At 38.9% G+C, this 144,179-nt stretch overlaps 9 protein-coding genes and 1 pseudogene across 11 annotated transcripts; 5 read left to right on the forward strand and 5 right to left on the reverse strand.

Annotated features, from left to right (window-relative positions):
• Positions 1-25,698: 25,698 nt before the first annotated feature.
• On the forward strand, positions 25,699-35,111 carry LOC131334165 (disease resistance protein RPV1-like; annotated as a pseudogene).
• LOC131334160 (protein NRT1/ PTR FAMILY 7.3-like) lies at positions 33,817-45,733 on the reverse strand. 2 transcript variants are annotated; one of them, XM_058369051.1, is made up of 6 exons: positions 45,626-45,733; positions 36,312-36,438; positions 35,941-36,158; positions 35,213-35,775; positions 34,618-34,914; positions 33,817-34,428 (listed from the first exon to the last, which is right to left on the reverse strand). In XM_058369051.1, exons 1-6 carry the CDS (start codon positions 45,641-45,643, stop codon positions 33,858-33,860), a joined length of 1,794 nt encoding a protein of 597 aa, XP_058225034.1. In that variant the 5' UTR covers positions 45,644-45,733; the 3' UTR covers positions 33,817-33,857. The 2 variants fall into 2 exon arrangements, with proteins under 2 accessions (XP_058225034.1, XP_058225033.1); XM_058369050.1 differs by lacking the exon at positions 45,626-45,733 and adding an exon at positions 37,017-37,791.
• On the reverse strand, positions 42,378-45,722 carry LOC131334847 (protein NRT1/ PTR FAMILY 7.3-like). Its single transcript, XM_058370141.1, has 6 exons — positions 45,626-45,722; positions 44,917-45,046; positions 44,543-44,760; positions 43,778-44,340; positions 43,183-43,479; positions 42,378-42,948 (listed from the first exon to the last, which is right to left on the reverse strand). The coding sequence occupies exons 4-6, from the start codon at positions 44,029-44,031 to the stop codon at positions 42,378-42,380; spliced, it is 1,122 nt and encodes a 373-aa protein (XP_058226124.1). The 5' UTR covers positions 44,032-44,340; positions 44,543-44,760; positions 44,917-45,046; positions 45,626-45,722.
• A 2,851-nt stretch (positions 45,734-48,584) lies between the features above and the next one.
• LOC131334161 (protein NRT1/ PTR FAMILY 7.3-like) lies at positions 48,585-53,059 on the reverse strand. The gene is made up of 6 exons (XM_058369052.1): positions 52,914-53,059; positions 52,016-52,145; positions 51,642-51,859; positions 50,219-50,781; positions 49,659-49,955; positions 48,585-49,424 (listed from the first exon to the last, which is right to left on the reverse strand). Exons 1-6 carry the CDS (start codon positions 52,929-52,931, stop codon positions 48,854-48,856), a joined length of 1,797 nt encoding a protein of 598 aa, XP_058225035.1. The 5' UTR covers positions 52,932-53,059; the 3' UTR covers positions 48,585-48,853.
• A 462-nt stretch (positions 53,060-53,521) lies between these two features.
• On the forward strand, positions 53,522-67,349 carry LOC131332554 (uncharacterized). Its single transcript, XM_058366863.1, has 8 exons — positions 53,522-53,605; positions 55,454-55,486; positions 56,594-56,698; positions 62,716-62,757; positions 62,852-62,953; positions 64,184-64,209; positions 64,367-64,771; positions 66,144-67,349. The coding sequence occupies exons 1-8, from the start codon at positions 53,522-53,524 to the stop codon at positions 66,499-66,501; spliced, it is 1,155 nt and encodes a 384-aa protein (XP_058222846.1). The 3' UTR covers positions 66,502-67,349.
• Positions 67,350-68,579: 1,230 nt separating this feature from the next.
• On the forward strand, positions 68,580-73,344 carry LOC131334166 (uncharacterized). Its single transcript, XM_058369060.1, has 4 exons — positions 68,580-68,693; positions 69,402-69,911; positions 70,987-71,385; positions 72,529-73,344. Exons 2-4 carry the CDS (start codon positions 69,412-69,414, stop codon positions 73,205-73,207), a joined length of 1,578 nt encoding a protein of 525 aa, XP_058225043.1. The 5' UTR covers positions 68,580-68,693; positions 69,402-69,411; the 3' UTR covers positions 73,208-73,344.
• A 12,618-nt stretch (positions 73,345-85,962) lies between these two features.
• Positions 85,963-91,558, forward strand: LOC131334167 (ent-kaurenoic acid oxidase 2-like). Its single transcript, XM_058369062.1, has 8 exons — positions 85,963-86,307; positions 88,074-88,554; positions 89,085-89,348; positions 89,993-90,082; positions 90,203-90,281; positions 90,548-90,654; positions 90,932-91,053; positions 91,152-91,558. The coding sequence occupies exons 1-8, from the start codon at positions 86,069-86,071 to the stop codon at positions 91,249-91,251; spliced, it is 1,482 nt and encodes a 493-aa protein (XP_058225045.1). The 5' UTR covers positions 85,963-86,068; the 3' UTR covers positions 91,252-91,558.
• A 148-nt stretch (positions 91,559-91,706) lies between these two features.
• On the forward strand, positions 91,707-96,398 carry LOC131334168 (DAR GTPase 2, mitochondrial-like). 2 transcript variants are annotated; one of them, XM_058369063.1, is made up of 8 exons: positions 91,707-92,897; positions 93,277-93,381; positions 93,949-94,026; positions 94,594-94,744; positions 94,875-94,945; positions 95,267-95,363; positions 95,488-95,687; positions 96,081-96,398. In XM_058369063.1, exons 1-8 carry the CDS (start codon positions 92,733-92,735, stop codon positions 96,321-96,323), a joined length of 1,110 nt encoding a protein of 369 aa, XP_058225046.1. In that variant the 5' UTR covers positions 91,707-92,732; the 3' UTR covers positions 96,324-96,398. The 2 variants fall into 2 exon arrangements, with proteins under 2 accessions (XP_058225046.1, XP_058225047.1); XM_058369064.1 differs by lacking the exons at positions 94,594-94,744; positions 94,875-94,945.
• Positions 96,399-96,625: 227 nt separating this feature from the next.
• LOC131334170 (aluminum-activated malate transporter 14-like) lies at positions 96,626-98,536 on the reverse strand (the record flags this gene model as incomplete). The annotated part of the gene is given in 4 exon segments (XM_058369070.1): positions 96,626-97,290; positions 97,886-98,023; positions 98,139-98,260; positions 98,515-98,536. Coding segments are annotated over 4 exon segments (696 nt in total), but the record flags the coding sequence as incomplete, so codon positions are not given.
• Positions 98,537-105,128: 6,592 nt separating this feature from the next.
• On the reverse strand, positions 105,129-105,885 carry LOC131332555 (uncharacterized). Its single transcript, XM_058366864.1, has 3 exons — positions 105,872-105,885; positions 105,506-105,827; positions 105,129-105,446 (listed from the first exon to the last, which is right to left on the reverse strand). The coding sequence occupies exons 1-3, from the start codon at positions 105,883-105,885 to the stop codon at positions 105,129-105,131; spliced, it is 654 nt and encodes a 217-aa protein (XP_058222847.1).
• Between the last annotated feature and the right edge of the window lie 38,294 nt (positions 105,886-144,179).

Raw genomic sequence — 144,179 nt, forward strand, 5'->3', positions numbered from 1 at the left:
AGTTTAAGTTTTCATGATGGAGGAAAACTATAAGGTTTCTTGAGAAAGATTTAAGGGTCCCTAACCTAGCATTTTATAAGCCTATGATTTCCATTAAATATAGGCAATCTCAAGTCATGTATAGGTTGGAAGACACCTAAATCTAGTGCGTGTGTGTTCGGTGTTCAAACTTGAACAACAATGACTAGAGAATAGTTCGATCTTATTTCCGCTGCGTATACCGCTATGTGTATTATTTATCTTACACGTGGTATCAGAACAACCCTCTAATTCATGTTGTTCAATACAGAGACATTAGAATTCATGCATAAAGATTGTAGATCATGATCAGGTGAAAATAAGTTTCGCATCTTTGATCGGTAAAACATCTCATGAGCCCGTGATCATCTTGGTTGCGAGTATTATTTTTGCTATATACATAATGCTTGGATCACCATCATTGTTGATCGCATGCAGTACTGCACATAAAGAATCTGATGAGTCACGTGGTATAGTTCGGGCATAGTGGACAACCAGAAGTTTGATCTTATGCATACATGTCATAGATCAAAGAATTTAGTGCATTTTATTCACCATAGTATGAAGAGTTTGATCATTTATTACTTCTCTGGTATACATATGTGTTATATATCACAATTAATTGCATGAATTTACTAATGATCGACTCCATTGAGACACAATAGTGTTCTAGTTCGTGGTGAATATATTAGCATATGCACTTATTTGGGTGTCAGAACGAGAAAAAGGAACATGAACATAACTACATAAGATTAAGTTTGATTGCAGTGTTTGCCATGTTTCTGTAAATTATGTGAAGGCTAATTTTGAAATGATTCTGGGCTATTGGAATTATTGTGAGTAATGTCAAGCCTTATTCTATACGCAACGTGCATGACTTCTTTGCAGAAACGATTGAATAATATTATGGAATATGTGAGTTTATCCCATTAAAGTTTGGTTGATGCTATTTGAGATGACTTGGATGTCATAATATTTGGAGATTAGCCACGGCATTTTGAAATATTATGGTGTTCATATTAAGAGTGACCAAATAGCCATTGGACTTTATATATATGTTGGTGTTATATGGCATCTACCATTAAGCTTGAATTGGTAAGATTAATTACTTTTACCCACAGGAAAATAATTAATTTTATTAGTTTGTTTGAGACAAAATGGAAAATTTCATATAAAAGCAGAAATTTCTCCCGTTGTTATGCCTTTTATATTGATGTTCGAAATTTGCTAGTCTTCTTGTTGCAGTGAAGGAGATTCAGTGCGTGTTGCAGCCTTTGCCCATAGGGAGGTTTGAATTACTTTGTTTAAGTTAAAGATTAGCATAAAAGTTGAACTTAATTCAGAAAACAAAACTCAGTCTTGCGAGGAGGCTGTTACTTTTGTGATTTAAATTGAGTAAGATGATCATTTGAAAGTTGAGAATAAACTTTTCCTATGCCCACAACTATGGAGATTTTGTTATCATTATTTTGATCATTTATCTTATTTATACAGTGTTACGTAAATTCATGCGTGATGCACCTCTACCCATAGAAAGGTTAGAATTTACAAGCAAATTGAGAGTCATTATTTCTTGATTTTTGTAGACATTCATACCACTTATAAAGTTGCTTCTCGCATTCCGCTATAAATATAAAGTTGCGGGAATTATATTGACTATCTAAAAATTCACTTTTCTCTAATGCAGGGGTCATGATTTTGCGCTATGTGAATGAAGCATCTATAGTCACATAATCAAGTGCACAAAATAAAATTAGAACATTAATGGTGGGAGAAGTTTAACCCTTTAGGATTAATGTTCAAAGTAATATCCATTTGGAGTTCTTTCTCTGTACTAGTGGTTTAAGGACCATTTGAAGATCCAATATAATTTTGGCTTGGATAGCATCGAGAAAAGAGTTCTACCCAAGAGAAAAAAAAAAGTAGTAGTAGTAGTAGTCATTTTGCTTATAAATAAAGAAAAAGTATATTCCACAAAGTTAGTGGGAGCATGCATATACATTTTTTTGGGCTATATGGATATTGGTTAAGGGTTTACTAGATCGATATCCAAGTGAGCATGATATGAAGTACTAGAAGGCTACAAATAAAGGTTATGAGGTACTTATAAAGAACCGAGAATTTTTAAGTTGATTTACATGCATCTCGATCATGTCTTATATAAGTTGCTATTTTCTATGAATGAAGAAATTAGTGGGAGCTATGCATGAAACTAGATAGCATGTAATTCAGGGTCTCAGGTTGTCGATATTATATTGAGACCATTACTAATTAAGTTTTTTCGGCTATAGTTTCTTCTTTAAGATAAAGATAAAGGCCGAATAAAGAATATCGATGCAAAGTGCCTTGTAAGGAGAGAGACTGTTCTTACACACAATCTGTGTCCATTTAGTATAAAGTCTAGAGCTAATTCTTGCCGGCAAAACAATATATATCATGTTGCAAAACAATATATGTCATGTTGTGAATATATGACATGTTAGCTCATTTTATAATGTTTTCTCTCATTTGTTGCTCAATTAGGATTTGGACACACTATGAGCGTTCTTAGAGAATAGAAACGTACATGTGCACATAAGGTAAGAAGTATATATAAAGTTTATCCATTTGGATAAATAAAGACGACCCTAAATGACTACTAGTTAGTCATTTATCAAGTTTATCTTATTCGGTCTTATCCGGTACTCGTGGGAAAGTTTCACACATTGTAATACATAGAAGGGAATGCGTATTAGATACGGCACTACCGCTATGATTCACATTTGATATTTTTCAATGGAGTATGAGGTTTTCTAAACTTTAAAGTAATGGGCAGTTTTAGATGTATGGCCATATAAAGTATTTATCACCTTAAAATGTAAACATGTGTCTTGTGGACCAGTAGGAGAATGTAAGAAATATTTTTAAGGCCCACTTAGTCATATGGGCGATTAAGGGATTGCCCACTTACATTATGTTTGTAGTTGTAGTTTCAAAAGCTCTTAGCTTTCCATTATCCCCATTATTTGTAAGTTTAAGTTTCCATGATGAAGGGAAACTATAAGGTTTCTTGAGGAAGATTAAGGGTCCCTAACCTAGCGTTTTATAAGCATATGATCTCCATCAAATCTAGGCAATCTTAAGTCATACATAGGTTGGAAGACACCTAAATCTAGTGCGTGTGTGTTCGGTGTTCAAACTTGAACAACAATGACTAGAGGATAGTTCGATCTTATTTTCGCTGCGTATGCCAGTATGTGTATTATTTATCTTATAGTTACAAACAAACTTACTCACGATTATGAATCCTCACCAATCGACTTGATTATATATATATTACTTACCAAAAAAAAGATGCAAAACAAGAGTCCGTCTTAAAAGTTTCTTTGCTCCAAATAAAAGTATGGCTCCTCTTTATATAGCTGTTGAATCACACAGAATTGGCTCGAGCCTATCCTCCAGCAACTTCCAAACAGATTCGCAGGCTGGACACTGGCTCGATAGTGGCTCGATCAAGCCACTTGCTGAAAATTAAACGATATTGGCTTGATACTTCTTGATGTCCCTGTGTTACGGCCTAACATTTTTTATTTATTTAGTTAAGTATATTTTATTGGGTGTATTGGTGAGAGTTAGGAGGAAGAGATGGACAAGTGGGAGGTGTGTCGTGCATGGTGGATTATTAAGCGGTGATCTGGTGTTGTCATGTGGGAACTCATATTCTTCTGCTTATAGTGTTCACATAATTCAGTTTCCTATAGTATATAATGTGGCCAGTGCTTTGGGTATTTCAAAATAAGGACAGGTGATGGGCGTGGGAAACCCAAAGAGGTGTAGTGTGTGCACTTTGATTTGGTGTATGGAGTTGGATTTTGTAGTTTTGGTGGATCCACAATGTAATAATCAAAATTTAACAAAAAAAGAAAAGACAATGGAGTAAGTTGTGACAGTGACCGCAAAAAAAAGAAGAAGAAGAAGACCATTAAAAGCGAGATGATGTGAGAAAGGAAAAGAAGGAGAGCACAATCTTTCCTTCTTTTTTTGGTACACGAGCACAATCTTTCTTTAATTGTTAGATCATACTCCTAAATAACCAAATTTATTGGACCCCACTATTATGAACCCCGCGCATTTCAACTGGCCGGCTCAAAAATGAGTGCCCCCTTCTCTCTCTCCTCTTTCCCCTTCATTCTCATCTCACCGTTGCTTTCCCGTCTCCATGACTTCATATTAGAGTGAACTTTAAGACCACCCAATGAAGAATAAGAATAGTGAAAATGGAAAATATGAGTTAAAATGACAGTTCTCTATTATTGTTAGAAATGATAGAGCCAGGTGAATACAACTATAAAAGCTAGCAGAGGAACAAGACATAAAGGTTTTCTTCATAGGAAAAGAAGACAAGTTGATCTCCTAATCTCCTTTTTGGTAAAGACGATATGAAAGACATTTTTGCACTTTTGCAGGCCTCTCATCCGTCCAAGATTGTTGAATTTAGGAGAACAAAATATTGAGAGAATATTGATTTATTTCTAAATGAATTTTTTACAAAGATACAAACCCCTTTATATATAAAGAAGCTAAACTAGGAAGGAAGATAAACTAGGAAAAAATAAATATACAGTATTTCTATACTACAATCACGGATCCTCAATCAATCAATTAGGCAACTGATTAGGAAACCAGATTTTCTTCTAACAAAGATTCCATGTGTTTGTGTGGAAAAGGTGAGTAGACGACTCCAGTTTGGCATTTGTCTTTCATAATTTGTACAATATCTTTTTTAAAATCATTTTGCAATAACTTATTTATTAGTACTTATTTTCAATCCCAGTTACGTTATGGTAAATTGCTAATTAAAATCAGTTTTCAAAAAGAAAAAAAAATAACGAACCACCTTTTAGTTACTTAATAAAAAATTACTTCAAGTGCCTCATCGATCAGATCATCCTTAATGATATATTCTTTTATATCCGGCAAAGATCAGCTGGCATAAAAAAGGTGGAGTGGATGATGATATCACATTCCACTTCTCAATTTATGCAAGAGTGTTACCTACACAACAATTTTGTAAAACATAACACACAACCAATATCTATTCGTTAGGATCCGCTCAAACTCTTCACCAACAAAGTTAAACTTTTTCCTGTAAGAGTTTTTTTTAAGATCTAGACCATTCAAACACATCTGTACGGTCAGAATTAGAAGTACAACCAACACAACAATTATGCGCGTAGTATTTTTGTTATGCAAGTGTTTACGCATGAGGGAATGACGACCATATATATACTTTTGGTCTTTGGTCGTATTCATTTTTGTCTTTGAAAGGGGGATCTGCCGTATTAAGGCTACGTTTCAATTTACCTTCTTTTTTCTAAAAGTTTTTTTTTTAAATTCTTAAATTCAAATATAATAAAAATGAAAAAAAAATTAATTTTTTTACACTATATAAAATATGAGATCTATCAAACAAGATTCATATTGATAAAAAAATTATTTGCGTAAACATATGATTTTTAAGCTTGAAATTATCTTCTTTAAAAAAAATACTTTTTTGAGAATCCAAAACACCCCTAATTCTTTTATTACTACTAGGGGTGAGCATGGTTTGGATTGGTTTGGTTTTGTAGTAAACCAAGAACCAAACCAATACCTACAGATTATGAATTTAGAGAACCAAACCAACCCACAAAAGGTATGGAACCAAACCAATCCAAACAATATAAATATGGTTCGGCTTCGGTTTAAACCACGGTTTGCTTTGAATTAAACTATCATCTTCAAAAAATATTTGAAGTACTTAAAATTACAAAGATAAATTAAAAGAAAACTTATATTAAAACCAGTTAATTACATTCAAATTATCAAAACACACTAACTTCAACCAACTAATTAAGAGTAGAATACCAATAATTGCCTCGAGTCTTAAACTAAGAATATGAAATACTGGTAAGTCACTAAATTAACAAACTAAAAATACCAACTATTAAACATCTTAAGATAGTTTAACCAAATAAAATGCCAAAGATAATTCCTAAAAACTATTGAATTGAAATAAGGCAGCAAAATGACAGTGGTAATAATTAAATTATATATAATTGTATTATACGGTTCGGACCGGTTTGAAACCATGATCGTGAATGTAAATCTACAAACCAAATCATATAAAGCGATTTCTAATTTTTTAAAATCATGATCAAACCACATTACTAAAAAAACAAAACCAAACCTTTTGATTTGGATTGCATTCGCGATTTTACTGATTTTTGCTCACCCCTAATTACTACTAGGGGTACTTAATTTATGTGGAAAGTACTCCTTTCTTTTTTTTCAATAAAAACTGTAACGCCCTGATATTTTAAACGAATATCGGCAGCATAAATTATTATTTTTCAAAAAAGATTTCTTTAGTCAACCAAATAAACACGGAAGTATCAACATATGGATTTCTTTATTTCAACTCAAATTGAAAATACAAAACTTTTATTCAAAGGTAAACATTGGTCTGACAAGCATTGAGCCGACTTCTCATGGAAGATACTGACTCAAAAAAAAAATATTTATTTAACCTTAATAAAATCTGGCAATTTATTGAAATAACTTCAGAGCGACTCTAGTCTTGATACAGATCCCAAGCATACTCGGTCTCCGCCCTTAGTATTCTTTCTGTGTCAAACTGCTCCACCATTGAATCCTGCATACTCTGGCAAATTGATCACCGAAGCAACCGATTTACCAAGATACAAACGTATCCGTGAGTGATAATTCACTCAGTAGAATAATCCTAACCCTACCAACGCCTTACTTTACAGCTAAGCAGTCTTATCACAATTCATATGGAAATAATAGAACGATCAGTATTAAATAAGTAAATCTATTAGCAAGCCTTTAAATTACCCTCTTTTGAATCTCACATTTCATAATTATACATGCACCATAGTATCTATCGTCTTACGAACTCATATTTTAAATGTCCTGCTACCTTCAATATCACGAGGTATTAGTAGACTATTCACTCAATTCAGGTCCATCAGGCTGCCCTCAAGGTCCTGCTAGGCTACCCTCAATACCTGAGGTCCTGCTTGGCCACCCTCACAATTCTAGGTCCATCAGGCTGCCCTCAAGGTCCTGCTAGGCTATCCTCAATACCTGAGGTCCTGCCAAGCTACCTTTGAGGTCCTGCTTGGCCACCCTCACAATTCTAGGTCCATCAGGCTGCCCTCAAGGTCCTGCTAGGCTATCCTCAATACCTGAGGTCCGGCCAGGCTACCCCTGAGGTCCTGCTTGGTCACCCTAGCAACATTGGGTCTTTCAGGCTACCCTCAAGGTCCTACCAGGCTACCCCCAATCGATACGGGGTCCTGTCAGGCTACCCCCGAGGTCCTGCTAAGCCCACAACCTTCATCTGTTTTTCCTTTTTCCTTTTTCATTAACAATTACAACGTCTGCAAAATTCTCATTTGAAACCACCAAGCGAACCAAATTCTGATCCAACAAATATAACAATCAAGAATCCATAATAACGTAATCAATAAACATGATATGTTTCTATGTGAAAGCTAGCATGACAATTAATAGTGTGCAAGTAAATAATTCCTTAATATTTTATGACTAGGCCGATGCCCATACATTACTACTTGTGCAAGCAATTTTTATTAAACAAGTGACTTAACTTAACTTGTTAATGTTATTAACAAAACTAAACATGATTTCCTCGCATTATAATAACAAAAGGACAAAACTTGCTATAGTCCGAAATTCTAGAGTAAGAAACACAGGGATTAAGGTTAATATGTTATTAATACATCTGGGCCGAAATCATAAACTCAGGAAACCCAAGGGGACAAGTGTAATATCAGCATCTTCTTTTCCAAAAAAAAAAAGCTACACATGAACAGTAACAGTTCGAAACAAAAATAGGGGAATACCGTGAGATACCGTGCGACGTTGGGGTTGATTTCTCCTACTCCGAAACATTAAACAACAATACATAAACACTTATTATACTTAGGAGAAGGTAGGATATGGATTATAATACCTTTAATCCGGACAAGGCGATTCGGTGGAATCCGGTGGGTTTTCGTTTGGTGGCGAAAGATTGATATTCTAGTAGCATCTTAGGGCTGGAATAATTTGACCAAACATCTGTCGTTTTGGATGATTCTTGTGTCTCTTGCGAAGATTTTGAAACGCTCTACGACTTTCATGAAGAAATCTAAGCCCGAAAACCACTCTAAGTAGTAGAAAAATGAAAGTTTAGAAGGATCGCTAAATCTGCCTGGAAATCAAAACCCGAGAATTTTACCTAACTTTGAATGGCAATAACTCTATCAATTCTTGACCGTTTTAGGCGATTCTTGGGTCGAAATTTAAGCTCTCGACGCCCTCTACAACTTTCGTGAAGAAACTTAGGCCTAAAAATGACAGCAACTACGAGGAAACAGGCCGTGAATAGAGGGACGTGATATGGACGAAAATTGAAAGGGTGTGATCCCTCTTTTCTTTTTCTTTTTTTGTTTTTGTAGAGGACTAGGAGTGTTGTATTGTAAGAGAAGAGAGAGGTATTTATAGAGGAGAAGTATAGAGGTGGTGAAATTCGGAAGGAGAGAGAGATATAGTTTCAATAGAATTCTAATTAGCGTTTAGATACGAAGGATAAGGGATGAATGTATATCTCAAAGTATAATATGTTTCGAATACGATTTTTTTTTGTAATATCAAATATACACATAATAATGTAATTTAATTAATAAATCTAACTAATTATTGAATTAGTTTTAACATTTCAAATTTTGTATTAAAAAAAATATGGCAAAAATCCGGATCGTTACAAAAACGCCGTGTGCTCAAAACTCAGAAGTCTTTCCACTACTGCATTGGAACTTTTTCCTTTTAGCTTAAATACTCCTACTACTACATAATCTATTCGGTTTGACCAAAAAGAAGAAGAAGTCTCTCTCTTAAACTAAACCCAAAAATACTCCGGCAATGAAAAGAAGTTTTCTAATTCAGGTGTTTTTATCAGTGTTCTAAAAATCGGTTTTAATCGTCGATTAATGGGCGATTAATCGGATTTATGGCCTCTTCGATCAGATTAATGCCTGGGTGTTTGAATTAGGCGGTTTGGAGATTAAGTGGGGTTCGGCGGCGATTAGCCGGTCGGCGTCTAGTCGGCGATTAGTCGATTAATCGGTTAATCGGCGATTAAGAGTTTATTCGCCGATTAAACGGGATAAATCTGTGATTTCAAAAATTCAAGGAGTGTAACTGTTGGGGTAATGAAGTTGAAGGGCTTGTTATGTAATTTTACTCACCAGTAACAATTTAAGGGCTTCGAGATATACGGTCGTCTGGTATCTCAGAGTAACACCAGAGTAAAACACGATCGGAACCCTAAAACACAATCGTCTGGTCTCTCTCTCTCCACCTGTCATCACCGTCTGTCATCTCCGGTCGTCCTCACAGCCTCACTACTGTAAATTCTCCAGCTCTCTCTCTCTCTCGCTCGCTCGTCTGGTATCTTAGCATATCTCTCTCTCTCTCTCTCTCTCTCTCTCTCTCTCTCTCTCATGCATCCACTTGGTCTTGGTCCAGAAGTCTCTCTCTCACTGTCTCACTCTCGTCTCGTATCTCAGTATATATATTAGTGGATATAATATATAATATACACCCACTAACTAGTATAATATATAATATGCACGCCAATACAAATAAACTAATATACACCGCAGTAGTAAACATATCAAAAGTCAGTACAGTCACCGACTGAATAGTCAACTAACTATATCTCTATATTTGAAATGTAGAGAATTGTTTACATTCAGAAGCGTTAACATTGAGTACCTGATAGCTAAAGAGAACTAAAAATTTTTTTTGGGAGAGAAGATATATCACATCAACTAGAAAATTTGTAATTATTAATGATAGAGAAGTTGCAGAATATTTTAAAAAAACCTAACTAATTGCAAAAATGTGATTAATGGCCGATTAATAGGTTTCGAAGCTTGAAAGTGATCGTCCGCCCACCTACCGCCAAACGCTTTTTAGAACATTGGTTTTTATAGCTAGGTTTAGAAGTCTGTTCTGTTAAGGATTCTTAAAAAATAACTACTTATTTATTACAATTTTAAAATTTTAAAATAATGTATTTATGAAAATAATGGTTAATTTTTTTTTTTAGATTTGTTGAGAATATAAGTAAATAATAAAGTTACCATTCTCTCTAACAGCTTAAGCCTTTTAGTTGATGGTTAACAATCTAAATATAGTATCAGAGCAGATAATAGATTTTGTATTTGAATCTCACCTTCTACCAAATGATAAAAATTTGTACATATTTAGATCGCTAATGGAAGAGAGTCTAGCTACACGTGACGAGACGTGTTGAGAACATAAATAGTAAAATTGTCCCTCTCTTTAACAACTTAAATTTTTAGACGAATTAGTAGTTAACAATCTAATACGATTTATAAGAAATTATAATTTTAGTGTTTATATATAGTTTCTCATTTGCCAGACCTAAGTGGACAATATAACAAAATCCATGTGAATGAAAGTGCTTACAGTAGATAGGAGGGGATTTGGTGGGGTTTTTTCTTTGTATGGAATTGAAAGTGCCAAGTTGGTGCTTTGAATATTTAGTCCTTGTACACAAAGGCAAAACAAATACAGAATCAAAAGAGGAAAAGAGGAAAATATGTTGAAGAGAACTTTGAGAGAGAGAGAGAGAGAGAGAGAGAGAGAGAGAGAGTTTTGAGTTTTCTGCAAGTTATTCCTTCTACAAAAATTACCTTCTGAAAATTTCTGCAAATTGGTTTGCCATTCTTGCACCAGCATTACTGATCGATCCGGTGGATTGAAGGAGAAATGGTGGATATTTTTTCAATCCAAAAATGGTGAAGATTGTTGGCAGTTATTAGACGTGGAGTTCCAATTCAGAGATAAATTCTCTCTTTTACCGTTGCAGTTACTAAGTATAGAAACTATTTATAGGGGGATTGCTTATATTTTAAAGGATATTTTTGAATAATCAAAAGTCCATACAAGCTTCAACAAAAGATGAGATCAAATTTGGGTTACATATTAGAGATAGATAGAATAGATGCTACGTAACGGAGGTTAGTGCAATTATTAGAATCTCATTCCCTCATTTGTCAGAAATCTCAAGGGAGGTCGGTAAAATTTATCTTTACTTTCGTGATAAAAATCAAATAATGTAAGTGTAATAAATCAAAACTCAAAATCTAAAAATTGATAACAACAAAATAGTGATCAAGGCGAGCGTGACACTTTGTAGTTAAGAAATATTTGCCCCACTACGGTGCTTACGGTTTGCATGGACGTCTATCTCCCAATATTATTTGATCGAACGCCCCAGAGAAACTGCCCTACAATTGGTGGATCTGTTGAACCTTTAGTATTTTGTACTATCTCAAAATAAATGTCTCCGACTTGATGAAAATATGGGACAAAAATAACTTTTCGAATCGATAAAAAATGAATGAGCTAAGGAGATGACATTATAGATCAACTGGAAGTTACCAAGAAAAAGGGACACCTTGTTTCTAATAGACGCGTCCGTCCACTGCTACTAGGTGTCTCTGAAAAGACGTGATTCTAAAACAATTCAATTTACATGCATTTCCACTTAAAATAAAATATTGTAGTATATATTTTCCAACAACGCATACAATTTCTTAACAATGTAGGTCTCCAGACTTAATGGATGAACTTTGGTGCACTAAAATTTGGGGACAAGATTTTAACACTCATCCGTGAATAATCCAAATCGTTTGTCGGGTGATTTAAGCCTTATGACTTTGGACTTTGTGTTTTGTCACCTCTTAGATCTCAAATTCAAAAAAGCTTAAGTGTTATTAACTCCTGTGGAGTCAGTGTATATGGGGCCTTTGTCCCGGCTTTAATTTGAATCTCTATGGCTGGACGGTGGAATTAGTTCTCTAGAGACGTACAAGTTGATATGCACTTAAGCTAGTTTAGACGCTCTAAGTAATAATCAAACACTCTCTAAATATGGAGTTGGCCAATAATTTAGTGACAGACATGAATCAATTGAGAAACAAATTTGAGCTTGATAGGAATTTGGCTCGCAAGACCGCTTAAAAACCTGACTACAGTAATAAAAGAATCTACTATGTAACTACTAATAGGTGAAATAATTTCTAATGGACACAGAACAAGTTGAATAACTTGGAGAAACAATGTTAACAAAACAAGTCTCCAACACAATGATGACTCCATGACTTTATATTAGAGTGAACTTTAAGACCACCCAATGAATAATAAGAATAGTAAAAATGGAAAACATGAGTTAAAATGACATTTCTCTATTATTGTTAGGAATGATAGTGAAAGATTAATACAATTAAAAAAGCAGAGGAACAAGACATGGCCTTGTTCTTTGAAGGGAAGGAAGACATAACCAAACACTCTCTAAGTGAAAGGCATTTTTGCACCCTCCAAACGGGAGTTGTTCACTCACCCTTTTTGATAAGGACAATACGAAAGGCATTTCCGCAGGCCACTTGATCATCCTTCCAAAATTCCATGTGTTTGTGTGGAAAGGGTGAGTGGATGACTCCCGTTTGGTCCTTGTCTTTCATACTTTGTATGTTGTTTTATCTTTTTTATTATTTGGCATAACTTATTTGGTACTTTAGTTTCAATCCAATAATACTATAATGATCATGCCTGATGACAATATTTGGGTGCCGCCTTATGTGATGGCGATTATATCAACTAATCGGCCCAATCTTCATTTCCCTCCTCTTGCATTTCTTTTCTTTTGGGATTTACATTTCATTTAGAGTCACAGCAAGGCTGCTCTATCCCTGTCACAAGAGGGCCCTCATTCTGTAAAGCGGATGGACCGTCGAACCAAAAAGAAAAAGCTAATTAATTTTCGCATTACTCTTTTTTATATTCACACTTCTTTTTTTGCCTTCTTTCAATATAAATTTATAAAATTAACTTTTTTTTTGTATACTCTTTTACACTTGAAAGAACATCATTTTAATAACATCACAAGAAGGGAAAGTAGTAATGACAAATGGGGTTTGAAAATCATTACCAAAAGAAAAAAGGTAGACGGTTTATTTACCTTTTTGGTTCTCAAAGAATTAATGAGTGGCAAATTTCGTCCTCAATTTAAACATTTGTCAAATTTTGTCCCTAACGTTTAAAATGTGTGTCAATTTAATCACCACCCCTAAAACCGTCCCTCTTGTTCGTTAAATGGAAGGCATTAGTGGTATTTCACCCCAAACACTACAAAAAGAAAAAAGAAAAAATGAGCCCTATGAATACCCATCTTTCTGAAACCCACCTTTCTGAAACCATCTTCTGGCTCCTCACAGCCTTTATGCTTTGTTCTCTTTGCTATTTGAAAAGAATTTTTCAAAAAATTCCCCTTAGATTCCTCCTACTTCCAACATTTCTCTCTCTATCTCTCTATCTCTCTCCACTTATCTCTCTGTTTTTTTTTTCGTCTCACAGCCTAAATCCTTATCCATCCCCTTTCTTCACCATCTCTCACAGCCTCTCCTCCACAAAGTCGCAACTCTCGGAATTTCAGAGCATGAGGTCATCTATAAACGTTAATACTTTTGTCAATTGTAAAACCGAAAAATATAACATAATAATGGCAATTAATAACCTACTTCCTTAACAAAGATCACATTTAAAGCTCGACAAACATTTCAACTTGTACACAAAGGATATCAAAATGCATATATTAATAATTTTTCTTATAAGTTCTCGACCAAAAAAAAAAAGCTACACGAGTTTCTACAATTACATTCGACGCGATTTCATATTTTGAAATTGTTGCATGATAGTCTCTATGTCAATAGCGTCAAATTCTATTTTCCCAAAAAATCAAACAACCCATATCCTGTATAGACTTTGTCAAAAAATCAAATAACTCATATCAAGTTTAGTATATACAAATTTCAAATGGCAAAACTTATAAAATTATTCAAAATATTATATTTTATGTATAGGATAGTGTATTCATATTACTTACAGTAATGCTACACACACAGATTTTGTACATAGATTTTGTGCACAGATTTTTTGTGGGGTCCACTACGGGTCCCACACAAATAATCCGAGCCGTTCATTAAATGTAAAACATTTTTTCAAGAGCCCCCTCAAAAAATCAGCTCAATTCGATACTCATAGATGCTTGATTCAATCATTTAACTTTTCATTCGAATCTCAGGATAATGAAAAGTTAAATAATTGAATCAAACACTTATAGATATCGGATTGAGCTGATTTTTTGCGGGGGCCCTTGAAAAAATGTTTTATATTTACTGATCGAACAGCTCAGATTATTTGTGTGGGATCCGTAGAGGGCCCCATAAAAAATCTGTGCACAAAATCTGTGTGTGTAGCATTACTGTATTACTTATTCCCAATCCCCCAAAAGTTTTATACATTTAAACTAACAAATCCTAGCTAAAATACTCAAAGTGAATGACATGATGAAGGCGGATCAAAAAAAAAAAAAAAAGAATGACATGATGAAGAGGGGTCGCCGGACCCGCATCCTTGGCTGTGGCGTCGCCACTGCCTCTACCGCCCCACCGTCTCTCTAAATCTCCCTCACAACCACCCTCACTCTTCTCTTACATCAGCTCCCCCCCTACCCTGGTTCTCTCCTTTCAAGATCTCATGTCAGACTTTGATATTTTAGTTTGGTAAGGTGCTAAACCCTAAATCTTTCAACGCCACAGCCATGACCAACCCGATATTTTAGTTTCAAGAACGCTGAGGATAGACTCTCGATTCTGAAAGAGGGTCCTTGATCTATCCAAAGTAGCCGACCCATCTTCTGGCTCGTCATGATTTGTTTGATTGGGTGGGATTCGAGTGGTGAGGGTGGGTGGGTCGGTGGTGGATTGGGAGGGCAAGTCCATGGATTTGGGGAGGTGGGTTTTATTTCGGTTGGAGGGGGAGGAGCTGTTCCATGGGTAACGGGTTGAGAGCTTTCAGAGATGCGGTGCGCCGCTAGTTGTGGTGATGGCCGGCTATGGAGGTGATGGTAAGAGGATGGCAAGGGTAGCAGAGGAGGAGAGGAGGGAAATGGGAGAATTTTTTTGTTTCCGTTGATTTTTATTTATTGATTTTGTTGTAGTATTTGGGGTGAAATATCACTCATGCCCTCCATTTTAAAGGGCAAGAGGAACAGCATTAGGGGTGATGACCAAATTGACATATATTTTTATTTTAAACGTTGGAGACGAAATTGGACAAATGTTTAGATTGTGGACGAAATTGGTCAAATGTATAGATTGTTGACGCAATTGGTCACTCTCTAATACTTTGGAGATCAAAAAGATAAATAAGCCCTGACCAGACTACTCCACGTACGAACGGTAATAGGGTACTCTCACTCTCATAGTCTCAGTAATACTACTCCACCATATATCTTGATCTTGCTGAATTGAATTCCATAGTACGTACTGTGGGTAGAAGAAAATTGGTGAAATGAATATCTCTGATCTTTCGCCAACTCCAAGTCCAGATCCCAATTACACTAAGGAACTATTTTGGAACGTACGGGATATTCAGGCGTTTGTTCTCTTGAGTCTGTTGCTTCAGTGCTTCTTGTTCTCATGTGCATCCGAAAGAAGACGCACAAACAAGTCTTGGCTGGTGACACTCATCTCTTCAGCTTACTTCCTCGCCGACTGGGTCGCTCCATATACAATCGGACTCATCTCTGTCAGACTCAGCAAAGGAGTTTGTGAAACCTCAAATTAAGAGCCTTATGATGGGGATTCCCGAAATACTAATAAAGGTTGTAGTCCTGATGCATACCACTACAAGGTTATCCGTACGTACTTGACATTTTGGGCACCATTTCTCCTGCTCCACCTCGGTGGCCCTGATAATGTTACATCTTTTTCCGCTGAAGAAAATAACATGTGGCTTCAGCAAATGATTCGGCTGATTTCGCAAACCGTGTCAACTATCCTTATTTTCATCCGATTTGCCAACGGCAGATTCACTTTCGCTTCACACCTGGTCTTCTTGGCGGGAACAATAAGATATATGGAGCGAGTACATTCTCTATATTTAGCTCGCTCTGGAGGCTTGAAAGAATCCAGCGCCACCCGAGCAGAGCTGCAAGCCGGGCCTGACTTTGAAAAACTTTCTGAGGCACAACGGGCAATGGAAGAGGCCAACCTCCCCACCAAAGTGGAGAGTGTGCAGTTACCTCCGAAGAAATTCAAGCCTCATTCTCCAAGTCTACGGTATGTGGAATTAGAATTCGATACTACCAATGACCAACCGGACGAAAAGTCATTGCTGCAATTTGCCCTTTGCTTCTACAACAACTTCAAAGGACTCTTTTTCGGAGTCCTGCAATACAGCCACGAGCAACGTCAGTTCACTCGCAATTTCTTTCTTAAAAGATGTAGCCGTGATGCTTTTAAGTTGGCAGAAATTGAACTTAGTTTCCTACATAAGGATCTCCATACCAAGACTGGAACACCACGTCTCGATGGCAACCCAGTAGCGCGTATTATGACCTTCTTGTTAATCACTGCTGCATCTGTCTTATACTATCAACGGAACGAGGGTCCGTCATGTACATAGGAAATTCCATCTACAGCACCGCAAGTATGAGTCGTTATTAATTGCTATCGGCATCAGCTATGCCTTGGTCTTTGGAGCTTTAATCCTCGAGATTGTCTCTCTCCTAATGGTCCTATTGTCTGGCCGGAATGTAATTGCATTCAATTACTACAACTGTGTGAAACCTATAGCTAAGGCTATGGTCAACATGCGCAAGTGGAAAGAATCTTTCTCAAAGTGTAATTTCATTTGCTATTATCTTCGTCACAGAACCTCACGTCAAATCAGTTTTATATCAGAGTTTCTATTCATTGGGCCTGCTCTAGAGGCTTGGAAACTCGCAAGAAAAGTCACCTCAGAGATCGTCTTGGAGTCTTTGAAGGACAAGATTTATACAGAGCTGAAAACGAGATCAGAGTTAGCGCAGAACGTAGAAATGGCAACAAAGATATGTTCACAAAGGGGAGATTGGATTCTCATGCAAAGATCTTGTTATAGTAAACTCAAATGGAGCCTTGGAGAGGTTGAGTATGGACGTAGCTTCTTGCTATGGCACATTGCTACGGATCTTGTTTGCTATAACGCCAAAGATTGCGATAATGATGCTTCGATTAGCGACCGTCGGTTCTGTTAGGATATTTCTGAGTACATGCTATATCTGTTTCTAGCAAAGCCTACCATGATAGCTCCAGCTGCTGGTAACTCGGTAAAAATCTTTCAGGACACCTCCCTAAAGGCTGAGAGATTATTTCACAAAAGATCAATCACACACCATGATCAAGCCTGTCAAGCGATTCTTTCTGTGAATACTGATATTAAACCAGCTATTTTGAAGGGAGATGCGAGCGAATCTGTGCTATTTGATGCATGTATACTTGCGAAGCAGTTGTCGGGATTCAATGCAGATAAGCGGTGGAGTCTAATGAGCGGGGTATGGATGGAATTGCTTACTTATGCTGCATTCCATTCTAAAGGGACTGACCACGCACATCAGCCGAGCCAGGGAGGTGAGCTTCTTACTTTTGTTTGGTTATTGATGAACCACTTGGGTCTAGGTAAGCAATTCCGCGAAGAGCGTTCGCGGACTGGATACAGAGTGATTGTCCAAAAATAAGACTGGAAAACAAGGGGATGGATACATCATCTTGAGACACAGGAGATGATGCATCTCTCTTATGGTTTTTATTGTTGTCTAACCTGAAAGCTCTCAGGCTTTGGGGTGTGGTTGTAGGTGTTGGGTCATGTTCTTATCCTCGGGTGTGGGTGTTGGCTTTTGGTTTTTCGCTGGTTTTTTAGGTTGTATCTATGGCTTTTGTGGTGCTTTGGTTGTGGTGCTTTAGGTGTGTTTCCATAGTTTCAGGTGTGATGGTGCGGACGGTCTCTTGCCATCTTTGTTGGTTCTCGGGTGGCGTTTCGCCGGTGTGCCCGACATCCGTTTAATGTGTGTAATCTTCTTCAAAGATTAATAAAAAAAAATTAGTTTTTATAATTTCTAACAAATAAATAAAGAAATTTTTTTGGTCAAAATCTCATGCTAGAAATAGCCATCCATGTTTTGTATCAAGATCTAGGTATTGAATTTTGTTTTCACCCTTTTTTTTTTTATGTTATTATTGAATTTCCTTTGGGGTAGACAAAACACAGCGGACAAGTGGAAAAGAGAAATTATAGGCTTGCACCAACGATGATTTTAGGCTTGGCATGGCAAGGGGTTGGGAGCAGGCGTGTTCATTCCCATTCAGAAATGAGAAAAGAGGAATGCTACGAAGTACGTACACAACTCGAGATGTAGGTGTGATCGAAAGTTATGTAAATAGATTTAACCTTCCAAAAATTGGATCTAAACTGTTTACCTTGGTGGAATCAACGAGAAAAACATACTTGCAAAGAATCAAGTCGATTGGACCTTGGTATCTCATGGGCATATGTACATTGTTCTTAAAAAATGTAATGATGGGATTGGACCTCAAAATTTTTTTATTCTCATGTAATTAGCGATATCTGATCGACTTGAACGGTTAGGATCAAATTTTTGAACTTAGAATGAATTATGTTGTGGAGGCACAACATGCTACAATAGTGTCTCCATGTCTTGGGGCGGTATTGACATTCTAATATTAGATGCAAATATTCATATCTTATCTTTTATATTAAAGCAAATGATGTTTTAGTGAGAAGGAATGTGGGAGCGACACATGGCACTCTAACTAATCTTTTTGGTAATGGAAATGAGTAGTTAGGTAATTCAAGATTTAAAACAAATCTCATAATTTATGGACTCAATCAAGATTTGCAGGTGATAAAAACCCTAGTTCGCCTAGGTATATAAAAATTTGCTATGTATGAACTCTCAATTGGAAAATCCACTAATCAATATACCGATCAAATTATGCAAACGAAAGCAACCAATAGATAATACAAAGAAATATGTGAAAAATCCCCGAAAGAGTAAAAACCATGGGAATGAATCAAAGTACTATACTCAATGTGTAGTTACAAACAAACTTACTCATGATTATGAATCCTTACCAATCGCCCTAGCTAAGTCTACTTGTGGAATCCTCATTCATCACACCCAGTGTTTGACTTCTGCTACTTTGAATCCACAAGCCTTTCATTTGCCTCCAGAAATCCGCCGAAGAACTTTGTATTGCCTAAGAACCCTCCTTAGAGCTTTTCTCAAATATGATAAAAAGAATATTAAAACCTCTTAGAGATGGATTTTGTGCTCAATGATCCATAAATCAGGTCATCACGTGTACTCCAAGATGCAAAGCAAGTGTTCCTCTTAAAAGTTTCTTTGCTCCAAAAATAAAGTATGGCTCCTCTTTATATAGCTGTTGAATCAGACAGAACTTGCTCGAGCCTATCGTCCAACAACTTCCAAACAGATTCACGGGCTGGACACTGGCTTGATAGTGGCTCAAGCCACTTGCTGGAAATTAAACAATATTGATTTGATTCTTCTTGATGTCACTGTGTTACGGCCTAGCATTTTTTTTATTTATTTAGTTAAGTATATTTTATTGGGTGTATTGGTGAGAGTTAGGGGGAAGAGATGTAGAAGTGGGAGTTGTGTCGTGCATGGTGGATTAAGTGGTGATCTGGTGTTGTCGTGTGGGAACTCATATTCTTCTGCTTATAGTGTTCACATAATTTACTTTCCTATAGTAAATAAATGTGGCCTGTGCTTTCGGTATTTCGAAATAAGGACAGGTGGTGGGCGTGGGAAACCTAAAGAGGTGTAGTGCGTGCAGTTTGATTTGGTGTATGGAGTTGGGTTTTGTAGTTTTGGTGGCTTAGGGCCATTTTAGTTTTGGGTTCAGTTCTCTCTAGGTAGTCTTAAATTGTTATAGGAAAGTTAAATTTATTTGTAGTTAGTGATCGTATATGATTATTTTGTTCAAGTTAGCTCGTTTTGTGTAATTCAAGTTGCATTACTTTTCGGTCCAGGTGAGTGGTTAAGCATGTTACGTACTTTCGAACTTCCATGTGTCCCTTAAATTGTTGTTTCGGAAAATTTATGATTGAAATGGGAAACACTTATTTTTTAAATTTGATTATATTAAATTGGCATGCGGTATCGGTGAAATCATTTGTTGTTCGAATAATCTTTTGGTTAGAACTTTGTGGATATCGATGGAACATATTTTGGAAGTCCAGAGAAATTAATTCTTTGTGTGCAGGTGACTCTGGCCATAAGGGAAGAGACCGGATTAGGTCGATGACCATAATGCTCAATAGCTGTTATTGATTGAATCGTTCTTAGAGAAGAGTTCCTTGGACTGCCTATTCGTGGTGACTCTAAGATTCAATATTAGATCCAATTTTTGAGATATTTATTCACTAGCACTTGGTACTATTGATTTTGGTTGTGGTTCCCCATTGTTGTTGGAGATTGCATTGTGATCACCATTAAGACTTATCGGATGAATCGTTTATTGGATTAATTGATTATTTTGTTGTTCACTTATATGCCAAATCTATGTTGACATGGTAAACTATTTTGATCTCTGTTTTAGAACTTTATTCAAATATACATGCCTTGTCATTCACTAAGCTCGTCAACTGACGAATTTTTATCCAACTTTTTTTTCATATAAGTTGGGGGTTAGGCAGGGACTCTGGCGGCATCTCGGAAATTTATTTTGGTTGACCTTCATAGGATGTCTCATCCTAATTTAATTTTATTCATCGCTTCCGCATTTAAATATTTTGTCAGATATTTGGATTCCTTTTTATTATGGTTTGTCCATTGGTATTATTTGGTTCATGGCATGCTTTTGACCAAACCTTTTTGGCTGGTATTATTTTGAATAAAAAAAGATTCTTGATTGCTTAATCCACAACTCTGTAATTTAATTTTTAATTTTTTTTATTTTGAGACTATATAATCTGTGGGTGTCTTGTGGATCATGACCGGTCACTTTTCATTTTGGGATGTGACACTCTGACCACAATACAACTATATTACTACAATACAACTATATTACTGCACTCAAGCACTTAATACATGTTCAAAATGATTCATTTCGACATAATCCCTAAATAGACTCTCTCAAATGATAAATAAAATAAAATACAATTCGGAATACAGAAAATGCATATTTTGTCAATGAAATTGTCAATACAAAGGAGCTTGACTTTTTTGACCTAACAATCTCTCCTTTGGTGATTTCATGACGAAACCCACTCAAAAGAAAATCTATCCCTAACAAGAGAGCGCAGAAAGCTGCATCAAAAGCTCAACATCCAAATATATTAAAACCAGAGTAAATTATGGGTGGCAAATTAAACCAAATTCATTAAAAGTAATCCTAACTCATTCATTAAAAAATAGATCCAACCCAATCCACTTATTAGTTGGATCAGAATGAGTCTAACCCATTTATTAATTAAATTTAATTGAATTTTAATTGAATCAACTTAAATGACTCAATAAGTTATGAATATAACCCAATAAGATTAGCAGTGAAGTCTATTGTTTGACGATGAAATTGGAGCAATAAGGACAGAGCGTCTCACAGTAGAGATCGAGCGCGACCTTTCCCTTGTCCTCAGATGCTCCGGCGGAAACCGATGGAAATTGGAAGACGACAAGGCAGCGACGGTGGGGCGGGTGGAGGTGATGGCGGTGATGAGCAAGAGTAGTAACAGCAAGGGATGATGAGAAAAGAGGAGAGAGAGTACTGGGGAGGAGACTCTCTGACGAGAACCCATTGAAATTGGGAATCTGCACTTGGGAAGGAGATGGCTAACTTCCAGTCCACCACTGACCGCACAAACGAAAGGGGGAATGGGTAGTATCGATTTTTTGGTCGAACCAGAGGAAATTGGTTCTTCAATTTGGTTCTGTTCTTCTCTGCAAAAAAAAAAAAAAAAAAAGACGAACTTCTGTGACTAAGTTTTATTGTTGTTTGAATTTTATTTCCTTGGGCTAATTCTGAAACTATTTTTTTGCTTGAAGAATTTGAAGAGGTGCGATGGAGGAAGAATTTGAAGAATTTGAAGATTTTGAAACTATTTTTAGTCATTTTAAAATTTAGTATATATGTAATTGAGTTAATGAGCGAGTCGAGTTTACTTTTAAATAAATAAGTCGGGTTGGGTATGAGTAATTACAAGGGAAAATTCTTGGCCGGTCCCATTTTTTGCTTAGAGTTCCATACAAACCCTATTTTGTAGAGTTATCCCATCCAGCCCATTTTAAAATATGTTTTCACTATTTTACCCTTGTCACTTTTCAACAGCCCATAGAATTCACATCCTAAGAATTCACACCACACATAATTCGCACCCCAAGAATTCACACCTCACAGAATTTACACCACCCCACAGAATTTACACCCATTTACAGAATTCACATCTCATTTTTACTATTCATCTCATTTGCAAAATTCACACCCATTTGCAAGAATTCACACCTTTGAAATGACCCCACCCTCGCCCGTCCCCCTCCTTGCCCACCACTGACCTTCATCTCCACCACCGGCCTTACCATAGCCCTACCAGAACTCACCCCCTCCGCCGCCTCTTCCTCTGCTCCCTCTTCCTCCAGCCACCACCAGCCGTTTCCCTCTTCTGGTAAGGGTTTATGTTTGGACAGACGAGGAGATAATGTTCAGTGGTGTGAGCCCCCCGACGCAATAAGGCTCTGGATTTCACAGACGGCCGGCAATGGAGCTTGGTTTCATTCCGGGGAAGAAGCCGGACAGCTTCCAGATCTGTTTTGTTACTCTTTGCTGTGATTCAGTGGGGCTACTCAGTGAGTCAACCCAGGGCAGTAACTCAGTGGGTTGGAGGCTGTTCCGTTTTTTTTTTTTCTTTTTGTTTTCTTTTATGTTTTTTTTTTGGGTAGTTTGTCGATTTCATTCTTACACTTGTTGTTCGAGGTTTGAGCTGGGGTTCTTTGGAGCCTCTACTTCTGAATCGCTGACAGGTCTCTCATACCAGCACGTAGTGTAGATTTGCTTCGACAGAGTGTCCTAGAGTCTGTAGCCTGTGTGCTTAAAGCAGCAACTCGTGTCTCGATTTAGTAGTTTTGGTTCTCTCCTTGTATTTCTGATGAAATCTTTCCCCTTGGGTGTTGAAATGAAGTGACATTTTCAAAAAAAAATAAAAAATTGACACTCATTTGAGAATTCACACCTCACAGAATTCACACCCCACAGAATTCACATCTCATGTTTACTATTCATCCCCTTTATAGAATTCACACCCATTTGCAAGAATTTACACCTTTGAATTGACACTCATTTGCAAGAATTCACACCCTATGCACTATTCATGCCCTCAAAATTTTAGGTAAATTATTGGTGTGAATTCTTAAGTGTGTGCATTTGGCCCCAGTATACCATTTACAAAATTCACACCCCTTTATAAAATTCACGTCCCTAAAATTCACATATCAATTTACAGTCCTTTCCACATCTTTTGCATAATTCACACCCCCATAATTTCATATCATACCTTTTTGCAGAATTCACATCTTCGAAAAAAACATAATTCACACCACCAAATTAAGAATTCACACCTTCAAAAAAAAAATTCATACATTCAAAAAAAAAAAATATTCACACCGTCAAAAAAAGAATTCACAACACAAAAAAAAAACAAACCAAAACAAAAAGGTGTGAGTTCAAAAAAAAAAAAAGGCTCGCTAAGAACACCCCATCTAAAATCGTGCATGACCTAATCAATCACCAAAAATCAAAATCACAGTCAACAATTCTACATGTATAAAGCAAATCACAGATCCATGACTAATTTCAAGCCTATAAAACCAGCAAAGAGTAATTCATGAATACATTTTGAAAAAAACGTAACGACAAATTTGTTGCGCTAAATACTTGTATTTTTCCTTTCTCTCTTTCTGCAACGCTCCCTGGCCGGCGCGGTGGGTCCTGTTGCCAGGAACCCTCAGATTCATGCCAAGGAGCGGCCGATGCCCCATGGCTCGGCGGAGGTCTGGTTGCCGGCGTAGGGCTAGCGGCTGTTCTTAGAGACCAGGGAGTGGACGTGGACGACAATTTCGGACTAGATCAGGGCCATCATGACGGAGGGCAAGGGGAGAGCGTTCTTGTCGATCGACATGTGGGAGTCGAAGGTTTGGACTGAGACGATGGGGCGGGCGGTGGCGTGGAGAGATAGAGAGAGAAAGCTGGGGGACTACAGTACCGAGTATCCTGATCCAGATAAGATGAGATGAGAGAAAAGTCAATATTCATCTCTAAATGCGCGGGTTTAGTAGAGAGGGGATATTTTGGGTATTTCACTTAAAATAGGATTTGTTGGGAATGGGTTTAACGTAGGGTGGGGCTGGATGGATATGTAGGGACAAAAAGGGGCCGGCCTGTAAAAACTCCTAATTACAATCATAATTAATGGGTCTAAATGGGTTAATAACTCATTAAAGACCCAATCCACTAACAAATTATCTAATTTGACCCAAACCCGTTCATTTATCACCCCTACAATAAACCTACTCTTCTTTTGGTCATGGAATAAAATAGATATAACCTCATCACTTGAGGGCTGAAACCACAGAGACAAGATACTCCAATTGTGAACAATTAATAAATTACCCCTATGAACACACACATAATGAGAAATACATTGACTAAGGGTCATCATCGGGCCGGGCTGGCCCAGGCCGTCAATGTACTACCCAAGCTCGCCCACGGGCCGGGCCGATCGGGCTTTTTCTTTTTTGCGGGCCGGGCGGGCCGGGCTCCCTACTATAAATTGAAGCCTAAGCCCGGCCCGCGGGCTAGCCCAATTGACGGGCTAGCGGGCCAAAAATCGGGTGGGCCACCGGGCGGGCTTAAATTTCCTTGGGAAAGCGAAAAAAGAAAGGATTTTGTGGGATTTGGGGCTAATGGGCGGGCTTTTGGACGGGTACCACGGGCAGGCTCACGGGCTGGGCCGAGTAAAAATTTATAAGCCCGAGTCCGCCCATTACAAACTATGGGCTCGGGCCGGGTAAAAGCCCGATGGACCGGGCGGGCTTAGGGCGGGCTGCGGGCCTTCGGCCCAAATGATGACCCTTAACATTGACACATTGTACGAGATCCTATAGCAAGGATATATTGAGATAAAGATCTACCACACATCGGGTTCAATTCATATCCAGTTTTATTATGGTCCAGTCTAATTTTGGGCTTCTCCCGGGTCCACAACAATCATCGGAATTGTTCATTTTGTAAAACTCATCAAATATGTCATCCACGCCAAAATTTAGCTTCATCGAACATCAATAGGTATATAAACAAAATAGATTTGTATAGGAAAAAAATGGACAATTGTTAATTTCAACTTAATTTTTGTCATCGCTTTTTTCTTGTACAAATCTGTTTCATTCATGTACCTATTGATGTTCGATCAGACTAATTTTTGGTGTGGATGATGTATTGAACGATCTTTACGAAATGAACAATTTCAATCATTGTTGTAGACCCAGAAAGGATCCACAACAGTCCAAAACTGAACCGGACTGGACCATAATAAAACTGGACATCAACTGAACCCCGGTCATGCCACAGTTGATATGTATGAGTGTGTGATTCACGTCAAATTCTACAAACTGGGGCAAGATTTTCATTGCTACATGTCGGTCAAGAAAACCTGTGAAGGAGAAGAAAAAGGAGGGTGGGGAAATTCTTTGAAAGTATCATAACTCAATCCCTGTGATCAAAGGCCCTACTGGCATCGTTTCTTTTTGTAAAGTAAGGTAAGCCTTTTCCCTCGTTCGAACTCCTCCTTGCCAATTATATGAAGTGTGGTGGAGTACTAGTTCTCTCTCTCTCTCTCTCTGTCTCTCTCTCTGTGTGTGTGAGTAAAACGCATATCTGATTGAATGTGATTAGGAATGTCTAAATTTGATGGAATTATGAGATGGGATTTCGATATGATTAGAAATCAGGGCTGGCCCTTAGTTTTCTGGATGAACCTAAAGCGAACCCTAATATGGGGATCTATATTTTTCACGAACTAAAATTTCAACATAAAAGCTACCCTATTTCGAAATGATTGGAGTCCAAAAAGTACTCATCATCATCATTACAATAACCCCAGAACTAAAATTCAGCTTTTTTCAGCAAATCATTAATGGGGGTCTCAAAATTCAAAGAAAGATATGCAATTCCTATTTATAGATACATTAGCAACACGTGCAAACAAAAATTTTAAGAATGTATAGCCAGATGTTTAACTGTCAAAAGGGGATAAACGTTCTGGTCAACTTAATAAATTAATCACTGAGCATCTCGGGAACATTAATAAAAGAGATTCTTATTAGTTTGTTTACAACTACCAGTGGAAGAAATATTCTTAAATAATCTTATCCGTAGTACATTAGAATATGCAGAACTATTTGGTCATATCCAACATAATATATATATATATTTTTGATCATATATCCAACATAATTGGATCTTTATAGTATTACAGTACTTCAGTTTAGACAACTTTTGATAAGTGTTCAAAAAGTCAGCCGGCTGCCTAGGCGCCAGGCGGTGGTCCAACATCTAGATTAGGCAGCCGATTAGTCGGTGCATAATTCTTGCCTAGGGGCCAGGCACCCCTTTTTCGCTCGACTAGAACATAGCAATTTTTAGAACATTTCTTTTGAATATTTGTGAATGCAAGGCAGCAAGTGGCATAAGCCCAATAGTATAGCACTAACGGTTGAAGTATCAAAGCCTATTACACATAAATAAAACATGAGCCTGGGGCTGGGGCTGGGGCTGGGGATAAACCATGCCTTTGGAACTTGGAAGGCACTCTTCCATTTCGCTGGAGTTATCTCCAATCCTCAGAGTTGAATTATGTTTTTGTTTTGTTGGTTTTCTGTGAGGCTTCAGAGAAAAGAAAGAAACCCGAGCCTCTAAGAGCAAGACGTTAGCAACTGTTTTTTTCAACTCTGAAAAACCCGGATCAGAACATATAAAACTCAAGAAGGGATACTCGTATTGTTCTTTAAAGAACTGAATACTAATTGAAAATGAGTGGAGAATAACCTTCACAGATGGGAGTTCCACGAAAACACCGAAGGGAAAACCTGAACGAAACATGAATTGATGAATAAGCTTACTATAATAGTCTTGTTGCCCACATTGACTGAGGATCATGATTGCTTAAAGAGGTTTATATAGTGATCTTTGAAAGTATGTCCCAGCATAGGAACACTTTGGTTTTGTTTCTTGTGCTAAACTAGAGTCTATAAGGGTATGAATGACTATCTATTAGTTCCATACAGTTAACCCCACAACAGTAATATTTGAAAATCGCAGGCTCAAACTTCATTCCCGGCTGCTTAAGGGGTGTGCTGGTTGCTGGCTTTGCCAGCGGTCGCAATGTCATCATCATGTATTTCAAGATGAAACCATGTGCCAAACTAGAACAAGGGCATTTAACTTAAAAAGTTGGGCATGACATTGAGTATGGGACAGCCACTGTCAGCTCCTACATTTCTCCAAGTGTTCCGTAGGTTGTTCTGTACATGGAATCATTCACGGCATTGGTAATTAGCTAAACAAAAACAAGAGTTGAGCGAGGAACAAGTGGAAATATTTAAGTAAAACTGGATAAATAACTTCTACCTACACCGATTTTAAGGGTTATGACCTTTGTCAAGCGAGTTGTCTTTGAACAGTTTAAACTTGCCACCAGCCCTGAGTGGAATCTCCTGTATAAGCATTTTCATGTCGTAGTTTTAGATTTTGTTTGAGATTTTATTTATTGTTATTCTTCAGTATTTTGGTTCATTACTTGTTTCCTGATATGTTATAAGGTTGCCCCTTGTGCTATCGCAGACCCAATATATTCCTCATTTATCCAATGGCTGCTGTGAGTGTGAGATTCCAAGAATCCCCGACACTGATGTCTCGGTGTTCTTATCACGTGTTCTTGAGTTTCAGAGGCAAAGACACCCGGAAGACCTTCACTGATCACCTCCACACAGCTATGATGTATGCAGGATTTCGCACATTCAGGGATGATGACGAACTTGAGGTCGGAGAAGATATTGAGTTAGGATTGGATAAGGCAATTCAAGAGTCAAAGGTTTCAGTTATCATCTTCTCAAAAGACTATGCATCTTCAAGATGGTGTCTGGATGAACTTTTGAAAATCCTTGAACACAAGAAAACTGTTGGTCATATAATTCTCCCTGTATTCTACCATGTGCATCCATCCGAAGTTAGAAACCAGACCGGAAGTTTTGCAACGGCATTCACGAGACATGAAGAGCACTTCAAGGCTGAAATAGGTGAAAGGAAGAAAGAGGGGATGGCCAAGATCGAGAGGTGGAAGGCTGCTCTCAGAGAAGTAGGTGATTTGGAAGGGGAGGTCTTGGAAGATCGGTAATTTTCTCAATTTCTTTCTTAGGCAAAAAGTTGTTTGCAGCTTCCCAGCATCAGATGCATTTTTTTCCCCTTTCATGGACAAATGCCTAGCTAGATGCCACATTCTTGCTCTATTTATTAGGATTTCTGGAATTCCATAAGGGGCACAAAATAAGGAAGTAAAAAATTGCCACAATAACATAAAAGCACTCTGAGTTCTCTACATGTGATCACAAAATGGCAAAACTAAACCCGTTGCACCAAAGAATATGCTTAGAATTTGTAATTTGCGGCTTTTATCTTTAGAAGAGGCTAGTAACATTAGCTTTTGTGCAGTTTTGACATGTATAATTTCATGGTTTCGTGCTACAGGATATTGTTCTTCATAGGAATCGATTTTGGAGGTAATAAAGTTTTCCGAAGTGAGTTCCCTATCAAAAGGTTTACCTCTAAATGTGATTGAATAGTACAACAAATTGTATGGGTGTAGTAGTCAAAGCAGCCTTTTTCTTTCAGTAATGGAGTGAAGTTTTGTATTATGTTGACACAATAAAAAGTAGAACGTACAAATACATGAAGTTCAACTTTGAGTATGATTATGGTTGTAAACTGTTGGGAATTGTCTCATATTGGTTAATTATCTCCTCCAAAACTAGTACATAAGCCTGGGCAGCCTCTCCACTCTTTGCCAATTGGTTTGGAGTTGGATGTTTTAACATAGTATCAGAGCTAGATTATCGAAGGCTCTTCCCCTTTGTTTGTGCCATAGTTGCACTTTGTCTCGTTGTGATCTGTGTGTTCTAGATCCTTTGTTGACCTCTCCACGTGCGAGTCGGGGGTCGCACGTGCAAGGGAGTGTTGGGAATTGTAACATATCGGTTAATTATCTCCTCCAAAACTAGTATATGAACCTGGGCAGATTCTTCTTTTCAGAGGTTGCAATTTCTGTTCCTGCCATTCTCTCTCTCTCTCTCTGGGACAAGCTTCAACACTCCCCCGCACGTGGTGAGGTAAACAAACGATTCAACACAACAATCAACTATTAACGAAAAACAAAGGGAGAACCAACCATTAACGACATAGAGTCTTGTCCAAAAGTCTCCGAAAACCTAGCTTTGATACCATGCTAAAACATCCAACTCCAAACCAATTGGCAAAGAGTGGAGAGACTGCCCAGGCTCATATACTAGTTTTGGAGGAGATAATTAACCGATGTGGGACAATTTCCAACATAAACAAGAAGAACTACTTGTCATGAACATGCTTGTTCAAGTTGCAGATGGAGAATCGCTCCATGTTCTTGCATCTTGAGATGATTCTTTTTCCTTTGCTATATATCAAGACATAGTAGTTTACTTTTGCAGGCACGAGTCAAAGTTTATTCAGCACATTGTTAGAGTTTGGGAGGAAGTTGAATCGCATAGCACTAAATGTTCCCAGATACCAAATTGCATTGGATTCTCATGTGAAAGACATCAATTCATGGTTACAAGATGAGTCAAATGATGTTGGCACAATGATGATATGTGGGATGGCTGGAATAGGAAAGACTACTATAGCCAAGACTGTTTATAACCTAAACTTCGAAAGGTTTCATGGTAGCTGCAGCTTTCTTGCGAACGTTCGCGAAGCAGCAGGAAAACCCAATGGTTTAGTTTCGTTGCAAAAACAACTAATTTCCAACATTATCAAGGGAAGAAAGGCAAAAATTGGCTGTGTTGATGAAGGAATCACCAAGATTAGAGATCTCATTTGTCGTAAAAGAGTACTAGTTGTTTTTGATGATGTAGATGACGTGGACCAATTAAATGCTTTTGGCATAATGCGAGATTGGTTCCACCCAGGAAGCAAAATCATGATAACAACAAGGTGTGAGCAATTGCTTAAGACACACAAGTTATATAAGGTGCATAAGGTTAAGAAATTAAGCAAGTATGAATCACTAATCCTTTTCAGTTTGCATGCCTTTGAACAAAAATATCCCAAGGAAGGTTACTTGGAGCTCTCAGAAAAGGTTGTACACTATTGTGATGGGGTTCCTTTAGCTCTTGAAGTTTTGGGTGGTTGTTTATTTGGCAGAAAAGTAGAAGTGTGGGAAAGTACATTAAGGAAACTGGAAGCGATTCCCAATTCAGTGATCGCTAAAAAACTTAAAATTAGTTATGAAACCTTAGAGGATGACCATGATAAAGCTCTATTTCTTGATATAGCTTGTTTCTTTGTTGGAAAGAGTAAAACCTACGCTAGTACGATACTGGATGGTTGCGATTTCTACACGGAAGTTGGGATTCAAAACCTTGTTGATAGATGTCTCTTGACTATTGATGAATCCAACAAGCTGATAATGCATCAGATACTTAAAGACATGGGAAGAGAAATTGTACGACAAGAATCACCAAGTGACCTTGGCAAACGCAGCAGATTGTGGTGGGCAAAGGATTCGATTGATGTATTAACTGAAAAAACAGTAAGGACTATGATCTCATACGTTTTTTTATTTTTCCTAGTTCTTGTTATACAATGGTTTTTTTTTTTGGTTTCCCCAAATAGGGTACGGAAACAATAGAAGGCCTCGCCCTCAATTGGACAGATGAAGATATACCAGTGGAGTCCTTTACTGTGAAAAAATCAAAGAGACGTAATTCTGGGGATGCTGCTGACAAATGGAGAGTGGTGGACGGGAACAATGCAGTGAAGAGACGTCGTCTCGGCCTCCTCTCTTGGCTCCCTTTGAATCATGCATTATCAGAATCATCTTCCACACGGTGTGATGTAGTCCTACGAACTGATATGTTCACCAGGATGCACAAGTTAAGGCTACTGCAGCTCAGTAATATACAGCTAACAGGAGCTTTTGAAGAATTTCCCAAGAGGTTAAGATGGTTGTATTGGCGTGGTTCCACTTTTAAATCCATACCCAGTGCGTTTCCTATGGAGAGCCTGATTGCTCTTGACATGCGCAATAGCAGCCTGCAACAATTTTGGAAGGGAACCAAGGTATGATATTTTTTTAAATATATGAATATTTTTCTGGGCTTGAGAAAAAAATTGAAAGTGACTACTTTCTTTTGTATTTGTTTACAGTTACTGGAGTTGTTGAAAATCCTCAATCTCAGTCATTCACATGGGCTTATCGGTACGCCTAACTTCTCGCAAATCCCTAATCTTGAGAGGTTGATTCTTAAATCCTGCATAAATTTAAGTGAGGTTCATGAATCCATCGGGGTATTGGGGAGACTTGTTTTGCTGAATTTAAGAGGCTGCAGAAATCTGAGGAAACTTCCAAGAAGAATCTGTCTTCTTAAACGTCTGGAAGAACTCATTGTCTCTGGTTGCTCAAGGCTCGATGAGCTGCCTACGGGCCTACGCACGATGAAATCTTTGAAGCTGCTTCATGCAGATGGAACTGCAATAGCTCAAGTGACTTCTGCCCCAAGTGAGGTGAAACCATGGGGTTTTGTCTTTTGGTCTTCAATATCGAAACCAAGAAAATGTCCAAACCCCATAAACTTCTCATTGGCCTCTTTGTCACAATCGTTAACAAACTTAAGTCTCGCAAACTGCAATCTGTCAGACTCTGCTATTCCTGAGGATTTCGGAAGCCTATCTATGTTGCAGAAACTGAATGTATCAACAAATCCATTTTATAGCCTACCGGAAAGTATAAAAGGTCTTAGTAGGCTCCAGTCTCTTAGGCTAAATGATTGCACAAGGCTCCAATCACTTTCGGAGCTTCCAACAACCTTAACAGAGTTGATATTGGACAAATGTTGGTCACTGGAAAGGGTAACTAATCTTCCAAATCTGTTAAGGTCACTGGATCTGTGGAATTGTGAATGCTACAAACTAGTTGAAGTTCAGGGTTTGTTCAAATTAGAACCCTTGGGAAACACTGATGCTGAAATGATCAACCATTTGAGGCTATTTAACTTGGAATCGCTTGGAGATGTTAAGGTGGATTTGTTCGATACATTCTCAACAACTTACAGAAAAGTTCTCCTCCAGGTGCTCTGTGTGTGTGTGTGTGTGTGGGCGCGTGCCCCGCCCTTCTGTATATTGTAACTAAAGAAAACTTGTGATTGCATGGTTCAGGGACTCTATGAATGCAGTATTTTCAGCACTTACATTCCAGGGAGTGAGGTTCCCGATTGGTTCAGCACTAAGAGCGTAGGACCCTTGATATCTATGCAGATGCCTCCACTTCCGCTTCCTAATCTAAGGATCCTAGGCTTTAATATCTGTATCTTGTATGCATACTACACATCATACTACACAATCGATGGAAAAGCCCATGATGTCCGCACAACATGGTTGAATGAGTTACACATTAGAGTCAGTAATAAAACCAAGAATCTGAAATGGTTCTACGGCCCAACGTTCATGGGCATGCCCGGAATTGACGATAGTATGTTGTGGTTAAGTCATTGGAAGATTGGGAATCAGTTGGAAGTGGGCGATGAAGTGGATATTTTAGTGCTTGAGAAAGGATTTTTTCAGGTAAAGGAGGTGGGGTTCGACCTTGTGTATGACGAAGATAAGGCAGAGAGTACTTCATACAAGAACGTTGATCCTTGTTGTCAGAGTATTACAAGCGGCGTTGATTTGTCAGAATATGAGGTGAAACGGGGTTCGTTTTTCCTCTGCAATCATAATCACAAGTTCCATAAATTGTGCTCTTCTGATGACAGCTGGACTTCATCGCGTTGGTACAAAAACTTTTTTGGAGACGAATAGGAATCGCCGAATCAGAGATCTTGTGTCTTTGCGGTCATTCCTAAGTTCTAACAAGGGGAAAGGGTCCATTCCAGGTATGCAACTATTGTATATCCGAATTACTATGCTTTGAATTCACATTACCCATGATCTGTCAGTGTTGTATCATTAACATCACTGTTGTGACCAAATTTGGTGTTGTGAGTTTTTTAACGATAGCTGTCATAGCCCTAAACCTACCTTTGGATTGGGACTTCAAATCATTGGATTGGGACTTCAAATCATAGTTAGTATGAGATATGCCAGGGTACATTTTTTAAGCTCGTTAAATTTTCAAACAAAGGTTGGATTCCATTCGTCTCTAAATGGCTTTTTTGCTACTTCCCGTACAAACAATGAGCAGTTCATTTTGTTGGCCTGTCAAACAGACGGCCCGAAAAGAGTTCATCTGATGGGCCAGTTTATAAGACAGGTCTCTACCTCAAATCGGATATTCAACATTGGTTTTATAGATAGTGATACCAGAAGCTCCATGTACAAACATATAGGCTAACATCGCCCTTTCTTTAGTTTTGCAACAACTCCATGCTCAACGTAGAGGCATGAACACTGCATTTGCTAAGTACTCCCTCTCCCTTCCCCATTTATTTTTCCTCTCTCCTTCACAATCAAAAGCATATGTACGAGCCCCAATAGCTACACCCTAAATTCTCCATTGTTGTCTTCATTATTGATACCTTCAAACTTGATATACTTGTACCATTTTGCGCATATGATATAGACCACAAGATCAGCTGTTGTCAAGGCTGCCAAGAGGAAGTAGAAATTGTCCAAATGGCCTCTGTTAAGGTTGCCCGGGATCCAACCGGGCATCTCATCCCTAGTAGAGATCTTCATCACTATACTCACCAGCAAACTACTCACGTAGTTCCCCAGTGAAATTGAAGTCATGCATAGTGCACTCCCAAAGCTCTTCAATCCGTCCGGCACCTGCGCATTGAAGAACTCCAGCTGCCCGACGTACATGAAAACCTCGGATGCTCCAATGAGTACGTATTGTGGGACTTGCCAGAAAATGCTCAAGGAACTCGAACCGTCATAGTCGGTGCAAGTCTTTTGCAGATGTTTTAGCCTGAAATGCTCCACTATCCCTGCTACAACCATAGCCACTATTGCTATGATTAGACCGATCCCCATTCTTTGTAGCTCGGTGAGGCCTCTAGGGCTAGACTTTCGTAGCCTGGCAACCAGGGGGTTGAGAACTCGCCTGTACCAAATCAATCTAACTTGATCAACAGCTTTAAACTAAATCAAATCCAACTGTGCTATCATTCTAAAACTATATCTTAAGTGAATTTTTTCATTCCTCAAAGGAAGCAAGTTTAAAGTTCCACCCATTGTCCTTATAAACGCGATGCACTCTTTCTTGTCTAGTCAACGAAATCCTCGGACTTGCCTGTAAACGAAGATAAAAGTCGCAACGCTGAGGATGTCAAAGCTGGACATGCTCGCCGGAGGAATGTGGAAGCTCGAAATGGTAGTTTTCATTGCTGCGCCTTGCTCCACAAAGAGAGAGTCCATTTGGGTGAAGACTACTGAATACAGAATTGTGCAGAGCCAAATTGGTAGGAGTCTAAGTATGCATTTCACTTCTTCAACTTGCGTCACTGGGCAAATCCTCCAAGGATTGTGACATTCCTTGGCTTGCATAGTGTACTCCTTTGATGGGATAATTGCTGCTCTATCCAAGAATCTGTACATACAAAGTTGAGTTCAAGATACTAATCTGTATTGTACGATTTGGGTCTTCCATGTCCCAATTGTTTGTATATGGTCCCCAAAATATGATGCATGTACTTAAAGTTTTCTTTTGAACAACATATATGTACTTAAGTAATACGATTGGAACACAGGGACCATTGCCAAAGTTGCCACAGAGTATTTAGTTAATTTCCGTTTTCAAATTTCCAAGTGTAGATTACTTCCACAAGTCTTGGGATCACTATATAGAAATCAATAATCTTTGTTGATATATATAATCCTGAACTTACTTGAATCCATGGGTGTGGAGAATTTTTCTGCCCCCATTGTTTGAACATTCATTTCCACTCACTTCAAATAGATCCTCTCCACTTGCTGGCATCTCAACCTTCCATTTCCTTGCTGCAGCCACCACCACCTGGCAGAATCTAGAGAGAGGATTCCCTCTAGGAGTGAAATGCCTGTACCTAGGGGTCCCCACGAGAAACAATACCAGAGCCAAAGTGGCAGACCCAGCAGAGGCCCAAAAGCCCTGGGTCCACATGCCTTTGTCCTCAAAATAGCCCAAAATGGTTTCTGAAAAGAGGGACCCAAGGTTCAAGGCCAAGTAGAAGTAGCTGAAAAAGGCCACCTTGTAGTGCCCTTCCTTGGAGTCCTCTTCATCAAATTGATCTGCTCCAAATGTTGCAATGTTGGGTTGGTACCCTCCATTTCCAAGGGCAATTAGGTAAATTGACACGTAGAACAATTTGAGTTGGGCGCTCGAGTGGGACCCACATGGAGTTTGTTCATCCCCACAACCACCAGGCTTGACTAAGAAAATATAGGATGAAAGCGATAGTGATACCAAACCCTGTCATCAAACATGCCCATTTGAATACGAAATGACTCAAACATGTACTAATTCATTACAATACAAAGATAGAAGTAATGTGAAAATTCTCATGATCAAAGGACGGGAGAGGGCCTAACGAAGAGAAGCTGAACTCGATGAAAAATAGTTGTTGCGATAACTTACAACGACAAAGATAGCTTGAAAAATGGCACAAGACTTGTATCGTCCCCAATAAGAGTCACTAAGGAAAGCACCAAGGAGGGAGAAGATGTAGACAGTGCCGGTCCATTTGCTAACACTGTTTGCAGCCTCAGCATTGTCTTGGCCCATCACTCTTGTAAGAAACAGCACCAAGTTGACCCCAACCCCAAAGAATGCCAGTGTAGCAAGCCCTTGGTTAACTGTTTCATCATTCGTTCAATCAAAGAAACAGAGTTATTGTCCATGGACAGAGAGCGGAATCCCGAAAACCTCTAAATTATGTGAGATAGTGAGCTTAATTACTTAGAACCGCTAATTCGGTAGTTAGACATGCTTAATTAACAGGGACTTACCTAGTATTAGAATTCCAGCAAACCATGTTCCAGTTGTACGTCGGATTGCAGGGCGACCATGTTGATCAACGGTCCCATCAAGTAAGCTAGTCTCTTCTTCCTTGATCTTTTTCTTGTCATTGATCGCCTGGAAATTGAAAATAGATATGTAATTTCTTTCTATGTTCTATAAACAAATTTCAAGTTACATAGTGCCAATATTGCCAAAATGAAGTTTCTGGAAAAAAAAATCCAAAAATTTCAGCGTAAATATTGGCACGTGTTACCAACTCGCCGAGCCAAACATCAAACATGACCCGGAATGGCCCTCATAGAGTCACAAGCCCCCTCAGTCTCCTCTTAAGGCGAAATCCAAGCATTTCGAGAATCAAAAGTACGTTTTAACGCATTTTAAACCGATTATTAAAATGGTCCCATGCATACTTCACTGCATCATTAGTCTTAAACCATCTAATGATGAGGGCGGATTAAAGATTAGGACTTTTTACCTCTAGGTCCAAAGTTCACTTGGACCCATGCATCACTGCATGCATGGTTTTCTATTCACAATTCAGAAGCTAGCTGCTACCTATATATATATTCAGTTTTGAGAAAAAATCAAATTTTATCAATGATTCATGAGCTTATGATTGGAAGAACTACAAAACGATCGAAAGATGACCATCTTTGTATCTACGTGCCTAGAGAGAGAGAGAATCAACTAACCAGCTTTAAGCGAGCCATTGGTGCGCTCTCTCTCTCACACACACACAAACAAAAAGCATCACAATGCAGGACAAGTGGAGAGACAAGGAGAGAGGAGGACAAATATTTTGAGATGAGGAGTGATGAAGAGAGGTGGAGAAGAAGTGCTATATATAGCATATAGAGAGAAGGTGTGGGATGATAAAATGAATAGCTAGATGATAAAACTTAGTTGAAAGACTTGGCAAGTCCACCACACGGGAAGTTAAATAGAAAAGTTAAACATTTCCAGAGAATGAAAAAGGTTAAGAGGGTTAACCAGCATGTAGTGATCGTCATTTTCCCCCTAACTAACGAAGCTGGATAAGAAGGGCTTACACAGACCGAATAAGGGAAAGACTACAATACACACTATTTATTTGGATGTGTATCATATGTACCCTCCAAAATGTTATGAATTATAGAGAAAATGTTACGAATCGTATTTCTAAAAAGTTACGAATCGTATAAAGGTTACGAGATACACTAAAATATTATAAATCATAATGAAAATGTTACGAATTGTACTGCTGAAAAGTTATGAATTCTAGAAGAAAAGTTACGAAACACGCTAAAATGTTATGAATGAACCATAAAATATATGCATATGGTACACACTTTTAAGGCGTGTGTATTGTAGACTTTTCTGACCGAATAATGCAGTGTATCACCATCGCGTATCCACATATGCTCTGTCTGTGAAAATGGACTTGAGTCATAACACAGACGACACTAGGATCTGGCCCGGCCTGTCGACGGCTACAAAATAGGCTCCTTTCCGCTAAGGTTCTTAATTTTAAAATACTTTTTTTCCGTTTTACAAGACAGGTCATTCTCTCATAATACATAATCTTTAATCCTAAAAACACTAAGTATTTATTAGAAAAATAAGTATTGATTTTAGCGAACGAGCTTGAATATGGTAAAAAAAGAAAACAAATTAAAAACGGTGACAAGGAAATGTGTTGGAAGCAACACGTGTTTTTTTTTTTTCTTTTTTTGTAAAACGAAAAAGAAGCGTGGAATGGTTGGATACATTCTGTTCATGAACACATAACATGGGATTGGCTGTACTTGACAATGATATTTGTTGACGATAAATAAATGCTCTTTACACGTAGGCGGAGCTACATGTGGTCAAGTGAGGTCACTTAGTCCTACCGACTTCCACATTAGCCCATTAATCTGATCACTCTAGAATTATTACTTCATGGGGTCAAAATTTTCTCAAGTTTCAATTACATTCAATAGACCTAAAATTGCTAATTTTAGGTCAATCAAAATTTTTAAGTTTTCTCCAAACAATTCCATTCCAAAATAACTCTTGATAATAAGCTAAATAATAATAGGTCTCAAAGGAGTGAAGAGGAATACGATATCGATATCGATAGCGTTACATACTCTTATAGTGTATATGCTCCGTTCCGGAACGAGTTTTAAGTACTTATTTTTTAAGAAGGCAATTTCAAGCTCAAAAATAATGAGTTTAATGAAATCTAAAAATATGCAATATGGATCTTGTTTGAAAGATCTTGATGAAATCTTTTATACGGTGCAAAAAAAATTAAAAAATTATTTTTTATTTACATTATTTTTGAGTTTGAAAATGTGAAATAAGTACTTATTTTTTAAGAAGGTGTTCTGGAACGGGCTCTTAATTTTTAACCCAAGAAGATCTCTCCAATCTCAATTTTTTTCATACCCACTTGAAAAACTAAATTTAGTCTCAGATCTCTTATTATCAATTCGAAACCTAATTTTTCTTTACACAAATAATTTTAAGGCGATGAAATTTTCTTTATTCTTTGTAAAAAAAAAGATGCATGTAGTTATTTCTTAAAATCTCATATTCGAAACCTCTCAGCTCCCATGTGGATTCAACTCTTATGGGTTAGGCCATACTAGGCATTGCCCTAGCTTTAATTGGACTCCATGCTAGTGTCAGTGGCGGTTCCAAAAATATTTGGTAGGGTGTTCAAAAAAATCTTAATCCCCGACTCTGTTTAACAAGACTGAAATATTAGTATAAACAAGGGTTGCTAAGTGTTCAAATGTGAATTTTTTTTGATAATTCAAGTGTTTAAGCAAACTTACGCGCATCTCGATTAATCATGTCGCTCAATTTCACCGCCCACTTGCATAGAGCCCTATTAAAGCCGAAGAAAGTATTCAAATCTAAGTTGATTTGTGGTTCTCTCAAATTGATAAGTGTTCAAACTTTGTTTGGTTGGGAGTTCAAAGTAGGGGTAGAATGAAAATGCACGTTACTCAATGTAGCCTAGAAAATTTCTAGGGTTTTTAATTGAAAACGCAACCTTCAACATGGAGCAACCTCCGCACAGAATGTCCCGGACCAACTTGGGCACACCTCGGACTACTGCCTACAGTCCCTCCCGCAGCCGTTTCACACACTTACACGTGGAGGTGAGGTGACCGCAAAAGTTGTTATCAAAGAGAAGCAAACCTGAGATTTTAGGATGAAGCAAATATCTAAGTCCCGAGCCAAAACCACTTGGCCAATCCTTTGGAGTTATCACTTACCAACTTATGTTCCCCACAGTCATCAATTTTAAGAACATTGTTGGGAAATGATTATCACACATTTGTACTATAGATGCGTATAAGATGCAAACTCTTACATTTTCAATGGGACTACTTTCGTCGAAGAACCACAAAAAGTTCACCTTAAAGATTTAAAAAAAAAAAAAAAACCATGAGGCCAAGAATACATTTATGTGGGTTATAAACAAACGCTGCGGATTTGGCTACGCGATTTGGTAATCAGTGGGAGTGACGATGGTGCACGAGGCACCCCCGCGCGCTTTGACAAGGGACCCCACTTCTTTACTACTACTACTAGCAAAATCATCACACCAGAACACCATGTCCCCAGTCCTTTTTTTTTTCTTTTCTCTACAGTCACCGAGTCACGGATGTCTGAATCAGCTTACGTACTATTATTCTTCTCCTTAGTCTGGTCAAAGACGACAGGAAATTCATGTCAGGTCTAAGGGATTTACAAGATTTCTCTTTTGCGGCCTGGCCGCCAAAAGTTACCAAGTTTAGAATTCAAGATGTCTGGATTCACTTTTTAACACATCAAGGGATAATGTAATCAATTCACATTAATAAAAAGTTCAAAATTCAAGATGTCTGGATTCACTTTTTAACACATTAAGGGATAATGTAATCAATTCACATCAATAAAAACAAAAAAAGGAGAGTGCGGATGGTAAAAGGCAATGGCAGCTCTAAAAATTTGTGATAAGGTATTCAAAAATTACATTAACTCTACTAGCTGATATATTAACCAATAATATATATATATACAAAATCTCATATAGTTGTGTAAATAGTACAATTAAAAAACATAACTTCTATTTTAAAAAAATTAACTGCGAGGCAAAATGACAACTTTAAAAACATATACTATTGTTTTTAACAAAAAATTTATTTTTTCGAAAATTGTTGTATTTCGTAGTAGACAGCGTTTCGAGAATAAAGAGGTCGAGAATGGTGGTGGTAAAATTTTACAATTGTTCTAAAGGAGTTTTCATATTTTTTGCCAACTTTTAACTAACATATTAAACTACTAAAACCCTTTTGAAGGAAATTGTAGCGAGTACATTGGGGTTGACCTTCTCGACAATATGTTGTTCTTTAGGATGACATAATGAGATTTTATATCGTAGTCTTAATTTCGAATGAATATTATTCAATTTAACTGGATTTGCCATGTAGTTGAAATTTTTTAAAGCTCTGTCCGTAATCTTATAAGCTAGCTAGAAAAAAAATAAACTAGGTATTGTCATGAATGCAAAATTAACCCATTTGGACCATCAATAATAAAGATGGAGAGAGAACGCAAAGCATAATACTTATACCAAAGGATTATTCTTTTCACTTTCTTTTTATAATTTTTTTAATTATGATTATGAGCTTTATTTGAGATAATATGTTAGGTGTTCAAATATAAATTACCTAGATTGATGGACTGTAATTGGGTTATGATTGAGTGTTCAATTAGTTTTGGGTTAGGTGTTCAATTCTTTTTGAGTTAGGTGTTCAAGACTTTTAGAATGGAGTGTTCATTGATATTTACATTGGGTGTTCAAAGAAATGTTAGCCAACAATTTTTACATGTATTCTAAATAAATAAAAAATTGTTCGGGTGTTCAATTCACCATGGAATGGTCTTAATAGAGCCGCCTCTGTAGTGGATGGTGGAATTGAGTCTCCAGTTTGTCATTAGTTGAGGTGCGCTTAAGCTGGAACAGATACCAACAATGAGTTACACATTAAAGTCAGTAATAAAACCAAGAATCTGAAATGGTTCTACAGCCCAACGTTCATGGGCATGCCCGGAATTGATGATAATATGTTGTGGTTAAGTCATTGGAAGATTGGGAATCAGTATGAAGTGGATATTTTAGTGCCTGAGAAAGGATTTTTTCAGGTAAAGGACGTGGGGTTCGAACTTGTGCATGATGAAGAAAAGGCAGGGAGTACTTCATACAAGAACGTTGATCCTTGTTATCAGAGTATTATAAGTGGCGTTGATTTGTCAGAATATGAGGTGAAACGGGGTTCGTTTTTCCTCTGCAATCATAATCACAAGTTCCATAAATTGTGCTCTTCGGATGACAGCTGGACTTCGTTGCGTTGGTACAAAATCTTTTTTGACGAATAGGAATCGCCGAATCAGAGATCTTTTGTCTTTGCGGTCGTACCTAAGTTCTAACAAGGGGAAAGGCTCCATTCCAGGTATGCAACTGTTGTATATCCGAATTACTATGCTTTGAATTCACATTACCCATGATCTGTCAGTGTTATATCATTAACATCACTTTTGTGACCAAATTGGGTGTTGCGAGTTTTTTAACGATAGCTGTCATAGCCTAAGCCCACCTTTGGATTGGGACTTGAAATCATTGTTAGTATGAGATATGCCAGGATACATTTTTTAAGCTCAATAAATTTTCAAACAAAGGTTGAATTCCATTCGTCTCTAAATGGCTTTTTTGCTACTTCCTGTACAAACAATGAGCAGTTCATTTTGTTGGCCTGTCAAACAGAAGGCCCGAAAAGAGTTCATCCGATGGGCCAGTTTATAAGACAGATTTCTAACTCAAATCGGATATTCAACATTGGTTTTATAGATAGTGATACCAGAAGCTCCATGTACAAACATATAGGCTAACATCGCCCTTTCTTTAGTTTTGCAACAACTCCATGCTCAACGTGGAGGCATGAACACTGCATTTGCTAAGTACTCCCTCTCCCTTCCCCATTTATTTTTCCTCTCCTCTTCACAATCAAAAGCATATGTATGAGCCCCAATAGCTACACCCTAAATTCTCCATTGTTGTCTTCATTATTGATACCTTCATACTTGATATACTTGCACCAATTTGCGCATATGATATAGACCACAAGATCAGCTGTTGTCAAGGCTGCCAAGAGGAAGCAGAAATTGTCCAAATGGCCTCTGTTAAGGTTGCCCGGGATCCAACCGGGCATCTCATCCCTAGTAGAGATCTTCATCACTATCCTCACCAGCAAACTACTCACGTAGTTCCCCAGTGAAATTGAAGTCATGCAGAGTGCACTCCCAAAGCTCTTCAATTCGTCTGGCGCCTGCGCATTGAAGAACTCCAGCTGCCCGACGTACATGAAAACCTCGGATGCTCCAATGAGTACGTATTGTGGGACTTGCCAGAAAATGCTCAAGGAACTCGAACCGTCACAGTTGGTGCAAGTCTTTTGCCGATGTTTTAGCCTGAAATGCTCCACTATCCCTGCCACAACCATAGCCACTATCGCTATGATTAGACCGACCCCCATTCTTTGTAGCTCGGTGAGGCCTCTAGGGCTACACTTTCGTAGCCTCACAACCAGGGGGTCGAGAACTCGCCTGTAACAAGAGTGGAGCCAAAACATCTGTTTATTAGGAGCAAAACTTTACCAAATCAATCTAACTTGATCAACAGCTTTAAACTAAATCAAATTCAATTGTGCTATCATTCTAAAACTATATCTTAAGTGAATTTTTTCATTCCTCAAAGGAAGCAAGTTTAAAGTTCCACCCATTGTCCTTATTAACGTGATGTACTCTTCCTTGTCTAGTCAACGAAATCCTCGGACTTGCCTGTAAACGAAGATCAAAGTCGCAACGCTGAGGATGTCAAAGCTAGACATGCTCGCCGGAGGAATGTGGAAGCTCGAAATGGTAGTTTTCATTGCTGCGCCTTGCTCCACAAAGAGAGAGTCCATTTGGGTGAAGACTACTGAATACAGAATTGTGCAGAACCAAATTGGTAGGAGTCTAAGTATGCATTTCACTTCTTCAACTTGCGTCACTGTGCAAATCCCCCAAGGATTGTGACATTCCTTGGCTTGCATAGTGTACTCCTTTGATGGGATAATTGCTGCTCTATCCAAGAATCTGTACATACAAAGTGAAGTTCAAGATTAGTATCTGTATTGTACGATTTGGGTCCTCCATGTCCCAATTGTTTGTATATGATCCCCAAAATATGATGCATGTACTTAAAGTTTTCTTTTGAACAACATATATGTCCTTAAGTAATACGATTGGAACACAGGGACCATTGCCAAAGTTGCCACTGAGTATACAGTTAATTTCCGTTTTCAAATTTCCGAGTGTAGATTACTTCCACTAGTCTTGGGATCACTATATAGAAATCAGTAATCTTTGTTGATATATATAATGCTGAACTTACTTGAATCCATGGGTGTGGAGAATTTTTCTGCCGCCATTGTTTGAACATTCCTTTCCACTCACTTCAAATAGATCCTCTCCACTTTCTGGCATCTCAACCTTCCATTTCCTTGCTGCAGCCACCACCACTTGACAGAATCTAGAGAGAGGATTCCCTCTAGGAGTGAAATGCCTGTACATAGGGGTCCCCGCGAGAAATAATACCAGAGCCAAAGTGGCAGACCCAGCAGAGGCCCAAAAGCCCTGGGTCCACATGCCTTTGTCCTCAAAATAGCCCAAAATGGTTTCTGAAAAGAGGGAGCCAAGGTTCAAGGCCAAGTAGAAGTATCTGAAAAAGGCCACCTTGTAGTGCCCTTCCTTGGAGTCCTCTTCATCAAATTGATCTGCTCCAAATGTTGCAATGTTGGGTTGGTACCCTCCATTTCAAAGGACAATTAGGTAAATTGACACGTAGAACAATTTGAGTTGGGCGCTCGAGTGGGACCCACATGAAGTTTGTTCATCCCCACAACCAGCAGGCTTGACTAAGAAAATATAGGATGAAAATGATAGTGATACCAAACCCTGTCATCAAACATGCCCATGTGAATACGAAATGACTCAAACATGTACTAATTCATTACAATACAAAGATAGAAGTAATGTGAAAATTCTCATGATCAAAGGACGGGAGAGGGCCTAGGATAAAATAATGGGAATCAAAGAAAAAATCTGTCTAACGAAGAGAAGCTGAACTCGATGAAAAATAGTTGTTGCGATAACTTACAACGACAAAGATAGCTTGAAAAATGGCACAAGTCTTGTATCGTCCCCAATAAGAGTCACTAAGGAAAGCACCAAGGAGGGAGAAGATGTAGACAGTGCCGGTCCATTAGCTAACACTGTTTGCAGCCTCAGCATTGTCTTGGCCCATCACTCTTGTAAGAAACAGCACCAAGTTGACCCCAACCCCAAAGAATGCCAGTGTAGCAAGCCCTTGGTTAACTGTTTCATCATTCGTTCAATCAAAGAAACAGAGTTATTGTCCATGGACAGAGAGTGGAATCCCGAAAACCTCTAAATTATGCGAGACAGTTAGCTTAATTACTTTAACCGCTGATTCGATAGTTAGTCATATATGCTTAATCAACATGAACTTACCTAGTATTAGAATTCCAGCAAACCTTGTTCCAGTTCTCCGTCGGATTGCAGGGCGACCATGTCGATCAACTGTCCCATCAAGTGTGCTAGTCTCTTCTTCCTTGATCTTTTTCTTCATGTCATTGATCGCCTGGAAATTGAATATAGATATGTAATTTCTTTCTATGTTCTATAAACAAATTTCAAGTTACATAGTGCTGATATTGCTAAAATGAAGTTTCTGGAAAAAAATTCCAAAAATTTCAGCGTTGAGCCAAACATCAAACATGACCCGGAATGGCCCTCATGTAGTCACAGGCCCCCCCCAGTCTCCTATTAAGGCGATAATCCAATCATTTCGAGAATCAAAAGTACGTTTTAAACGCATTTTAAACCAATTATTAAAATGGTCCCATGCATGCTTCACTGCATCATTAGTCTTAAGCCATCTAATGATGAGGGCAGATTAAAGATTAGGACTTTTTACCTCTAGGTCTAGAGTTCACTTGGACCCATGCATCACTGCATGCATGGTTTTCTATTCACAATTCAGAAACTAGCTACGTGTGTGTGTCTATATGTATATATATTCATATATTCAGTTTTGAGAAAAAAATCAAATTGGATCAATGATTCATGAGCTTATGATTGGAAGAACTACAAAACGATCGAGAGATGGTCATCTTTGTTTCTACATGCCTAACAACAGAGAGAGAGAGAGTCAACTAACCAGCTTTAAGCAAGCCATTGGTGCGCTCTCTCTCTCTCTCACACACACACAAAAAGCATCACAATGCAGGACAAGTGGAGAGAGGAGGAGAAATATTTTGAGATGAGGAGTGATGAAGAGAGGTGGAGAAGAAGTGCTATATATAGCATATAGAGAGAAGGTGTGGGATGATAAAATGAATAGCTAGATGTTAAAACTTAGTTGAAAGACTTGGCAAGTCCACCACTTGAGAAGTTAAATACAAAAGTAAACATCTCCAGAGAATGAAAAAGGATAAGAGGTCTAACCAGCATGTAGCGATCATCATTTTCCCTAACTAACGAAGCTGGATAAGAAGGGCTTAGAAAGACCGAATAACGTAGGGTATCACAATCGGGTATCGACATGATGTGTGTCAAAACGGACTTGAGTCATAACGCATACGACGCTAGGATCTGATTTTAGTCGGTCAAACGAGCTTGAATATAGTAAAAAGAAAAATTAAAAACGGTGACAAGGAAATGTGTTGGAAGCAACACGTTTTTCTTTTCTTTTTTTTGTAAAACAAAAAGTAAGCGTGGATTGGTTGGATACATAGAAGTTCATGAACAAATGGTACATGTCCCTTGCACACATAACATGGCCGGGATTGGCTGTACTTAACAATGATATTTGAGGACAATAAAAAAATGCTCTTTACACATGGGCGGAGCTACATGTAGTCAAATGGGGTCACTTAACCCCACCGACTTCCACATTAGCCCATTAATCTGATCACTCTAGAATTATTACTTCATGGGGTCAAAATTTTCTCAAGTTTCAATTACATTCAACAGACGTAAAATTGCTAATTATAGGTCAATCAAAATTTTTAAGTTTTCTCCAAACAATTCCATTCCAAAAATAACTCTTGATAATAAGCTAAATGATAATAGGTCTGAAACGGGTGAAGATAGAGGAATACAATATCGACATCGATAGCGTTGCATACTCTTATAGTATATTAATTTTTAACGCAAGAAGATCTCTCCAATCTCAATTTTTCTCATACCCACTTGAAAAACTAAATTTAGTCTTAGATCTCTTATTATCGATTCGAAACCTAATTTTTCTTTACACAAATAGTTTTAAGGAGATGAAATTTTCTTTATTCTTTGTAAAAAAAAAAAAGAACTTAATTGCATATTTATTTACCAATAAAAAAAGAAAGAGTTAAGAGTAATTTTTGAATGTAAAAAGTAAAAAAATAAAAAGTTAACACCTTCCGTTAGCTCCATCCGTTAAAAATTGACGGAATTGGACGGCAGGGGTTTAATTGCTAACGGAATGCTAAGTTTAGGTGTTTTTTTGTTAATAGTGAAAGTCCAGGTGTTTTTTTGCAAGTTGTCAGAAAGTTCAGGGGCTTTTTTGAAATTTTCCCCCTAATCAATGTATATATTGAATTTCATTTTCACCTTTTTTTGTTATCGAATTTCCTTTCGAGTAGACAAAACAGTACAGCAGACAAGTGGAGAAGAGAAATTATAGGCTTGGGAAGTGTAGGTGAGGGTTCGTAATGAGGTGCTTACGTGTGAGTATTTGTGAGCTGGAGAGGTGCGATTGGTCGATGATTAGTAGAAGGAAATGGGGAAAGAATCTTGAGGGGTGAGGGGAGGAGCAGAAGGTACAAAAGAGACAAAGGCAGCGTGTCTTTATTGTTTTCCGCGGGGTGTCTGGCTTTTCTTTCTCAGTTCGAGTGGGTGAGGTCACTTCTTCTCTCTGAAGAAGAATGTTCTCCTTCCTCAGATTCAGTGTTCATGCACTCTCTCCCAGAAAAATCCACCTCTTCATCGTTGGGAATGTCAGGGGTATTTATAGGACACCTGGGCCTAGGTCAAGCCCAAAACAGCGCTCCTATAAGACCCCAACACGTGTCCCCCCTATACCTCCAGGCCTTGGATAAACTCGCCTTCCCGTGGAAGCTCATCCGCAGGGGGGGCTCAAATTTCCGCGGCGGTACCTCCACCCCAAGCCACCAAACCACAAGAAATTCTCCAGTTCCCGCTAGAGCAAGGTTGCGACCCGCGGCGATTGCACGTTCTCCATGAGGTTCCTTCCGAACCCTGCCTCTTGGCTAGGAGGGGACCCCGGGAACTCTTCGACGTAACTTTCTTGTGATTACGAGGTCCCAGCAACTCGCGAGCTCTTAACAGTCTCCTGTTGCTAGAACTATTCCGGGGGTGCGTTGTACCATTCCGCGGGGCCGATGGGGGTCCCGCGGTAGCTTCTCTTCCCGCGGCGATCTTCCGCAGGGGCACCCTCATGTCTTATTTGCACACGTGCTCTTTTCTCATTGGGCGGTCAACTATTCTTCTCCGGGTGAAGATTTGACCAAGGGGTCCTCTTCCCGCGGGCCCCATTGCCTCGTGCCAGCTCGTAATTGGGAGGTCAAATAGTCTTCCTTGGTTGTGGGTTAGCAATTTTTGACCGCACCTACAGGAAGCAACGATGATTTTAGGCTTGGCATGGCAAGGGATTGGGAGCAAGCGTTGTTGCAAAACGGGGTTCATTCCCATTCCGAAAATTGGTTCTAAACTAATGTTTAGATACATATGTGACCCCACATGCCACATGTCGGAATCGACGATCGAGGAGAACATGAGCGCAAAGAATCAAGTCGGGTATCTCAGGGACACAAGTACATTGTTCTTAAAGAAAGTAAACAACAATTAATGAGATTGCACCTCAATTTTTTTTTATTCTCTCATGTAATTAGCTATATCTGAACGACTTTCATTTTTTTGCACAATTGTTTTGGTTGAGCTCTACAACATGAACGGTTTGGATCAAATTTTGAGCTTGGGATGAATCATGTTGTGGAGGCACAACATGGTATAATAGTGTCTCCACGTCTTGCGATTGTATTGACATTGAAGATTTTGCTTAAATCTAAGATTAGATACAAACAGACGGCCTGAAAAGAGTTCATCCGATGGGCCAGTTTATAAGACAGATTTCTTATACAAATCGGATATTCAACATTGGTTTTATTGATAGTGATACCAGAAGCTCCATGTACAAACACATAGGCTAATATTGCCCTTTCTTTAGTTTACAACAACTCCATGCTCAACGTAGAGGCATGAACACAGCATCAATTCTCTAGTTTCATCGCAAGGTTTCATTGCTAAGTACTCTCTCTCTCCCTTCCCCATTTATTTTTTTTTAACACTCATTCACAATCAAAAGCATATGTATGAGCCCCAATAGCTACACCCTGAATTCTCCATTGTTGTCTTCACTATTGATACCTTCAAACTTGATATACTTGTACCATCTTGCGCATATAACATAGACCACAAGATCAGCTGTTGTCAAGGCTGCCAAGAGGAAGTAGAAATTGTCCAAATGGCCTCTGTTAAGGTTGCCCGGGATCCAACCGGGCATCTCATCTGTAGTTGAGATCTTCATCACTACGCTCACCAGCAAACTACTCACATAGTTCCCCAGTGAAATTGAAGTCATGCATAGTGCACTCCCGAAGCTCTTCAATCCATCCGGCGCCTGCGCATTGAAGAACTCCAGCTGCCCGACGTACATGAAAACCTCGGATGCTCCAATGAGTACGTATTGTGGGACTTGCCAGAAAATGCTCAAGGAACTCGAACCATCACAGTTGGTGCAAGTCTTTTGCGGGTGTTTTAGCCTGAAATGCTCCACTGTCCCTGCTGCAACCATAGCCAATATCGCTATGATTAGACCGATCCCCATTCTTTGAAGCTCGGTGAGGCCTCTAGGGCTCGACTTTCGTAGTCTGGTAACCAGAGGGTCCAGAACTCGCCTGTAACAAGGGTGGAGCCAAAACATCTGTTTAGTAGGAGCAAAATTTTACCAAATCAATCTACCTTGATCAACAGCTTTAAACTAAATCAAATCCAATTGTCCTATCATTCTAAAACTATATCTTAATTGAATTTTTTCATTCCTCAAAGGAAGCAAGTTTAAAGTTCCACCCATAGTCCTTATTAACGTGATGTACTCTTCCTTGTCTAGTCAACGAAATCCTCGAACTTGCCTGTAAACGAAGATGAAAGCCGCAACGCTGAGGATGTCGAAGCTGGACATGCTCGCCGGAGGAATGTGGAAGCTCGAAATTTTAGTTTTCATTGCTGCACCTTGCTCCACAAAGAGAGAGGCCATTTGGGTGAAGACTACTGAATACAGAATTGTGCAGAGCCAAATTGGTAGGAGTCTAAGTACGCATTTCACTTCTTCAACTTGTGTCACTGGGCAAATCCTCCAAGGATTGTGACATTCCTTGGCTTGCATAGTGCACTCCTTTGATGTGATAATTGCTGCTCTATCCAAGAATCTGTACATATATAGTGAAGTTCAAGATTAGTATCTATATTGTATGATTCGGGTCCTCCATGTCCCAATTCTTTCTATATAGTCCCCGAGATAAGATATATGTACTTAAGTGATACGATTGGAACACAGGGACCATTGCCAATGTTGCCACAGAGTATTTAGTCTAATTTCCTTTTTCAAATTTCCAAGTGTAGATTACTTCCACAAGTCTTGGGATCACTATATAGAAATCAATAATCTTTGTTGATATAATGCTGAACTTACTTGAATCCATGGGTGTGGAGAATTTTTCTGCCCCCATTGTTTGAACATTCCTTTCCACTCACTTCAAATAGATCCTCTCCACTTTGTGGCACCTCAACCTTCCATTTCCTTGCTGCAGCCACCACCACTTGACAGAATCTAGAGAGAGGATTCCCCCTAGGAGTGAAATGCCTGTACCTAGGGGTCCCCACAAGAAACAAGACCAGAGCCAAGGTGGCAGACCCAGCAGATGCCCAAAAGCCCAGGGCCCACATGCCTTTGTCTTCAAAATAGACCAGAATGGTGTTTGAAAATAGGGAGCCAAGGTTCAAGGCCAAGTAGAAGTAGCTGAAGAAGGCCACCTTGTAGTGCCCTTCCTTGGAGTCCTCTTCATCAAATTGATCTGCTCCAAATGTTGCAATGTTGGGTTGGTACCCTCCATTTCCAAGGGCAATTAGGTAAATTGATAGGTAGAACAGTCCGAGTTGGGCGCTCGAGTGGGACCCACATGGAGTTTGTTCATTCCCACAACCAGCAGGTTTGACTAAGAAAATATAGGATGAAAGTGATAGTGATACCAAACCCTGCCATCAAACATATGCCCATGTGAATACAAAATGACTCAAACATGTAATTCATTACAATACAGAGATGTAAGTAATGTGAAAATCCGCATCGGATCCTATCTCATTCTTCCCTAGTTACCTGTCTTGGACTCCCTTCCTCTCACACGATCAAAGGACCGGAGAGGATCAGGGGCGGACCCACCATAGGGCCCGTGGGATCACATGCCCCCACGCCCTTTAAAAAAAAAAATTTGTGGTTATATATATATATATATATTATTTATGTTGAATGCATGTAAGTAGTTGTCTGTTGGTGCAGTGGTAAAGTGTTCTCCTTCTAACAAGAGGTGGTGGGTTCGTGGTCTCCCCCATGCTCTCCTGCAAGGCACTAGAAAATAGTAGTGAGTATCTTGTTTTTTATATTATTCGTGGGTTCGAGTTTACCCCCACGTTACATTTGTATACTTTTTGTCCCAAAAACTGTAATAGCAAAGTTAGTAATAGAAAAATAGACGATGAACATATGATAATGTTATTTTAATGCATTTAGTCAAGGTACACAAATTTGCCCAAGTAGCTAATTATTAAAATTATATACTTAAAAATTGTTAATTTATCATGAATGCTAAAATTATTTTGAAGTAAATATGCTTAATTGTAACTCATATATTACGGTTACAAAAAAAATTGGTGCCCCCACTATGTCAAATTCATGGGTCCGCCACCGGAGAGGGTCCAAGATAAAATAATGGGAATCAAAGAAATGATTAACTGGCTAGATCTACACGAATCTGAAACAACTACTTTTCCAACCGAATATCTGTCTAACGAAGAGAAGCGGAACACGATGAAAAAATTGATTTTGCGATAAAACTTACAACGACAAAGATGGCCTGAAAAATGGCACAAGTTTTGTATCGTCCCCAGTACGAGTCACTAAGGAAAGCACCAAGGAGGGAGAAGATGTAGACAGTGCCAGTCCATTTGCTAACACTATTTGCAGCCTCAGCATTGTCTTGGCCAATCACTCTTGTAAGAAACAGCACCAAGTTGACACCAACCCCAAAGAATGCCAGTGTAGCAAGCCCTTGGTTAACTGATTCATCATTCATTCAATCAAAGAAACAGAGTTATTGCCTATGGATAGAGAGCGGACTCAAGAAAACCTCTAAATTATGTGAGACAGTTAGCTTAATTACTTTAACCGCTGATTCGATAGTTAGTCATATATGCGTAATCAACATGGACTTACCTAGTATTAGAATTCCAGCAAACCATGTTCCAGTTCTCCGTCGGATTGCAGGGCGACCATGTCGATCAACGGTCCCATCAAGTGTGCTAGTCTCTTCTTCCTTGATGTTTTTCTTCATGTCAATGATCGCCTGGAAGAAATTGAATATATTTAGATTCTTGATATGTTCTATAAACAAAATTCAAGTTACATGGTGCCGATATTACCAAAATTAATGAAGTTCCTGGAAAAAAATTCCACAAATTTCTGCAATCTTCAAAAGTTCATAAGAGCTGCAATATGGTGACAATTATGATGCACTAATCAAACACTCAACGCCACTTGTGGATATTTACCTGATCGAACATCAGTAGTTACATGATCAAACATACGGAATATGTATGTTAGTGAATTTGTGAATATGTTCATGCCCCTACCATGTCTAATCAGTGTAAATATTGGCACGTGTTACCAACTCACCGAACCAAACATCAAACATGGCCCGGAATGGCCCTCATAGAGTCACAGGCAACCTCAGTCTCCAATTAAGGTGATAATCCAAATATTTCGAGAATTAAAATACCTTTTAAACCGATTTTAAAACAATTATTAAAATGGTCCCATGCATGCTTGCATCATTAGTCTTAAACCATCTAATGATGAGGACGGATAAAACATTAATCCTAATACGGAGTTCACTTGGACCGTGCATCACTGCATGCATGGTTTTCTATTCACAATTCAGCAGCTACTATATTCAGTTTTGAGAAAGAAAAAAAAATCAAATTGTATCAATGATTCATGAGCCTATAATTGGAAGAAATACAAAACGAATGAAAGATGACCATCTTTGTATCTACGTGCCTAACGAGAGAGAGAGAGAGAGAGAGAGAGAGAGAGAGAGAGAGAGTCAACTAACCAGCTTTAAGCAAGCCATTGGTGCTGTCTCACACACACACTCAAAAAAAAAAGGATCACAATGCAAGACAAATGGAGAGACAAGGAGAGAGGAGGAGAAATATTTTGAGCTATGCGCGCAAGAGAAGTGATAAAGAGAGGTGGAGAAGAAGTGATATATATAGAGAGAGAAAGGTGTGGGATGATAAAATGAATAGCTAGATGATAAAACTTTTGTTGAAAGACGTGGCCTAGTCCACTACCTACTTGAGAAGAAATAGAAAAGTTCAAATTTTTCAGAGAATAAAAAGGTAAGAGGGTTAACCAGCATGTAGTGATCATCATTTCCCTAACTAACGAAGCTGGATAAGAAGGGCTTAGAAAGACCAAATAACGCAAGGTATCACAATCGGATATCAACATGTGTTATGTCAAGACGGACTTGAGTCATAACACATACGACGCTAGGATCTGGCCGTCGACGGCTACAAAAATGAATATGGTAAAAAGAAAACAAAAAACGGTGACAAAGAAATGAGTTGGAAGCAACACATGATTTTTTATTTTTTATTTTTTTTTGGGGGGGGGGGGGGGGAAAGAGCAAAACAAAAGAAGCTAATTAAGCGTGAAATGGTTGGATACATAGAAGTTCATGAACAAAAGATACATGTCCCTTTCACAGATAACATGGGATTGGCTGTACTCGACAATGATGTTTGTTGTCATTGTTGACATTAAAAAAATGTAGTTTACACATGGGCGGAGCTACATGTTGTCGAGTGAGGTCACTTAACCCCATCGACTTCCACATTAGCCCATTAATCTAAACAAAATTTCGCTATATTTGGAATTTGACCCCACAAATCTAATGAAAATTGCCGAACAAAAAAAAAATTTCTAATGAAAATTGATTAGTGCCAAGTATGAATACACATTTGCTAACTTCTGCACTTAGACGTCCAAAAATATCGAGATATTTGTTGCATATTAACGCTTCCCAAAAGGCCGTCAACAACTAATCATTTTCTGGCAATAACAATATTCAAATAGTATTAATTAGCAAATTCGAATAACATCAAGTACGTTTCTAACCCCACTACCCCAGATTCCTAACTCCGCCACTGACTTTACATTTTGCATCTTAATCCTTTTGGGGCATGATCTTAATGATCTGTGGTCGGCTTCTCTCTCTCCCTCCCTCCCTCTAAATATATATAGAAATACGTATACATATACGAAGTATATAAAATTATAAATACATGTAATCTTTGCACTTATCGTCATACAAATGTGCGACTTTTCCTTTCTGGGAGGACTTTTGGCCGTGGAACCCATAAGGCCGTAATATCCCACTTATCTCAGCCTCTTGTGGCCCAAAAAACGGTTCACGTAACGTAGTTTTCGTTGTCGTCATTAATTAAAAAATACAATAAAGGGTGCTCAAAAGCTAATATTTTTAGGGTGGGAATAAACAAATTAGTTTATTAAAGGAAAAGAACCAGCTGCATGCCTCCAACAAAAATAAATTAATAAAGATAAAGCTCATGGGATCGAAGTGGAAGTTTGAATGGAAACAATTAACCACAAAAAGAGGGTCAATTTCTAGAATTGCACTCCAACCAAAAAAGCTAATTAAAATCCAAGTTTGTAAGATGGTCGGTTTTTTTTTTTCGGAAAAAAAAATTTTATTGATAGAATTCGATAAGGATACATCAAATACGAGTTAAACCTTTTGAGACTTAGCACAAGGCTAATTATATAACCAAGAATTAACAAGAAACCAAAACATGGAACGTACCCAAAACTCAGCATTCCATTGGTTTGTTTGTGACATCGGTCTACAATTAATCTAGTTCATATCATAGTGTATAAAGCCACGCACATAAGGTGAAGAGGTGCTGGTTTACACAATTACGTGGGTATACATAGATAACCGCATTTGTAGGAACACATACGATACATTTGTTGTCAGTACGGCGGCTAGCTATACATTATCGATCTTAAATAAAGTTCAACCCCGAAAGCTAGCATCAAAGTTAGGGTTTCCTCGTGTTTACGTACTTCCCATCACTTTCGGACACCAATTATGTGGGACTTCGCTTCAAAGCACTATAAGCAAAACAACATTGCAACTTTTTAGAGTTGTTGAAAGGTATATTTGGCTTCGATATATCAGAAATAAATTACATGGTTATGCATGAATAATCTATAAATCATAGGACTCATGAAAACAAAACAAATTACTGCACTATATTTGTCAACTTGTTAATTTCTACTAAAATTTTCCGAGGAAATTAATGGGTGTCTGAGTCTGAGGCCCCCAGAAAGGGGAAAGGGATTGAACAGAATCATATAACCCAACTAGGGGAGGTTTTTCTCTTCTTCTTGTTCGCGGGTACTACTGGTGGAGTAATCACCTAATTAATCCTTGAAAATTATTGGTACCAATATACACACAAAATTTGTACAACTGTGACTATGAGACCCTTATCCAATTTATACAACTTGCTCTGGGATAGGACTTGTCTGAAGTGGTGATCATGATTATCTTGGGATTTTCAGGATGAGTTTTCTGATTTGGTACTTTGGGCCACTGTAATTTTGGGTTCTTTCAATCTTTATTGATTGTATTTTTTTTTTTCCTCGCAGGCCTCTTATGGTACCCCAATTTATGTGGTTCATATTTAGTCTTGTCTCGATATACTCTTTGTCGAGTTTCTAATAAAATTTTGTTGCTTATAAAAAAACAAAAAACAAAGAGGCCCTTATCCAACTACAATTGTTATTTAGTCATCAGTGGAAGTACTAAAAACATAAAATGGTAAAATGAAATATCAGAAAATAAGGGTTCATTAATTTCATGAGAAAAAGTTCTTTCCGGATCAACTGGACAAGGGGGCTGTCCGGACAGCCCCCGTGTGGGCCCCCTTCGCGCGCTTTTTTGGAAAATTCAAACCGTGCATTTTGTAGGATCCGCAAAATAATATATCTACACAAAAAAATCAATTTGTCCGAACATCAATAGGTATGTCAAAAGTTGAGTTTATACATGAAAAAATGGTCGACCGTGATCTGTCAACTGTTTTTAAAGTTAAACTGTTCATGGTCGTCCATTTTTCCGTGTAAAAACTCAACTTTTGATGTACCTATCGATGTCTGAACAAGCTAATTTTTTGCATAAATACATTATTTTGTGGGCCCTACAAGATGCACGATTTGGATTTTCCCAAAAAAACGCGTTAAGGGGGCCCACACAGGGCTGTCCGGACAGCCCCCTAGTCCGGTTGATCCGGACGGAACTTATTCTCTCTAATTTCATAGGTGATTGTGTTTCGGTGAATCCCATATCGTAGGATATTCTAGAACGTAATTTTGTTTCGGTTGAAATATCGATTGGTACCGGCCAATACTGCACCAGGTACCTGTTGATCCAAGATGGTAGGATATAACAATTTTTTAGATAAATATACATATAATGGTAGATATTTTGTTGTGGAAAAACAACACTAATGGCATAAATAGTACCAGCTTGTATTTTACCAGCTCCGGTACATACCATTGCAAAAAAAAAAACTTGTACTCTGGCCGGTACGGTATTCATTACATTGCTTCCCCGATATAATTCAGTGCGCATTTTGAAGAATGAGTTTTTGAAGAATGAATTAATTGAGATCAATCTAAATCTAAAAAATCTTTCTATAGGCCCGGTGGAAGAGTAGTGATCAAGGTGATATGATCGTGCTGATTAGATTGCTTAGTGAGTTGTTTGGAACAGTTCGTCATAATCTTGAGTACTTGCTATATTACGTATGTAGTAATTTAGACCAAGAAAAATTGCCATGAAATTCTGAGTTTTCCGCCAACATTGTGGATTAGAATTTGACGTTTGAAGTTAATTACTTTGTGCCCGTCAAGTTTTCCTCCCATAAGCGTGCTTATCGTGTAGTTTTCCTCGGGGACGGAGACAGAAATTTTGGTTAGTGGGGTCAAAAATTAGATTCATATGCAATATATTTTTTCTAGTCACAAGTCCAAAAATAACTAAATTAAAAGGTTAATTATAAGATCGATATGCACTAATAATTCATTTTTGCCTCATAATTGGCCCCAAAAGACTTATTATATTTAAAAAATAATACATGATAGTCTCATTTCTAGCACTATCAACTCTCGAAAAGAAGAGAACGTTTGGAATTTCTATGCACTTAAAACAAGTTCGGATAATTTAGAGATTTTTTGTGGGGTTAAAATAGCTAAATTATATCTATTCCTATGAAAATTTGAGGTCAAATTAATAAAAATGGAGTAAAAATTATACCTATACCAAGGGAACTTTGGCAGCAAGTGGGGTTGGCCGCCCTTTCTTGTACCCATGTGCCTCCGCCCCTGGTTTTCCTCCCATAAGCGTCCTCAGTTGTGCTAGGTCTGGTTAAACCCATCCGTCGAGGAATGAGAGAGAGAGAGAGAGAGAGAGAGAGAGAGAGAGAGAGAGAGAGAGATTACACAAAAACATAATAAGCATAGTGTATTGTCTAACACAAAGTCATCGTTGTTCAAAGAAAAGATGAATTTCTAATTTATATTGGTGCGAGTAATGGATAAAAAACTAAACTTATTTTTTTAATTTTCTTATATGTGATTTTATATAAAACTGATTGAAAGTTACTCAATTGTGACAACCCCAACAAAAAAAATTCAGATCAGCCACTAGTGTTCGCTACATCTTTCTAATTGTGGCTAAATCTATTATGCAGGGTGATTTTGAATTAAAAAGTAGAATTGGCTTCTTTTTTATGACTTTATTTAAAAAAAAAGTTAGCATTTGTTAGTTTTGCGTTAAACTTTTATGACTATTGATTCGTCTCGACGAGAAAAATCAGAAAAGTAAAAAATTATAATCGAAACCCATAATTTTTTAAATAAAGACAAAAATAAGTCAAAAACTTTTTTATTTCTTTTTATTATCTTTTTGAAAAAAATTATGAGTTTCGATACTTTTTCGATTACTCCCAACGAGATGAGTCAATAAGTCACTAAAGTTTGACGCAAAACTAATAAATGCGAAAAAAATTAAATAAACACGAAAAAAAATTGACTTTTTAATCAAAAACTAGCCGTCGAAGTACTATTATTTGTCCACCTCCATTTGTCCTGGCTTGCCTCATGTTCCACGAGGTCTTCTGGAAGTTGTCGGAGAGCATAGATGAATTCACGAGGATTGAAGAGGTTTTAGGAGTGGCGGTGGAGAGAGAGAGAGAGAGAGAGAGAGAGTTGAGGGATGTAGAAGAGAGAAAGTGGAGTGAGTTGAGTAGAGTGAGCCAAGTGTCTCATCCTCGTCCATTTTTATCTACCCACCATATATATTGAAGTTAATTAATTTCTCTTCTTCCGTGGATGTATTCAATTGCTGAACCATTTTAATTCCTTGTATTCTGTATGATTTGTGCATGTGTGATTTATAGGCAAACTTAGGGCACAAAATTAGTCGATCACCGTATATTCTCAACCCAGCGAGGATATATATGTAAAAGAAAATCGTCAAAATAAATACACAAAGACGAATTATTTGAAAAAAAAAAAAAGAAAAGAAATTAAAGTGCAACTATCTCATGTTATGTGCCCTAAAAGAGCAATTAAAAGATGAAGTAGCTTTACGAAGGAAGGATATCGCAATCTGAAAAGGAAATCTGATGCAGAAAGGCTAGCTGGTGCTAATCCAGACATATAAGTCACTAATTAAAGTTAGGTTGGACGTAGTTTTCATGACCTAGAATCAATGACTTTGTGATGTGATCAGAAGAATCAAAGAAAACTCCAAATTGGTAGGTTAGACTTTGAGTCCAACTTTCACCACTTTAAATATATTATTGCATGTTTTTCCCAAGTGAAAGGGAACTTGAAAAGCAACGGCACGTATTCAATTCTCCCACGTCTCAGCTTTAATTTCCACTTGCTTATCATAAGACAAAGACAAAGACTACTACAAAGACTAATAAACAAAAAGAAAGGATCATTAGTCTTTCTACTTTTAATGATGTCATCAATTTAAGCCCTAAACTTTCCTGGTGGGGATGGATGCTGCCGAGCTCCTCCTGCCGAGCGGGTGCCGAGTGGCCGATTTGGTCATTCATCTCGGCAATCGATGTCTCGGATCTAAATCGAGCAATAGACGATTCAGATCCGTATGAGCTCAGATTAAATTCAAGTCGTCTGTGCCAAGATGAACGACCAAATGCCGCTCGGCACCCGCATGGCAGGAAGGTGCTTGGCAGCAACTTTCATTTTGTAGGTGAAAATGCTACAATACATACGCAGTATATATGTACCATACAGAATCGATTTTAATTCATAACATTGTGAATGAAATTCGATCGTAAGATATCCATAATGTTTTTATTAAAGATTAATGTTTATTGAACGAAGATGGACAGGCTACATTTAAATATAAGCAGAGGTGCAACCGTGCAAGGTTCAAATTGACAAAACTAAAACGATGAGTGCGAAAGTAAAATCTTACTGAAACGATAAGGACCCAAGAAAAATATGTACGTGCAACACTATATATATTTAAAATAAGCAGAACCAATTATCTTTTCATGGGCCATGCATGAGAGGGGTGGGTGCTTATCATCAGCTGGCAGCCACCATACATGCACTCAACGTCTGCAATTTTCCCTGTCAAAAACAGTCTTTTTTCTCTTTTTCTTTTCATGGTATATATACATAGATAAATTTTGATTTTTCCTTAAGTGGGATTAGAAAAACTGTACCTTATGATTAGTGTTGGACTAATTTATCATCGTTAATATTCAAGATTTGGTCGGGTGCATACGTAGATGCCGTAGACCTTTGGAACACTTGAAGAACCTGGACCACGGTTGAGTCCTATTCTAAAGACGAATATATGCTTTGTTTGGAACATGTGAGAAGGAGGAAAAGAAAGAGAAAGTTTAAAATTATCTCTTCCTTTATTTGGTTTGAGAGGAAAAACGAGAGAAAATGGCTTTAAAGAGTTCCAAGGATAGTAAAAATTTCCCTTCCTTTTCTCCCATTTTCCTTGTTAATTATTTTTCTTTCTCTTCGCTCACTTTCCACAAAGTCCAAACAGAGCAAAAGCCTTCATAATATTATTATGGGCAAATTTTCGTAGTCATCCCTGTAGTTTTACGGTTGTCTCACTTTCGTCCATCTAGTTTCAAAGTGCTCTAATTTCGTCCCTGTAGTTTGTTTTACGTTTCAAATTGGTAAAATCGTTAACACCGTTAACGAAACTAACGGAAAAAAAAATTAAGTGTTCCAATTTTCAATCCGTTTGAACCGGTGCGAAGATCTTATTTTTTTGATCATTTTATCCTAAATGATCGTAATGAATTTTTGGCTCTAAGGCCTTTCAACGAACACACGAAGACTCCTTATTTAGTTTCAGGGCTCTCTTAGGGTGCTCATTGAAAGGCCTTAGAGCCAAAAATCCATTATAACCATTTTAAGATAAAATGATCAGAAAAATAAGATATTTGCCGGTTCAAACGGATTGAAAATTGGAGCACTTATTTTTTTTTTCTGTTAGTTTCGTTAACGGTGTTAACGATTTTACCAATTTGGAACGTAAAACAAACTACAGGGACGAAATTGGAGCACTTTGAAACTAGAGGGACGAAAGTGAGACAACCGTAAAACTACAGAGATGACTACGAAAATTTGCCCTATTATTATTACTATCAAGGAAAATGCTTCGTAAGCAGTGGCAAATCCAGAATTTATGATAGGATTAAGAAATTAATTCTAGTAACTATATTAACCAAAAAGTATATACATAGAATCTCATCTATCATGGTATGAACATGAAAACAAGGGCGGAGGCATGGAGCTAGGCACTTTGATTTTGATCACTAGAACATTTGATAGTTTGCAGTCAATTGCTATTTTGACCCATAAAAATTTGTAAATTGCCCCAATTTGCTTCAAATGAATAGACACCACATACATTTTTGTTCCTTTCAAGAATTGATAGTATTAGAAAGAGAGAAATGAGGCAAAATTTAGTCATTGTTTCCAAAATATAACTGGTCCCTTTGGGACCACTTATAAAGCAAACTTAGACTTTTTAGTGTATATAGATATAACTAACATCTGAATATAGTTATTGCTTAAATTAGTAAATAGAAAAAAAAATATCTTGCACATCAATCTTATTTGACCCCGCTAACCAAAAATTATGGCTTTGTCCCTGCATGAGAATATGGTCAATTTTGCAATTCTCCTTCATCGAGAGGATCAAAGACAAAACACGATACTGATACTAACTTACTACATATTGGTCGAGATATTATACATAGTATCTATCTAAAAATTAGTTGAGGCCGCCGGTAAAGCCATGCACACACATTGAGTGAAAGGTGAGTGAAAGGTGGGAAAGTTTGATGGCGCAATAAAATGCATGTGGATTCCAACAAATTAAATAGCCAAGCATTCCTTCAAAAAAGTTGCAAATCACAAATTAACGGACAATAGAAAAAGCATCCAAATTTCTTTCTCATTTGTTGGGATTCGTCCCCTTCATATATTAGCATTCAAAAAACATGTTTGTTAAAGTGTCATAAAGGACCAAAACAAGTGTCAGTGTCCATAACCAACTACGAATTTTTTTTTCTAATTTCCCAGACTTTTTGCCTCACTTTTTTAGGAGTAGCACGCCTAGCACCTTTGAGTTATTTTTGTTAATTAAGGTGATAGCAACGCCACGATCGATCGGAAGCATATATAGGCTCCTCAGTCCCACTAAACCAAAGTTGTGGCCTAAATAATCCTTTTGTGATTTCTTGAGTAAATATTAAGTACTTCGGGTGTGTTCCACTAACTAAAATAAGTACTTATTTTTGAATTAAAGATAATGTATTGTGAGAAAATGACATGTCTCGTAAAATAAAAAATAAGTATTTAAAAAATAAAAACATTAATAGAACGAGGCCATCCCAAAATAAAGCAACAGTTACCTTGTGAGCAAAATTATCGTTTCGGTTGATGATGGCGTCGAGGAGGAGGAGGAGGGGATAGAAATGTAGATATCTTTTTTCCTTTACGTTGCATACTATATGAACGCTAACCAATTTCAGTTTTCTAGTATGAGTATTTTTAGTACACTTGATCTTTGCCCTGAAGGATCGTCTGAGCAAACCAAACCAAACCGAGTCTTATGTCTCAATTACTTGGAACATAGATCAGAAAAAAAGGATCATCTGAGCGTTTAGTAAATGCGTGATAGGGAGCATTTTCTTTCTTTCCGGAGATCTGAACACTCATTCTTAGTGAACTCACTAGTTAGCTGGACTCTTGGTAGACAATAGAACATCACAACAAAAAGCTGACTAATTTTTCGAATGGCATCAATGTCTATTTCATGCTAGCCATGACAATATCGGCAGTGCCGGCCCAAGAGGCCTGGGCCTTAGGCATCTCAAGAATCCCATATTTTAGGGGCACTCCAATATTTTTACTACTTGAATTTGAGTAGGGCTCTTTTTAAGTCCAATAGAATAAAAAAAATGTCCAATTGGAGGTAATGAGTTAGCCCAACCCACCGTCTCATAAGCCCAAATGCCCAATTTAATTAATACTTTTACTTCTAGAAATGTAACACGAGTAATATTCAAGTAATACTCATGTGTTCTTGAGATAATATGTATTTGTCTATATGGAGACTTTGTATTTTGTGTTCGTATGTAATAATTAGTATAACTTTATATTGGTTTGGCTTTCTCGTATTGTGATTGTTGTTGTAAAAATGTTAAGTATTAACTCTTTAAGGGCACACTTTTTTTTATCAGGCCTTGGGCACTAAAAATCCTTGGGCCGGCCTTGAATATCGGGTATATATTATCTTTGTTTCCTACACTATTTTGGGTTTATTTCTCTCAATTAGCTTAAGCTTTATTTTATATTCTGTGATATTTTCCACAACAGGTGTTTTATGCTTATGCACCGTCATTTTCTACCATCGTATTATGTACTGATTTACTAGTTAGCTATATCTCTAATTGTGTACAGGGGGCCACTGGTTCATGGGTTAGCTTATGAATCCCAAAGTTGTCAGTTAGAGTCCAAGGACTGCCACTTTAATCTGGCGATCGATCCCTTCCACAGCCCAATTAATGGAGTCCTAAAAACTGAGCATATTTTTGTCTGTCTTGATATAGTCGATACATGTTCAATATCAATCCCCTAATAGGAATTGTTATCTAAGCCATGAATAATGGTGATGTATTTCGATGCAGCCCATTCTGTCATGCATACAGTTATTTCCTGCGGGGAAGTGCTTTAGTGTCTCCGGTCATTTTGGAGACACCGTAAATTTTGGTATAACAAAACCATTTGCATCATAACCAAAATCATTAAATGGCATTACATGTTATGCCATTCTGTGGATCAGAGGCATTAACCTTTTTTATTATTATTAGGGAATGACTTCGGTGTCCCCAGTCATTTTGGGAACACCGTAACTTTTGGCATAACAAAATCATTATGAGTATAACCAAAATCTATTACAAGCATAACAGAACCATAGCAAAGCATAACCAAAACCATAGCAAGGCATAACTTATTTGTTATGCCTTGGTTGGGTTTAGTTACGCCTTGGTTGGTTTTTTGGATATTATTTGGTTATGCTTTGGTTGGGTTTTGTTATACTTGTAATTGATTTTAGTTATGCTCCCAATGGTAAAATTATGCCAAAAGTTACGGTGTCCTCAAAATGACCGGGGACACCATAGCATCAACTTATTATTATATTAGGTCATAAGACTCATAACACTTTTTCAAAAATGGCATAACAAACCACTCGAAGGCATAACACTTCTTAAAAATGGCATAACATAACAAGTGTTATGCCATTATTAGAAAAATGGCATAACATAACCACTCGAAGGCATAACAAAAAACCTTTGCGAGGCATAACCGGTGTGCTATGGTGTCTCCTTTTGGAGGGTAGACACCGAAGTATTTCCCTTTCCTCCTATCTCTAGAGTCTCACTAGTCAATACTATACTTCCATTTTGTCACCCCCATAATTGGTTTGTCAAACGACTTCTTATTACAGCATGACTGAGTGGTTTAATGAGTTTTTTCCGTTGTGCTATTGTGTCTCCTTTTGGAGGGTAGACACCGAAGTATTTCCCTTTCCTGCTCTATAGAGTCTCACTAGTCAATACTATACTTCCATTTTGTCACCCCCATAATTGGTTTGTCAAACGACTTCTTATTACAGCATGACTGAGTGGTTTAATGAGTTTTTTTCAGTGTGCTATGGTGTCTCCTTTTGGAGGGTAGACATCAAAGTATTTCCCTTTCCTGCTATCTCTAGAGTCTCACTAGTCAATACTATACTTCCATTTTGTCACCCCCATAATTGTTTGTCAAGCGACTTCTTATTACAGCATGACTGAGTGGTTTAATGAGTTTTTTTTTTGGTTCTCATTGAAGGTCAGTGGATACAACTGATTCGGAGTATGATGATGACACTCATGATAACGAACCTGGCTGTGGTTCTTTGCTGAGGCATGCAAGGGAAGTTTATGCATCACCTAGTTTCGAGTACATGTTTGAAAATGAATACAAGAAGTCAAAAACGCTGGATGTTGACGTCAGCACGGAGGAGGATGATAGAAGGGGGTTTATCATTGAACACAAAATTCAAAAGATGGGCCATAAATTCAGAGAATACACTGTTACTGCAATGCCACTTGAAGGAATAAGAAATTGTAGTTGCAAGTTCTTCGATTTAGTTGGAATCTTGTGCTGCCACGGAATAAAAGTCCTTGGATGCTTGCGCATTGAGAAGATTCCCGATCATCTTCTAATGAAGTGGCAGACAAAAAATGGCAATCGGTAAGTTTTCAAATCCTGTAAAACATAAATTAGTGCATCTGTCAATGTACTTCAAGTAACATGTTTTAATTTCCCTGTTCCATCTTCAATTTCAATACTTTTCCGAGTACATTCAAAGTTTAGAGAGTCTTCTGCAATCGTACCCTACTATGTTTTTGTACTAGATTGTATCCTCTTATGTGTATTTGTGGCACCGGTACTGCTCAGGTTGGCAAGATATATACAGGTTACTAAATGAGGCTTCACAGTTTTCGACAGGAAACAGGTGCTGAAACCCTGTATCTGCGATCTTCTTTATATGTACTCATTTTCTCTGGTTTTCTCTATGTGGTTGACATTCTGTCCTGAATCTTGTTGATCAATGAAGCTGAGTTGTACAGTATGTTTCATAAACGTTTTTATTGGTTTCCCTAGCTATATGATTTCTTTCCGTTCTTTGACTCTGTTGAAATGCTTGTATCAGTTTCCCCTTTGTGTGTGAATAAAAATCAATCACAACTGTTTTTTACATCAAAATTCTGGTTTATTTTCCCTGTTCTTTGATTGGGCTCAATCCATGGATATCATCTCTGTTGACTGTTGGTGGCTCCATGACTTTGATGCCTAATTCCTCAACAGTTATGTATGCTTGTAAAACGTACAATGTAAACTATTTTTTTAACCAGTGCCAAGAAAAACTATTGTTTTAGTTTTGTCATGTTGACGTGTACCTTAAGGGCTAGAATAGCCAAATTTCGATTCGTAAATCTCATTGAATGGCTCAGACTCAAGGGTTCTTGAACTATTCAAAAAAGGAAATCATTTTTCGTTTCTCCTATTTCGTCATTGGATAGTATTCTTATTTATTTTTCAGCTGTATGCTCCACAAGACTTTTTTCATCATTTAGTATTGCTTTACTAGGTTCATTCCCGATTAATTAAGAGCAATTTAGCCGTAATTATTCTGAACAACTCTCCTTTATTTGCTTATTGTTGGTTCACGAGAAGCTATTGTTCGCAGTTGATGGTTTAGTGTTGCCAAAACAACAGCTATCTATTAAGGCTGGCATGATCTTAAAGACCAGATGGGATTGCTTTGAAATGTTTTGTATCTTATCATGGTACTACAAGTCTACAAGTGGAATATACTTAGCATTGTGCTACTAAAATACACTCACGTTGATGAATGGACATGGCCAACAGTGGACTCAGTAATTCTTAGACTCTGAATCAGAAATGGTTACCATCCATTTGCTAATATACCTTGTAATGTCACTTAATGCTTCTCTTCTGGCCAAAGGAATGGCTTTGACTTTTCATAACTGATGCTGGTCATGTCGAATCTATATCTACCATTATATTTCTATGATCTTGTTCTTTTCTGAACGTGTAGGTTGATGGGTGCCTGCAGCGTTAAGAAATCAGGTTCTAAGGACGACTTGGACATGCTTACTAAGAGTGTTTGTACCCCTCTATTGAGGCCTGCAGGAGTCATTTATCTGGGAAACTTCTTTCGTATTTCTCAAGAAACTTTTAAGAGATCAGAATATCTATCTGTTGAAACCGTTTGTGAGACTTTTGGTGATCGAGAGTTAATTTATGATGGTGAAGCAAGAAAGCGCAGTAACTCCAGATATCAGGTTGATGCCCCTCTGTTGAGGCATACAAGGGATATTTACACATCAAATGTCTTCTCCGTGTTTCAAGAAGTCGGAGCTTCTGCGTGTCAGGTTTATCCACGAGACGTTTAGTGATATGGGGCTACATTTTGTGTGTCAAGTAAGAAAGCCTAGGCACTCTAGATCCCATAGAGTTCAAGCAGAAGCAAATAGGGGGACTGTGTATTGTAGCTGCAACAGGTTTGGGAATACCGGGATTTTATGCTGCCATGCGCTTGCAGTCTTGGACTGCTTATTCATAGAGAAGGTCCCACCAAGATACATTTCGAAGGAGTTCATGAAAAATCCAGGGACCGGTCTGGTGGAAAAAGATATTCATGGAGAGAAATATCCCGAACTGGTACGTTTTGTACGTTGGGTAACTTTGCATTACGGTGTTTGATAATCTTAATCAAAGAGGCTGTCCTCAGCAATGATTGAATCATGATCGCACTCTTATGAATTGGAATGGCAAGGAATTAGAGGCAAAACGTGGCCAATCGGTCTTCATCTCCATCACAGTTTCGTACATCTTGGGTAGAAACTTCATTGAGATTGTTTTTGGTTGGTAACTTCTGAGATCGGAAAGAAAGATATTGCATTCACGAACTCATACCTTGTAGTGATGATCTAGTAAAACAGGTGACTGATGAACTCAGAAAATTTGAAGTTACGCTGTTTTTGTTTATTTCTTTTCTGAGATACGAAGTGGGTGAATCGTATCTTCGTTCAACCGAGAACTTGTAGTATTCTGTTTTCTTTTTGAACTGAGAACTAGTAGTATTACAGTCCGCTCTTTTGAAAGATTTCCAACGTCCATGCTGTCAGATTGTTCTAAAATCGGCATTTGTCTTGTTCATGGGGATTGCTGATGCAATTGTTATCTCAATGGGCTATTCAGAGTGTTTTTCCCCCTAGATAATTCAAGTGCTTGTAATTAAGGCAGTTGGAGTCCTCTAGGCAAATTTTTGTCTGTACCAGTGTTTCCGTGCATTGTCGGTCATTTTTTTCCCGATCTTCAATTCTCACATGAGTCTTTGTTTCATTACCGCGTTAACAACAAATGCAATTGGCAATGCATGGGAGCACTAGGAAACGCAAAGATGGGTACAAGATATCGGGAAGGGGTAGGGCAGTTGCTTGTTGCATACTAACAATTTTGGAGCTGAAAATTGTATACTCCCTCCATACCAAAAAGATTTATCCTGCGGAACTTAGAACTTAAAAAGCAAATTTTCGTCAAGAAAAATTCCCAGTCTTTCGAATAAGTGAGAACCCGTTTGACAACTAGTTCTCCTATTAACTAGCATCAAAAAGTTTGTTTTTTTCCAACAAACATGCATTATTTTTGAATTTTCATTTTGCGGATTGGATATTCTTGTTGGGAAGGAGGTAGTATGATTTTTGTTTCTATTCAAATTGCCGTAGAACCATAGCTGTAGGAGAAATACTCATGTTTGGGTTGCAAATCGGTGTCCATCGATGGGTTAGGGGGAGGTGCCTCAAGACCAACAGAAGTGATAGTAAGTAGTAACAGAGCTTCCTCAAGCCATAGAAACTACCGTCCCACCAAAGTAGACCAAAATCGGACTTCATAGGACAATCAAGTACGAGAGGGCATCGTTAGCACTACTCGAACTGATGATTTCCCAGCCGCCCAAACCCTGTGGGAGTAAGCCATGAGCCACTAGGCTACCAGAAGTCATTGACCTCGTTCTAGAATCACCGGAATCGTGAATTGCATATGCACCCATACTCCATGGGCTTCTTCTGTCGTCTTGGGTCTTGGTTCATTCAACATGTAGGCTCCGTTTGTTTGAGCATAAAATATTTTCCTTTTACTTATTTTTTGCTGTTTGGTTGTGTCAAAAGACAAGGAAAATATTTTTCCACACTAAACATTTTACTTCATATGGTTGAAAATGTTTTTAGCTTGAAAAGGTTGTAAGTTATTTTTCGTGTGTAAAAACTATTCACCAAACACCGAAAAATAAAAACAAAACTTTTGTTTTTCTCAAAATTATTTTACATGGAAAAAATCTTCGGTCAAAAATATTTTACTTCGATTGAAAGAAGTGGAAAAGCCCAATATATACAGACCCAGGCCCAAGTCCACAGATGACTCTCATATTCCCGCTCTGCTCAACCCACTTTTCCCGCCCACCTCTCTCCTATAACTAAACCCTTAGCTTGAAATTCTCTCTCTCTCTCTCTCTCTCTCTCTCTCTCTCTCCAACCAAGTCCAGTTACGGTTCGCCAAAGGAAGATTATTCCTGGTTGCACTGGTACGGCGTTTTTAGATTTGCTTTTTCTCCGTATATATATCTGCGTTGTTCCTCAGTCTATTCTCTTCGTTTGTGATTGACGTTAATGTATATGCCGACGTAAAAATCGAAACAACAAGGAGAACGAAATGTGGTTTCTTTTCTTAGGCGTCTTTTTCCCCCCACTCCATTTTATTAGCAATTAGATGAAGGGTATTAATCAACTTGATATATATGTCGGATTTTGCGATATTGAGCACAATTTTGTACAGAAATAGCCCATCTTTATTACTTTAGTTGTACTAGAAAGTGGATTTATTCTAATGATAGCATAGAGACTTCAAAATAGCAGCAACCTTATGAGTACAGTTTTCGAATATGGAAGAACTAGGTTTTGGAACCGACGTTTTATCTCTTAGGCCTTCGTAGACACCTTGCTGTCATTTTTTCCTTATATTAAAGCAAAAAAAATTGGTTGACAGCTTGATCATATCATTTTACAGTTTTCATGAAAGAGTTGAATGCTCCAATTCTTGCTCTTGCAAACGCTTCATGAATGCTTTTCAGAACAAAAGTCTTTTGCTTTGCTACCCAATTGGCCAGTTTAATGAAATCATTAGTGCCTGGTTTAATACGCTTAGTTTGATGAAAGAATTAGTAATTCTTTGGAATTTAGTATTTTCGGTCATGAGGAGCTAATATCTTGTCCTTTTTTTTCCGTGATTGAAGTTCTACTGCAATGGAGACAAAGAGTTCTTATACTAATGCTGTTGCTTTGGAAAGAATTTTCTGCACTATGAAGGAAGTCCTGGTGGTTGTGAATGTCGTAGTTGCTGAGAAATGCCTTTATTGGCTCCTATTGGTGATTGGGTCCCTGTCTTATGATTTGTTGCCAGAAGTGAAGCACAATGATGAGAGGTTTCCGATTGTTAACAGAGTGAGAGAGCCTGATGTTCAAAATGATGATGCTGGTAAAAGTGAAGGTCATGATGTTCATGAGAAATGTGATTCTGATGATCATGATGTCGACGACATGTCCATAGGTGGCGGGAGCGATGATGGTGACGGGGATCCCGATGATGATAATGATGACGATGATGGGACAAATGATGAAAGGGGAAGTAGCGATGGAGATGAGGATGGTGATGATGGGAACTCGGAAGATGACTATGATGAAGAAGATGATGGAGAAGAATACGAAGATGAGGAGGAGGAGGAGGAGGAGGGCGAGATAGAAATGTAACATGTCTTTTTCCTTTATGTCTTGCACACTGTTCTAACACTAACCACTTTCAGATTTCTCAAACGATTACTTTGTAGTACAAATGATCTATGCATTAGAGGATCATCTGAGCCTTTTGCTTTTGCATGATACTATGATAGGGAACATTTCTTTCTCTTCATTTGTTTTTCCGGAGATTTGGCCGCTCATTCTATAGTGTACTTCACTAGTTAGCTGCACTCTTAGTAGACTGCTGAACATCACAATAAAAGCATGGCTAATTTTTCTTTTCAGAAATGGAAAAGAAATAGCATAATTGTCTATTTCATGCTGGGCCATGGCAATTTTGATTTTCCTACACTGTTCTGTGTATTTTTTTTGCTCAGTTTATTTATGCCTTATTTCTGTGATATTACGCACAACTAGTGTTTTATGTTTATCCCATTGTCTGCAAAACCGAGTTTATTCCATGACCATATATACACACCATCACTTTGTGTTATGTACTTATATATTAGTTAGCCATATCTTAAATTGTGTACAGCAGCTCCCTGGCCCACGGGTTAGCTTATGAATCTCGAGGTTGTGCCACTTTGTGCAATCTACCCCTTCTATATCCCACTTGATGGAGTACTAAAACTGTGTGTATCTCTATCTCTCTTGATATAGTGATACACGTGCATTGCGAATCCCCTAAAAGAAATTATGAACGGAGCTATGAATAACGGTTATGCATGATCTGGCTAAATTATTATTTGAATTTTTGCTTGTCAAGCAGGTGGTAATACCGGGAAGTGGGAACTGGGAAGTCATCAAATAATGGAAGGCAGTCTGATGTTAGCTTATAGATAGGGGTGGTTATTTGGTGTCAACATTGCCATTCAGCCCATTCTTTCATATTGCATGCATCTCTCTCTCTCTCTCTCTCTCTCTCTCTCTGATGTACTTCATTTTATCACCCCCATCATTGGTTTGTCAAATGACTTCCTATTACTGCATTTTTATTAAACATTGGTTTCTTATCAAGTTATCATTGTTTTCTTATTGCTGCATGACTAAGTGCTTTAATGAGTTTCCTTTTTCTCATTGAAGGTCAGTGGATACAACAGAATCAGAATACGATGATGACACAGATGACGAACCTGGCTATGGTTCTTTGCTGAGGCATGCAAGGGAAGTTTATGCATCAACTAATTTCTTCATATTTGAAAATGAATACAAGAAGTCAAAAACTCTAGATGTTGACGTGAGCAATGAGGACCATGATGAAAGAGGGTTAATCTTTGAATACACACTTCAGAAGACTGGGCACAAGTTTAGAGAACACACTGTTACTGCACTGCCACTTGATGGAATAATAAATTGTAGTTGCAAGTACTTCGATTTAGTCGGAATCTTATGCTGTCACGCGATAACAGTTCTTGGATGCTTGCGCATTGAGAAGATTCCCAATCCTCATATATTAAAGTGGCAGACGAAAAAAGGCAATCAGTAAGTGTTTTTTATCTTGTAAAACATAAATTTGTCAATTTATCAATGTACTTGTGGTTACATGTTTTTCCTGTTCCATCTTCCTTTTATATATTATTTATTCCTCATATGTTCATAGTTTACAGCTGCAGCTGCAATCCATGCGTGAACAAAAATCAATCACAACTGGTTTCTCCTCGCAGCAGTTATTCTGTTTACCTGTTCTTTAATTGGGCTCAATGCATTAATATCATATCAATTAAGTGGTGTTGTAAAATCTGTTGGTGGTTCCAGGACTTTGAAGTCTAATACCTTAACAGCTATGTATGCTTGTATACCATTGTATGATGGTCTTGTTGACAGTTGCCTTAAGAGCATTTGTTAACAAATCATAACAGTTTCAAAAAAAAAAAAAGTAGCCAAATTAGTAAATCTTATTGAATGGCTAAGACTCAAGGGTTCTTGAACTATTCAAAATGAAATCTTTTCTTTTTCTCCTATTTCGTCATTGATAGGTTTCTATGTATTCTTTAACTTTATGATCTAGTATGCTTTACTAGGTTTATTCTGGATTAATTAAAAACATCTCCCTTATTTGTTATTTGTTGCTTCACAAGTAGCTACTGTTGACAGTTGATTGCTTAGTGTTGCAGAAACAACTTCTTCTTCTTTTTCCCACCGATAGATGTCTACTCTACTCCTAAGGGGATGGGGAAGGGGTACCGCTAAGCGGCATACGGGTGGGGCAAGCCCAAAGGGCATCAACCACCATACCAAGCACTCGCGCTCCTAGTGAAAATCAAACCCTTACCTGAGTCACCTTCCATCTGGTAAGAGGTGAGGAAGTGCCATTGCGCTTCAAGCCTGTTGGCAACAACTATTAGGTCTGGCATGATTTGAAAGGCCAGATGGACTTACCTTGAAATGTTTTGTATCTTATCATGATACTAAAAGACACGCATTTACCTTGGTGAATGGATGTGGCCGGTACTGTTTTAAGTAATTGTTAGACTCTGAATCAGAAGAGGTTATTATCTGTTTATGCATTCTCTGTTGACCAAAGAAACGGCTTTGGATTTCTGTTACTATTTCTAGTCATTAGTGTTGTCCATTCTTTATCTACCATTAGATTTCTATTGATCCTTTTCATTTCTGAATGTGTAGGTTGATGGGTGCTGGAAGCATTAAGAAATCGGGTTCTAAGGACGAGTTGGACATGTATACTAAGCGTGTTAGTATCCCTCCATTGAGGCACGCAGGGGACGTTTATCTGGCAAACATCTTTCCTATGTCTCAAGAAACTTTTAAGAGATCAGAATATCTATCTGTTGAAACCGTCCGTGACACTATTAGTGATGGAGAGCTAATTTATGATGGTGAGGCAAGAAAGCACAAGCAGTCCAGATGCCATGTTGATGCCCCTCTGTTGAGGTTTACAAGGGATATCTACACATCGAATGTCTTTTCCATGTTTCGCGAAGAATACAAGAAGTCGGAGCACCTATTTGTTATGTTTATCCACCAGACTTTTGATGATATGGGGCTGTGTTTTGTGTGTGAAGTAAGAAAGCCTAGGCACTCTAGATCTCATATAGTTCTTGCAGAAGCAAATAAGGGGTTGGTGAAGTGTAGCTGCAAGGGGTTTGAGAATACTGGGATTTTATGCTGCCATGCACTTGCAGTCCTGGACTGCTTATTCATAGAGAGGGTTCCACCAAGATACCTTTTGGAGGAGTTCATGAAAAATCCAGGGATCGGTCTGGTGGAAAAAGATATTCATGGAGAGAAATATCCCGAATTGGAACGTTTCTTCCGTTGGTTAACTTTGCGTTACGGTGTCTAATAGTTTTGGCCAAAAAGGCTGTCCTCGGGATGATTGAATCATTGATCACACTAGGAATTAGAGGCAAAACGGGGTCAATCCGTCTTCATCTCAATCGCAGCTTCGCACATCTTGGGTAGAAACTTCATTGAGATTTTTTGTTTGGAAAGTAAGATATTACGTTCATGGAGTCATACTTCGTAGTGATCTACGTGTAATTCAGGTAACTCAGAAAGTTTGAAGTTTTGCTGTTTTTGTTTGTTTCTTAGTCCAACTGAGACTTAGTTGGTATTGCAATCTGCACTTTCGCAAGATTTCTAACGTCTGTACAGTCAGATTGTTCTAAAATCGGTGTTTTTTTTGTGTTCATGGCGATTGTCCGATACAATTGTTATCTCATTGAGCTATCCAGACATTTTTTTTCCCCTAGATGAATGCATGTGCTCGTAAGTCGTAAATGAGGCAGCTGGAGATCTAATCCTCGAGACCCATTTTTGTGTGTACCAGTGTTTCCGTGTGTTGTCGGTCCTTTTTTTTTGCCAGTCTTTGATTGATTACCACATAAACGGCAAAAACAGTTGGCAATGCATGGAAACACTGGTACACACGAAAATGGGCAGAAATTTGCAGTCCGAATTCTCAATCACTACATTTTTTGAAGATCATAGGAAACGAAGCTCTTAAAAATCAATCTCCACGTGACTCAAAATGGTACTCCTATTAGAACATGGCAACAAACTTTCCCCTTAATATCCATTTTCTAAGGCTGGTTTTTTTTTTTTTTTTTTTGCCTTAGTGACTTTAATATTTGGGAATTTCTGATATCCCATGTGATATCCGCTCGTTTCATTTTTCTTCTTAATTGTTTTCTCTTCTCCTTTCTTCTCTTTCCTTCCACAAGTTCCAAAAAGAGCTAGACAAGAAATTTTTCGGTGTCAGGAGGGTGTATTCCACATGGTACATGCTTGACACATTCGAGCCGTCCAACACACTTTTGGACAGCTCTAATTGAAACTCTCTCTCTTCTCACCCCAACACTTTCTTTTTCCTTTTCTCTCTCCAAATCTGAGCTATCCAAAAAATGCAATTAACAGCTCGGATGCACCGAGCGGGCACCACGTGGCACCCCCCTGGCACTGAAATTTTTTTCCGAGCTAGAGAGAGGGAGCGCATCTGTTTCTCTTGCGTAATTGCGTGGTTTTCTGTCGGATTATTATGCCCACGGGACTTGGACTTCTGTAAGCCCAAACATAATTTTTTATCACGAAAATGACAGTCCAAAAAGTATTTTGATAATTAATATTCGCCAAGAACATGCTGAGAACATTTTTTGATGCTGAAAATATCATTGACAGGTATTAATTATCAAAACACTTGCTGGGCCCTCATATTTCCCTTCTTTTTTTTTTCTTTTTCCCATACACTTATCTTAGGGCTAGACTTTAGTGGGCTGTAGATTAGGCCCACGGGACATGGAGAGACAAACAGAGCATCTGTCGGTTTTCCTGGGGCTTTGGCATAAGTGGGCTGTAAGTAGGCCCACGCGACTTGGACTTTTATATAAGTAAACAAAAAAAGATCTTTTTTTTTTTTTGGTCAATCGGCAAGCTTTATTAATTCTGAATCAAAAGACAAGTCCAAAGAAGCCTCCAACTAAGCCCAAATAGGAAAATCCCCAACCCAAGTAAGTGGAGCATCAAGAGATAGGACATACTTGACCAGTTGGCCTCCAAATGAACCACCCTATTACAAGAACGAGGAATAAAATTAAAATTACAAGAACGAAAACTACTAGCTAAAGCTAAAGTGTCACGAACAACCACTTCCAGGTTGGCACTGATTGAACATCTCCCTTGTAGCATACGAAATTTTTTTTGAGCGTCACCTTCTAGAATAACATTGTCACTTCCATGATTCAATAGATTAGTCACTGCCATGCATACTCCCCTTAGCTTCCGCAAATTCTGCCGAGTGTGCTCCCGAGATAGGAATGGACTCCACGCGCAAAATATTTCTCAGGTGGCCTCGAACTACAAAGCCACCCCGCCTCTACCGACTACCGGTTTCCTTCACATAGGCACCATCAACATTGATTTTCAGCGTCTCAGGAGGTGGTCTCTTCCAGGCCAGTACAGTTGTTTCCTCTTGACTTCTCCCCAGTACCCTGCTCCTTATGTGAACTTTTTGTCATTAAATACGGAAAAAAAATAAAATTTTTGAAACATATGGTATTTTTGTTATTTGTTTCGTCTCATGCAAACTTTTTTTTCCCTTGGATCTTCATTTTCATAAATTTCTGATTTCTCTCATCGAAGAAAATAATTAATCCCAAACATTATTATTATGAAGATAGATGAAATGACGAGCTTCGGTATCAAAAGTTTTACTGATTGATCGGTCCAAAAACTATGAAAGACTTCACTATATTACTCCTACAACACTTTTTTTTTATTATTTCCTGATGACAACGTGGACGGTGCCAAAACAAAAGAAAATAGGAAAGCTTCATGGTGCGTCCTGGAGCAATTACACTTTAGGGTCGGATATGTCCATATATCTCTATCATCAGTCTATAACAATCCATAAACAAGGGATGAGAAAACATGATTCTGGTACGGAACCAGGATTTCTTGTACGAGGGGGCCGCATTATGAACAATTTGTTTTTTATTTTTGTATGGCGGTTTGGTGTGTCTGAGCCAGGATTCGCGTACCTCGACTAATTGCCTCACAGGTTCAATCAAAGACAAACCACCCACACCGGGACTAGGAAATTGAAAACAAAAAAATGCTTTCTAGCAGTCTAACTCAATGATTGAATCCTGAACAACTGCGTAGGGAACATACCCACTAATCACCCGGACTAACCCTTGGGGTTCAACACGAAAAACTCTTTATTAAGTCATTATTTCATGCCAAATCAGTTTGGGGGAATGCATGTAAAGGTTTAAAACTAAAATAAAAAATTTAGTGTAGATAATTGCGGGGGGCCTTGGCCCCCATAAATCTAAGCATAGTTCTGTCATTGGTAGATTTTCTCTCTACACAATTTATTAGGATTTGATTCTTAAAATCAGGCTGCAGTAAAAAAATTCCTTGTGAATTTCTTAATTCCAGCGTTGATTTGCTTTCAACCAGATCAAGAAAGGAATTAAATAAAGTGCGTGTAAGCTGGCCAAAACACACCTGACTATCAAAAAAGTGAGACAAATATGATCCATGTTTTTTTTTTGGTAACTGATCCATGTTAACTTCAACTAGCTAGTATCACAAACCCAGTAGGTCAGTACCTAACATGTCACACACTATAGGAAACACATGCTATGGACCACATTGTCATAAAGCATTTGCAAATGACAAAGGTTCCGTTTCAGAATAAAAAAAAAATATTCGTATTTTTTAAGAAGATAATTTTAAGTTCAAATATTATAGGCTTATTGAAATCTAAAAATATGCAATATGAATTTTTTTTGAAAGATCTTTATATGATGCAAAAAAAAAAATTGAAAATTTATTTTTCATTTATTTTATTTTTGAGTTTGAAAATGTGAAATAAACTGCTTATTTTTTAAAAAAATTTCTGGAACGGAGCCTAAGAATGTCAGAGCAGACTTGCCAATCAATGGTTTACTCATAAACCCGGTTAATTGAATATCATTTGGTCTAATCGGATCGTATTTATCTTGTGGTGTTAATTTTTCTCAAGTCAAATCGGGTCGTTCATATGGACATGAAATTGTCAGACGGGATGCCATATCACATCAAATATTTCACGACATCCATGATAACTCGAGGTGAAGTCCAAATTCCATCATCTTTTATTATTTGAAATTTTGACTTGTTAAAAAGGTTCGATAGAAAAGGGCCTGAGATTGTAACGCTCCTTAAATTTTGAGAACGTTAAAAAAAATATTTTCATTGAAAATTTAAATAGAGTCTGACTCATTATTACATCATAATTCTCACAAGAGTACTTTTATTAAAACACGGAAAGAAAATTAGTGTTCCTATCTACTGCTCTACATGCTCCTCCATCCTAACCAGCTCTTCGGCTCCGAAAGCTTTTAAGGTGTAGAGTTCATTCTGTTCATCTACAAGGTCTGATACATTATACCAACGTTACTACCAATAAAATATGTCAGGGTCACCAAAAATAACACCATGAGCTACAAAAACTCAATAGAATAATCCATACCCACTAACCCTTAACTTACAAATAATAGACCATAAAATTAACAATTTCCACATAATACATGCATATTTGACGAAATAGTTAATAATGACACATCTACATTCACTATCTAAATTTACGTTGGTGTCCATGATTTTCTGAATTTCTCCTACTCGACATTTCGTAGACCATGTCACTGGTTTCACCTTTCATTTACCAAATCAACATTTTCAAAATTATTTTTAACACACTCAACCTCGGTTCCGCAGTTCTAGTCTCCCGAGTATCTTCGCAATGATTTCGTTGTCCCGGGTTCCTATTGGCACACAAAACTTTGCATTGGCTCCGTTTCGCGGATAACCAAGTTACACACCCACCTCGGTTCCGCCGTTCCGGTCTCTCGAGTATGCTCACAATGGTTCCGTTGTCCCGGGTTTTCATTGGTACACACACACCACACAATGGGCTATCATGTCCGGCCACATTGTGATTTTTAAACCATTTCTCTTTTTCAAATCACATCTCACTACAAGAAAAATAAAAATTGGTGACGAAAAAATGAAGACATTAATTTTGTCACTAAATGAGTATATTTGGCGACGAAAAAATAAATTCGTCAGTGTTTTGACAATTTTCGTGACGAAATAATTTCGTCTCCAATTATACATGTTTAGCGACAAAAAAAATATTTCGTCACCAAAAGTACCCATTTGGCAACGAAATCCATTTTTCGTCGCCTAAAGCTTAAAAAATATGACGAAATTATTTTTCGTCACCAAAGATAATCATTTGGTGACAAAAAATATATTTCGTCACCAAATGCTTTACTTTAGTGACGAAAAATAATTTCGTCACCATTTTAACGTTTTCAGCAACGAAAAATATATTTTGTCTTCAAATGGATATCTTTCGTGACAAAATTTATGAATTGCATTTTGTCACTAAATGTATTTCGGACATAACTCTTTACTAAAAATTTCGATTGAGATCATTCAAATTGGGTTTGAACAATAACTCAATTGCCTACAATTTTTATGTTTATCAAAATTGCTAATTTTAATATTTAAAGGTTCAAAATTACATTCAAAATATATTTTCATGTTAAACATATATGTTATATATTAGATATTTTAAATATTTACTGAAAAGTGTGTGTAGTGCAGTTGGTTGGAACTTACGCGAAAAACTCAAGGGACTCGAGTTCGAAACTCAACAGGAGCAAGAAAGAATGATTTTTTTCCCATATGAAAACTTCTTTTGCAACGAAAAATTTCGTCACCAATTATTCACTTTTTGGTGACGAAATATTTTATCATCAAAAGGCACTATAGATGACGAAAAATAAATTTCGTCACCAGATAGGAATTCTCGACAACCTTTAATCGACAAATTTTTTTTCGTCACCTATATTATTTGTGACGAAAAACATGTAATTTGTGACGATTTTCATTCGTCACCCAATGTAATTTTTTTTGTTGTGTCTTTGCATTAACCACACCCTAAGTGTCATGTTTCTACTTTCTCGATTTCTGTCTCGCTTACATGCAAAGACTCCACGGTAGGACCTTTATACACTATAGTATAAATCATTTATTGTAATCTTGAACTAAACTAGCAAGATCATCCAACTCTATATTACTTTATCATGCTCATATTTACGGAATTACATTCAAACAATTCCACATTTCTAAAGCATAGTGTCACATGGACGGACACCTTTGGAGTAGAAATCACTTATACTTTATCACACATTAAAACAAGAAATCCTAGTAAACATGTATACATGCTCATAACCATCCTAAGATCAAAATACGAATACTTTCGATCAAGTTTATATATCGAAAATCCATTTTTTCTTTCTTTTAGGGAAGTTCAAAACAACATATGTTTTTCTGAAAATAAAGTTGATGTATTTAACATACTCCCCTTCCTTTTCAAAACTTTAGTAAACACTTTTCAAGTCTTCATGCATTTCCACATACAAAAAGTATTCATGTTTCTATATTTAAAAATAGTAAGTACGGGAGAATCTACATATACTAAACCTTATACTTAGAGAAAGTGGTTAAACGTATTCTACCGTTCTTCTTGATGGTAGGGCAACTACGGAAAAGTAAGTCGACTATTGGATGGAGTAACTTCCTACGATTCTAGTAGCTTCGCAAGAGAAAAGTTTTTCTCGAAACTAGTTTTTGACTAAACTACTAAACTTTTTTTGGATCGACGGGTGGTTGAGTGGTGACGGTCTTAGATGAGTTTCTTGAAGAACTTCAAAAAGAAACTCAAGAATAAGGAAGAACAAATAATATAAACACAAGAATTTCTAGAGAAAAAAGTTGAAGGATGAAGGTGTGAGTTGAATGACAAATGAGGGGTCCTACTTATAGCAAAAATTGGGCTCTCTCTTGGCTAGCCCCCCCTCTCTCTCTTTCTCTCATTTTTTTGCTCCATGGTCTTGCACAATCAAGCCTTTAAACATGCCAAAGCCATGTCAATCCAATCTAGGTGTAAGAATCGGTAATTATGAAGATTTTTTAAGACTTAAAGGCAATTCTAGGTGATTATGACATAGGTTGGCAAGTCTTGCAAGTAAGAAGGAAATGATAGCTAGGCTAAGGAGTAGTCTTTCCATATTTAGTCAATCCTAGGTCCAGTTTGTAAGTAGAAACTAGGTTAAATAAGGGCTAGATTATGTGCTTGAAGTAGTATAGGAATGAGTTGTCAAGTAATTCTAGACTTGAGTGTGAAGTTGGTAAAAGAGATAACTTGCCAGAGTGTAAAAACACATGCACACGCTCACTCTCTCTCCTCTCTCCCTCTCGGCTTCCCTTCTCTCTCTCGCTCCCCCCCCCCCCCAATCTCTATCTAGTACCAAGTGAATATATACATATATACACACACACACACACTTATATATACTTAGAGAAAATCTAGGAAAGTAGGTATTGGAGAATAATTAGGTTCAAAACTATTATTTTAGACTTGCATGCATGGCAAGTCTAAGTCATGATAAGGGGTTCTAATGATTGACTTGTCAAATCTATGTACTCATTGACAAGTCTTATTTCTATTTCTCAAGGGATAAAAATTTCCCTATGAACTATAGTCCAATGGATAAAGAGGTAATGACGAGAAGTAAGGTCTTGAAGTGACTAGACATGTAAGTAAAATGATTGATACTTTAAGTAGCATAATGATGACTTCCTTTGGGCCAAAAGGTTCAAGTAGGGTTGGAAAGATTCATAAGGCTCATCTAGAGTTAGGAGAATGTAACTAAGTTGAATGGGTACTTAGGTTTCTCTAACCAATTGGTTGGAAACTAATTCTACTTGCCAAGTAGGATTTCTAGCTAAGAAATATAATTTTAGGATTTAATTTACTCACTAGGAAAATATACAAGTGTTTTTACAAGCATACTTGTTTTTGGAGAAGGATTAGATAGTCCGATGTTAAAAGATATAATTTTAAAAATTCAAATCTAATTATAACGGATTTATTAAGGTTAAAAAGAATTTTTTTTAAAGCAATCCAAGAAATTAAAAATAAAATTTAAATATTTAACGAAATTTTTATTTCCCAAAAATTAAAGTTGTTACAGATATACTCTGTCCCGAAAAATGGAGTGTCCCTGGACCGAGTTCATTTGGGCCGTTAGATAGTGCGATTTTTTTTTTAATATTTTTAAATCTGTGTATGATTCAACGGCCAAAAATACACTCGGCACAACAGTTTTCGGCATGGCACAGAAGATCTCAAACCATAGAAAAGAACTGGTTTTAAGCTCCATTTGCCCAATCCCTTCATGTATATATGCTTTCCGAAAATATTTTATACGGTTCTCAATAAATTTATCTATTTATCTCTCTTTACTCATTATCACTAATTGTGATCGGGGAACTAAAAGGATAATCTGGTTAGATACACAAATCTCGTTGTAGGTATGGCTCTCATTGCTCCTCAACAAATGCCATTCCCAAGATTCATCATGCCTGAGGATCTGCCCCAAGAGTGGTACTGGACCTGATGACATACTCACACTCGAAAAGTGATACAACCGTCTTTATCTAAGGTAAAGTAAATCACTTGTTTCTATGTGTACTTGATTGCTCAAATAGTCAAATGCCATTAGCGTAAAGATAATGACAAAAAATTACTAGTAATTGATTGCCCTTAACCAGAAAACAGGGAAAAATCCCTAGACTTAAAATCCCCTTAATCTTCTTAAGGCTGTTATCGTTGGAAAATGCATTCTGCATCATGTTCGACTTTTCATTTTTCCATTTTTCTCATTTTGGTTAACAAAAGATTTACATGACGTATTTTGCACATATATTTCAATCACTACTCTTTTCGCAAAATGCATATATCTCCCAAATACTTTTCAAATTCATTTATACATTATAATCATAATTCAAAAAGTAAAAATTGCAAAAAAAGTAAAGAAAAGAAAAGATCTTTGTGACTTTGAAAAAAATGGGAGTAGTTATGCACACACATCGCGTCGTGGGCATTGACTGTTGGGTCATAATACCCAAATCCACTTTTTTTCTTTTCTTTTTTCATTTTTTCCCTTGAGCTGGCCCACTTAAGTAAAATAATTAGAGAATGTTACACAATAAAATTAAACCGAACAAACAAAAAATAGATGAAATAAATAGAATTCCTTTCTAACAATTTTTTCCTTTCCTAGATAGTGTTATTCAGGCTCCGTTTCGGAAACGGAAAAAAGCCCTTATTTTTTAAGAAGGCAATTTCAAGCTCAAAAATGAAGGGTTTATTGAAATCTAAAAATATACACTCTGGATCTTGTTTGAAAGATCTCATTGAGATCTTTTATACGATGCAAAAAAAATTAAAAATTTATTTTTCATTTACATTATTTTTGAGTTTGAAAATGTGAAATAAGCTGCTTATTTTTTAAGAAGGTTTCTGGAACGGGGTCTGACACTACCATGAACTCTATTTGAACCCAAAAGGTTTTCTCCAGCCCCATCAAATGTTGAGATGGTGGGTGCGTTGAGATCTTCTTCTTTTTTTTTTTTTTGTGCCAGTTTTCATAATCCCTTTAAATGGCATTTGCTTTCATTTTCAATCATCGTTCTGCTTTCGCATTCTCAATCCTCACATTCACAAATTTTTAATTGTTGAGAGTTTTTTGAAAGAATCTTTCACTCTCATGCTTGTGCTCTCGCTTCTGTACCCTTTCTTTCATTAAGTTACTTAAGGATACAACCAATTCAATGGATAACTCAAGTGACAATAGAGAAAAGTTGTACATTCAAACATTGAATTTGAAACTTGATAGGAGTAATCCATTGGGATCAGCCTTTAAGAGAAAAATCTCTTTTAAACAGCTTTGTTCCAGCATGAATGATCTATATTTGACATAACCAGAGTGAAAGATAAGTATAAGTTGACTTCGACAAGAAAAGAGTGTGATGTGACCTACGGGCTACGGGGTACTCAAAAGGCGGCCCCCTAAATCTTTATCATCGCTGCCATCGAAAATACTAGTAGTTGGCACACAATAAGCTAATGTACTAAATTTCACCTGGAATTTTGTCCAGGGGTGTCAATCGATTCGAGATTCTCTGTGAAAATTCCTCCATGTGGCATGTGAGATTTATGTGAGGATTCTCTTGAGATTCGGATCGTTTATCTCGATAATTAATGGTTCGAATTAAAAATAAATTCTTTCAAAATAAAATTTAACTCTTTTCTGAAAAAGTTTGTTTTCAATCTGATCCATTAATTATCAAGATGGACGATTTGGATGCAAACTCTTACAGAAAGTATCTTCATAGAGGATCCGCATCTCGTGTCAATGGGTTGTGAGAGGCGAATGGACTCTTCGAGGCTGTTTATAGCTACTGACCAAAACGGTACTGGGGGTACTGACTGTGATTGGGCTCTATATTGAAGTTCTGTATAAATAATTTAAACCGTTTATTTTTTAAATAATTTTTTGAGTGCAATTATAAAATTTCAGTTTGATCCGATAAAATTAAGTACTTGATTCAACGTTCAATTGTTCTTTCAGCAGAATCCTATATTTTGAAATAAACATTGGACGATTAGATTAAACACTTATATTTATTGGATCGAGCTGAAATTTTATGAGTGCACTTGAAAGATCATTTAGAAAATAATTGAAAATTTTGTATCGTTTGTGGATGACTCCAAAATGATAATTACATATATATCGGATCGAGTTGAAATTTTACGTGGTCGGTAACCTATCGGTACCGTTTAGTCGGTACCGTTAAGCGTAAACGCTTTTGAATGGGGTGGGGGTAGCGGATAAAAAAAAATGGGGTGGGGTGGGGTGCAGGGCCCACCACGTAGGGAAACAAACGGCCAAGGCTTTTCCCACTGCGGTAATCAGGAAAAGAATAGAACCCATTCCAAGTTGTCGACAACAGGACAAATGGATTTCGAAAATTCTATTAGCAAGGAAGATTTGAAGGGAATTACGAAAGAAAAAATGCATTTGGGTCCATTTTAAGTTTCACAAAAATCTAAAAAAATTCGTTTCGCTCTACAAATTTAAAAGTAATACTTATTAATGTTCGTTGGAACTGATTTTTTACAGGAGCCTATAAAATAATATACAAAAATTTATGAATATTTTTTTAGATTTTTGTAGGACCCGGAATGAATTCAAAACGCGTTTTTTCTTGCGTGGTTCCCTGCAAATCTTCCTTGCTAGTTGCAATTAGAATTTCCGATTGATAATATAGGCTGGCAACCTTTCTCCCTACATTTTTCCCACATCGTGAACTCCTATCTTTTTTTCTATTTGACACTTACAAGTGTCCGGACTCCGAACCAGCTTACGCGCTCTCAACTATTTTCTTTCCAAATCTTATCTAAGTTTACAGCTCACCTCTGCTACGACTTTGAAGTTTTGAACTACTCATCGAGGTTAATAGTTTGTACAATATCTTCGAAGATGTAATGCTTTACATAATTAATCGTAGATACCCCTTTTATGGAAAGAAAATCAATCATAGATATGCTTTGTGAAACCATTACCATTGAAATGTCATTGGCACCGCATCAAATATTAGCCAAACGTGATCCCCACAATATTTACGAATATGTATATTTAAATTGTGTGAAACCCATGCATAATCTATATCATAAATATGAAGTGTGAGGCAGGCTCATAGTTAATCATAAACGTTTTTGTGTAATGTAATTACAGTATTTAATCACAACACATCTTTGATTTATTGTGTTACCAAAAACGAGTTTTAATCATCTCCATACAACATCAAAATATTCCCTGATTTATATGTTTACATTCCGGACCCCACAAGGCCACAACTAAGAAAATACGTGTTGTGGTGTGAGACCCGCATGAATAAATATACTATAGAGAAAACATATTCCCTACCATTTATTGCACCACGTCCTATCCTATCTGATTTATTTATTTTCTTAATTGTTTGCGTTAGCTTACACGCATTCCAATTTATCGTGAGGCCTAATTCCACAATTCACTTGCACGGAGCCTAATTAAAGCCGCAAAAAGCTTCATATGGACTGATCCAAAAGAAATTGATAGCATCCGAGAAGTTTCGATACTGAGAATTGGGAAAGGAACAAGGGGAAATGACGGCTCAAAACCTGTTTTGATAATTAATACGCGCAAAAGACATTTTCAATATTAACAAATATTTTCTGCATGTCCTTGTAGGGTATTAATTATCAAACATGTCCTGAGCCATCATTTTTCCAAAGAACAAACCCGCCAGCCTTGGTCATTAACCTCTAGGCCAACTCTTCGGGTTTATGCGTGTTTTATTCCAATCCCCACAACATTAATAACACATACTCTTTCCATTCCGGTTTGTTCGTTCACTTTTAGGTATTCTAAAATGTTTGTTTATTTGATTTTTTAATGGTTCGTGTTTGCATTTTGCTCTCTTATGAGATAAAATATATACTTTTTTCAAAATATGAGTCGAGCGGTAAATGTTGAAAAGTTAAAACTTTTTAAATTAGTGTCAAAATTTTGAGTGCAAATAGGGTATATCATCTCAGCATGCAATCCGAGCCATCCAATACAAACACGGAGGGCTCAGATTTCACGGACAGCACCCAAAATTTTCTTCCCAAAACGGCAAAACCTCTTCTTTGCCACGTCATATCCACTTCCTCTCTCTCTCTCTGTCTCTGTCTTTGTCAAGAGATGCTACATACACTACATAGTTACACTACATTTTATATAGAGCTCATTTCAGATTTCAAAAAATTTTAGAAAAATATTCATAAATTCTAAAATATTATTTTATGAGGCTCTGTAAAAAATTAGCTTTAATGGATATTGGTAAGTATTATTTCTAGATTCGTAGTAGCAAAACTGCACAATTAAGCAATTTCACACCTATGAATCCAAAAGTAGTACTTACCGACATTCATTGGAACTAATTTTTTATAGGACCCCATAAAACAATATTTTAAAATTTATCGATATTTTTTTGAATTTTTTTAGAACTCAAAATAGGTTCCACATAAAATGTACTGTAAAAAGGTAATCTACCTATCTTTAGTGCGGTCTCTTATTGATATAACGGTTACCGTGGGATTGGAAAAGGGACAGCAGATGTGTGTGTGTGGGGTCTTTCTCTTGTCTCTCTCTAATTTTCTCTCAAAACATTCTCTTAAAACACTCCATTGAACACAATAGAATTCCAGGCCCACAAAATGGAGAACTACTGGGGGTTTAGTTGGGGGTTGTTTGTGGCCATTTTTGGTGGTCTAGTGGGGTTGAAGTGGTTGCTCAGGAGTGTGAATTGCTGGCTCTATGAGTCTAAGTTGGGTGAAAAACGCTTCTCTCTGCCTCCCGGTGATATGGGTTGGCCTTTGATTGGCAATATGTGGTCTTTCCTCAGAGCCTTCAAGTCATGTAACCCTGATTCCTTCATCTCCTCCTTTGTTTCCAGGTTCTCTCTCTCTCTCTCTCTCTCTCTCTCTCTCTCTCTCTCTCTCTCTCTCGTCCAATTGAGATTCTTTTCCTTGGCAATAACCCAGAGAATATGGTGTATTTCGGCAATTTTGAATTTCATTTATGGAGAAGATCTTTGCTAACGAGTGCTCTGTACCGTCCAAATGGGTCAAATTGACCCTCGTTGAAACAAAATGCTCAATAACAGTATTGGTCTTTACTGGTAGTTTTTTGTTGCATAGCCAGAGGTGCCTAGGCAATTTATGGCATCTCCATTGATTCCTTCTCTGATCCTGTCAAAGCAAGCAATCCAGTTCTAATTCACACGAAAATACTTTTTTGCGGCCTAATCTTAAAAATCGAAACTGATCCGTTGTTGTTTAAGTTATCAATCCTCTGCAGAAGCTTAGGGGTATTGGGTTAAACATATCCGATTCCGATTCCTTTTTGCGGATTGCGAAAATAGTGTTCTACAATGAATGGGCCCACTGGAAATTAATTACCAAAATAGGAATAGACTCTTCTAGAAAGGGCAATTTTTTTTCCTTCATGTTTTCGGGGCCACTATTTCACCCATCACACGAGGGTATGGGCCCTCCCAAGCATGTTGGTCCCACACAAGATGAGACTCCTATACAAAACTAGAGTACGATTTAATTTTGAGAGAAAATGATAACATTCACCCTAAGAGACTGAGCAATAAAATGCGCATTAATATCCGAAAAAATATGTATTAATATGTGTGAAAGTGTATTAATAAAAATTAGCATAACCAAATTTTGAGAAACGTGATGACACATCAGTTTAAATAGATTTCTAAAATGGTTGAGAGATGTGAATTTACTTGTTTACACAATTAAATAGTAAACGACACCAAATGATTCAATCGAGACAAGAGCAGGCGACTTTTGTCATTTTCACTGTAATATCTCCAACCTGATCCTCTATAGTATTATTCTATACACAATATTGTACTAAAATCTGAGTTCTGATCCAGCCTTTGGCTTTTATTTTTTGCCTTGTAGTACTTTATTAGGAGTACATTATTATAGGAAACGACAATGAAGAATTTCTTGGTGGGCCCTCATCGATCACTACGTGCATTGAGATGGGTCCTACCAGTTTCAAATAAGTATCATTTTGAGATGGATCCACCCCACGCCAAGCGCTATCCAAAGTGTTTTGGAGGCTTTATTAATTTTCCCAACTTTTATCGTTGTTGGAATAAAAGAATTGTACTCCCGTCGTGTACGTCGGTATACAGTGCAGCAATGCGACCTAAGGTTGTGACTGGTGGGATTGGTTATGGATTACGAAAAAAAAAGACGACTTTAAACTAGTCATGTGAACTTGTTTTGGTTGTATTAACTAAAAACAACTGAAAATGGCAATATTTGCCTCCTCTTGTAATCCAACCGCATGCCAATTGTGATACCAAATCCCACGCGGATTTGGCAACCTTCTCATTTGGTTCAATTTTGAAGCCTCGTGCCAAATTCAAGTTTTGACCTTTTTTTTTTTTTTTTTTATTTAAAAAACAGCCGTTTGTTACATTTTTATACAATTTGACTCTATGGTTGGAGAGCAGTGTTTGTTGATGTCAAATTTATCTCAACTTCGGAAAATTTTGGACGATTGACCTTTTCTGATATTTGACAAAAAAAAATTGTAATTGTGCTGTTGTATTATTTGATATTAATAATATTAAACGTTCTTAGTTTTGCCTTCATGCCTTTACATTAACCGGGAAATACGAAAATGCAGATTTGGACCCAGTGGATTATACAAAACCTTAATGTTTGGTAATCCGAGTATCATCGTTACAGTACCCGAAGCATGCAAGAGAGTCTTAACTGACGATGAATATTTCAAGCCCGGTTGGCCTAGCTCCACTTTGAAACTCATTGGGAGGAAATCATTCATCGGTAGCATCACATATGAGGAGCACAAACGCCTCCGCCGGTTAACTGCAGCACCAGTCAATGGTCATGAGGCCTTGTCCATTTACGTTGGGTACATTGAAGAAAATGTGAAGTTGGACTTGGAAAAATGGGCTGGAATGGGGCAAATAGAGTTCTTAACTGAACTTCGGAGGCTCACTTTCAGGATAATTATGCACATTTTTCTAAGCTCGGGGAGTGACCAAGTGATGGAGGCCTTAGAGAAGGAGTACACAACACTTAATTATGGAGTTCGAGCCATGGCAATTAATCTTCCTGGATTTGCTTACTATAAAGCACTCAAGGTGAGGTTTTCCCTTTTCTGTTTGTTAATATATGTGGTTTTCTAGTGGTTTAATTCTGGCTATTTTGCAAGTATTTCCATGAATATGGGAAAAATGTGTTACGCCACTTTAGATACATATCCAGGGAAGGTACTTCTTCATTCATTATGAGAAGAGATCCATGAGTTCCTCTGGCATAGTATTTCTGTTCATTTGTCAAATGACCCAAATTTCACAAATTGTGCTCTTGAATTAGAGCCTTTTAGGCAGTGTTTGGACCATTGATTTGTGGAGGGATCTATACAAGGAGAAGAAACGGTAAAGGAAACAGATTGGAAAGATAAACTAAGTGAAGAAGCTATTATGTCTTGAGTGAATCCGTCCCCGAAATCATGGCCTAAACACAACCTCAAGCATTTCTTACTCAAGACACTGAATTTATGACTCTTTTGATAAGAAATGAACTGAAAACTTCTTTTGATTATCTCTCTCCTTTGTTATCCCTCTATATTGGCTTTTCAATTTGGGATCTAAGGATAACTAAATTCCAGGCGCGCAAAAACCTTGTGGCTATCTTTCAAACGATAGTGGATAACCGAAGAGAACGCAGAAAGGACACCCAACCAACACTGAAGAAAGACATGATGGAGGCTCTACTGGATACTGAAGATGAGAATGGAAGAAGATTGGATGACGAGGAAATCATTGATATACTAGTGATGTATCTAAATGCTGGTCATGAATCTTCTGGCCACATTACAATGTGGGCTACCGTCTTTCTTCAGAAGCACCCAGAAATATTTCAGAAAGCCAAGGTAATGGAGCCCATCTTGCCCTTGACACATATCATCAATGTGTAACGGTTTTGTGGTGTTGTGTTTTATATTCAACCAAAGATATGGCTCACAATATAACAAAATTTCCCGCCACATCATTGTCGATGATTTTTTTTTTTTTCCATAAAACTTCTGTATTTACATTAGTTTCTATGTTCAACAAAATGTTAAACGAACTAGTTGAGTAGTGATTGGACAAATCAAGTGCAATCTTCAAATGTTCCAGCAATTTAGTTTGAGTGCTTAGCAAATGTTATTGTTTTTAAACCTGCACCACATAATTCTACGGTATTCTCAACACTTGTCAAACATTCGGAACTTGTCAACATTTGCAATTTTTCTTTCCATTTTTTTCCTGTTTGTACATTGTATGGTAGGAGTAAAACTTTAGCACAAGTTCCTAAATTACAATAGACGAGGTTCTTAATTGGGAGATTTGAATAGATAACTCGAACTGCAATCACCTCATGAAGTTTAAAATGTCCTTTTTGTTTTTAATTTTCGTCTTTTATCTATGCAATTCTTTTTTATCCTTGCCAATTTGATGATATAGTTATTGTAGTAATATCAAGGAGTCATTGGGTTGAAGTATGCTTCCTGAATGTAGTGGTTCTAAATTGTAGGCAGAGCAAGAAGCAATAGTAAGGAATAGGCCACCTACACAGAATGGGTTGACACTCAAGGAAGTACGCCAAATGGATTATCTATCGAAGGTACATGACAAATTTTCACTTTGTGCCTTTTGAGCTACTAATAAGTTGATTTCACAAGGAAACAACCAATTTTTAGCCTTCTTCTATTCTTTAACTTGCATTTGTTCCTTTCTCTTGAAGGTGATTGATGAAACGCTCCGTGTGGTAACATTTTCGTTTGTTGTCTTCAGGGAGGCAAAAGCAGATGTCAACATAAGTGGTTAGTTAATGGTTCTGAATTTTCCTGGATTCTATTTCCAAAGTATGATGCTGGAGTATTTTAGAGTGCATGTAAAATGGAAAGTGCACATTTGTAGAATGCCTCAATTCAAATAATGCATTGCTTTTGTTTTCGGAAATGAGTAGACTAATAAATACAGAGTAGTTGATTTTTTCTGAATGATTGCTGTGAAACACAATTATTTGCTACAAATGGTAGCCAAGTACTGTCATTCGCCGAGCTAAATATTAGTCAATTGTTTTCAGGTTATACCATTCCCAAAGGGTGGAGAGTTTTGGTCTGGTTCAGAAATATTCATCATGACCCTGAGATCTACCCTGACCCAAAGGAATTTAATCCTTCAAGATGGGATGTAAGTTGAACACTACAAACTTCTTCCTAATTCACTTATTTACGTTGTGTTTGGATCAGGGATTTGTGGGGGTATTTTATTGAAACAAAGGAAAATATACAAAGATAATAAAGGGGAGAAGCTAAACAAATTCTTTTCTTTTTTCCTGTTGCTTTCCATTCTGTTGGTTAAATTCCCCTCCTCAAATCAATGACTCAAACACAGCATAAACATAACATGTTTAACACATTGTCCAGGATATTCTGCATATTTCTAAGGAGATTTGTATTGTGAATAGGGACTTACTCCCAAGGCAGGAACTTATTTCCCCTTTGGAGCAGGAAGCAGGATGTGCCCCGGGAATGACCTTGCGAAGCTAGAAATTGCTATTTTTCTACATTATTTTCTTCTTAATTATGAGTAAGTGATTCCATTTTTTCACTTTCGGTTACATTTGTTGCTAAACAAGAGAGATATTGACATATGTACTTACTGAGATCTTTTCTATCACCATACAGGCTTGAACGGTATAATCCCGGGTGTGGTTTGATGTATTTACCTCATCAAAGGCCTAAAGATAACTGCCTGGGGAAGATAAAAAGAGTCTCTCAACTCTGAGTGTACAGAGAAGAAAAGAAATTGAAGTCTATTTTCTTTGCTTTGACTCTAGCAGGATGATTTCATGGAAGAAATGGTTTTTGATCTTATGCTCCACCTGTTAATGATGAGAATTAGTTTTCAGTAATAAAAGATAAGAAAACAAGTTCATGAAATAGTGGAGGTTTGCTGCATTTTATATATGCTCTGCCTTGGGGAAATCTAGGACCACCAGGCTGTGCTTGGATCATGGATCCAAAGGATTTAGCTTACCAATGAAAAGTAACTAAGGGAGAAACAAATACATTTCTTTTGGTTTTCTTCTTTATCTTTATAGCCTGTTTGACAGAGGGAGATGGAAGCCGGATATGGCAATACCCGGATTTGGTTGAGGTGTGCGTAAGCTAGCCCAGACACCCGAGTTATAATTTTTTTTTAACCGGATTTATATATCCGTTATCCTTTTCTTTATGCGTGTAAGTCCCTCCACAAATCCTTGATCCAAACACAACCATTTATCCATTAGAAGTCCCCATTGGTTCATGCATTGAACTGTTGGCTTTTCAAAACTCCAGAGCTGTGATGCAAAATCGCAGAAAATCTTTAAGGTCTATAACTCTTCACAATTTGATTTAATGGAGCATATACTATTTTGAGAAAAAATTCACAAGGCTGCTTTCGCATTTCGAACTCACATCCAAAGTAATTTCCTTTCGTAGATAGACGCTCCATTAAATGAATCCTATAAAGATACAGGTGCTTGGAGAGTTACTCGTTGGTGCAAAATTACTTCATAAATTTGGCACGAGAATGACTTTTCCCATATTTAACAGCAAATTTGGTCATCGCGACGACATAAAAATTTGACACGCCCAGTGCACTTGTTCTGAATAGCTCTCCATTTTCTAGATCTAGCACTAGAAACTCATGAGATTGGGGTTACCGTCTGAATAGTTTTTTGTGCTAATTGCAACGTCCAGGTCAGTTTACTATTGGTTCCCACCGTCCACCAACGGGGTCCAATTAGGGTTCTATTAGTATTGTTATTATAGAAATAGAAGTCACAAAGGTCATCCATTCCTGATAAGTTGCAAACTTTATACTGCATAGTCAGTAACCACAGCCCCAGGAATTGCCTATTTCTGTTGTGTGACTGAAAAATAAAACTTTACTCGTAGTGGTACTCTATTAAAGCGATATAGATATAGCCAACGCTCAGAGCCAGAGGCTAGGCCTGTAAACCTGCAGAACAGAGTTTTGTCCAGCTCGACCTCGGCTCATTTATTAAACGAGCCAAAAACTTGAGCTAGTTCGAGCCTTAACGAGTCGAGCTTTTGTCGAACAAGCTCGGCTCTCGTTTACTTTACAATTAGTAGTACTTTATGGTCTTTATTCGAGCGATATAGATATAGCCAACACTCGAGGCATACAGTTTAATACTCTAGTTGGAAGACCGTTTTAAACCAGTTTATTCCTTTCGAATTAGTGGGTATACTAAGCCAATGGCTGCAACGGCTGGCTACGTTCAAAAGTTAGGTGCTGCCGTCAAGAAAGTGGCGGGAAAGAGAGGGTCGAGTTGGTACACCCCTCACATGGCGGCGGCAACTAGGGCAATTATGGAGCGGATTCCGTTGGTTGATCTGGTCGTTGAAGTCAGAGACGCAAGGGTGCGTGTTATTCGAACTCGTTTCTAGTTTTGCTTTTTTAATTTGGTTGACAGGTTTAGTGGCAAAGCGGGTGCTTGATGAAATGCCTGAGTGGATGTGTTTTGTGCTAGTTTGCGTGAAACCATTTAATTCAACTGTTTTTGTGATGGGTTAATTTGTTAAAGTTACTCGGCGCCCACTAGTCATGGTCTTTAATGGATGTTTAGGAACATTGTAGTTAGTGGAGTTGAAGAGGAGAGATATTGGGATCCTTCAGTTTTATTGTTTCTTTCTGTTTTTTGATTCCCGGTCTTCAGTGGATTTTAAAGCACTCTTTTTCTTTTGCTTTTAGGTAACCTACGTATATGGATTTCTATCTTATTATTATGAATTTTTTCAGGTTCCATTGTCCTCGGAATACGAGCTGTTGAGAAACTTCCCACATTCTTTGAGGCACATCATACTCTTGAACAAGATGGACCTAGCAAGTCGCCCGCAATTGAAGGTTGTTTTGTGTTTGTCTTATATACCTTATTTCTTAACGTCGGTAGGAAGGTTGATTTACTGAACTATTGGTTATAATAGGAGGTAATTAGGCGAAAACCTATTCATAATTTCATATATTGTTTGAACAGTGAATCTATAAAGCGTCACCCAAATAATATGGAAGAAGTAGGTTCAATAATAAGTGTACTTGGGTTTTGGGGTCGTTTTTTCCTACCAGGTCTTGGTATTATTAAGTTCCCTGTTCTGATCCATTTAAAATAAGTTGCCACTTGCAAGAATCAGCACATTTAAGAGATGAATGAACATGAAGTATGCAAATGTACTGCCTCCTAGTTACCAAAAAAAAAAATTTGTACTGCCTCCTTTAGTCACCCTATGCTACCATTTGTAATTAAATGCTTGGTTCTAAACGATGTCTATGGTATGGAATTTATTTGTGTACGCCTCAGGTAACATTTTATTGATATAAAAGAATTCATCTACTGTAGTTGCATGAACTTTCAGACCATTGACTTGACAGATTCACTTTTGTCTGATAGCTTTTTCATCTTGCATTCCCTTACAGGTGTGGAGAGCATACTTCGAACAACAAAACTTGATTTCTTATGAAGTTAATGCCCATAATAAGGAGCATGTTAAGGAGGTAACCCCAAAATCTCTTTGAAAATGCATTTCAACGTGGAGCTGGGTTCCTCTAGGGAATTCTAACAGTGTTTCTCATTCGAGTCTATTATATTTAATATGAAATGTGCAATGAATGTGTTTTCTTCAAATAACCTGTTTCCATGATTTCTCATTCTCGGCAGGGAGTCACCAGTTTTTTTTTTGGTAAATGGAGCATTTTATAACCAACCAACCAAAACAACACAGGGATGAGAAGTCCCAAAAACCCTGATTGAAATATTCCAAAGACCAATTAGTCACCAGTTGTGCTAAAAATTGCATTAACTTCTGAACAAGTCCAAAATAAGGCTCGTAGATACTAATTTAAGACTGTTTTTCTCCTTCTGGTTGGATAGGGAGTTAACTTGACAGGGTCACTTTTGGTCTGTGACAATTTGACTCTACCATGAACAGTGTGTCAACATTGAGAAGTTCAAAAATAGCTTTCATACATGAGAAGAGAATAATGCTTGAGGTTTTCTTGTAGTGGATTCTCCTAATTCAATCTTAGCTTATCAAATTTAGTTTGGATGTCAAATATTTACAGTTCCTGAACTTTTTACAAGCTCGGGTTCGAGAATTGACGAGGACTGATCATGCAAACCATACCATAACAGTAATGCTTCTTGGGATTCCAAATGTAGGCAAGTCAGCCCTTGCTAACGCCTTGCATCAAATTGGCCGCATTAGCGCTGCAGGTGCTTCAACCTTGTGAAATTCCATTAGTTGTTGGTTTTTGTCAAATTCAATTCTGATTTGAAAGAACTAGTTTCCCTTCAAAATGGATTTGCTGTGATTATAATTTGGTGGGATTCTTTTTTATATAAGAGAAAGGAAAGTTGAAACATGCAACCGTGAGTCCGTTGCCAGGGGAGACGAAAGATATCAGCAGCCTGAAGGTGTGTAATCTTCTGGCTTTTACCATTTTCTAGAACTCCTTTTGGAATCATGTTCACACACTTGAATAAGCCAATATGACAGTTACTAGCACTAGACTGGACTTGTGGTTGCGGGCTGACTAAGATCCTTGGTATTCATAGTGTGGTTTTTTTGTTCCCCATGATGGTTTGGTTGGTTGCCAAGGAATTTCAAAAGATACTATATGCCATCATTATATACCTTTAGATGCTGAAGTTTTTCAGCATGTCTATTTTCTTCAATTCCCTCCTCTGTATTTTCACTGTTCATCATGTAAATTGTTTGGTGATTTTCATTTCCAGATTGGTAGCCATCCAAACATCTATGTCCTGGACACCCCTGGGGTACTGCCTCCTATGATTCCTGATGCTGAGGTGTACTCCAAACTTGCTTTAACAGGTATGATAATGCAGAAAACTGAAAATCTTGTTTTATGAGCTGACAGGGTCATTTGGGATTGGTCAAACAAAAATGATATTTAACCTTCGAGCAGCTCAGCTCACGTGCCTGATTTGTAATGCAGGAGCTATTAATGACTGCTTAATTGGGGAATCAGAACTAGCTCAATATTTTCTTGCAATCCACAACTTGAGTGATGAATATAAGAAATGGGCAAAATTGTCAATGAATCATAGTGAAAAAATAACAGTTGATGGAATGGAAACTTCAAGTGACTCCGAGTTGGACAAGAGACGGAAGCAGTATGCAACAGATCATACCCAGGTGCAAATAATCATCTATCAATCTAATAATCTATCATGTTGCCGATAAAATAAATAAATAAATCTATCGTGTAAATTTCAGTAGTTTATATGAATTTTTTTTTTCTTGTGATAGTATGCTTTTGAAAATTGGAAGCACTTTTCTTCGAACTACATTAGGATGTGTCTCGAACTGAATACTTTGTTCCCTGTTTCCCCCTAAATTGCCTTCTCTTGGCTAATTTTGCTCTTCCAAGTTTACATCAGTATCTTTCATAGCAAACTAGGGCTTCGTATTTTTGTTTCCCCCCTCAAACGAAATGTCATTTGGTTTGTTGCTATTTGTTTCGGGTAAATTTTATAGCTCCTTTTATCTCGATCTTCATCTGATAACTACATTCGCAATTGTTCACAGGATTTTGTGGTGCATGATGTTCGTCGTACTCTCTTTGAGACGGTTTCATCTTTTCCTGGTAATCCGGAAGCTGGAAAGGATTTAGTGGAACTTATTGAGGCACAATTTTCAGAATTGCAGAAAGCTTTTAAGGTGCTTGTAGACACACAGGCTCGCACCAAGGTTGCTGCCAAGTTACTTAATTTGTATAGAACTGGAAGGCTGGGGCATTATACATTAGACTCTATTCCGAGGAATTCTTGATGACCCTTTTCTTTGTAACAGTGTTATTGTCGTCCTCAGTACAACTAATTAAGTGTTTATATAATTATTTTACCATGGTGATTTTGATGACAAGCTAAATTTAATGATCCAAATATCATGGAAGGAAAAGATTCAAAGGGAAATCCCTTATCTTCCAATAAAAGTTATTTAGAGCAGCTGCTCGGTGCCATCCCAGTAAGAAAAATTGTTTCTGTAGGACTTATTTGGTACTAGATGAAGATAAACAAGCAATGAAAAACCAAAGGCACCCCACTAATTCTTGCTGCAAAAAATGTAACAAATCGGTTGAAAGTGTCTTTAGATTTGAGATTATGTAGCAAAAAATGTGACAAAGCTGCTATTTAACCCAATAGCAACAAATTTATTTGTCACTCCTGTTCAGCTTTGACAGCAGAAATTGCAAATTTTCAGTAACCAGATTGCCTGTCAGTATCTGGATATCTTTGCAGCCCTCGGGATTTTCACTGGAACCCTCATCAACCTTGATTTCTATGCTGTCATCTTCTTCATGGAACTCCTTAAAATGCGCAACCTACGCCAACTCTTCCACTTCTTCTATCACAAGGTCAAGCCGAGCCACGGTCTCAATCAGCAGCGAAACAAAAGCGGAAAATGGAAGTGCCTCAGAGAATTCAAGTCGTGTGATCAGTCTTATTAGTCGTTCTGTTCATTATCTTCAGCTGTTCTGGCCCCTGTATTTGCGACCCAAAAATCCAGAAGGCTTGGCTGCTTCAGTTTTTGTTGGGTTGGAAGTGAGAAAGAGCTGAGGTTGAGTCTTAATGGAGGCATCAAGTTCTTCCAGAGCTTCATGAAGGTGATCTGAAATGTGGGCTGAGAAATGGTGATGCTTCTTTATGGTTTCTGCTAGTTCCGAAAGGACTTTTACTATTTCTTCTGCCACGTGTTCGCAAGGTTCTTTAAACAACGCTCGAACCGTCTGAGGAGCCTAAAACACCAGAAATGGGAAAATTGTGGCATACAATATTAGAATCCCACTCCAGAACTTCAAACTCAACTGGATATATGCAGATATGATCAATGGGTCTGTCAACACTTTATATATTGATGTTATAAGTAACATCCAAAAATCCTGCTTATACAGGCTTCTTTTGGACCACAGGTCACCAGAAGACAGGTTCTACACCAGATAAAGAAAAACGTAAAGATGATCAAAGAAATTTGGACTTATAAATAAGTTTTTTAAAATGGCGATTATCAAACGTTAAGGACAAGAATAAATGTCCTTTTAGGTTTTTCTACTTTTTGAAACCACCAATAAATAAGTTCTTTATGGAGGAGCCAAAGATGCTCTGATGGGGTTTTTGTCGATACAGGTAGTTTATTTGTCAACCGAAATCTGGCACTATGGAAAGCAATGAGGCCAACCAACTGATTGAAGGGATGCATTAAGCTAGTTTATTTTACACATGATTTTGTTCTATGTGCCTTTAACCTAAAATTATTTGCACACTAAATGAACATCTCCACGGCCCCCAATGCTAAACTCCCCAGTAAAGCATGTGAAGATTTGCGATACGTACCTGAACATGAGATTCTAAACAACCATGTAAAGCAAAAGCAGTGTATGCTAGACGCCTTAGAACAGTTCCCAAATGCACATATTGCTTCCAAGGATAACAATATCTCGAATGGCGAGGTTCCCAGCTAGCGAATGTAGCCTGTCAACTCTGTGAGTATTAGGTCAGAGAGAGAATAAAACTTCTGTTCTCTGGTTTTCATATTTATTTGGAGGATAACTATGAGGCATATGAGCAAAACCAACTAAAATCATACCAAGGATTCCTCTGTTGAATTACATTGAAAATTTTCTTTGTAGCTTTTCTCCAGAGCAGTAGTTTTTGAGGATTTGCTCGCATCTTTCGTATCTGGTACTTGAAAATATTCTTCTACACATGCTGCAATATTTTTAGGCCGTGTCATTATGTATAAAGGGAACCTAATGGATAGAATAATCTTGTTTGTGAGGATCCTGCTGCTAGATTTAGAAACCAAGTGCCAGAAAGAATTTGTTTGGTCAAGTGTAGCTAGTGCAGGTGAAAGTTCTTCAGCGCATTGTCTTGAAGCCCAACCGTAACTTACTCATGATTCAGTCAAAGCAAAAATATACCCAAAAATTGAATGGGGTCAAAATGTACTTATGTATCAATACCTGTGAGGTCATCAGGGACTATGCATTTTCACTCTGTCATCCTGCAGACTTTATGAGCCATAAAAGTCTCTAAACCGTGTTAAGATACAGGAAATATAACATTAAAGACGAAGCATAAATTTCTCATAAAGAAGTTTCAGCTTCTACGCAAATTTCATTGCAGTAATACTGACCTTTATCAATCTATGGCTCATCATTGATAAGAAGACAGAAAGGGAGAGATTTGTTCTTTCCAAACTGGCAATATGTTTTACCCCGTCCCTTTAAAACCCAAAATATTTTACACCATTTTCATTGTTAAATGTTTCCGAGGAAACAAAGGAAAAGGTGCGCATGCTCTACTTTTTTCCCACATTCTATTTTCCTTTAACAAAAATGCACAAAAATGTCAGATTAGCAAAAATAACAAGTGTAAGGATGGGAAATATTGCTGGCACACTCGTGCACTTCTCCCCTTTTGTTCTTCAGGTGTCACCCTGGACTTCGACACATGAATTAGTGAATTCTCTGTTTACTATAATAGGGATACCGATTTATGAAGGTCATCAGATTGAAACAGCTAGCTACCCATACCTTGGATTACTTTTGCCAAATCTTCAGGAGGTCTTCACCAGACCGGCCAGTTGGGAAGAATCAAGAGACTTGTGATGATGCATATGCCACATCCAATGGCAATAGTGTAAATACGTGGGATTGCCAAATGGAACACATTGTCATCGTGATAAGAACCAACTGTTATCAAATTAAATGTCAGAAGAAATACTATTCATCCATTGTCACAATGCTTCTTCATGCCAGGGATGAACCTCACGTATGTCGTAAAAGCACCTGCAAACTTGTGGAGTACTAATTAATATGTACGGTTAAATATACGATGATTCTCCCATGCCTCTAGCACATGTAAGGTATTCATCAGTATCTGATTTCTTGCCTGGTGGGGGAAGTCAGTTATTCCTTTGTATGAAAGAAGATCTATAACCATGAGATGATAATGAAGCAAAGAAACTCTATTAGTGATCGATTTCTTTCGTCTTATCATTAGACTTTAGTCTTGTGGAAGTCATTTCTAGAGCAATGTTTAACTTTTGATTTCTTCCGTGTTTCGCAGTACTACTCCAATCTAACAACGCTATGAGTGATTATAATCGACATGATGCCAGGAGAAATGCTGTATTGGTCTTTCTGGAAAAGATAACAAAACAGGGAATCATAATAGAGAGAATATGAAAATGGAATTCCTATTACATACCAGTAGGGAAAACTGAAAAGCCAATACTGATTGCACAACCAATGTGGCCAGCGTGGCGTGCCATGATCTCAATAAGAAGTGCAAAACTTAAGGCAGCAAGTGTCCCAATCCCTCTGTTGATTCTTTTATACAATGTGGCACCTGAATCACCAAGAGTTGGTCAATTTTCACTATTCATGTTGCATGGGTTATTAGAGTCCACCATTTAACCATCCTAGATGTCAAGTACATTGCAGGAGAACATCCAATTCAAGGCTAAAAGTACAGAGGGCATCCATAACAAAATTGGATGTAAAAAAACCAATCACACTCCTCATAACACAGACTTTAATTCTTCATAGTACAAAGAGAGACAATTCAAAATAAATAAATAAAAAACAAAAAAAAACTGTAGCAAACCATCCAAAAAAAATTCAAACTCCCCCCAAAACCAAATTGTGCCACCAAGAAAAAGAAAACCCACAAGACCCATAACCAAACGGGGCTTAAGTTTGTGCTTCACTTGGGCTCTATTAATTCATTGGCGATACGGCTCTGATTCATCATACTGCTTTTGCCGAAACCAATGCAAGGATTACAATTTACAACTAAACAAACTCCCACAGCTATTGGGCTATTGAATACCACAAAATACTAGGGGAACCTTCCTTCGCCACCGCGTTTCCGATCTTCCGAGCTCTCTCTGTCCACCACGCCGCCGCACTCTCCATCTCGCCACTGCTTTGTTTTCCGGCCACCTCCATGCAACAATGTACGTATAATAAACGTTCTATATAACGTGAGTATATAATAGGAGAGGTTGTATGTGAACCCTTTTATCTATTCGGTATTATGTGGCCTTTTAAATTGGGCTGGCCCAATTAAAAGTAAGCATGGACCCGTTTCAACCTTTTCTCTCTAAGCATTATTTTCATTGTGTGAGATCTTGCTTCGTGCTGAAACTTCGGAGGGAAATAGCTAGTTACTAGACGGTTCGATTTATTCTTTCGCTGCTATACTCAATTTAGATGAACAATAGGCATGTTCTTGTTAGGGCTGATCAAAAAACCCGGTGAACCATAAAATCGGTCCGAAACGTACCGATCCGTACGTTTTGGATTGAAACCGTGGATTATTGGTCCGGACAAGGATTAAAAAATTAAAAAATTGTGACTCGCGGTCCGGACGTGGATTTTTATTTTAAATCGTAAATTAACCAAACCAGACCGTGAGATATTTATTTTATATATATATATATATATATATATATATATATATATATATATATATATATGAATAATTTTACCACTATTATAAATATTTCTAACTATTTTAGTATTTTACCTTTAATGTGATATAGTAGTATATGTTCATAATATAAAACTTAAGGGTAAAGTGTCCGGAGAAAAACCTTCTTTGCGGTCGTTTATGTGAAAAAGAGTTTACGGAGCCCTGATCGCGCACGTCTAAAGTGAATTGAACGGTCCGGATTTTAATGAAGTTTTTCTGGAGGAGCGTCTGAAGTGAATTGAAACTTTTCCCCGGAATTTTTTTATTAAAATCTCGACCGTTGATTGTCGAAACGGACGGCTGTGATTTGATGCCTCCGCAAATGACTGGTTCACTGTGCGCCGTGAATTAGTCTCTCTCATACTATTGTACAGTTTGTACTGTATACTCTTAGTCTCCCCTTCCCTTGCTTACACACTACACAGATAGGGACTTGATCGGTTTTTCTTCTAAAACTCAAATACATTACCCTTCATTTCTCTCTCTTCGTATATTATTGCACTTGAACCTTGAAGGATGAATTTGGAATGATGGAAATATGGAATGACTACCTATTTCAAATGCAGAATTCAGAAATTGCTAGTTTTTTTTTTTTTTTTGGTTTGGGCTTGTTGGTTGCTTATTTCCTTATGACATGTAATTGAAATTCATATTCCCTTCTTTCTCTCTCTCTCCTGCGCTAGTACACATTTCTCTTTAGTTGGTAATTCGCATGTGACGGATCTCGAGAACACACGGGTTTATAACGCGGATGATCTCAAGGAAGTCGTGGCAGCAAATAAAGATCGAGAATAGACTTTGAATATGTTTGGAAGGAACAAGTTGTAAGTATTTTGTAAGGCTAGAAGTTAGAACATTTGAAAACATTTGCCCTTGGTACAGTTCTTGAGCTACTTTCTTGGGCAAGAGGGATCTGTTATGACTTATGAGGAAATGAACTCTAAATGTCATAAGCATCTAGACTGCCAAAACTAAAAAAAGTGCTGTGATTCTGATTGATTATTGGTCAGAGGAGACAAGGAACCTTCTTGTGGCCTTTTTTTTTAATATAACGGAGGAACAACCCTATAGCTAGGCCGCTAAATGGACCCAATTGCACAACCCAAACATCCGGGGGAACTAGCGCGGCCGCACCCGTCACGACCCCCGCTTACTCCAAGGAACCTTTTTGTGGCGGCATATACAGTTAAAAGAGCTACCAAGTCCTTTCTTTTAATCCTAACTTCCTAAGGTGAGGAAAATATTTTGTAGCTTGAAGGGAAGAGATGGATTAGCAGTGGCAGGGCATTCTTATTTCTTGATGTACAATTTCCTAACCCAGTCTACCGTGCAATATTAGAGGCTAGGTTTGGCCCGCTCCAAGGAGAAATCACTCAAATTCAATACAAACAGAAACAATGGAGTTTTACGACGTCTCTCTCTCTCTCTCTCTCTCTCTCTCTCTCTCTCTCTCTCTCTCTCTCTCCATAAGTTCATATGGAAAACATGCATATAAATAGGCAAAGCACAAGGAGAAAAGGCCAGAGGCACTCAAGCCTCCGTCAACGAGTGGGTAGCAGCAGATGGCACCGAATGGCACAGGTTGGGCAGCTTGACTGATAGCTGGAGACCCATGTGCCATCTCTCCACGTCCTCTCACACCTCTCAAACTTGGGAGGTAAATCAACAAACTGGTACCTACCACAACTTCATGTTGAAGATAAGAATACAGAAGAAAAAGAAAACAGAAGCACAATCTTAAAGGAACACTGGATTTATGTGGGTTCATCCATGAAGGCTTCAGCCACCATAGCTGCAGCAATTTCCCTATGATAAAGAAGAACTACGGAATGCATTCCTCTCCCTAAATGTATATAGCTAGGTGTAGAATATACTACTGTTCCCTTTGTTATTGGATTCGAGAGACATGCCTTGCTTTACCATACTATCAGGCTCCACACTCCATTAAAATATCAACGAACTTAACATTTTCAAAAACAAAATTCTGGAATGACACTATAGTGATCTCTAAATGTCCAGGATTTTTCTAAAATCCATAGCCCAAGGAAATTTCTTACCAGCCTGAGAAAATAAATTAAAAACACACAAACCATTCGCAAGTAGCTCAAGGCTTGTTAAGGGTTCATTTAGTAAATGAGCCGAACTCTGGTTAACTGTAGCTCGACTTGTATGTATGCACTCGCCTTATTTATAGAGGCTTGTTTAGTAATCGAACCGAGCTCAAGCTCTTAAATACCAATTGAGCTTGAATATTTGGCCTCGACTTAACTGATTAAATTTTAACTAACCGAGCTCATCCTAACTAACTACTCAAAGGCATTAAAGGCGATGAAACTAAATTCACGAAACGCATCGACTTAAAATTCAACCAATCAATGATTCCGCAGGAAATTTTGATCGGCTAATGCACAGGAATTCTACCACAGGCCCAATCAAACAGTTAACAATAAGGAAATAATGTTAAGAAATAGACTCAGAAGATGTCAAGAATCATGCCTGTTCGATCAAACGGTGCACAGGGCTACCATTCGAAGTGAGATTCGACGTCTCTCTGAACGTATTCCGAAACAACGTCAGCAGATCGTACGTGAACTTCTTCGGCATCTCGTAAACGTAAACCCTAAGAGGAGGAAGAAACGGATCGCCGTAGTGCCTTTCGGTCTCTGTTTTCCAAATCATATCGTCCAGCTTCTTCACGCCTTGTTCGCTCGCTGAAGCCACGGTGTCATCCAGTAGAACGCGAGGTTTTTGGGTGAGGGGCGAGGAATTTCTCGAGGGAGGCGACGAAGGAGTAGTCGGCGCTGGGGCTAGAGTTTGGGGAGGAGCGGAGCGGGAGGGAATCGGAAGGAGATGTGAAGAGGGAGATGGTGTAGAAGAGGAGAGAGAGGAGGAAAAGGAGGAGTCGTGCGGGGTGTTATGGAGGAGGAATGTTTTCCGGCCATTTTTGCAGAGAGGAGAGAGAGAGAAGAGTGATCGAGCTCTTCACTTCTTCGGTCCTTCCTTTAAGCGTAGAAACAGAAACACGCGTGGGGTGTTATTTGAAAAGCGTGAAACGGAACCACGCTTCTATTTTAAGCGGCCAATTGCAATTACACGCGGCCAAGTGTAAGTATAAGCGGCCAAGAGACATGTAGGCACACAAGATTCGCGAATGAGAATCAAGTTTTCAATAATTGGCGGCCAATTGTAATTACACACGGCCAAGTGTAATTATAAGCGGTCAATTGTAGTTCGTCGCGGCCAAGAGACATGTAAACACACGAGATTTGCGAATGAGAATCACATTTTCAATAATTGGCGGCCAATTGTAATTTCACGCGTCCAAGTGTAATTATAAGCGGCCAAGTGTAATTAGTAGCGGCCAAGAGGCATGTAAACACACGAGATTCGCGAATGAGAATCACGCTTTTAATAATATGCGGCCAGTTGCAATTATAAGCGGCCAAGAGTTATGTAAACACAAGAGATTCGCGAATGTTAATCACGCTTTTAATAATTGGCGGCCAGTTGTAATTTCACGCGTCCAAGTGTAATTATTTGCTGCAAAATGTAATTAGTCGCAGCCAAGAGGCATGTAAAACACACGAGATTCGCGAATGGAAATCACGTTTTTAATAATTGGCGGCAAGATTTAATTAAACGCGGCCAAGTGTAATTATTTTCGGCCAGGTGTACCACGGCCAAGAGGCATGTAAACACACGAGATTCACGAATGGGAATCACATTTTCAATAATGGTGTTCTTCCTATATAAGTGTAGTGACAAGTCTTGGAATCGTATTTCAAGAATTGAGTGCAGAGTTTTATTTTTGTTGGAAATGAGTTACAGGTGAAAAGAATGGGGAAGAGAGAGAGAGAGAATTACGGGAAGAAGAAAGAAAACGAACATATCCACCACACACTCGCTACTCTGCACAACCTCCTTATATCTCCCCTCCCTCCCTAACAGACTAACCGACTGACAAAATATAGTCAAAATGACATCAGAGCACCCTATCACTCTACAACAATTACAATAAAGCCTCCCTCAACAACACAACTATTGCAAGTATACTCCCATTCCTATCATTACTCCCCCCTTGAAAACAACCTTGTCCTCAAGGTTGAAAATGAGGAAACCGTTGATGCAAGTCATGCCAATTCTCCCAAGTTGCATCTTCAGGGATGGAGTTGGACCACTGAACTAAGACTAGAATGTGAGGCCTATTGTTCCTCTTAACCAACTTTCGCTCTAAGATAGCAATGGGCTCCAACTGAAGTTGACCATCGTCCCCAGTCAAGGGCAGCTCTTTTTGAACTACCACTCCAGTACTGATCAACTTCTTTTTCAACAGCGAAACATAGAACACTGGATGGATTTTGGAAGAAGGGGGTAGATCCAGTTTGTAAGCCACTGGTCCCACCTTTTGTGTAATCTGATAGGGCCAAAGTATTTTGGAGCCAACTTAGCATTCCTGCGAAAAGCCACAGTGACCTGCCTAAAAGGTTGCAGCTTAAGGAAAACCCAATCACCAACGTCAAAAACCCTCTTTGATCTGTGCATGTCTGCAAATTGTTTCATCCTATGCTGTGAGGTAGCCAAACGTTCCTTGAGCAATTTAAGGATAGTGTCACGGTCATGTAACAAGTTTTCAGCAGCTGCAACAGCAGTTCCATTAGGAACATAGTGCACCAAGGTTGGGGGAACTTGACCATACAAGGCCTCATAAGGAGTGATGCCAGTAGAAACATGAAAAGTGTTGTTATACCACCACTCATCCAAAGAAAGCCACTTGGTCCAAGCTGTAGGGCGATCACTAGTCCGACATCGCAAGTAATTTTCCACACATCTATTCACTACCTTAGTCTGACCATCAGACTAGGGATGGTATGCTGTACTCATGTTTAAAGAGGTACCCTGCAGTCGGAACAATTCCTTCCAAAAAGTGCTAGTAAAAATTTTGTCTCTATCTGACACAATTGAGCTGGGCATACCGTGAAGCTTGAAAATGTTATCCATGAAAGCTTGGGCAACTGTAGAAGCAGTATAGGGGTGAGCAAGGGAAATAAAGTGAGCATATTTGCTCAATCTGTCAACCACCACAAATATCACAGATTTAGCTGAAGAAATGGGTAAGCCCTCTATGAAATCCATGGAAATATCACTCCACAACCTTTCAGGAATTGGCAAAGGTTGGAGTAGCCCAGGAGAAGCCACAGTTTCATTTTTATGTCTCTGACAAATATCACAGGATGCCACAAATTGTAGTATAGCTTGCTTCATGCCTTTCCAATAAAAGGCTTGCTTCATCTTCTGATAAGTCCTTTCTCCTCCTGAATGGCCACCTATTGGACTGGCATGATGTTCTTGAATGAGTTTGAGCCTAAGGGAAATAGTGTTCCCAACCACCAACCTAGATTTGTAATAAAGCATCTGATGTTGCCAAGCATAAGGGGGATGACTTGCAGGATCCTGCTGCAAATCCTCTAGTAATTTTTGTAACTCCTGGTCCTGCATCCAACTGTCTTGGAGTTCCTTTACCCAGTGACACAACACCACTGTCATTGCTGCTATTGATCTTTGTTTTTCTGGAGCTGATTGAAGCTCGCCGTCCACTCTGGATAAGGCATCTGCCACAACATTGATTTTGCCAGACTTATAGATAATCTCATAGTCAAACCCCATGAGTTTGGATAACCATTTTTGTTGCATTAAAGTAGTAACCCGCTGTTCCAACAAAAACTTCAAACTTTGGTGGTCTGTTTGAATGATAAATTGTCTACCCAAAAGGTAATGCCTCCACTTGGTAACCGACATGACTAAAGCTAACAACTCCTTTTCATAAGTAGATAACCCCAAGCTGGTAGATGATAAAGCTTTGCTAAAGTAGGCTATTGGTTGTCCTTCCTGCATTAATACAGCCCTAACACCCTTGCCGGATGCATCACATTCCAATACAAATGGTTTAGTATAATTGGGTAGCGTCAAAACTGGAGCAGAGGACAGTGCAAGTTTGAGTTGATGAAAAGCAGCTTCAGCCTCTTGATTCCACTCAAAAGCATCCTTTCTAAGTAATAAATTCAATGGTTGACAAATTTTTCCATAATCCTTGATAAACCTTCTATAATAACCAGTCAATCCAAGGAATCCCCTGAGAGTTTTAACTGATTGAGATTTAGGCCGGTTAAGCATACTTTCAATTTTAGCTGGGTCTGCAGCTACCCCTTGAGCATTGATCACATGCCCCAAATATTCCACTTGTTGTTGACCAAAAGCACATTTGGACATTTTTGCAAACAACTGATGTTCCCTCAATTTGGCCAAGGTAAGGGAAACATGGTGTAAGTGGTCTGGCCATGTTTTACTGAAAATGAGTATGTCATCAAAGAAAACAAGCACAAATTTCCTCAAGAAAGACCTGAACACATCATTCATGAGGCTTTGAAAAGTTGAAGGTCCATTTGTCAAACCAAATGGCATGACTAAGAATTCGTAATGACCTTCATGTGTACGGAAAGCTGTCTTTTCTATATCTTTAGAGCTCATCCGAATTTGGTGGTAACCAGATCTTAAATCCAATTTAGAGAAATATGTTGCCCCATGCAATTCATCTAAGAGCTCATCAATTATTGGAATAGGGAACTTATCTTTGATGGTATTCTTGTTCAAGTCTCTGTAATCAACGCACATTCTCCATGTATTGTCCTTCTTTTTGACCAACAAAATTGGTGAAGAGAAAGGGAAAACACTGTGCCTAATAACTCCTGTGGCCATCATTTCTTTGACTATCTTTTCTATCTCATCCTTCTGAATGTAAGGGTAGCGATATGGTCTAATGCTGAGAGGTTGAGAGCCGGCTTTAAGAGGAATCTGATGATCGTGAGCTCTCAAAGGTGGCAACCCCTTAGGGTTCTTAAAAACATCGTCATACTCATGCAAAGTAGAAAGTAAATCAGGAAATACCTCAGTAGTTGGCACAGCTTGTATACTACATATTTGAGCCAACACTCCTGAGGTCTTTTTGTTGAGTATTTGCTGCATCTTCTTTGCATCCACAAGCTGAATATCTGTAGTGCCATCCCCTTTTAACAACAACTTCTGCTCTAAAACAGAAAACTGCATTTGAAGGTTCTGGAAATCCCACAATACAGGCCCTAAAGTTGACAACCATTGAACTCCAAGCACCATGTCACATCCCCCTAAGGGTAGTAGAAGTACGTCGGAATTAAAAAAAAAACCCTGCATAGTCCAGTGCAAGTCCTTGACCAAAGCTTTGCTGTAGATTTTAGTACCATCGGCCACCACAATGGTTAAGGGATTGGTTTGCTGAGAATGAACCCCTGCTCTCTTAGCTATTCCAGGATCCAGGAAGTTGTGAGTGCTTCCAGAATCTATAAGGATGTTGACAGCAACCTTCTTGATGACCCCCTTAACCCTCATGGTCTTATAAGATTAGATTCCTGAGATGGCATGTACAGAAATGTGAAACTCCTCTGGACTATCAACTGGTAGCAGTTCTTGAGAGGCCTCCACAAATTCATCTTCATCATTCCCAACTTCAATCATAAACAATTGCTTCTTTTTGCAGACATGGCCTCGAAAATATTTTTCATCACAACCAAAACATAATCCCTTGGCCCTTCTTTCATCAAACTCCTTTGGGGTTATACGTTTCACCATGCCACCAGAATCTATAGCTTTAGAACTGATTTCTTGAGGTTTTGATGATGCCACAAATGGGGAGGAAAGAGGTTTTAGTGGCCCCCTATTCCTCCTTTAAAAACAACTGATGAAAAATTCTTCATTGAGGCCCGTGGTTTTATTAGCTAACTCCTCAAACTTTTCTGGATATATTTTGACAGAACTCCATTGGCGAAGCTTTGTCAAGTGTCCCACGGCATCCTCAAAGGCATTTTCCCCAAACCTAAGGAGGAGAACCCTAGAAAATTCCCTCCAAGAACGCAAGGTGTGTGATTTCTCAAACCAACGGAACCAGTGCATAGCCTTATCTTCCATGTGTAAAGAAGCCAAACGTAGTTTCAGAGTTTTGTCTATTGTATTCAACTCGAATTTTTTTTCACATTTATAGATCCAAGCCTCTGGATCCTCCCCAAAAAAATCGAGGAAAATCTAATTTGGGTTGAAAGATTCTCATAGAAGTTGGATGTTGAGAGGAATTAGGGTTTGGTAGCAATGGAGATGGGAAATTTACCTTTTCCTGAAGTTGTTCCAACTTGAAATTTAGAGTTGTAATCAGATTCGTTATTCCTGTCATCGTATCCTTGATCCCGTCCATGGTCGTCGCTTGTCGATCCGTAACATCTTTTTATTTTTTGGTCATATGAAGAATTCAGTGCACTTGTAAGAAAGATTATGAAAATAGACCGTATGTATACGTAGGTCCAACTACTCAAACGTAAGACCACACCCCGTCCCCTTAGGCCCCTCGAAATGTCGTCGGACCAACGGGAACAACAAGATCTTGAACGTCAATGAGATAATATGATCGGAGATCCAAATTGTTCAACAAAATCATCTTGGATGGAAAAGAATCATCACCATACTTCTGAAAACAGCAGCAGAACATGAGCACTCTACTGGGGTTAGATTTACCCCATCTAGTCTAGAACATCTGACCATTGCTGAGGAAATGAATCATCACCACTCTTCTGCAAAGAAGAATTAGCACTCGAAGAACACGTGACTGTCTATGAGTCTCTTTCCCGTTGTAGCAGAGAACACAGGAGTCCTCAGAGATCACCCAATGAAGCCAACCTGTTCTTAGGGGAAAACCTGCCATGAACAATACAAAAGACCACCTAGGAAACCACACAAAGTGAACCCATGGAAGAGTCGGTTTCCATGAATGTATTGCAGGAAGTTTAACATTCTTTTTGAAGCTTTAGAAGTCTCAAGGAATGGCAAACATGAACCCACAATAAGCAAAACTTGCAACAAGAAGGACATATGTAATTTCAGGAGATGCGCCCTGGGAGAAACTAAAATCAAATGAGAAAATAACAATGCGCCCGGAACACAATTCCAGTGCGCCTGAGGCGCATTACCTCAAAAGAGAAAATTTCAATGCGCCCGGTGCGCACTCTATTTGCGCCTAAGGCGCATCAGCAGCAACTATTTCAAATTCATTTTGACTGAGTTTCTTAGCCCTAATTGGTTGGAGATTGTAAAATGCAAACCTTAGATATTATAAGGATTGTTCAAATTCATTTTTGTTGTGTCTTGTGTGTAGTGCTGATTGCGAAACATTCTCAACATTTGTTTCTTGAATTAATGTCTCTTCGCCCAGATAATGTGGCGATTATCTCTGTTGGGGTATGTAACAAACGTGAATGGGCAAGCATCTATTCTAGCATGGTTCGGTAAGGTTATTGACAGATGGAAGGAAACAAACGAGGAGGATCGATTACAAATTAACTTTGTTGATGATGATTTCTTGGCGAACGTGGGAAGCGTAGGAATGAAAAGGTGTTTGATAGCATAACCTGTGAACCAGATTGTGCACAGGTTGAAGGGTCCGTCTGGCAGGATTAATTCAGTTCTCATTACTCTGGCCACTTCTTCTTCATTTGCACTGGTTCTTCTCTTGGCGCGCACTTTCTCTTTTGTGGCTTCAATTGTATGACTTTGCAAGTCAATTTGATTCGTTTCAGCTCCTAATGGTCCCATTTATCGGAATTAATGATAGTTTCCACTTCCTTATCTTGATAAACTCCCCCTCAATTTGCAGAAGCAGAGAAGTGGAGTTTATCCTACAGGAAAAAATAATGGACACAAGAGCATATTGATATATAAGTGTCAAAATCCATCTTTTATTTCTGATGTATTAAGTCGTTTCCATATTGGAGGTATCAGAAGCCAATTGCACGAAGTTTAAATGTTCTATTAGAAGATTAGAAGTCTCAAGCAATGGCAAAATTGAAGTCTCAATAAGCATAATTTGCAAGAAAAATGACCCTAGTAATTTCATTAAATGCGCCCGAGGCGCAACTGTTCATTATGCCTGAGTTGTACCGAATACATCAAAAGAGAAAGTAGGATGTGCCCGGAGCGCAATTCAAATGAGGCTCATTACAAAAAGTGAGAAAATAGGATGCGCCTGGAGCGAAACTTAAATGCGCCCGGGGTGCACTACATCAAAACAGACACCTTTGGTTGGTAGTTTCAAAAGCAAAAATTGGAGAATGGTTGGATTCCCGTATGCGGTTCGCACAATGGAATCAGGACCTGTAGTAAATGGAAGCCTGCATTGGTATGGCTCTAAGAAAAACTCTGGTCGCTTCCTTCCGTGCATAAGATTATTTACTTCAATCCACATCTCAATAACTTTAAAAAGGTACCGATGCCAGAGCCTAAGCACAAGGAGGAGGGAGATATGATTTTCGGGTTGGGAGTTTTGGATGGATGTCTTTCTGTGGTTTGTCATGACAACCCAAGCAATTTTGAATGCCACAATGTCGAGGTATTGGCAATGAAGGAGTACGGTATGCAAAAATCGTGGACTTTGTTGTTTATTGTATCGAATTTAACATTAATGCCTTGGGATACTTTGGAGCCATTATGCTATACAAAGGATGGTGAAGCTCTTATGAAAGTTTCCACGGATCGTGATGGCCATGGTATAAGGGCATACTATCTTGATGACAATTTGCATCGAGAAATTTTAATTCAACCTAATCACTACTATGATGCAATTAAGTATGAGGAAAGTTTGGTTACACCTACTACTGGTTACGATTAGGAAGCGGAAGAGATGAAAGGAGAAGCAACATATACAGAGTGTTGTTTTGGAGGCTTATACAAGTACCAAAAAAGAGGAAATGGTTCCTGGGAGTCCTTCTATATCGGAGAGAGAGATTTTGAGCAGCAAAACTCAGAAGATGATGATGAATCAGAAATAGATGAAGAATAATCTTACAAATTGCTCAAAAGAGTACAAAATAGCTAGGAGGAAAACCAGTGAATGCTGATTTCGACATCACTTGTTATTTTGATCAGTGTTTTGAAAACGCCTGGGGTGAAATCTATTTGCGCTTGAGGACTCAACAACTATTTCTAATTCCTTTGCAGTTTGTAGAATTCGACCCTTGAGCAAATCAAATTATCTCATTGAGGATTTCAAATATATTGTAAATTTGCCATCATCAAATTATTTCTTGTTAATGTTGGTGCGCAATATCAGTAGTTGATGATGCTTTTGTTACAAGTGTATATTCAATTAAGACTAGAAGATGATAATTCATTCAGTACATGTCAGTAGAAGTTTTGAGGAGGTGAAAAACTATACTCTGTAAAATGTGCAATTTGGCATGCAGGCCACTGGGTTCAATTGACACCACAGCTGCACATGTAGCGTTGCCCCGTGGAGGTGTTGTAGTGCTCTGTTGACATTGGTAGTGGTCTGCTTACTGTGCACTTTTCACGAACTAATTTTTTTTTTTTCATGTTTGGATTTCACTATCTTATTACTTTGAAAATCCTCTTTATCCATATATAACAGGTCTTTATCTCATTTAAAATGAGGGAGATGTGAGCACTTTATAGATAAGATTTAATTTTCAACTCATTGAGGGTAAATTGGTCATATAATTTTGAGGTTTAAATAATTTTAGATTCAAACTACTGGGTTATAAATTAGACTTCACAACCTTTCCACGGTTCAAACGAAAATCGGGATTCGGGAGTGTTCACGACAAATCTGCAGAGTTTGACCAATTGTGGAGCTTTATTGCTCTCCGGGCGCATCCTTCAAATTTCAAAATCGACCAAACTTTGCAGTCCTATCACGGACACTCCCAAACTCTAATTTTTACGTGGTTTGAACCATTGAAAATCTTTTCAACCTATTAGATTGCACCAAAAATTATATATCCGTGAAAATATATGACGATTTTACCCTAAATAGGTCGAAAAATAAATTATTTTGAGAATATCCTTGAATCCCAAAACTTTTCAATTGGATTAAAAGCTATTTTACATCGATAAAGAGTGTATTCAAAGTACTAAAAGATGGTGAAGTGATGGTGGTATAGGTGGTGGAGAGGTTGTGTTACGGTGACAGTGTTGGTGGTGGAGGAGTGGTAGTGGTCCGTTGATCACTGTACTTTTACTTCACCTCCACCCAATCAATTGACACACTATCACCACAACAACCTCTCAAGTACAACACCACCGTCACTTCCACCCTTATTTCACCACCACCCAACACACTAAATAAGTTAAAATGATTGCAATATTAAAATCTACCGCCTTCACTACGGGGACATAATAACCACTAACAAAGAACACATGTAGACTATTTGACAATTTTAAAAAGTTGAGAACGCTTCCTAATTGGTTTGGATTTAGAGTATTTAAATCTTAAAGCTAATCGTCAACACTTCAAAACTACCACCACTTCAAAACAACATTCACAATATACTCATCGATTCAAAAAGACTGAGAGTATTCAATTCAAGTTTCTTCGCTTCACCATATCACGATTCGTACGACCATCACCACCACGTCTGCCACCACAAAGATAAAAATCATCGAGAAATTCTTACTTTAACGAAGTTCGAGAAATTTGAAGTTTTGTATTTTAAAGAACTTTTCAAATCACCTCACAACCACCTTAACCATGATGGCCACCATTGAAGCTTCAAAAAAAATGAACTAGAATTTTCTCCATCTACAAAAGAAAGCCAAGCCCGAAAGTTACTGAGAATTTTCTCAATTCTAAAATTTTTTGCACCACAATCTCTAAAAGATTGATGATTCTTTTAGATAGATGTGGTGGTTTTAATGTAGTGATGAATCTTAACCTTGTGAATATAATTTTATTATTATTCATGAGCAAAGAATATTTTGGATGCGTTGTAATGTGGTTGAGTTAGATTATAATATATAGAATATCCTCAAATCATTTTCGGTGTTCTCGTTTTAGAAACATTCTCAAGTTTTGTTGTGTTCTCAATTTCACCTACACTTCAGTGGAGTGTAGATGCACTATGTACTCTCTAGAACACTAGAGTAACAAAAAACTACATAAGAACTAGGTATTTGAGTACCGAATGAAACTTAGAATGTGTTTTAGCCTAGTGGCTCCAATGATTTTTTTAAATTCCTTCTTTCTACCCCTTTATTATAAAAAAAACTTAAATGTCTCTGTATTTGGATTTCACCATCTTTTAGTTCCTTAAAAACTCTATTTATTGATATATAATGAGTCACGATACGATTTAAAATGAGAGACATGTGAGCATCTTACCGAAATGATATTTTTTCTAACACTTAGAATAAAATAATCACGTCTTTTAATGTACAAAATTTTTAGGATCCAAAACACTTGAGCTAAAAAGTAAATTGAACAAGCTTTTTAATAGTTCTAATCATGCGGAAATCGGATTTCGGAACTGTTCGGGGCAAGTCCGCAAAGTTGGACTTGTTTTGCAGCTTCATTGCGCCTCAGGCGCAAGCTTATGCGCCCCAGGCGCACTTCAATGCGCCCGGCCGCATCCTCTAATTGTACAACAAGTCAAACTTCGCGGGCTTGCACCGGACACTCCCGAACTCCGTTTTGCACGTGGTTTGAACTGTTAGAAAGCTTGTTCAACGAAATTTCCGACCCAAGTAGTTTGGATCAAAAAATATTTATACATCAAAAGACGGTACCATTTTACTCTCAGTGGGTTAAAAGAACTATTCATTTTGGTAAAACGCTCGCATCTCTCCCATTTTAAATCGATCATAACCAATTATACAATGATTAATAAGGTTTTCAAAGTATTGAAAGGTAACTAAGACAAACAATGAAACTGATAAGTTTGGTTTATGAAAAGTTGGTCAAAAGGAGGACGATTCAAAGATCATCGGAGTCAAAAAGGCTAAAATACGTTTCCGCGCCCATCTACAAATTCTAAGTTCCATTCTACACGCAAATTCCTAATTATAAGGAATTCGTCAATTGCATAAGTGTTTCACAAAGTTCAAAGGGCTTTCCACACATCATCAGATTGTCAGAAACCGTTTCATCACAAGGATTTGCCAAAGGCGAGACTTGTACATTTACAAAGCGAAATTTGATCCTGTACGCCACCAACACTGTCACTTGACCAATTCGAGTACAACGCTACCACCACTATCGGAATTTGACAACCACCCTTTCATATCTTTAGGACACTCGCAAGCACCTCGACCGATATAAGTTCGTCACTGTATTTTTGCTTCATCTCCACCCAATCAATTGACACACTATCACCACAACAACCTCTCAAGTACTACACCACCGTCACTTCACCGCCACTTCCACCCTTATTTCACCACCACCCAACACACTAAATAAGTTTAAAATGATTGCAATATGAAAATCTACCGCTTTCACCACGGGGACATAATAACCACAAACAAAGAACACATGTAAACAATTTGACAATTTTAAAAAGTTGAGAACTTTTCCTAATTTGTTTGGATTTAGAGTATTTTAAGTCTTAAGCTCATCGTCAACATTTTATAACTACCACCACCTCAAAACAACATTCACAATATACTCAATTCAAAAAGACTGACAGTATTCAATTCAAGTTTCTTCGCTTCACCATATTACGATTCTTACGACCACCACCACTTACCACCACAGCCTCCACCAACAAAAAAACCATTGAGAAATTCTTACTTTGACAAATATGAAGTTTGGTATTTTTAAGTATTTTTTTAATTACCTCACAACCACTTTAACCCTGACGGCCACCACAGACGCTCCAAAAAAAATGAACGAGTTTTCTCCATCTAAAAAAGAAAGCAAAGCCCGAAAGTTTCTAAGAATTTTTTCAATTTTAAAATTTTTTGCGCCACAATCTCAAAATGATTGATGATTCTTTTGGACAGATGTGGTGGTTTTGATGTAGTGATGAATCTTAACCTTGTGAATATACCTTTTTTTCTTTTTTGTATTCATGAGCAGAGGATATTCTCCATTCGTTGTAATGTGGTTGAGTTAGATTATAATATATAGAATATCCTCAAATCATTTTCGGTGTTTTCGTTTCAAAAACATTCTCAAGTTTTGTTGTGTTCTCGATTTGACCTGTAGATGCACTATGTACTCTCCAGAACACTTGAGTAATGAAGAACTACATAAGACGTGTTTTAGCCTAGTGGCTTCAACGATATTTTTTGTAGCCTTCTTTCTACCCCTTTATTATAAATAAAACTGAAATGTCTTTGTAGTTGGATTTCACCATCATTTAGTGCCTTAAAAACTCTATTTATTGATATATAATGGGTCTCGATACGATTTAAAATGAGCGACATGCGAGCATCTTACCGAAATGATATTTTTTGAACCACTTAGAATAAAATAATCACGTCTTTTATTGTACAAAATTTTTTGGATCCAAAATACTTGGGCTAATTAAAAGTAAATTGAACAATCATTCTAACGGTTCAAATCATGCGAAAATCGGAGTTCGGGAATGTTCGGGGCAAGTCCGCAAAGTTGGACCTGTTTTGCAGCTTCATTGCGCCTCAGGCGCAAGCTCATGCGCCCCCGGCGCACTTTAATGCGCCCGGGCGCATCCTCTAACTGCACAACAAGTCAAACTTTGTGGGCTTGCACCGAACGCTCCCGAACTCCGTTTTGCACGTGGTTTAAACCGTTAGAAAGCTTGTTCAACGAACTTTCCAACCCAAGTAGTTTGGATCAAAAAATATTTATACATCAAAAGACGGCACCATTTTACTCTCAGTGGGTTAAAAGAACTATTCATTTTGGTAAAACGCTCGCATCTCTCCCATTTATAATCGATCATGACTAATTATACAACGATTAATAAGGCTTTCAAAGTATTGAAATGTAACTAAAACAAACAATGAAAATGATAAGTTTACTTTATGAAAAGTTGGTCAAAAAGAGGACGATTCAAAGATCATCGGAGTCAAAAAGGCCAAAATACGTTTCCGTGCCCATCTACACATTCTAAGTTCCATTCAACACGCAAATCCCTAATTATAAGGAATTCGTCAATTTCAAAAGAGTTTCACAAAGTTCAAAGGGCTTTCCACACATCATTAGATTGTCAGAAACCGTTTCATCACAAGGATTTGCCCAAGGCGGGACTTGTACATTTACGAAGCGAAATTTGATCATGTACGCCACCAACACTGTCACTTGACCATTTCAAGTACAATGCTACCACCACTATCGGAATTTGACAACTGCCACTCGAAATTTTGCATTTTAATTTTTTTTTAAATGTAAGCTGCATAGTTTGTTGGTATTATTAAGTGTATCTACTTTTGAATTATATATTAATTATGATTAACGCTATTGAAGCATAAATTAAATTTAGTATTTTCACAAAGCTCCAATTGACAAAACCCAAATATGATAGATTTTATCGAAAAAGATATAAATATCTAGTTTTTAGAAACTATAAAATATTTGGCTCTAGAAGCTCTAGGATATCCGTGTGAAATATCTAGAGTTTTTTGTTGTGAGAAGTAGTCACATATGTAATTCTAGAATTATCTCGAAATTTATATTATATGAAAATATCTTTGTACTAGAGTCTTCCATAGAATAGTACAAATAGGGATGAGATCTAACCATTTTGTATCAAGCCAAAAAAAAGTAGGAGTTCAAGTGCAATGCAAATACTCTCCTTCCCCACCCTTGTCGTTACTATTCCTTCTCTTTCAAAAAAAAAATATGAGTTTAAGTGCAATGCAAATACTCTCCTTCCCCACCCTTGTCGTTACTATTCCTTCTCTTCCAAAAATATTGTCCAACTATGCAATAGAAACTCCAACTCTTTCAACAAATGTATCTCAAGACATATGATATGTATCTTGATACGAACTATATAATTGAAAAACCAATACATGATACGTATCCTAATTTGAAAACACTGGTGGTAGGGGTGGGAGATTCACTTGTTGTCCTCCCCCTTGTTTCTCGTCGCTGGCGGAAGTTTGTTCCTCCCCGGCTGAATCTTGCGGTGAAAATCTGTCGTGTGATTGTAAGATTCGGCTGACGGCGTGAAATCGTAAACCGTCGGCGAAACGTAGGGCTCATGCGAGACCGACGAAAGTGGCAAGGCAGTCAGTTCAGGCACCGTGACCATCGGCTTCGGTGCCGACGCCGTGAAATCGTTGCCTGGTGGAACGTAGAGCTCATGCGAGATTGACGGAGGCGGCGGCGAGGCCGTCAGTTCAGGCATCGCAATGAAATTGTCACTTGGTGGAAACGTAGAGCTCATGCAAGACCGACGGAGGCAGCGAGGTTGTTGGTTCCATCGACTCCGGGGCCGCAGCCGTGAAGTTGAATGTGAGCGGGTTCAGGCGTCGTGATGAAATTGTCACTTGGTGGAAACGTAGAGCTCATGCGAGACCGACGGAGGCAGCGAGGTCGTTGGTTCCATCGACTCCGGGGCCGCAGCCGTGAAGTTGAATGTGAGCGGTAGGGCGAAAGGATTCGTAGGGTGAACACAACCAGAAGAGTGGAGGATGGTGATCAAAACTGCTAGTGGAAGGGCGGCACATAACAAAAACATGAAGAAATTGGCAGTGGAACTTCTCAGAGGAACGGAAGCGGCTTAATGTTAATTTGAGAACTCTCCATAGGGTTTGTTGATTTCAAATTTTGGGGTTTGCGCGACAAGTAAGGGGGGAAGGGAGAGGTACACCGTGCGGTGTTGTTTGTGATTGAGGCAGACTGTTGTTATACTGCCATTTTATTTCTGCTCATCATTCATTTGTCATTTGTTGTACAGTAAGCACCACGCCAAAGTGATATATTCAATCCCATGTCCCTTTCCCTTATTTGTTTGTTAAGAGTTTAATCTTCCAATGATATTTAAAGTTTTTCCCTTTGAAAATACTAAGTAAAGACCGATTTTTACCAGGCGAATGTGATGCTTTTTCAACAAAATCTTTTCCATTCATAACGTGGTTCCCGAACCCAAAGTCTCAATATTTTCGCTAGGCCAAAAGCCTTCTTTTTCAAATCAAACCCTCGATTTCTTGGATTATCCATCTAAAAAATCTGGGTGGCGACTTTTGGGCACGCCGGTCGGGGATCCCATACATTCATTCTGACCAACTCCGTTAGGTCCTCTAAATGAAAACTTTAATGAAGGGGTCTCCCCGTAGGCAAAATTCTAAGAGGGGATGAGCGAGACAAAGAGGTAAACTTATTTATAGGTATTTAACCCAATATATTTTTATATGCATATATACGTCATTTTAGTATATCCACGTGCTTTGTAGCTTTGTTATATGCAGGCAACCTAGGGTTTGGGTCTCAGGTGCGCATGGGCAGTAGATAGTTCTTAGTTTTGCTTAGGATTTGATCCCTTGTCCTTTTGATCTTTGTAACAACTTCAAGGATTATAAAAAAAATTCGCCTTACAAAAATAACTTTTTTGGAGATGGAGAAGTAACATACTCAGTATAATATTTCAATTTCAAAACACCCATAAAAATAACAAGTGATGTCAAAATTAGCTAGAGTGGAAGAGATAAAGAATCAAATCAGCATTGGCCAACTTTTCCTTCTATGTTGTACTCTTTTGAGCAATTTGTAAGATTATTCTTCATCTGTATCTGACTTATCATTGTTAGATTTTCTTGGAGGCTTCCAACCTAAAATCAATCGACAATAGGTGAAGTAACCTCTAGAATATATTAACTAAATTTGGGTGGCTTAGATGAGCACTGTGGGATTAAGTCTAACACTCCCCCTCACATGTAGCCCAGATGCACGTGGAGGGGTATGAATTGATGAGATGAGGCAATTGACTCGGGCGATAGAGACTTGACCACGCGAGGTAAGGCCACCCAAGACCTAGCTCTGATACCATGTTAAATTTTCTTGGAGGGTTCCAACTAAAACAAATTGGCAATAAGTGGAGTAACCTCTAGAATATATTAACCAAGTTTGGAGGGCTAAGATGAGCAATGTGGGATTAAGTCTAACAATCATCATCTTCTAAGTTTTGCTGCTCGAAATCTCTCTCTCCGGTATAGAAGGACTCCCAGGAACCATTTCTTCTTTTTTGGCATTTGTATAAGTCTCCGTAACAGAACTCTATATATGTTTCTTCCCCTCTCAACTCTTCCTCTTCCCAATAGTAGCCAGTAGGTGTAACCAAACTTTCCTCATACCTAATTGCATTGAAACAGTAGTGATTAGGTTGAATTGGAATTTCTCTTTGCAAATTGTCATCAAGATTGTATGCCCTTATACCATGTCCGTCATGATCCATGGAAACTTTCATTAGAGCTTCACCATCTTTCGTATAACTTAATGGCTCCAACCTATCATGATACCTTAATGTCAAATTCGATATGATAAACAACAAAGTCCATAATTTTTAATACCGTATTCCTTCATTGCCAATACCTCGACACCCTAGCATTCAAAATTGCTTGGATTCTCATGACGAACCATAGAAAGACATACATTCAACACATTTTGTTCCTCAGTCTTCAACTATTTTGGCGTATATTCATCTATATTCGTCAAACAAGTACTACGATGATTTCATGTGCAACTTTCGGTGAGGTGTCCAACTTTCATAGAAACTTACTGATACATCTTCCTCGTTTGGTGAGGTGTCCAACTTTCGGTTGGATGGTCTTGTTATTATTTTGTTTTCTTTCTTTATTTCCCCTTGTTGTACCCTTGAGTTTATAAAAGTTTCATTTGCCAAAAAAAAATTAAAAATCATTTGGTCTTTTATAGAAACTTATTGATATAGCTGGCTCTTTGTTTTAATAGTAAATCATATCTCGCTCTTTGCTCGTGGAGTACGTTTAAGCTTTGTGCTTAAGTGGAACCACGTAAATCTTTGTATCCTTCTTTTCGATTGCTTGTTGGTTTGTTTTTCTCTACTTCTTGGTTGTCATAACACAGACATTGACAAGAAATACTTTGATGAAATCCTCAATGAGATAATATGAACGAAGATCCAAACTGTTCAATGGAATTCTTGGAATCCCGTTGTACTGACTTCTTGTGCCTCTATTATGCTTCAACAATTCTTGTAATATTTAAAGGTTTGCATTTTACAGACTACAACCAATTAGATATAGGAAACTCACTAAATAAGGGATTAGAAATAGTTGCCACATCACATACGCCTTAGGCGCAATTCGAGTACGCCCCTGGCGCGTCAAAGGTGTCTGTTTTGATGTAGTTGCGCCCCAGGCGTATCCTATTTTCTCAGTTTTTGTAATGAGCCTTATTTGAATTGCGCTCTGCGCACATCCTATTTTCTCTTTTGATGTATCTGGTGCAACTCAAGCATAATGATTAGTTGCGCCCCGGGCGCATTTAGGGAAATTACCAAGGTCATTTTTCTTGCAACTTCTGCTTATTTGAGACTTCATTTTAGCCATTGCTTGAGACTTCTAAGCTTCCAAATGAAAACTATCATTAATTTCGATAATGGGACCATTAAGAGCAGAAACGATTCAAATTAATTGGTTTACTTGGTCTTCCAAGTTCCAAAGCACCACTACCAAGAGAAGGAGGTGTGTAAGAAACTCAATAAAAAATGAATTTGAAATAGTTGCTACATAACATGTGCCTAGAGTGCGCCCCGGCGCATTGAAATTTTCTCTTTTGAGGTAATGCAGCTCAGGCGCACTGAAATTGTGCCCCAAGCGCATCGTTATTTTCTCATTTGATTTTAGTTTTGCCCCGGGCGCATCTCATGAAATAACGTAGATCCTTCTTGTTGCAAGTTTTGCTTATTGTGAGTTTATGTTCGCCATTCCTTGAGACTTCTAAAGCTTCGAAAAGAACATTAAACTTCCTGCAATCGGCTATTCATGGAAACTGACTCTTTCTTGGGCTCACTTTTTGTTGTTTCCCTGGTGGTCTTTTGTATCGTTCATGGCAGGTTTTCCACTAAGAACAGCTTGGCTGCATCGGTTGATCTCTGAGGACTCCTGTGTTCTCTACTACAAAGGGAAAGAGAATCATTGTCACCTGTTCCGTGAGTACCAAGTCTCGATCCAAGGCAGTTTGGGGTCACCATTGCAAAAGTGAGGTGATGGTTCTTTTCCTCAGCAATGGTCAGAAGTGTGGTGAATCTAACCCCAGTATAGTGCTCATGTTGGTGTTTTCTGCTGCTGTTTTCAGAAGCATGGTGATGATTCTTTTCCATCCACGATGATTTCATTGAACAATTTGGATCTCCGATCATATTATCTCATTGACGATCAAGATCTTGTTGTTCATAGTTCTGCTTTCACGTTTACGAAATCCTGATTCCGTCCTTGGCCAATGGGCCGTTGGTCCAGTGACATTTAATTTGGAGGGGCCTAAGGGGGCGGGGTGTGGTCATACATTTGAGTAGTTGGACCTACGTATATATCCGGTCTATTTTCGTAATCTTTCTTACAAGTGCACTGAATTCTACATATGACCAAAAAATAAAAATCGTTTGGTCTTTCAAAGAAACTTTCAGATATAGCTGGTGATGCTTCAAAGATCTTTTTAATTAAGTGGTGAAATGTCAATAGAAGTTTTTAGGAGGTGAAAAACTTTGTGTAAATAATTTTTGGGCCAAACTAATTTGGTTAGAAATTAGGCTTGAAAAGCTTTTCAACGGTTAAAACCATATTAAAATCGGGGTTCGGGAGTGTCTGTGACAAGACTGCAAAGTTTGGTAACTTTTGAAATTTAAATGATGCGCCCGGGGCGCATGGAATTGCGCCTAGGCACAATAAAGCACCACAATTTGTCAAATTTTGTGGGTTTGTTCTGAACACTCTCGAACTTCGATTTTGTAAGGTTTGAACCATTAGAAAGCTTGTGAAGTCTACTTTCTAACCCAAGTATTTTGAATCCAAAATTACTTGAACATCAAAAAGATAAAGATATGACAAATTTACCCTCGATGAGTTGAAAAATAAATTATTTCGGACAAACGTTCTCATCTCCCTTATTTTAAATGGGATAAAGACCTATTATATATGGATAAAGCGGATTTTTAAAGTGCAAACAGAAAGTGGATTCCAAACATGAAAATAATAAAGTTTAGTTCGTGAAAAATGGGTAATAAGTAGATCACTACGAAGATCAACGGAGTACTACCACCCCTCCACCACTAACAGTCACCGTAACACAACCTCTCCACCACCTATACCACCATCACTTCACCATCTTTTAGTACTTTGAATACACCCTTTATGGATGTGAAATAGGTTTTAATCCTATTTAAAATTAATGTGATTCAATGATTTTCTCAAAATAATTTATTTTTCGATGTTTTGAGGGTAAAATCGTCATATATTTTGATGTATAAATAGTTTTTGTTCCAAACTAATTTGATTAGAAATTAGGCTTGAAAAGCTTTTCAATGGTTTAAACCACATAAAAATCAGAGTTTGGAATTGTCCATGACAGGACCACAAAGTTTGGTCGATTTTGAAATTTGAAGAATGCACACGGGGCGCATGGAATTGTGCCTAGGGTGCAATAAAGTTCCACAATTGGTCAAACTTTGCGGGTTTGTCCCGAACCCCGATTTTCGCAAGGTTTGAACCATTGGAAAGCTTATGAAGTCTACTTTATAACCTAGTAGTTTGGATCCAAATTATTTAAATCTCAAAATTATATGACCAATTACCCCCTAAGTGAGTTGAAAATTAAATCATATATTTAAAGTACTCTCATCTCCCTCATTTTTAATTAGATAAAGACCTATTATACATGGATAAAGAGGATTTTCAAAGTACTAAAAGATAGTGAAATCCAAACATGAAAAAAGTGTACATTAGTTTGTGAAAAGTGCACAGTAAGCAGACCACTACCAATATTAAGTAAGCAGATTACTACCAATATTAAATAACGGAGCACTACCACCCGTCCACGGGGTGACGCTACATGTACGTGCAGCTGTGGTGTCACTTGAGCCCAGTGGCCTGCAAAATTCCACATTTTACAGAATATAGTTACATACAATGCATAATATTTCAATTTCAAAACACCAATAAAAATAACAAGTGATGTCAAAATTAGCTAGATTGGAAGAGATAAAGAATAAGATCAGCATTCGCCAACTTTTCCTTCTATCTTGTACTCTTTTGAGCAATTTGTGAGATTATTCTTCATCTGTTTTTGATTGATCATCATCTTCTGAGTGTTGCGGCTCAAAATCTCTCTCTCCAATATAGAAGCACTCCCAGGAACCATTTCCGCCTTTTTGGTACTTGTCTAAGTTTCCAAAATAGAACTCTGTTTATGTTGCTTCCCCTCTCAGCTCTTCCTCTTCCCAATCGTAGCCAGTCGGTGTAACCAAGCTTTCCACATAGTTAATTGCATTGACATAGTAGTGATTACGTCGAATATTTGGAATTTCTCGAAGTAAATTGTCATCAAGATTGTATGCCCTTATACCATGACCGTAACGATCCATGGAAACTTTCATAAGAGCTTCACCATCCTTTGTATAGCATAATGGCTCTAATTAACGTATCATAATCCATTAATGTCAAATTCGATATGATAAACAGTGAAGTCCACGATTTTTTCATATTGTATTCCTTCATTGCCAATACCTCGATATTGTGGCATGCAAAATAATTAACTGGATTGTCATGGCAAACCATAGAAAGACATCGTTCCAAAACTCCCAATCCAAATATCATGTCTCCCTCCTCCTTGTGCTTAGGCTCTGGCAGCGGTACCTTTTTAAAGTTATTCAAATGTAGATTAAAGTAAAAATTCGTGTGCCCGTGAAGGAGGCGACGAGATTTTTCTTATCGCCATACCAATGCAGGTCCTGATTCCACTGAACCAACCATGCACATTGTGGGGCTCCATTTTGGGTGGTTCGTCCTCCTTGAATGGTGGTTTGGGGATAGCTTTTATCTCTTTTGCCCAGTCCTGCAAAACGAAGCACGACTAAGAGACCACACCGGAGGCTCTCCGGGATGGCCCTCCGGTGCGAGAGTCAGTTTTCTTGCAAGGAAGAATTAGAGATTGGGAGCTAGGGTTTTGTTTGAGCGTACCTCTTCCAAGAAGGCATAATGGGATATTTATAGGAAACCCTTCGCTTGGTCTCCAAGATTGCACCAACGCTCGACACGCGTCGGCTGATGTCACTGTTGCATCACGTTTAGGGTTTTGCAACCGTTCTCATAATGAGCTGGCACCTTCACATGCCACCATCATTGTTTTTATAACCGTTCGGATGACGTCACGATCGTCATCATAGCCATGGTTGCTGTTCTGATGAGGATGAGCTGAACCGTCGGCCAAGCCACGCTCGGCACCGAGCATGTTGTGGGACCCTCAGCTACGGTTGCTGACCCTTCGGACACGGTTACTAGATCACGCTCGGAATGGAACGAGCCATTCTGCTCGGCCAGCTACAATAGCCCCTCAACCCATGCCGAAGCTTTTCACTCGGTATGGGTTGATTCAGAACTTGGCCGAGCTTGAACCTTCGGCAGAAAAATCCGAGCCCCACATTGGGTAACAGCTGTCGAGTATTCGAACGGGTGTGTCAGTTGAAAGGACATCTAGGCAGATGAGGAGACGGCTGGCATGGGCAAGGGCTGCAGTCGCCACGTGTCACGAAGAGGTTGGCGAGGGGTTCGGCGGTGAAATGATGGGCGGGAAATTCGAAAAGGCCTGCTCTGCTTATAAATACCGGTGAAGGAGGAGAGAGAAAGTTCTTCTGCACTTTCTCTCTCTAGCGCTTGGACTCTCTCTATCTTCATTTCCGTTCCAGAGCTCAGCTTGAATCCAGATCCTCAACTTCAAGCCCCAAATCAACTGAAATCTTCAGGTATGTCATCGATTCTTGCCGTTTTAGTCTTTCTCTCGCTTTTTATGCTTATTTTCTGGGTTTTTGGGATGATTTTTTGAGTTTTTTGTACTGTATGAATAGTGGATTTCTGGGGAGAATGATGATGTTCATCCCTGAACTCATCCTGTTCTTCCGAGCCCCCATAGGACATCTGGGGCTGAGCCGAACGATATATATTTATTGGGGATAAAATACCGAACGTTCCCCAACCCTCTTATTTTGCCGAACGTCGGAGAGCCTTTGTAGGAGTACCGAGCCCACTATAGGTTAGCATGCGACTCGTGAGCCGTTAAGATGAATCCTGAACTTCCAAACGACTTTCTTTGCCGACGCGGATTTCACTAGCTTAATACCCCTTTGTTCTTTTCCTAGGTCTGGCTCACGAGGTCATCGACGTGTCATCAGACTCGGATTGCTCAGAAACCGAATCCGATCGTCAATTCCTCAACGAACTTATCGAGTGGCGTAGGTTGAGGAACAGCCGAGCGGTTGTATCTGCTTCTACAAGGATGTCGGCAACTTCTCCTGTGTCCGACGATTCCAACGCCGAGCGAGATTATGAGTACGTTGCCGACGACTTTCTCACGGAACCCGAGATAAGCTTCTCTCCAGAAACCCAATCCGAAACCGAGCCACAAGTGGGTCAAGAAGCCAAGTCAAGGCTTATGTCAGGAGCTGAAGCTTCGACATCGGTTGTAAGCGATGCCGACCTTTTCGACAAGGGCTTGTTATGTCCCTATGCTCATTATTTCAGCGGCAGCCCTGGAGAGTACGCAGCCTTTCGAACGAAATACAACATTCCCGAGGATGTTCTGATTCATAGAGTCAGAAGCACAGACATAAAAGACCATAGGGATCACCGTCCCGAGCATATAACCGTGCCTTTAATGGCCATTTGTGAGGCCGGGCTTCGGTTCCCCATTCACCCCTTCCTTAGGGAAATCCTTTGGAAATTTAGTTTAGCCCCCCATCAACTCGCGATCAATAGTTACCGAATCATCATGTCGGTAATTGCCTTGATCGAGAGTCAAGATTTGGACTTTACGCCGACGGACCTTTTTTACACATATACTATGTCTAGACACGGGAAATCTGGCCGTCGATATTTGTCGACGCGTCCCAAAAAGCAGCCACTGATAGACGGTCTTTCGGACACTGACAAGTGGGCTGACTTTTACCTTGAAGTGCATGGAAACTTTGAGTTCGCGACGGTCTTCGTCGGTTCGCCGTTCCAAAAGTGGCTGATACAAGAGGTGATAAGTCTGAACGTGCTTAAATCATTTATTACGCTTTACTTTTCGTCTTCTCCTCTGCTTAGGGTATTGCTTGTATTGCTATGATTTTTGCAGAGCTCGGACCTATTTCCAAGGTACTCAACACCAACTCTCGGGAGAAGGAGACTGAGACGTTGCTTGCCCAGGTTTGCCGACACGCTCCGACCCTACTTGATTACCGACCCTCTTACAAAGGTGTGCTGAGGAGGAAAGAGAAAGGAAAAGAGGTAGCTCAGAGCAAGAAGAAGACATCCAGTGCTCCCGCTGCCGAGGCTGTTCAAAAGAAGAGAGGAGATTCCTTTTCTGTCGGACTCCGAAAGAAGAGGCAACAAGGAGGGGTGAGATTGCCGAAGATCGGATTTACAGCAGAGGAGTGGCTTACTCCGTTTGATTCTGCCGAACTTCCCCAGCCCTCTTTGGAAGATATGTCAAGAAGGAACATCCCAAGGCCTGTGATTCCAATGAAGACGGCTAATCCTGGCCGAAGCCGAAGCTCTTCCGAACAGCAAAGCCAGAGGGAGAAGAGACAGAAAACGTCAGAGGACGTTGTTCTGCCGACCATTTCACAACCCGTGCTTCTTGACATTCTTCAAGCCCCTTCAACAAAGGATCAGGGGAATTTGGTTGAACCCCACATTGATCTTACTGATCCAGCCACCGAGGCCGCTGTCCTTCGCCAATTCAGCCCTTCATACACTATGCCTGATGGCAGGGTTCTGCTTCACAATGACTCGGTTAAGGAGGAGCCGAACCTTGCTATCACTCTTCTGAGAGGGCTGGCTTTGCCGAGGGATTACGATCAAGTTCCAACCGACCTTCTTCCAGGTCTTGGTGAGATGTGTTCTCATCTGGTGCAGGTATCATTTGCATTCTGTTTTGTTTATTGTCAACTAAAAGTGGAACCTCTTAGTGAAAGTCTTTTCTTCTGTATTTTTGCCAGGCTGGGCAAGCTGCCTTGAAAGCATATGACAAGGCCACCAAAGTTACTGTCGAGCGAGAACGATACAGGTCTGATCGAGATTCCTACCGAACCAAGTGGAGGATCTCTGATCAGCAATCAAAGGATGCTGAAGCAGAGGTGGAAAAGCTGAAGAAGGAGCTTGCCGACGTTAAGGCAGCTGCCGAGGCCAATGTTGCTAGGATGAGGACAGAAGAAAAAGAGAAGCTTAAAGCTGCTGACGCCAAGGGCTATGAGGCCGGAATAAACCGAGCCGCACTTGAGTACACTCAGATAGCACATAAGATGGTGAATGACGAGCTTGAGGCTCGGCTTCCCGACTTCTTCAAACTGGGTTATGTTGCAGGAGCCGAGGCGATGGCTGCTGTAATGGCCATTCAGGCCGACTCTGGCTTTCTAAAACAACTTCCGGAGCCGACCGTGCCTGATTTGGAGCTTCCGTATACCGAAGATGAGTGCCTACCGTTACCTCCTGAAGATGATGATGAAGAGATGGCTGAAGCGGCTGTGGCAAATCCTCAGGAGAAGGCTGGAGGAGATGAGAGCCATGCCGAGGTTCAAGACAAGGCTGCTCAAGATACCCCAGTTTAGGATTTCCCTTAGGCTTTTGTTTTGTTTCAAAGTATTTTGAACTTTGCTTTTGGACTGGATGGCACCGAACATTTTGGGATTTTGCCATGCCAGATGTAATAGTTTAAAAGGGGGTCGGCATCGAACGTTTTACCGAGCCGAGCCCTCTTGGCAGGAGATTGTGAATTTCAAGTTCAAGTTTGTGTTTGAATGACTTAGAAAAAATTTTCAACTTTGTTATTGCACTGAATGTTTCTTCATGCCTTAGAAATATTTTCTGATTTTGGCTGCCGAGGGTTTAAGCTACCTTGGCTTGCTTTAAAAGTTTTGATAGTTACTTATGATAGCCCCTACTTTGGTTTAAGGCTCGGCTCAAAATGCCAGTCTTATGCCAAGGTAATATGTAGAATAATTGTTTGATGTGGCCATGTAGTTCAAGTCAAATTATGAACATAGCCGTACTGAGGATAAACTTTCAAGTTCATCTATTGCTTTCTGTTTGGACTTTAAGTTGTCCGAGTTGTTTATGATTTACTCGAAACAGCCCCAATGCTGGTATAAGGCTCGGCTCAAAATGCCAGCCTTGTACCAAGGCAATATGTTAAGTAAATGTTCTAAGGGTGGACATTGCCGAACCAAGTTGTTTAATCGAGTTGTGGCTGGAAATCAAATTGTCCGAGCCATAATCGTGTTTGCAGTAAAGAGATCCGAACGTAGCTGTAACTGTTTAGAATACCGAGCTTATACTGATTGATACTTTGAATCATTGTAATCAAATACAGAGAGCACTGATGCTTCAGAAGTAGGATATGCTTTTCATTAAAAAGATTGCTAAGACAAGTACAACGCTTTGGTAAGAGAAAAGTAATAGACTTGATAGGTGGTGTGATAGAGTGCGACCGACGAGAGAGTTCAAAGGTAGGCCTTCCTGAGGTTTAGAGCATTCCAAGGATTTTCAATTTCCCTTCCTTCTTTGTCTTCTAACTTGTACGAGCCATTGCCGACCTCTTTAATCACCCTGTAGGGTCCTTCCCAATTTGGTTTGAATTTTGTCTTTTGATTGGCTTGGACAACCTTCCTCCAGACCCAGTCATCGGTTCTGAACTTCTTAAGCCTTACGCTTCGATTGTAGCCCCGAGCGACTTCTTGCTGATAGTTGGCTAACTTGAGCTGAGCATCGTCTCGCTTTTCTTCGGCTAAGATTTGCTCGGTTGCCACTGCATCATTGTTAGATTCTAGATCAAAAGTTTCGGTGCGCAGGGTCGGGAACTTTGATTCCAGTGGTATGACAGCCTCCATGCCGAAGGCCATTGCAAAGGGAGTTTGGCCGGTAGATCGTCTGGGAGTGGAGCGGTAGGCCCAAAGGACCCTGGGAAGTTCTTCGGCCCATTTTCCTCGTTTAGAGTCCAGCCGACGTTTGATGCCAGCGCAAACAGTCTTGTTAGTGGCTTCGGCCTGGCCGTTGCCCTGGGGGTAGGATGGGGTTGAATTGAAGAATCTAATTCCGAACTCAGCACAGAGTCCAGTTAATTCCTTACCGACGAATTGTGAGCCGTTATCCGATACAATAGCATAAGGCACGCCGAACCTTGTGACGATGTTCCTCCAAACGAATCGCCGAACGTCAGTTTCAGTTGTTGTGACTAACGGTTCGGCTTCCACCCATTTTGAGAGGTAATCCGTTGCAGTGATCAAGAACTTGAAGCCCCCAGGGGCAGTTGGAAGTTTGCCTACTATATCCAAGCCCCACTGAGCAAAGGGCCACGGACTAGTGATAGGTTTGAGAGACTGAGCGGGCTGCCTTGGTATGGGGGAGAAAAGTTGGCAAGGCTTACACTTTCTGACCACTTCTTCACAATCCTTTTTCATTCCTTTCCAAAAGTATCCCTGACTGAGAGCTCTTTGACATAGGGAACGGCCGCCAGAGTGACAACCGCAGCTGCCAGAGTGGAGCTCGGTTAAAATAATCGGGACCTCGGTTGGGTGAACAACCCGAAGATATGGCCCAGTGAAGCTTTTTCTGTAAAGTTGGCCGAGCTCAGAGATCCAGTAGTAGGCTGCTTTGCTGCGTACACGGTGGGCCTCCTTTTTGTTAGAGGGAAGAGTATCATCTTTGAGAAATGAGATGATTTCATCCATCCAACTTGGGCCGAGGGAAATGTTGTATACTTCTTCCGATACTTCAAAGCTCGGTTCGTGGATCTCACCGAGGCTGATATGTGGGTATTCAGATGCTTTGCTTGCCGAGGCTAAACTTGCAAGAGCATCGGCATGAGCGTTGTTCTCTCTGTTGATCTGTTCGATTTGGAATCCTTTGAACCCTCGGATTAGCTCTAGAGCGGTAGCTTGATACTTAATCATCCTTGGGTCCCGAGCTTCATAATCACCTATTATTTGGTTGACGATTAGCTGAGAGTCGCAGAACACTTGTAGATCTTCAACTTGTAAACTTGCCGCGGCTCGGAGACCAGCAAGCAGAGCTTCATATTCGGCTTCGTTGTTTGTGGCTTGGAAGTTGATTGTGATAGCACTTTCATGAAGGACGCCACAAGGGTTTACAAGAACGACCCCTGCGCCCGAGCCGTTGCTGTTTGATGCCCCGTCGACGTGCAACTTCCAAACGTCTCCGCTAAATAAGTTCCAAACTTTTCGAGCCTCTTGTTGTTCCAGCATCCCGAAATGAGGCTTTACCAGTGTTTCCTCGTCCGGGCTTCCAGGGGTGAATTCAGCAATAAAGTCTGCCAATACTTGTGCCTTGATTGTAGTTCGAGGCTCAAAGTGGATATCAAAATTTGCTAATTCGACCGCCCATTGAGATACTCTGCTAGATAGATCAGCCTTCCTCAAGAGGTTCTTAAGTGGAAACTCCGTGAGAACTATGATGGGGTGCTCTTGAAAATAAGGGAGCAGTTTCCGAGCTGCTGTAACCAATGCTAGAAGAAGCTTCTCCAGTGGCAGATATCTAGTCTGTGCCGGGAGCAAGGTTCGGCTAGAAAAGTAGATTGGTTGGTCCTCAAGGCCTTCCCTTCGGACAAGTGCCGAGCTCACAGCGTGTGGAGAGACAGCTAGATAGAGATGAAGAGTTTCGAAGGCTACTGGTTTGACAAGAAGAGGGGCCGAACTGAGATAAGATTTCAGCTCGGCAAGGGCTGCATCACAATCTTCCGTCCACTTGAAACTTCGTCGGCTTTGCTTTTTAAGCGTTTGAAAGAAGACATGGCATTTATCCGACGAGCGGCTGATAAACCTGTTGAGAGCCGCTGCCATCCCAGTGAGCTTCTGAATTTCCCGAGGAGTGGATGGTGGTTTTAATTGCTGAATAGCTAAGATCTGGTTCGGATCTGCCTCGATACCGCGCCGAGTAACCAAGTAGCCGAGGAACTTCCCTGAGCTAACTCCGAAGGCGCATTTGTCAGCGTTAAGCCGTAGCTTGTGCTTTTTCAGTATTGCAAAGACTTCGGCAAGATGAGAGAGGTGATTCTCAGCCTTGAGACTTTTCACCACCATATCGTCGATATAAGCTTCCATGATTTCTCCGATGAGAATTCCGAACAACAAGTATACCATTCTTTGGAATGTGGCACCAGCATTCTTAAGGCCGAACGGCATAACTAGGTAGCAGAAGAGGCCCCTGGGTGTGATGAATGCCGTCTTTTCCATGTCGTCGGGATCCATGGCTATCTGGTGGTAGCCTCGGTAAGCATCCAAGAAACTCAGCCGAGCATGACCCGCCGTTGCATCTACCAGTTGATCAATTTTTGGAAGGGGAAGGCAGTCTTTCGGACAAGCATCATTCAAGTTGGTGTAGTCCACGCAAACTCTCCATTTTCCATTCTTCTTTTTCACCACCACAGAGTTTGCGAGCCAAGTGGGGTATTGTACTTCTTTGATGGCGCCAGCCTCGAGGAGTTTGCCGACTTCCTCATTAACTGCGTCGACGTGAATGCTGGCTGACCGCCGAGGCTTCTGAATTACAGGCTTTGCTGATTTTGAAACTTTGAGGGAGTGCTGGATAAGCTTTGGGTCAATGCCTGGCATTTCGTACGGTGTCCATGCAAAAACTTCGATGTTACTTTTTAGGAACTGCAAGGTTTCTTCACTCTCGGCTTGGGATAGACCAGCGCCGAGCATGAAATAACGTGATGTATCTTCGTTAAAAGGGAATTTGATAAGATCCTCAACTGATTTCTCTTCAGGAAGAGATCCGACGTCTTCAAGAACTGGTTTGTCAGGGACTTCAACCCAATGTACTCTTCTGGTGCATGATGACTTTCCAATGGCCGAGACGTAACACTGTCTGGCTTGTAACTGATCTCCAAATAGGTCTTCTTGTCTGCCGTTGGCGCCGATGTACCTGACCACCTGGTGGTAGGTTGAGGCGACGGCTTTTATTGAATGAAGCCAATTTCGGCCGAGGATCGCGTTGTATGGGCTCGGGGCGTCCACAACGACAAACTCCAAATTAGAAGCAACCGAGCCTGTAACAACAGGGAGGGTAATCCGTCCAAGAGGCCAAACGGGAGTGCCACTGAATCCGATCAGAGGGACTTCAGCGGGGAGAAGGCACGATTCAGGAATTTTGAGTTCCTTAAAGAGAGACAGGTACATTACTTCTGCCGAGCTTCCTTGATCAATCAACACCCTTTTGACAGAGTGAGTTGAGATTTGGATTGTGACCACCAGAGCGTTGCTATGGGGTGTTTGGACACGTTGTAAATCTTGCTCGGTGAAGGTGATTGACCAAGGACGCTCAAGCATTTTGACTCTTTTTGGAGCACAATTGATGGAAAAAATTTGGGCAACTTTCTCAGCTTTAACAATCTCTTGCCGAAGCTGTCTTGCTGCCTCCTTTGTTGTTGACCCATGAATAACATTGATTACTCCGACTGGACGCGGAATAAGGTTTTGTCCGACAGCGTTCGGCTGTCTTCTCTGCGTCTTTGTCCAATCGATATGATCATCAAGAAGTCCTTGTGCCGCCAGATTTTCCAAAAGTGCCTTATAGGGAGCGCAAGCAGTGGTGTAATGCCCGAGCTCATTATGGTACGAGCATCTCTTCCGATTGTTATTGTTTCCTTCTTCGGTGTTCAATTTGGGAGGGTTCGGCCAGACAAAGAACGGTTCCCTCTCTATCGTACGGAGGAGGAAATAAATTGGCTCTTTGAAAACTGTGGTTTCAGCCACATAGTCATGAGCTTTCGGCCCCTTTTTGTCTGCCACCTTGACTGTGTTGACCTGCTTCTTCGGCTGGACAGCGACCACAGGCTTCGGTGGTGCGATTTGGGGCGTGGGGACATGAAGGCTTTGAGGTATAATTGAGTTTTGTCCTCCTTGAAGTTCTCGCTCGGCAAGGAACTCTTCGTAGGAACAGAACTGCTCTACCGTCCTCATTAGCTCATTCATTCCATGAGGCGCCCTTATTGCCAGCTCATCCAAGATCTTGCTTCCAGTTTCCAAACCATTCTTAAAATTCCTTGCCGCCCAGTATTGATCAACACCGGGTATCTCGTTAAATAGCTGCCAGTAACGTTCGGCATACTTCCGAAGCGTCTCGCCGGGCCTCTTTCTCATCTGGGCTAAGGCATCTTCTTCCTTAGCTTGCTTGTTGCTAGTGATGAACCGATAGTTAAAAGCTTTTTCAAGCTCTTTGAAACTATGGATCGATCCAGCCTCCAATTGGTTGAACCAAAGCAAGCCGAGGCGCCCAAGACTTGAGGGGAATGCTTTGCACATGATGGCATCATCGTCGGTGACGCATGAGATGGTGCTTCTGTAGCTGATGAGATGGGTGTATGCCTCGGTCGTGCTGGGATCGAACTTCTGGAATTTTGGAAGATGTAGACCTAGCTTCGGCAAGGTGGCTTGGATCTTTGCCGAGAAGGGTGATTCTGTCAGCTTTTTCAATTGGTACTCGTGGGTTGGCCGAGGGGGAAGACCTTCCCGAGCGTTTCGAGACTTCTTTGATGCTCGGCATTCCATTTCTCTTTGTTTTCCTTCGTTCTCATCCTGCCGACGTTGGAATCCCCTCTCCCTCTTTTCTATGGGGACCTTTCCGTAGTCTTCTTCTGGAAGATTTTCGGTATGGTAAACTCTTCGTCGGCTAGGGCGATCGTCTTGCCGAACGACGACACTTACACTTCTTTCACGGTTTAGCCTCCGAGCGCTGACTGAATTTGTTGCTCGTCCTTCATAGGCCTTTTCCCGAGGGACTTCATCGTGTTCGATCCGATGGCTTTGGGGACCTTTCCCGTTTCTTCTCGGCGTTCGGCTTCTTTGCCGTTCGGATTTGTATGGGATGAGAGCCTGATCGTTGTCTTGGAATTCCACGGTATCGTAGCTTTGGGAGCCGTGGGAGTATTCGTCTCCAGCCGATGAACTGGAGAAGACAGTATGCGGGCTCCCCTCTCGTCGTCCTTCTCTGCCTGTATGTCCCGCACCATTGCCGAGACGTTTATGAACTGGTGAGAGCTGCTGCCTAAGGCGAGCGCTGTCCCCAGTTCGATGGTCTGTCAATGGTGGGTCCAGGCGGTCGTGGACTGAGATTCTTTTTGGCCGTGCATCAATACCCAAAGGTGGAGGGGGCGGCAAATTTCCTCTCCGGCGCCGATCCTGAGATCCAGAGTGGGAGACCGTTGGAAATTCTTTGGCCTTAATTCTTTCGATCTCCAGTCGTAGGACGGCTACATCAGCGTTGGTCTGTTCTTGTTGCTGCTCTAGCAGTTGAACGTATGCTAGAGCATCTTCGCTCAGACCGACTGGACGTTGGATGGAAGAGCTTACGCCTGGAGGAGTAAATCCAGGAGGGTGAGATGGGGAGGCAGCGTTGATACCGGTCTCAGAGGTGATGTGCAAAGAGGAGCTGAGGGGTTGAAAAAGAGGAGGTGGTGGTGGTGCTCCGCCCATTTTTCTTTGGAGGAGACTAGTGGAGATCTCGAGGGGGTGAGGTTTTTAGGTACGAACGAGGCGGTCGAGGTGGAGGAGCCGCCGTGGATCTGAAAATCAAGTTTCACGTCGGGTTCACCAAATTGTGGGGCTCCATTTTGGGTGGTTCGTCCTCCTTGAATGGTGGTTTGGGGATAGCTTTTATCTCTTTTGCCCAGTCCTGCAAAACGAAGCACGACTAAGAGACCACACTGGAGGCTCTCCGGGATGGCCCTCCGGTGCGAGAGTCAGTTTTCTTGCAAGGAAGAATTAGAGATTGGGAGCTAGGGTTTTGTTTGAGCGTACCTCTTCCAAGAAGGCATAATGGGATATTTATAGGAAACCCTTCGCTTGGTCTCCAAGATTGCACCAACGCTCGACACGCGTCGGCTGATGTCACTGTTGCATCACGTTTAGGGTTTTGCAACCGTTCTCATAATGAGCTGGCACCTTCACATGCCACCATCATTGTTTTTATAACCGTTCGGATGACGTCACGATCGTCATCATAGCCATGGTTGCTGTTCTGATGAGGATGAGCTGAACCGTCGGCCAAGCCACGCTCGGCATCGAGCATGTTGTGGGACCCTCAGCTACGGTTGCTGACCCTTCGGACACGGTTACTAGATCACGCTCGGAATGGAACGAGCCATTCTGCTCGGCCTGCTACACACATAAGGGAATCCAACCATTCTCCAATCTTTGCTTTTGAAACTGCCAACATTTACAAATTAACCACCATAATGTGGACTGTCATTAGAAAGCCCCGCTAAAGCCTTGAACTCATCAGACAATGAGTCATAGCAAAGTCCTATGAACTTTGTGAAACTTTTATGGAATTGAGGAATACCTTATAATTAGGGATATGCGTGTTGAATGGAACTTAGAATGTGTAGATGGGCAAGGAAACATATTTTAGCCTTTTTGACTCCGATGATCTTTGAATCGTCCTCCTTTGGACCAACTTTTTATAAACTAAACTTATCATTTTCATTGTTTGTTTTAGTTACCTTTTAATACTTTGAAAACATTATTAATCGTTGTATAATTGGTCATGATCGAATAAAAATGGGAGAGATACGAGCATTTTACCAAAATGAACAGTTTTTTTAACCCGCTGAGAGTAAAATGGTGACGTCTTTTGATGTATAAATATTTTTTGATCCAAACTACTTGGGTCGGAAATTTCGTTGAACAAGCTTTCTAACGGTTCAAACCACGTGCAAAATGGAGTTCGGGAGTGTCCGGTGCAAAGCCGCGAAGTTTAACTTGCGCCTAAGGCGCAATGAAGCTGCAAAACAGGTCCAACTTTGCGGACTTGCCCCAAACACTTCCGAACTCCGATTTCCGCGTGATTTGAACCGTTAGAAAGCTTGTTCAATTTACTTTTTAACCCAAGTATTTTGGATCCAAAAAATTTTGTACATTAAAAGACGTGATTATTTTATTTTAAGTGGTTCAAAAAAAATTCATTTCGGTAAAATGCTTGCATGTCACTCATTTTAAATCGTATTGACCCATTATATATCAATAAATAGAGTTTTTAAGGTACTAAAAGATGGTGAAATCCAACTACAAAGACATTTAAGTTTTTTTATAATAAAGGGGTAGAAAGAAGGCTACCTAAAAAATCGTTGGAGCCACTCGGCTAAAATACGTTCTAAGTTTCATTCAGTACTCAAATACCTAGTTCTTATTATTTCTTCGTTACTCAAGTGTTCTGGAGAGTACATAGTGTATCTACAGTCCACCAAAGTGTAGGTGAAACCGATAACACAACAAAACTTGAGAATGTTTCTAAAACGAAAACACCAAAAATGATTTGAGGATATTCTATATATTTTAATCTAACGCAACCACATTACAATGCATTGAGAATATTCTCTGCTCATGAATATAAAAAAAACATTATATTCACAAGGTTAACATTCATCCTTACTTCAAAACCACCACATCTATCCAAAAGAATCATCAATCATTTGCAGATTGCGGTGCGAAATTTTTTTGAATTGAGAATATTCCCAGAAACTTTCGGGCTTGGCTTTCTTTTCTAGATGGGGAAATCTAAGAGTGTTATTAACATCAACATGCTCTTAGGTCCATTAGTTCTTCCTGTAAGATACGCACTCCATTGCTCTGCTTCTGCTATTGGAGTAGGAGTTTATCAAGATAACGAAGTGGAAACTATCATTAATTCCAGTAATGGGATCATTAGGAGCAGAAACTACTCAAATTGGTTTTACTTTGACCATTAGACATAGAGCTAAGAGAAATAAGCAATGTCACTGTCATTGTTTTTTCGAGCATGAATGTTTTCCCTGCCTACCTCTTTGATGTCGGTAAATTTCCCAAGGTTTCAAAACCGTTCCAGTGGGAATTTCGTTCTTCTGAGAAAGGAAAGAAGACGAGAAAGGAAAGAAGACGAAGAATGAGGTGGGATAGTGCCGAAATTTAGGTTTGAAGTTGAAATGAACAATATATATGAAATCCTCAATGAGATCCAAATTTTTCAGTGAAATCTTCTCGGATCAGGAACTCTTGAATCCCTTCGGTCCAATTAGGACTAAGAAACTCAGTAAAAAATGAATTACAAAAAGTTGTTGCATCACATGCACCTTAGGCGCAAATAGATTGCGCCCTGGGTGCATTGAAATTTTTTCTTCTAATGTAGTGCGCCTCAAGCACATTTAAGTTGCGCCTCGGGTGCATCCTGATGTTCTCTTATTACGTTATACGCCTCAAGCGCACTTGAATTGAGCCCTGGGCGCATCCTGATTTTCTCTTTTGATGTATTGTGCCTTATAGGCGCATTTCATTTGCTTCCCGGGCTCATCTAATGAAACTTTGTAGGTGATTCTTGTTCGATATACAAAATAGGTCCGTTTGGCTGGTCCGTTAATATGATGTGGTATCTTAGATACACACATTTGAAGTTCAAGTGGTGCAGAGGAGACTAGAGTCACTGGTTGTTTTCTTGGATGGGCTTGACGATGGATTAGATTGCTAGTATAATTTCCTTGTATAATTTGATGATGGTTAATTTTACAATCTACTATGAAATCCTCAATGAGTTAATTTGCTTGGAGATCCGAATTTTTCAATGAAATCTTCGTGGATGGTACTCTAGTTGAATCCCAACGTACTGGCTACTTGTGCCTCTATTGTCCTTGAACAATCCTTATAATGCTAAAGGGTTTGCATTTTACAATCACCAACCAATTAGGACTAAGAAACTCAGTAAAAAAAAATGAATTAGAAACAGTTGGTGCATCACATGCACCTCAGGCACAAATAGAGTGCCCGGGAAACAGTTGCTGCATCACATACACCTCAGGCGCAAATAGAGTGCGCCCCGGGGGCAGTGAAATTTTATCTTTTGAGGTAATGCGCCTCAGGCGCACTGGAATTGTGCCTCAGGCGCATCGTTATTTTCTCATTTGATTTTACTTTCACCCCGGGCGCATTTCATGAAATTACATAAGTCCTTCTTATTGCAAGTTTCATGTTCACCATTCCTTGAGACTTCTAAAGCTTTGAAAAGAATGATAAACTTCCTGCAATCGGCTATTCATGGAAACCGACTCTTCCATGGGCTCACTTTTTGTGGTTTCCCTGGTGGTCTTTTGTATCGTTCATGGCAGGTTTATCACTAAGAACAGGTTGGGTTCATGGGATGATCTCTGAGCACTCCTGTGTTCTCTGCTACAAAGGGAAAGAAACTCATAGTCACCTGTTCTTTGAGTACCAAGTCACCATTGCAGAAGTAAGGTGATGATTCTTTTCCTCACCAATGGTGTTTTCTGTTGTTGTTTTCAGAAGTGTGGTGATAATTCTTTTCCATCCACGATGATTTCATTGAACGATTCGGTTCTCCGATCATATTATCTCATTGACGTTCAAAATCTTATTGTTCATAGTTGCGCTCTCACGTTTACGAAATACTGGTTCCGTCCCTGACCAACGGGCCATTGGTCCAGTGACATTTGGAGGAGGTGGGGTGTGGTCTTACGTTTGAGTAGTTGGACCAACGTATACATCCGGTCTATTTTAGCAATCTTGTTTACAAGTGCACTGAATTCTTCATAAGACCAAAAAATAAAATTAATGTTTCCCAAGTCCAAATTTTGTTGTCCAAGAATATCGTTTCGTAAGGTGTTGTTCCGTCCAACTTTCGGTTGGACGCATGGTCTTGGTATTGTTATTTTTTCTTCCTTTATTTGCCCTCGTTGTACCCTTTGAGTTCATAAAAGTTTTGTTTGTCGAGCAAAAAAAAATCGTTTGGTCTTTCATATAGAAACTAACATATATAGCCGGTGATGCTTCAAAGGTCTTTTTCAGTGGTGATATTTTAGTAGAAGTTTTCAGGAGGTGAAAGACGTTGCGTAGATAATTTTTGGGCCAAACTAATTTGGTTAGAAATTAGGCTTGAAAAGCTTTTCAACTATTCAAACCAAGTAAAAATCAGAGTTTAGGTATGTCCATGACAAAGCCGCAAAGTTTGGTCGCTTTTGAAATTTAAAGATGCACCCGGGGTGCATTGAAGTGCGCCTGGGCACAATAAAGCTTCACAATTTGTCAAATTTTTCCGGACACTCCCGGACTTCGATTTTTGAAAAGTTTGAACCATTAGAAAGCTTGTAGAATCTACTTTCTAACCCAAGTATTTTGCATCTAAAATTACTTGAACATCAAAAGGATATGACCAATTTACCCTCGATGAACTGAAATATAAATTATTTCGGGAAAACGGTCGCATCCCCCTTATTTTAAATGTGACAAAGACCTATTATATATGGATAAAGAGTATTTTTAAAGTGCAAAAAGATAGTGGAATCCAAATATGAAAATAATAAAGTTTAGCTAGTGAAAAGTGGGTAGTAAGTACAACCACATTACAATGCATCGAGAATACTCTCTGCTCATGAATATATAAAAAAAAATTATATTCACAAGATTAAGATTCATCACTACATCAAAACCACCACATCTATCTAAAAGAATCATCAATCATTTAGAGATTGTGGTGCGAAAAATTTTAGAATTGAGAAAATTCTCAGTAACTTTCGGGCTTGGCTTTCGTTTCTAGATGGAGAAAATTTTCGTTAATTTTTTTGGGTGCTTCCATGGTGGCCATCATGGTTAAGGTGGTTGTGTGGTGATTTCAAAAATTCTTAAAAATACAAATCTTCATATTTCTCAAACTTCGTTAATGTAATAATTTCCTGATGATTTTTATGTTGGTGGTGGCAGAGGTGGTGGTGGTGGTCGTACGAATCATGATATGGTGAAGCGAAGAAACTTGAATTGAATACTCTCAGTCTTTTTGAATTAAGTATATTGTGAATGTTGTTTTGGGGTAGTGGTAGTTTTGAAGTGTTGACGATAAGCTTTAAGACTGAAAATACTCTAAATCCAAACAAATTAGGAAAAGTTCTCAACTTTTTAAAATTGTCAAATAGTCTACATGTGTTCTTTGTTAGTGGTGATTATGTCCCCGTAGTGAAGGCGGTAGATTTTAATATTGCAATCATTTTAAACTTATTTAGTCTGTTGGTTGGTGGTGAAATAAGGGTGGAAGTGGCGGTGAAGTGACGGTGGTGTAGTACTTGAGAGGTTGTTGTGGTGATAGTGTGTCAATTGATTGGGTGGATATGAAGTAAAAATACAGTGACGAACTTATATCGGTCTAGATGCTTATGACTGTAGAAGGGTTGGTATATGGGGATAGGGTTTTCCTCTCTTATGGTTTTCATGAGTCGTGAAGAAGAATGGGGGCAAGGCTTAGCAATGGCCATGTACAAAAGCTACTACTATAAATATTATGTCTGGCTTTCGATGGTTGCAGTGCCGCACCTTCAATTATGATGCCCTAATTCCGCAAAAATAAGGAAAGGATACATTTAATAAATTCGCCAACGGGCCTTTGGTCTTACGTTTGAGTAGTTGGACCTACATCGGGTCTATTTTCGTGTTCTTTTTTACTAACGCACTAAATTCTACGTGTGACCAAAAAATAAAATTAATGTATCCTTAGTCCTAATCTTTTTGTCCATGAATATCGTTTGGTGAGGTGCCCAACTATCAGTTGGATGGTCTTTTTATTGTTTTTGTAAGGGTTCGATTTGACAGGACGTTGGCCTGGGTTAGGGTTCTCCTTCAGCTGGTTCGTTCTCCTGCTTCTGGACCTGCAACAAGTTACTAGGGCTGGAGTAGCCCAGTGACCCTCCGACGATCAAGTCCGACCTCAGGGGAGAATATAGATCTAGGGTTAGGGAAGAATGACATACCTCTTTAGGTTAGAGTCCCTTCGTATTTATAGACCTAGGTTTGCTTGGCCTCCAAGCTAGCGCGTGAAGGGTATGCTCGGGTAACCGCCTCGGGTGACATCATAGATAACGCACCGGATAAGGCGATTACGGAGCACATGGCCAAGTCAACCCTTTGTGAGGATTATTCTCGATGCTGTGTCTTATCAGGGCTTGCTCGGGAGCCCTTGGTGCTGCGTTCCGGGGGTCAGTATGGAGCCCTCGGTGGTATGTCTCCGGGGTTGGTACGGAGCCCTCGGGTGCCGTCGGTAATATGTCTCCGAGGTCGGTACAGAGCCCTCGGTAATATGCTTCCGGAGTCGGTACGGAGCCCTCGGTGGTATGTCCCAGGGGTCGGTACGGAGCCCTCGGTAATATGCTTCCAGGGTCGGTATGGAGCTCGGTAATATGCCTCCAAGGTCGGTACGGAGCTCGGTGGTATGTCTTTGGAGTCAGTACGGAGCCCCATTTATTTGGGCCACTACAGTTTTGTTTTCTTTCTTTATTTCCCCTCATTGTACTTGTACCCTTGAGTTTATAAAAGTTTCGTTTGTGTAGAATAAATAAAAAATCGTTTGGTCTTTTATAGAAACTTACTGATATAGTCATCTCTTTGTTTTCATAGTTCGAGTGCGCTCCTGGCACATCAAAGATGTCTGTTTTGATGTAGTGCACCCTAAGCGCATTCAAGTTTCGCTCCAGACGCATCCTATTTTCTCACTTTTTGTAATGAGTCTCATTTGAATTGCGCTCCAGGCGCATCCTACTTTATCTTTTGATGTATTCGGTACAACTCAGGAATAATGATCAGTTGCGCCCTGGGCGCATTTAATGAAATTACTAGGGTCATTTTTCTTGCAAATTATGCTTATTGAGACTTCAATTTTGCCATTGCTTGAGACTTCTAAGCTTCTAATAGAACATTTAAACTTCGTGCAATTGGCGCCTGATACCTCCAACCATGGAAAACGACTTAATACATCAGAAATAAAAGATGGATTTTGACACTTATATATCAATATGCTCTTGTGTCCATTATTTTTTCTTGTAGGATAAACTCCACTTCTCTGCTTCTGCTAATTGAGGAGGAGTTTATCAAGATAAGGAAGTGGAAACTATCATTAATTCCGATAAATGGGACCATTAGGAGCCGAAACGAATCAAATTGGTTTACTTGGGCTTGCAAAGTTGTACAATTGAAGCCACAAAAGAGAAAGTGCGCGCCAAGAGAAGAACCAGTGCAAATGAAGAAGAAGTGGCCAGTGTAATGAGAACTGAATTAATCCTGCCAGACGGACCCTTCAATCTGTGCACAATCAGGTTCACAGGTTTTGCCATCAAACACCTTTTCATTCCTACGCTTCCACGTTCGCCACAAAATCATCATCAACAGAGTTAATTTGTAATCGATCCTCCTCGTTTGTTTCCTTCCATTGTCAATAACCTTACCGAACCATGCTAGAGTAGATGCTTGCCCATTCACGTTTGTTACATACCCCAACATAGATAATCGCCACATTATCTGGGCGACGAGACATTAATTCAAGAAACAAATGTTGGGAATGTTTCGCAATCAGCACTACACACAAGGCACAACAAAAATGAATTTGAACAATCCTTATAATATCTAAGGTTTGCATTTTACAATCTCCAACCAATTAGGGCTAAGAAACTCAGTCAAAATGAATTTGAAATAGTTGCTGCTGATGCGCCTTAGGAGCAAATAGAGTGCGCACCGTGTGCATTGAAATTTTCTCTTTTGAGGTAATGCGCCTAAGGCGCACTGGAATTGTGTCCTGGGCGCATCGTTATTTTCTCATTTGATTTTAGTTTCGCCCTGAACACATCTCATGAAATTACGTACGTCCTTCTTGTTAATACCAAAAATTGTCACACCCCATCCCGAAAAACACCATGCTAAATTATTTTCCAAATGGGGTGGACCCACACCTTGGCCTTGCTCAAACAGTAAATAAAAACACCAGCCAAGTGTCCAACTCATAAAAAAAAAAACTTAACTTGCATAAATACGGAAACAATTGTCATACAAAACGTGCCCACAGGTATTTACAACATATACAAGCTTCAAAAATAGGCACATAATCAAAAGAGTCAAAAAGCTAGACTTCTATAAACACAACTCCTGTCTAGACTCTGCAATGGACCCGCGTGCCGTCACGCACCTGAAAAGAAATCACTGTGGGGGTGTGAGCTATCAACACGCTCAGTGAATGTTCTTATTTTTAATAAGAGAAGCAATAAAGACAAGTGCTATCAAACAATTTAAACAAGAATATTCAGCCCGCAATAACGTTC

The sequence above is a fragment of the Rhododendron vialii genome, chromosome 7a, assembly GCF_030253575.1.
Source record: "Rhododendron vialii isolate Sample 1 chromosome 7a, ASM3025357v1".
Classification (NCBI taxonomy): Eukaryota; Viridiplantae; Streptophyta; class Magnoliopsida; order Ericales; family Ericaceae; genus Rhododendron; species Rhododendron vialii.

Coding starts and splice junctions, on each gene's coding strand:
- LOC131334160 (XM_058369050.1), bottom strand. CDS start 37,175: ATGCTATATATAGCACTTCTTCTCCACCTCTCTTCATCACTCCTCATC. Junction 36,159..36,311: donor TGCTGGAATTCTAATACTAG/GTAAGTCCCTGT, acceptor ATGATGAAACAG/TTAACCAAGGGCTTGCTACA. Junction 34,429..34,617: donor ACTTTTATCTTCGTTTACAG/GCAAGTCCGAGG, acceptor GATTTGGTACAG/GCGAGTTCTCAACCCCCTGG.
- LOC131334847 (XM_058370141.1), bottom strand. CDS start 44,031: ATGTGGACCCAGGGCTTTTGGGCCTCTGCTGGGTCTGCCACTTTGGCT. Junction 43,480..43,777: donor CTCCACACCCATGGATTCAA/GTAAGTTCAGCA, acceptor TTGTATGTACAG/ATTCTTGGATAGAGCAGCAA. Junction 42,949..43,182: donor ACTTTGATCTTCGTTTACAG/GCAAGTCCGAGG, acceptor CTCTTGTTACAG/GCGAGTTCTCGACCCCCTGG.
- LOC131334161 (XM_058369052.1), bottom strand. Junction 50,782..51,641: donor TTCAGGCCATCTTTGTCGTT/GTAAGTTTTATC, acceptor GTTTGATGGCAG/GGTTTGGTATCACTATCACT. Junction 49,956..50,218: donor CTCCACACCCATGGATTCAA/GTAAGTTCAGCA, acceptor ATATATGTACAG/ATTCTTGGATAGAGCAGCAA.
- LOC131332554 (XM_058366863.1), top strand. CDS start 53,522: ATGGTTGGATACATAGAAGTTCATGAACAAAAGATACATGTCCCTTTC. Junction 53,606..55,453: donor TGGCTGTACTCGACAATGAT/GTTTGTTGTCAT, acceptor TGGGATTTTCAG/GATGAGTTTTCTGATTTGGT. Junction 55,487..56,593: donor ATTTGGTACTTTGGGCCACT/GTAATTTTGGGT, acceptor ATCTTTCTATAG/GCCCGGTGGAAGAGTAGTGA.
- LOC131334166 (XM_058369060.1), top strand. CDS start 69,412: ATGGAGACAAAGAGTTCTTATACTAATGCTGTTGCTTTGGAAAGAATT. Junction 69,912..70,986: donor GAGGAGGGCGAGATAGAAAT/GTAACATGTCTT, acceptor TTCTCATTGAAG/GTCAGTGGATACAACAGAAT. Junction 71,386..72,528: donor CAGACGAAAAAAGGCAATCA/GTAAGTGTTTTT, acceptor CTGAATGTGTAG/GTTGATGGGTGCTGGAAGCA.
- LOC131334167 (XM_058369062.1), top strand. CDS start 86,069: ATGGAGAACTACTGGGGGTTTAGTTGGGGGTTGTTTGTGGCCATTTTT. Junction 86,308..88,073: donor ATCTCCTCCTTTGTTTCCAG/GTTCTCTCTCTC, acceptor ACGAAAATGCAG/ATTTGGACCCAGTGGATTAT. Junction 88,555..89,084: donor CTTACTATAAAGCACTCAAG/GTGAGGTTTTCC, acceptor ACTAAATTCCAG/GCGCGCAAAAACCTTGTGGC.
- LOC131334168 (XM_058369063.1), top strand. CDS start 92,733: ATGGCTGCAACGGCTGGCTACGTTCAAAAGTTAGGTGCTGCCGTCAAG. Junction 94,027..94,593: donor ATAAGGAGCATGTTAAGGAG/GTAACCCCAAAA, acceptor AAATATTTACAG/TTCCTGAACTTTTTACAAGC. Junction 94,745..94,874: donor TGGCCGCATTAGCGCTGCAG/GTGCTTCAACCT, acceptor TTTTTATATAAG/AGAAAGGAAAGTTGAAACAT.
- LOC131332555 (XM_058366864.1), bottom strand. Junction 105,447..105,505: donor AGCTGCAACCTTTTAGGCAG/GTCACTGTGGCT, acceptor TGGCCCTATCAG/ATTACACAAAAGGTGGGACC.